Genomic DNA, 125,286 nt, shown 5'->3' with positions numbered 1-125,286 from the left:
GACAGTGTTTGCTTCCTGTGGTCGCAGCCTCTACCAGGCGGTCTGGCTGCGCGGCCCTGCTCTTGGGAAGTGTTTGGAGTGTGCGTGTGGGGGGGGGGGGGGGTGTGTGGGGTTGTGTCCTCCATGCAGGGCCGCCAGAGGATGGGCTGTCGGGGGACAAACCTTACAGTCTTGACCTTGAGCCAGAGGGACCTCCAAGGAGTCCCATACTGGGATCCACGGGGTCATGGTGGGCTCTCCCAGGCGGAGGCCGCTGGGCCCTGGGCTGCGTGAAACTTCTGATGGACAGGCCTGGGGACACGGGCCCAGCCCCACTCTCTCTCACCTGGGACACGGGCCCGGCTCCGCTCGCTCTTACCTGGGACACGGGTCCGGCCCCGCTCTCTCTCACCTGGGACACGGGCCCGGCCCCGCTCGCTCTCACCTGGGACACGGGCCCGGCCCCGCTCGCTCTCACCTGGGACACGGGCCTGGCCCTGCTCTCTCTTACCTGGGACACGGGTCCGGCCCCGCTCTCTCTCACCTGGGACATGGGCCTGGCCCTGCTCTCTCTTACCTGGGACACGGGCCCGGCCCCAATCTCTCACCTGGGCCTTGCTGTCACACCAGTGGATTTGCCCCGAGGTGGGTGGGGCTCCTGCTGTGACCACTGTGCCCCCTGGGCTCGCTGGGACTTCAGGCCCTGAGTAGAGCTGTCATTTCAGATGAGAGCCTCGGCCCAGAGGGAGGGCTGATTAGGGCTGCACAGCCTCTCCAAGTGGGTTGCCCTGTCAGTGTCAGCCCCTTTCTCTTCCTCCAAACAAGGGAGCCCCCAGGAGCCCCTCACTGCCATGCAGACAGACGACCTTGGGCCTGGCCTGCGGCGTCGTGTCGCTTGCTCATACTGCGCCTTGTCCGCTGTCCTGGGCGGGGAGGTGGGGACCACAGCCAGACCCGAACCCGGGCTCCACAGCCTGAGGGTGACCGAGGCCACTCAAGGAGCGGAGTTTGGGCCACACGCGGTGGCGCATGGGAGAAACCACAGAGCGGGCCGAGGAGGGCCCCCACCCAGAAGGAGGGGACAGAGGGCCCCTGAGACGGCCGCCAGGGCCTGGCAGTCGGCAGACGGCCTGCGGATCCAGTAACCCGGTTTCCTGGCCCCAGGGGTGCGCGGCCTCCTCACAGCGCGCTGCTGGCTCCCAGGCCATCTGTTCCCGCGGCCGCCTCATCGCTCCTCGCGGCCACATTAGCTGACTAATGAAGGCTGATGCTGCAAGAAATGGCCCGTGGCACATCAAATCTCTCATTTCGATGAAGAGGCCTTTTTAGGACAAACCAGGGCCGCTTCGTGTCCCTCACGGCTGGGCCTGGGCAGCCACGGCCGCCTTTGTGCCCAGGGGACAAGTACGCGACCACCGCAGTGCCGTCAGCACTGTGCCCTGCGCAGCTCGAGAGGAGGCGATGAGCCCGCACGCGTCCGGCAGCCGGTAGAGCAGGCACCCCGTCACCTCGCTGACAGGCTGGACCAGGGTCCGGGGCTCAAGTCCCCGCTCCCACCCCCCACCCCCCTACTGCCCTCCTGGCCCTCAGCTTCAGGGAACAACAAGCACAGGAGCGAGGCAGCGTCAGCGACATGACGCCAAGTCAGAGAAGGACCAGGAAGCCTCCGGAGACAGAGGTTTGAGGAATGAGTGACGTTTCGCTGCCAGGATGAGAGGGGACTAGAAGGCCATCCCAGAGAGGAGGGTGGCCCCGGAAAGGACGGCCAGGCCATTGGTGGTCGACTGTGAGCACGGGGGCTGGGCTGGAAGGCCAGACGTGGGGGGAGCCATCTGAGCCAGCTGCCCACACCTGAGGTGCCCGCTGAGCAGTCCTGGGGACCCTGGGACACAGGCTGAGCCCAGAGAGGTTAAGGGGAACCCCGGAGGCCCCATCGTAGAGAAGTGTGAATCACGGAGGCCGCAGGAGCCTGGCAGCTCTGGTCCCCGCAGGCCAAGCCCTGGCTTTCCCGTGGCAGGAGGAGGAGCCAGCCAGGGCCTGGGCAGGCAGGGGACAGGGCCTAAGCCCCGAGTTGAGGCATCCTGATGGAGCCAGGTCCCCAGAAGGAATAGGGACGTGAGTTCTGGGGGCCTCACTCTGAGTGGAAGGGCAAAGGGAAGAAAAGCCCCCTTCCCAGAGTTTCTGACCCCAAGTCATTCTCCTGCCCCCTTGTTCAAGGGTTTAAAGCCCCCGTGTGCGTGCGTACACACACACACACACACACACACACACACACTGTACTCCCAGTGATGCCTTGGGCTCTGGCAGAAGCACACACAGACCCTCTGGAGGGATGCACCCTCCATGCTCCATTCCCGCCCAGGGAGCCGGAACCCACACCACAGGGTCAGCAGCCATGCGAGGGGGCCGTGCGCACGGCAGAAACCTCTCGGGCAGAACCACACTCCAGACAACTGGAACAATCCAATCAGAATAGAAAGTAACTTGATGGACACGTTTACAGACATGAAAGAGAGTATGGGAGTATGACAGAGGACCAAGAAACCAACGAAAATAAAATGTAACTTCCAGAAATAATAATAAAAAAAGATTGACATTAGAAATGCAAGAGTTAAACAGTTGATTCCACACTAAAAACCCACTGTGAGCAGAATGGTAATTGAGGAGGTGACCCAGCAAGGAGCCCAGACACCAGAAGAAACCAACGGCAACACGAAGGGATGGAGATGAGAGGATGCGCAGGTCTCGCCCCCGTCGCTTGATGTCCTAGGAGGGACCAGGGGTGTAGGGCAGGACCCGGGAAGGAGGTTTGAGCTGGGGGATTTTCCAGACATCGATCCTGGTGTTCAGAGGCCCATGGAACCCCGCAGCTCAAACAACTAGAGATCCAGAGAGTGACCGGGAGTGCAGGGACGTGGAGACCGAGGAGGCCTGCGAGTCCCAGGAGTCAAGAGCCAGCAGTTTCCTGATGACCCCCCGAAGTGCAGCCACAGGCCCACAGATGGAGTCTCACAGCAGCAGGGGTGGGACACGGGAGCCGTCCGTCAAACCTGGAGACAATGCTGCCAGCCCGGGCTTCTGTTACCAGCAAAACTCCCTCTCAAGACTCAGAGCGACTACAGGCTTTTCCAGGCAAAGGAAAACCGTAAGCAGACCTCTGCTTACTAAAGACAGGAAATAAAGATGTAAAAAGAAAAACAGAGGCGAGGAAGCCGTAAACACGAGTGAAAACAACGACGTCGACTTTGTTTGGAAATAACCAGATGGTCCCGGAGGCCAGGGCAGGTGCGAGCAGAGGTAAGGGTCTTAGGGACCACAGAACATTGGAGAAGAATCAAGAGGTTGAACGACTTCAGACCCTTCATGGGAAATAGATTAAAGATTTAGATTCCCTCAAATGATACCAATAGAGTCTACCTCTCCAAGAAGTTCGAGGGGCAGTCAATGGAATGAGGGGAAAAAAGAGAGTAAATCAAACCAAAGGAGGCAAAATAGAAGAAAAGGACGAAGGAGCAAAGACAATATAGAAAGGTACCGGAAAACCCAAATAGATCAGATCCCAGATGTGAGCAGACAAAACCTCCCATTAGAAGACATGGTTGGCTGCATTTCCTAGTGGAGAGTTAGATGCTGGTGGAGGGGCTGACAGCCAGGCGGGGGGGAGGGGGGAGCATATGAGGAGCATGGAGAGCACAGCCTGTCCTGCGTGGGAGCCCCCGCCTTGGTCTCAGGCCCCTCTGTTGACTGAGCAGGCCCAGCATGGGGGTGGCAGGTTTCAGAAGAGGGGCTCCCCCGGGTCCCTGTGCTGAGGGTGGAACCTGGTGCTTTAAGCAGCCCAGGGTCTGTAGGTCGGAAGTCCTTGTCATGATGTCCCTGTGGCTCTCCCATCCTCCAGGCCAACGAGGACTCATGGGCCCCCATACGTCGCCTCTCCACTTCCCCTCCTGCCTCTGGGTTCAGGGACCCGCGTGATTCCACGGGGCCCACCACAAGACCCCCGGTCAGGGCAGCCTCCTGTTTGAGGTCAGGTGCTTGGTGACCTAATGACCCCTGCTCTGTCCCTTTGGCCATGTAGGTAACACAGTCACAGGCACCTCCCCCTGGGCCACCAATCTCGGCCTGGATGCTGCTGGCCACACCTGGGAACTGAGTCAACGGGGTCCCTGTCGGTCCCCAGCGGGACAGAGCTGGTCCGTTGCCCAGTGTCAAGTTCTCACCCAGAAGGAGGTCATGGGCCTTCGCCTACAGGGGCAGTGACACCAGGTGGGGTTTGGGCCCTAAATACGTAGGAAAGCATTTCCAAGCACAGGTCCCTCCTTCTGTGATCAATGTCTCTCTCCTCAGTGGCACCTGCTCTTGGCGCCCCCAGGTGCCGGGCACTGCTGTGAGCGCTGCCCTCCTGCCCGTGCACCACAGGAAATGGCTCCTCCGACACCTGCCTGCCGGTGACCATGGGTGGTTTTCTGGTGTCCCTCCCAGCTCCCTGAGGAACAGACTAGTGCTGGACGCATTGGACTGGGCTCAGGGAAGAGCGGTGGAGGGGCTGGGAGAGTATGGGAGTATGGGAGTATGCGAGTATGACAGAGGACCAAGAAACCAACGAAAATAAAATGTAACTTCCAGAAATAATAATAAAAAAAGATTGACATTAGAAATGCAAGAGTTAAACAGCTGATTCCACACTAAAAACTGAACCCCCTGACCCCACCCTCGCCCCGACGGGACCCCCGCTCCTGCCAGCTGCACAGTGGGGCTGCGGTAGTCTCTAAGCCTGGATTCCAAACCTCCGGGTTGTCATGGCGATGAGAATGCATGAAAGCACTGCCTGGGGTGCCAGGAGCTTACAAAAGAGCTCAGGAAACGCTAGCACGCGGGTGAAATCGTCTGAAATTACGCTTTTAACAAGTCAGCGCTGGTAAAAAGAAAGTCACGGTAATTAGTGAGCAAGGTCACAGACACAATAGGTGATGTTTCTCCCGCTCAACAGCACATGGATCCGCTTCTGTCTTTGATAAGATCCGCACCTCGTCTGTAGGGCGGGAGCGTTTACTCTACAAACGTCTGGATGGCCTAAGAGTCATGTTTCTTTTTTTAAAAAAAAATATATGTTTATTGATTTCAGAGAGGAAGGGAGAGGGAGAGATAGAAACATCAGTGATGACTGAGAATCACTGATGGGCTGCCTCCTGCACTCCCCACACTGGGGATGGAGCCTGTGCCCTGACCGGAAATCGAACTGTGACCTCCTGGTTCATAGGTCGCTGCTCAACCCCTGAGCCACGCCGGCTGGGCTGTCATGATTCTTTTTGGACCAACTTGAACACACCCCGTGGTGGCAAATAGCACTTAGTATTATCATTATTATTGTCAGTTTTGCTAATGGGCAGCGAGCGTCATGCAGATGTGGGTGTGTGGACCCCGCAGCCCTGCTGGCAGGGGCTTGCTCAGGAAAGCTTCTTGCTGGAGGCGAAGCTTAGACACATCCATGGCGGAGAGATTACCTAAAAGGGGCGGCCTGGCGGCCGGTGTGAGAAGGGAGAGTGTGTGGCGAGTTCAGTAACTTACCGTTCTTCCCTCACACAGGCAAGTGGGCAACCTGGAAAACGCAATGAAATGATGAGGATCCAGACAAGCGTTTGGTTTGAAGTAAAGTGAAAGGGGACACGTCAGGGTAGTGTGAACCGTCTATACACCGTGCGTCGGTGTGTGTAGCACGGGGCCCAAACTCGAAGACGGTGCCCTGGGGCTGGGGGCGGGGGACGGGGGGTGGAAATGAGCTGTTTTTAGCTTGTCTTCAGTATTTCTGGTTTCAAGAAACATAAATAACGCTTTCCCATGATTCCATTGTCATTTATGGAGATGCATCCGGGGGGGAATCCTCAGCACAGGGCGGCTGGGCCTCCCACAGAACTGAAAGCCTCAGGCAGTCAGAGGCACGAGGACTCCCCAGGACCCTGGCCCTGACCCCTGCCATCCCTCAGGTCCCCCCCGTAGAGATCTGTGGGGCACGGGCGCCCCTCCCCGCCGGCAGCCCCCAGGCCCCCCTCCCGCCCACCCACACTGGCGCAGGGGAGGACGGGAGGGAGGCAAACTCGCAGCGTTGGCCTGGAAATAGCAGGAAGGAGAAACGCTGCCACCTGCAGCGTCCCACAATTAACTGGGGCCCCAGAGAGGAATTACTGGGCTGCTGCCATCCTGGCCGCCCGCCCCATTACCCCCACCATTAAGACTCATTGCACCTCCAAAGTCCCTTAAATAACAGATCCCCGCCCCCCGCCCCCCTCAACTGCCACGAATCCACCTCGAGGTCCCCTGAGCGCTGCAACGCATTTTCCCAGCTCACTTCCCCAAAGCTCCTGCGCGGTGCCAGTCCCTCTCCCGGTTTGTGCTATTATGAAGCGTAGACTTACAGATACTTTACAAAACCGATGGGCATGGTTACAATTTCACTTTAGATACTGTTATGTCCTTTAAAGAAATGGAGGTAAGAAAACAGCGGGTGAACTCACTGGGCTTCCATGCAGTGGGTGCCTCCTGTGTCCCCCGCTCTGCCCTCTGCCCTCTGCCCTCTGCCCTCTGCCCTGGATGTCTGTCACCGTCCCAGGGGCCTGCAGCTGGGTGGGTCTGGGAACAGGAGCCTCTGAAATGGCATCGTGTCCTCAGGACAACCACCCCTGCTTGCAGGGTGCGGGAGGTCTCCTGGCCCCGCGAGGGGTGGGCGAGGGGTGGGCGAGGGGTGGGCGAGGAGAGGCAGTGATGGGGCAGGGAAACAGGGAACCTGGCGGCTGCAGCCACACCCCCAGGCTGCTCCAGACACGTGACTGATTTAAGAGCAAATTGCCCGCAGTATTTTGAGCTTTGGGGCACAAAGCATTTTTGCTGTCCTTCCAACACAGGCGGGTCCAGTCGCCTAGCCTAGTCCAGTGGTCGGCAAACTGCAGCTCTCGAGCCACATGCGGCTCTTTGGCCCCTTGAGTGTGGCTCTTCCACAAAATACCACGTGCGGGCGCGCACGTACAGTGCGATTGAAACTTCGTGGCCCATGCGCAGAGGTCGGTTTTCGCCCTGGGCGAGTCTATTTTGAAGAAGTGGCGTTAGAAGCAGTGGGGGGTGTAGGTCGGTCGGGTGACGGGAGACGCAGTGCAGCGCGGGGGGAGGTACATTGTTTTGCGGTACGTTCGCTGAGGTCGACCCCTTCCAACTCTCGCATCCACACTCGCCCATCTGAAACAAGTAGACAAGACCAGTGTGGATGGGAGAGTTGGAGGGGTCGACCTCAGCGAACGTACCTCAATCAGACGGAGGACGTTTTTAGCAAAGGCCAGCTTAGGAGTCCCCTAATTAAGTTAATAACGATGTACCTACCGATATAGTTTAAGTTTAAAAAATTTGGTGCTCAAAAGAAATTTCAATCGTTGTCCTGTTGACGTTTGGCTCTGTTCACTAATGAGTTTGCCGACCACTGGGCTAGTCGCTTAGTGGTGCCGGCAGCAGAGACCCACCCACCACCAAGGTTCCCTCAGTTGCGTTGTGGGGAGAGGGGGCGGTGGAGGTGATAAAGCAGAGTAACATTCACCTCCGGTAAAAACTGCTGTTTAAACTTTAACCCCGCTGTCCTGGGTCTGCACACACCTGCTTGCTTAAACAATAGGGTAGGTGCCTCAGTTTCCAGATTGAGACCTGGAAACTCACATAAATCACCCCATTTTGTTGCCAGCCCACATCGCAAAGGCTATTCCCCTGGGTCTGAGGACCAGAACCACAAAATTGCTTTCCTTAACTCAGTGACTCCGGGAATACTTTCCGATGACTCAGTGGCTCCAGGAACTGAAACTATAGATAACCTTTCGAGATTATTAACTTTGCTCAATTTTTGCTTCTGTAAAACTGCTTTCGCAAGATAATTCCACATTCCAATGTCTGGCAGGATGTGGTTTTTGCCTTTATAAGCTCTTACTGCTCTCACTCAGACGCTACGAGATTTGGAAAGCATTTGCCCCCTTGTAGCCGCCGGCTTTGGAATAAATGTGGCTCCTTAATTCGAGTCCTTGAGGCGTCCTTGTGTGATTCGCGGGGTGCACGACAACAGTGAGGGACAGTAATGCGTTTTGAAATGCAGCCTCGTCCCTTTCATTGTCTCGGGCCAGGGCACCCGCTCTGTCACCAGGGGTCGGCTTTGTGCAGGTAATCCTGAGAGCTTACCTCCCCTCGCTGCACCCGGCACAGGTGATGGGAGCCGATAGGCCAGCCCATGCCCACCGGCCGCCGAGCACAGATGGCGCGGGAGTGGCGGGCTGGCAGCCTGCCTGGCAGTGACAAACTTCAATCCACAGCCGGCCTTTCTGACGAGAACAGTTAAGGAGCGTCTCTACCTCTCCCTTTAGTGACCGAGCGTGAGCCGCCTGTGAGGGAAGCTCTGGAATAAACGAAGGCACGGCGAGAATGGGCTTTTATGAAAAGTAAACGGAGCGCCACGCACCCCCACCTCCCCGGTCACCGTAAGCCGATTAGTTCCCGGCAAAAGCAGAAACACAAACACGGGTTTGGAGGTCGCCCTTATCTGAGTTTGCTTACAGCCTGTTCTGCGCAACTGCTCAGATCACTTGCGGAGAAGAAACAGGTTTGTTCTCCCCAAAATGAGGCCATGGGGAGAGGACTCGGGACTCACAGGACGCCCCACCGACCCTGACTGGGGCAGCCCAGGGACATCCAGTGGCCTGTTGGTGCCCCAAGGGCCTGCATGGGCTTGAGACAGGGGCCCGGGGCCATGGGCTTGGTGGAAAGGCCACACGGGACCCTCGAGTTGGGGTGACGACAGACTCTCTGCAGACAGAGCCTGAGCAAAGGCCCTGGGGCACCCGGGGAGGCTCAGTGCTGCACGGGGGAGGGGCTCACAGGGCTGTTTTGGTTTTGCTGTTAATCTCTGAGAGATTTCTGAACTTCTATTGACATACACTTTTATAGCTTATGATGCAATCTTTTGATTATAGGTTTTTCAGTGATTGCTGGCCTATTGTGAATATTAAAGATTTAAAATAAAACTCTCATTCCTTCTTTGCATGTACGCACTTGTGACTCTGTGGACCCTGGCTCCAGCATCCCCATGCACCTGGCCCCATGTCCCCCTTCACCACCATGAACCCCATAGCCCCCTCCCCCCAACCCCAAGCCCAGTGCCCTTGCACCCCACATGCCCTTCGAGTCTTCCATACCCTTTTTCTCCCCCCACCCCCCACTCCCACCCCCCACCCCCCAAAGCACAGCAAACCCAGAATGAGCCTCCTCCTCAGACTCTGCTGTGTCGGGTCACCTGGCACCTGAGTGGCAGGCTCAGCTGACACATAGAGGCCCACTTCCATGAAAGACCCTCTAAGGAGGTGAATTGCCGGGAGCCGGTCCATGCTTGCTGTTTCAAGGGACCTGGCATATATGGCATACTGTTCTTAATATGTTTGCTCACCTTCTTGGCACTATGTGTTTTAACCAAGGTCACCTCTCTGAGAAAGGTTGTTTCCCCAGGTAGGGATTTTCCCCTGAAGTTAGGGAGGGAATAAAACCCCTTAACTAAGTGCCAGGCGGGTAATTAATCACTTTAACTATGAACAATCATGCTTAAGCTACATAATCTTTACTCCCTGGAATGGAGATAAGAAACGCCCTAGCCTTTGGAATAGAGATTTATAGGATTGAATCAACTGGTATAAATACAGATGTAACAAGACAGCAAGAGACAGAGAGAGAGACAGAACCTAGGCACAGAACCTACACAGAACGTTCTCTAGAGACAGAAGAACTTCGCTGGAGAGAACATGGCAAAAGATCCTGGACAGAAACTGGCCTCAGAACCTAGAGACAGAACCTAGCAAGAGATCATGGCAAAAGATCCTGGACTGAACCTGACTACAGAAATTGGCAAGAGAACCTGACTAGAACCTGGTGACTGAACCTGGCTGGAGAACCTAGACAGAACCTGGCTGGAGAACCTAGCGAGGGAACATGGCTACAGAACCTGGCTGGAGAACCTGGAGAACCTAGCAAGAGAACATGGACACAGAACCTGGCTGGAGACCCTAAGCAGAACATCTCTGGAGATCCAGACCAGAACTTGGCTGGAGATCCTGGCTAGGCTGCTGATCAACTGAACGCTGTCTCCGTGTCATTCCTTCTTCGCCGACTCCGTCTACGCCTTTGGGGACCCCTGGACCTGCTGGGGCAGGACCCCAGCATATGGCGCCCGAACAGGGACCCCTAGGTAAGCACCCCAGACTCGGGATGGATAGGGACTCCACCATAGGAAGAGGGTGGATAGTCTTCGCCAACTCCGTCCACACCTTTGGGGACCCCTGGACCCTCTGGGGTTGGACCCCAGCAGTGAATGCAATTGAAAAACCTGCTTGATTTCCTTATTTTTTTAATTGGAAAATTTACACTTTACAGAATCATAATATTTCCCCTGTGTGCATATCCCTGCTTTTGTGTTAAAAAAAAAATCCCATGAGCCCTTAGCGTACCATAAAATGGTGTTGTAAAGGTCTGTGCTCAAACTTTTAAAATTCCTTATGGAAAGTTTTGAAGACATAAAAGTGGAGAGGACAGGGCCATGCACCCCCCTGTACCAGCTCCAGCGAGTCTCTGAAGTTGGCCAAGATCGTCACACCTAGACCTTCTCTCCTCCATTTATCAGGGTTTTGGTTTTTGCTTTAGGGGAGTCCCAGAGACGTCATTTCATCCGCATGGCTTCCGTGCGTGCGTCTGACAGAGCCTGGGGGCGGGGCGGGGGGCACAGTCACTGGGCACCCTCATGGCCAGATGGCAGCACGTCTGCTGTGGTATCGGAATATTTGGGTTGTGCTTTCGTTTCCTTTATCTTTCTCCCCCGCGTTTCCATCTGGCCTTCTGACTGTAAATTATTCTTTCAGCTCACTGATTGTGCTGCTTCAAATTCTGCTTGGTTCTCTTGTTTTATTCTCTCTTAGAATGCGAGGTTCATTTTAAATTCTTAGGCTACCTGTTCTAAAATATCAGAATATATTCTGATGCATCCTCTAATTCAAAATGACCATTTTTTCATTTTTAAAAAGTGTTTTTATTGATTCCAGAGAGGAATAGAGAAGGAGGGAGGGATAGATATCAATCATTGACCGGCTGCCTCCTGCATGCCCCCTACCGGGGATCAAGCCCTCAACCCAGGCATGTGCCCTGACTGGGAATCGAACCATGACCTCCTGGTTCATAGGTTAACACTCAACCACTGAGTCACACCAGCCCCCCCAATATTATCATGTTTATATTCAAATAGTTGTTGTCTCCAAATGTCTTGTTTCTTCTGATGAGGTCCTGTCCCTGGGGTTTTGGCTCCTTGCTCAGGTGGTGTGTTGGGGAAGGTGAGACTTCAGTGCCCAGGGAGCTGAGTGGGAGAGGGATGGCTGAGTCTCTCCTCGTCCTTCACGCCCAGCGTCACCTCTGCCACTGCAGGAGGAGACCCGGCCACCTGTCCTGGGGGCTGGATCGGGCAGGGGAAGCAATGGCCAGAGGTTGACTGGCCCCGGATGTGGCCCTGCACCCGCACAGGGCCTGGGCGCGCCCCGAGTTTGCTCTGGAGGACACTGCACCCGGGGGGTGCTGACACCTGCTGAGCCCCAACCCCCACCTGTGCGTACATCTGAGTGCATAAGAGGTTGTCGATGTTAGGGATGGGAAGATGCAGCACACACTTATAAATAATAAAACACACCACGCGCCGTGGTGAATCCCAGAGCCCCTGCGCTCCCGGAGGCTGTGGTTCTGCACGTGCTGGCTCCACAGCAGCACAGGGTGGAGTCTGAGCGACCGTGCGGCCTCACACTGGCACACATTTCACCTGTCAGGTGCCGGGAAGCCACAGGGCACATGCAGAGCCGTGCTCGGTCCTTGGTGGCTCTTCTGCTTATATGATAGTTTGCAAAAACGTCACCAAGTTTTTGGGCCATTCATTCCCTATGTCACCAGGGCATTTTAAATGTAATCTGTTCTCTGCATCACCTTCTTAAGTCACAGTCAGGCCCTGAGTGGGTGTCTGGGGGGCCCAGGACTGGTTCCCAGATGCTGATGTGAGACGCGGATGGGAGGGGCTCCCAGCATCGTGTGGCCGTGCACGGTGAGGGCGCAGGTGGCAGGAAAACTCAGCAGAGCGAGTGGGAGTGACGAGTCCTGAGCATTCCCTCATTGCCTGGGTTGTTCATATAACCGTGTTTATATAACGGGATTTTAAACAATGGCTGTGTCCAACTACTGCTCCCGAATTCCTGGACCTTCAGCCTCCGCGCCCACACGGGACAGAGCCCCAAACTGCCAGCTCTCTCGGCTGCTCCCTCTGTCTTTACTAATTTATTGATAATAATTATTAATCAAAATTTAATGCTTCATTTTGCATTTTAAATCTAAAGAATTTAATGATTGATCACACAATTGCTCTTTCAGCCTCCAAATCTTCCCACCCTGCCCTGCCTTTCTTCTCCCCTGAGCATCTGCTGGACATCGGTCTGTCTGGGTGTTTATTTCTGCCCTTCCCTGGGAGAACATGGCTCCCGGGGGCAGGGGCCCTTGTCCAGCACCGGTCACTCGCACCCCGGACATGGAGTCTGATGCCACGGATGCCATGGGAGACGCCCAGGAACCTGGACTGAACTTGTAAGATGCCACCCCCACCCCGTCTTCTCTGAAGGATAATTTGTCTCTTTTATTAATGCAACATTTTCATTTTAATGTTGCTTTTATTGTGTAAAAAGAACAGATTTAAAATTAATGCAATAGAACAAATTATTTGTCTATAACAGGGCTTTTTATTTGCATGGGGCTTTTCATTTTTCCAAAACATTTCCTTGTTTTTCACTTAATTATAGCCACATTGACAAATAGATGAGAAAAATAAAAGTCACCCCGGATCCCATCATCCATGCACCGGGCCCGGACGCGGCCCTCCCGGGCTCTCCTGCTGCTGTGCTCCCACCTTAACCGTCGCACTTCCCCACGGCCACAGGGTCCGAAGGCCGCCTGCAGCCAGTTTCCCTCGGTTTACTGTGAGTGTCCTTCTGGGACACCAAGTCCTAAACAACATGGTTCCGGCTTGTCACTTGGTAGCTGTGTTGTTCCACTCGGCCCGAACGCCCCATCTACCTGCCTCGTCCTCGCTGGGCCGAATGCCCCGTCTCTCCTCGCTGGGCCCGAATGCCCCGTCTCTCCTCGCTGGGCCCGAATGCCCCCTCTCTCCTCGCTGGGTCCGAATGCCCCCCCTCTCCTCGCTGGACCCGAATGCCCCCTCTCTCCTCGCTGGGCTTGAATGCTCTGCCTCTCTCCTCATTGGGCCCAATTGCCCCGTCTCTCTGGCCCTCGGTGGGCCTAAATGCCAGGTCTATGTAGACCAAGCATGTCAAACTTGCGGCCCGTGGGCCACATGCCTTGTTTATCTGGCCCGCAAGAGCCTTTGAGTTTGACATGCTTGATTTGACCGTGGCTATTGTGTCCCAGTGCCTCCTGTGCCCCTCCTCCTCGCCCACATCGCCCTCACATGCCCTGGAGGTGACGGGGCTTACGTCATCATCGTTGTCATCACTTACAGAGGGGGCCGGGCAGGGCAGCTCTAACCGCCCTCTGCACACCTTACACATGGGAGCTGCTGACGTGCTCAGGAAGATGGTGAAACCGCCAGGAATCGAGGGGGCTGGGGACCCAGCAAGCCTGTCCCCTAATGGGAGGTGCTGGGAGCAGCACAGCTGGCTCCACCAGACCGCAGCCCCAGCTCCGGCCACTCACCCACACCTTCCAGCGGATGCTCAGAGGACCGGCCGGCCCTGCCCTGGCCGCGGGCCAAGGAGAGAGGTCAGGCAGGAGAGAGACTCCGCACACTGTGGTAGTGAAACGCTTGGTTTTATTGAGGATGTTGCAAATCCCTTGTCTACGTGACAGCGTCTCATGCTCGGTCCCACGGGTCTCGGTGCGCGAGGCGCATGCGGGTGTAACGTGTGGTATACACATCAATATACATATGGGGACGCTGAGGAGCATCTCAGCGATGGTTTCTTGGCTGAAGTACATTCATATAAAGTGTCCAAGTTCAGAAGTTAGAAGCGCACAGCCTACAGTCTGAGCAGGCAAGGGCCTTCCGGCTCATGCCACCAACACTGCACAGACCATGCCTGCGGCCGTCCGTGGTCACGTCCAAAGGATGCCCTCTGCCCTCGTGCACCGTCAGCCACACGGAGCCCGAACAGGTGTTCCTGGCGCCCAAACAGGTATCCTTGGGGCTGGAGGCTCATCCCTTCAAACAGCACGCAGGGAAGTGCAGCCACCGAGTCAGGATCAGGTCAGACCCTGTGCCCTTCCCCCTCCCATCGTGTGGACATACTGTGTGCTGCGGGCAGGAGGTGGTCACAGGACACGCCGGGGACAAGGACACACAGAACTGGACACACATGATCACAAGTACTCTGCCCTTCCCATTCACACGGCCGGGTAGTAAAAAGACCTTTTGAGAGATTTCATAGGCTTTAGAGGTGGAAAAGCCAGCTAATTTTATTTCTCTTGCTGGATCAAATTTGTGGCTGGGGCAGACCCGATAGTTTGGTGTAAATAGTTTAGAAATGAAAAGGCCCATCTGTGTTGTGTCGTGTTCTGTGAGGAGGGCACGTGGCCACCGTCCCTTCTCAGACCGGGGAGGGACGGGAGCCGCTCCTCAGCAGCCACGTGACATTACTGTTCAGGATGCGCTTCTTTACAAGGTGACCCCCCAGCACGGAGACCAATGAAATGATTTGGATAAACATGAATTCCAGAGACACCAACCCCTTCTGAGATGTTGGCTTGGACATTTAAAAACAATTGTTTTTGATTACAACACAAATCTCCCAAATAGGAATGAAGGTTAAATGAAGGCCTGGAATCGGAATCGTGGTGCCTGTGCCCCTGGCCTGAGACGGTGAGGCTGACCCTGAGCAGGTGACTGTGGCTGGGCCATGTGGCTAGGATGCCGGCCCGGCCGGGGCCCAACCTGGAAGAGCCTCACTCACGACACAAACGTGCCACCACCCGAGCCGTCCCTTCAGCTCCCTTCCCGCCAGCGGGCTGGCCGCGGGCCTGGGCTGGACGGCGACTGGTGTTCTTATGGAACTGACTTAGGTTTAGCTAACAGAGCAGAAACCCTCCTCACCCCACTGGTCAGAAGTCCTCAAAACTTAACATTTTTCTCAAAAAAACCAAGTCCTTGGTTATGTCAACTTTTCTGTGACGTCTCTAAAGTCCAGACGGAGGACACTGGGTGCCAATCAATGCCCCAAGGAACCAGCTGGGTGTCCAGTGCGCGGTGAGCGCAGAGGGCAGTTTGAAGTGCGTGTGTCCTGCTTTGTCTCCGCAGCAGTGACTCAACCTGCCCTCCTTCCTGCTCAGAGGAGAGGTTCTGGCTGCCTGCCCTAGGGGTTTCCCTGTCCCAGGAGCAGGGGCTGGGCAGGCCTTCTGCCTTCCTTCCTGGCAGCCATGGGCCAGGCCTGGGTGCCTCAGGCGGAGCCCTGCTGGTCACATGAACCCGGCCCAGGATGGTGCACAGCTTGGGGCCCGCGGGGCGGCACACAGTAAGGCATCGCTCACCTGGGCGAGAGGGACCCGGCTGATTTCTCGCAGCATCTGACAGAGGGATGGCAGGACACGTGGGACAGGACACGTCTACGGAATGTATTTCCACTGGGCTTGGTCGTCAAGATCCACATCTTTTTTTAAAAACTATTCCATCTCCCGTTCCCCATTAGAAAAAATACCATTTATAGAGAGAAGAATAAAAACACAGGGCCTCCCCGATGTCGTCAGGGTGCGGGCAAGCCTGCTGGGGAGGGCTGGCTCCACGGGGCCCTTCCCTGCGATGTGAAGTGCCAGCACTAGGAACCCGGCCAGACCCCGCCCTCATTGGGCTGGGGACGAGCCACACCCTACACGGGGGAATGCTGGTGCCGAGCCTGGAAGTCCCGGCCAGGTGCACTCCCCCCTGCCCCCCCGTCCCCAGGACGTGCCCGCAGGATGTGATCACGTAGGGCTCCACGCTCTGCACGTTCTGAGCCTAAGGACACGGGACACTGGGTGCACAGCCGATGCTACCGGTGTCGGCACCTGACTTCGCTGTGGGTGGGGTGTGCCTCATCTCTCCCATGGCACCCATGGGTCCCTCCACAACCAAGAATCAGCCAAGGTCTGGAAGCACTTCCTCTGCCCGCTCAGCTCTAACCCTGAGTGGAAGCAACAGGCCAGGCCTCGACCTGCCCCTGAGCCCTGGCTCGCCTGCCCTGGGCCGTCCTGTGTGCTGTAGGGTGTTGGGCAGAACCCCTGGGTCCCCACGTGCCGGCAGCACCCTTCCCTGCCGTGACTCCGCCCCCGCCTGCCGCCTTCAGCCTGCTTGCTTACTTCTCAAATGTGTCTTTGATAAAGCTGGAAGGAATAATTTAAAAATATGACGTAAGTGGTATTTTTCAAAATGAGTATCTACTAACTTTATTCTCTTTCGGTCCCATGAAGACCTCTGGATGGTCACTGGGTCACTGTTGGACTCAGAAGAAGGAGGGGGGCCAGGCTGGTTATTGTGCGGTAGCCTGGATGCACTCCCACTGGTCCCAAAAAATTAAATACTGCTTCAAAACCCAAGCGAATGGCCCCTTTTACATCTATTTAGAAGTAAACCAAGGAAGGTTTCCTGTGATAAGATCCTACAAGGACACAGAAGCTTCCGGAGCAGCTGGGCCCTGCAGGGGGTGTGGGGCATGGACTTCCTAGGTTACTACTTCTACCTCTACTTCCTCTTCCTCCATAGAGAATGTTTTGCAATTAAAATAATGTGGCATAAGAGTGACCTGGCATAATTACTTATTTTATAAATCATGTTCCTAGCTCTGAATAAATTATTTATTCAAGAATTTCACACCAAGTAATTGCTATTTCTAAGCTTAAGGAAGCCCTACTCAGTAGAACTCAATTTCTATCGTAAACGGAGATTGAAAGCAGTCACTGGGTCACTGGGTCGCTGGACGGGGAGATGGTGCCGCAGAGGTGCCCAGGGCGGCACCGGACCCCCCTTCCCCGCCCCCAGCCGCGTGCCCGTCCCAGTTCAGATGGAGGTTCGGGACAGTGCTGGACACCGGGCACTCCACACCCGCCGCCGGTCAGGGCGTGAGCGAGAACTGGTCCTGCTCCGTGGGCTTCTCCACCCAGGCGCCCAGCCCCGCTTTGATGAACGCCCGGAACATGCAGGCCTTGGCCGCCTGGTACTCCCTCGCCACCAGTTTGGACTCATGGTATATGTTGGGCTTGGTGATCTTGGAGCGCTGTAGGTTGGCGGGAACCTGTGTGAAGACAAGAAAACAAGTATAACCATTAAGAAGTAACAGAAGCTAAACCTGAAGATGTTCAGACAATGGTGTTTAGCGCTGTGCTGGCTCCTGGGGGCAAGGCCACCACGTGAAGGTGCCGCCCACAGAGGGACGGTCCTCTCATGGGACAGAGCCAGCGTCCTCCGAGGTTGTGCTCCCGCCCCAAGGAGCAGCCTTGCAAACGGGAGGTACTCTGCCACCCACAAACAGGGGGTCCAATGTCCATTTCAACACTGTGGCTACTTAAAACCACAGGGTTGTCACTGGGATTCTCACAGTTGAGTTCGGCAACTTGTCTATTCCTCCAAAGCCAGCTTCATAACGAACACCACAGGCCTGACTCACAAATCAATAAAAACTAGTTGATATACAGATTTGCTAAATAGGGTTTTATTTGGGGGAAAGGGTCCTGCTGCTACTAGTGCAGGAAAAAGGTCTAAAATCCTTCCTGGTGGGTTTGACTGAGCCCAGCAATGCCCGTCCTGCGGGCACCCGGCTCTTCGTCTGAGGTGACAGAAGGTCCCAGCAGGAGGGCGAGAAGGGAAGCTGCCTCTGAGCTGAGCTGCGTTAGTTTGAAGAGCCAGGGCCAGACTGCAGGCTGAACACCACCAGAAGGAACAGGTTAGGAGGGTCGTGTGGACGGGGCAGGGCTGTGACAGGACGGACAAGCGATGGGGGGTGGGGCGGGTGTCGCCGCGGGGGCGCCTCAGTACCTTGCCGTGCACACGCATCCAGCGACAGTACAACGCGTGCTTACACAGGCGTGACGCTCGGCCAAGCTCATCCTTGCCCGTCGTGGAGTTGATGACCTCGATGGCCGAGTCGCCCACCGTCCAGTTGACGCTGAAGTTGGGTGCCTTCCCTGGCTGCCGCGCTTCTGCGTTGCTGATGCCTGGGAGGGAGAGACGGGCCAGGTGACACGGAGCCCCACACGACAGGTGAGTGGGACCAGGTGGGCTCACACAGTCCAGTGTTACCTCCCGCTGCCCAGGGATGCACCATCTGCTGGGAGGCAGGCTGAAGGTCACGGAGCCTAAAACCTCATCTTCACGCCACTTCTGACTCCCGGGAGCAGCCTGTGCACAGACGGCAAGCCGCTTCGTAGCTCAGGGTCCCACAGAGTCGTGCCAGGTGCTCCTCAGTGGATGACACCGGCCCTGGAGCTCAGGCCCTGAAGCCGGGCCCACCCCGCCTCGCACGCCCTACACTCCATGCAAGAGCCAACTTCCTAACATGTCTTCTTACCACATTTCAACGATTTCTAGGACTAATGCTTCATTCATTTATTTCCACTCATCCAATCAAGGCCACGATTCTGCAAAGTGTCCCTGTGGCTCCACTTGTCACTTCTGACGTGTGTTCTAAGAAACTAGATTGGTCTGGTTTCTCTCTGATCTGAGTTACTGACGAGTCCCACTTCCTCGTGGCCAGGCTTTCATTCTCTCCCTTTGTAGCCAATGTGTAGTTTTAGTGCAGTGCAGTCAAAGCAACCTGTACAGGTAGTTTTGATTCAAGTACTCAGGACAGTGACCATGTGATGCACTGCAGAGCTGAGCAGCATGACGGACTGAAGAGAAAAGTGCTAATTCGTTATCAAGTCTGTTACTGAAAGGAGACCACTGTGAGCCCCAACTTCAAATGGAGCCTCTGTCTCCACTTCCAGCAATTGCTCTACATCACACCCGTGTCAGGCAGGGCCCCAGGGAGACAGAATGGTAGGGTGTGCGGAGAGTTATGATGAAGGATTGGCTCCCCAGGTGGCGGTAGGTTAGGGTTAGAGAAGTCCCATGACCTGCCCGCTGTGAGCTGGAGACCCAGGACAGCTGGTGGTGTAGCTCCGTCTGAATCCAAAGGCAGAGAACCTGGGGGCCGACGGTGTGAGTCCCAGCCAACAGGAGAAGGTGAGATGAGCCATCCCAGCTCAATCAGCCAGGCAGGAAAAAGGGATAAATTCCTTGAATGCGGGCCTCAGTGGATTCAATGTGGGTGGACCCATACTGGGGAAGCAGTCTGCTTTACTGGATCCACCTATCAAATGCTGACCTCACCTGCAAACACCCCCAGAAAGAACAAGTACTCTGGGTACATGTGGCCAGCCAGAATGATGCAAACCTTCGTTTACTGTGGTTTATACCGAACGACGTCTGTCCTGCACAGTTGTTGGGGTTTCCCGGCGTTCCCATCGCCTTTGTGTTTTATTGTCCAGAAAAGAAGCGCGCCCCTTCACCTTTGAAAGGCCATTCAGCTTCTCAGGTTATTCATGAAAATACTTTCACTTTCTTCTAAAAGACATCCTTTTTTGAGCTCTGACATGATTAGCTGTTCAAGCTCTGACATGGTTCTCTGTTCAAAATAGGCTTGCTGCTGACTCATCCTGTCATCACATTGCTGATTTATAAGATAAATGGATCCCACTATTTTCTTTCTTAGAGGTGTGTCTGCTTCATTTTGCTAAGTATCCTTACATGTTCCCTCCAAAAATATACACTGGAGATGGATCTTCTTTATCCTGGAAGATCTAAACATTATCACGTTATCAAAATACCCGACACCAGAATGCTGCTGCCACTGGCTCAGCATTCGAGAAACAGTCTGCTGCCGGAGCCTGAGTGCTGTCTCTGTTCTTCACAGAACTCTAACCCTCGTCCAGAAGGGTCACGCAGGCCCCTGGTCTGTCCCTATCACTAGGCCGAGGGAGAAACTGAGGCACAAACCTGCCAGCAGGGTGGAGCTACAGCAGCCGGCCTCGGCTCTGCCTCAGGCTCCGGCTGCCGGCTGGGTGGCCTCAGCATGGCCCTAACCCCATGGCTGGGGGCCTCAGGCTTTGGGGTTGGAGGTGATACTGGGGACAGGAGAATGAAGAGCAGTTCTTCTATTCTGTTATATATTTCATATTTTTTCAAACATGTAGAATTCACTGATGAGTTTAAGGCCTCTGTCTTGCAAAGGCTACTTTTCAGTATCTTTTTATAGCCATTCATGCACTTCGTGTACATCTGATCTGATAAAAATAACCTGACTTTTATAAATGAGCTCTCGTTTCAGTATCTTAGAATATTCCTTTAGAAAATGATCCTGTCCTCTGAGACTCTGCCGTGGACTCGATGTTGCTTCAACTCATCAAGACACCGACTAGCAGCTGTTCTGAGCAGCGCCTGTGTGCCACGTGCTCACACAGTGTCTTCAGTGTCTGTGGATCCAGGAGATGAGTGACAGCGGAGATTAAGCCACGTACTCAAACGCAGAATAGGGAGTAAACAGGGAGAACGTATTCTCCGATGCACAAGACAGCCGTATGCCAACACAACGGCACTTCACAACTTCCAGGAGGCTCCATGGGTGTGGATGCTACAGTTTCAACTTCCCCACAATTGTTTTATCAGACTCTACTTTTCCTTAAAAAATAATGGCTAAGGTTAGGGAGCTGTAACATTTTATCTGAGACAACCTCTGTGCCCCGCTCGTGCGTAAGCGCTGCGGTCTGCGAGCCGCACTTTCGGTACCACACGGCTTCCTTCTGTTACCGCGCGCTGCGGCCAGCGCACACACACACCAGGAAACTCAGTTCAGGCTATGGTTTTAGTTCTGAGCTTAAAAGGTGAGTAAAACGATATTTTCGGCAGGATAAAAAATACCTTGTGTCTTTTAAAATAGGGGTGAACTGAGAAGTTAGGACCTTTGAATTCAAAAGCTCTTGCTCACTTTGCTGATAGCCACTGAAATTCTGAAAGAACTAACAAACCAGTGACAGTGAGCGTACAGGGAAAGTGCCAGAACCACGGACACGTGGGCTTGGGCCGGTCCACACAATCACATCCCTGACACATCCATGTGTCAAGGGCACATTTCAATGAGATGACCACCCTACTAAGAGCAAACTGGGTGCGAGGAGCCAGGTCAGGCTGCCAGCTGCACAGGGGCTGGCTCTGCGGTGGCAGCTCATCACCATGACCACACAGGCTGGTGGCCAGCCCAGCTGGATCTCGGACAGCCCGTGTGTATAATTTCCACAGCATCTCTTAGTCTCTCCGTGGAGACAGGGCCTGAATACATACGTATGAAAGACAGATGCAGAGGTGCCACATCTGGGCGGCCGATCCTTTACAAATGGTGAGGTTTTCACTGGTAAGAGATAACCTGGCCCCAGGACTCACGTAACAGCCCCCTCCTCCCTCCAGTGGCCAGACTGACCCCGAGGAAAAGCTACTCCACAAGCCGCTGCCCTGTGGCGCTTTTATCCACACGACGCGGCACTGCGCACGGGTTTATCTGGAAGAGGTGAGGTCACAATGGGATACTTGCCACTGAGCAGAGGCTTGTTGAGGGTGTAGAGAGGGGGCAGGTCTTCGATGTTCGAGATCCGCTGGTACATGGCTCTGGAGAGGTGGTCCCCGTGGTACAGGCTGCCCAAGATGATGCTGGAGAAGTAAATCGGCTCCACGAAGATGCTGAGCAGGGAGCCCTGGACGCCCACCACGTTCCACCTGCGGCAGAGGGAGCGGGCTCAGCGGGCGCGGCGTCTGCCGCAGACCTGACGCCGCTAATTCTGCACCATGCCGGCCAATTAAAGAGAGAGCAGCTAGAAATAACCGACTTAGCAGTTTAGAGTTTTAAAGAGAAAAAGCTACTTAAAAAGCATTTTAGCTGTGAAATAACCTTTTGCCATGATGACACGCTTACTGAAGGTAAGTTCTAGCAAGGTATCCAAGAGACATGCTTCTTGTGAGGAAAATCAAAAGGGAAAGTATTTTATCACTTCCAATAGAAATGATCTCCCTGGAGTCCTCAGAAACATTGAACGGTCATTCTCCTGCTCCTTGGCGACACCTCCGACTCAGGTTTCTTTTCACACAACCAGCCATGCCCCGGGAGGAGGTGTGCGCTCCCCGCTGCCCATCGGTCGCTGAGCCTGCCCTGCCAGGCACAGCAGTGGCGACACTGGAACCCACTGGGACCGACTGCAGGACCCTTAGTAACCAATCACTCACTTCGCTGACATCCAGGCGTTTGTTTGAGATCTCAGACACCACCCCTCAAACACGCCGCTGCTCTCTCTCTCAGCCCCAACAGGAGAAACACTCCACGGCCTGGGGAGTCCGCACCCTCAGTGCTGGCCAAGTCCACGGGGCAGATGACACAGCCCGCGTGGTCCTGGAGCCGGGGCTGTCTGGCCAGGGACAAGCAGTAAAAAGGCAAACACATGAATCAAGAATTAAAAGTTGAGCTGAAATGCATTTGAGGGAGAGCAAGGTTCCACGACAGAGCGGAAGAGGGGCGCTGACTTCAGGGAAGGCTCGGAGGAGATGACCCTGAACTCGGCCCCAGAGCGGGAGTGAGGCAGAGGGAACGAGCCACCACCCAGACCCAGCAGGGGACAGGCCCGGGCCAGGGCGGGGCCAGGGCAGGGACAGGCCTGAGCAGCCTCCGCAGGCCCTGGCTGTCCTCAGAGCGGGAGCTCCTGAAGGCCTTGCAGGGAGGGGTGGGGCCAGGTGACCTGCCAGCCGTGTGGGGAAGGTCCGGTGGGACGGCAGCCGGGTGGGGTCGTAGGACAGCCGCCTCCGCAGCGCAGGTCAGAGATGAGTGGGGGCAGCAAAATTTAGAAACGTTAGTGCTCCCCTGTCCCCTCTCCCTGTGTCCCCTCTCACCACTGGCCACTGGCTCTGCCCTATCTCCGGCCTCCAGGAGGGTGGGCGGTGCCTCATGGTCGGAGCTGGGAACAGCCTCCGCATGAGCCTCGCCCTGAATCCTGGCCCACTCAGCTCCACGTCCCACACTCAGGCCAAACTCGCTCCTTCGTCCCTGTCACTGCAAGAGACCTCCTTTCTCACGGATCCAGAAGCCACCGCTGCTGGGGCACAGCCCCCACCCTAGCGCCCATCCCCAACAGCAGCCGCCTGACCTGTGAAAATGCCGGTCAGACAAGGCCACTCCCTTCACAAAACCCGCCAACACTCCCATCTTCTCTGAGAAAAGGCCATCATTCCCACCACCGCCAGCCCGTCCGACCCGGCTCCTCCCCCCTGACCCCTCCAGCCTCAGTGCCTCCCACGCTCAGCTCGGGCCACCAGGGTCCTGCTGCTCCCTCCAGAGCCCTTCCCTCAGGTCCGTCATCCCGGAACATGGCCCCAGGGCCCTTGAGCAGCCCCCTGACCACGGTCCCCATCGCTGTCTCTGTGGAAAGTCCCGCTTGGTGCCCTGTGCCAGCACCTCCTGTGTTACTTGCGGGTCTCTGTTTTGTCTCCCCACCCCTACCAGCAGGTAAGCTCCTGGGGGAAGGACTCTGTTTACCTCCCTGATCTGTCCCAGCTTAAACTGCGCACCAGGGACATACAGGTCAATAGTAGGTGCTGAGCGAGCAAGCCCTCCAATTCCTCCCTCTCCCACCTCCTAAAACAAGATTAAAACACAGGTTTCCCATCTTACAAGGAAAAGCAGGACAGGACTGGATGCTTACCAAAACCACAGGGCACCCTTTCTGTGTAAATTCAGGCCATCTTAGGCAGAACTCAACCTCCTGGGGCCCACTTTAAAACACTGATGCTGCAGAAAGCTCGGTTTGTTATGAGTCGTTAATTCGGACACATGCTTCAGAAGAGTTCCAGGAGCTTCGGAGTGCTCTGTGGAGGCCCCGGTGGACGTGGTGTGCACACTGCCACTCTGCTGACAAGCTCCACCCCCGAGCCTCACAAAGGACAGCCAGGACCGAACTGGCATCACCAGTAGCAAAAGTGCCCAGTGATGGCCAAGGGGCCCAGGGATGGCCAAGGAGTTTCAGTGATGGCCGAGGGGCTCAGTGATGGCTGAGAGGTGCCCAGTGATGGCCGAGGTGCCCAGTGATGGCCGAGGGGCCCAGGGATGGCCGAGGGGCCCAGTGATGGCTGAGAGGCGCCCAGTGATGGCCGAGGGGCCCAGTGATGGCCGAGGGGCCCAGTGATGGCTGAGAGGCGCCCAGTGATGGCCGAGGGGCCCAGGGATGGCCGAGGGGACCAGTAATGGCCAAGGGGCCCAGTGATGGCTGAGAGGCGCCCAGTGATGGCTGAGAGGCGCCCAGTGATGGCTGAGAGGCGCCCAGTGATGGCTAAGGGACATGTGTCACTGCAGCCAGGATCCAAGCTGTCAAACGTCCCCAGTGAACCTGGTGAAGACGGGAAACTCGGGAGGTGGTTGCCAAGCGTCAAACCCCTCCCTGCGGCCCCCACCCCGGGGAGGGTGCAGGTTCACAGTTTGCGGGTGACACTAGCTTGGGTGACACTGGAAGAGCCACCAGGTGCTGAGTGCTCACTCGGCTACTGTGCTCGCTGCCCAGGCCGCTTTCTCTCTCACCTTCCTTGCGTCTTTCTCAGAGGACAGGGCTCAGAGCGCTGCCATGCCAGTGAGTCCCTGGGTCCGTAAAGTGCCTGGCCCAGTTCTGAGAGGCTGAGTGTGCAAGTGGCCAGTGGCCAGTGGCCAGACCAGTTGTCCCAGGAGAGCTCTGACCCAACCACAGCCTCCACGGCACCTGGCCCAGACGGTCAGGACTTGGTCAGCTGCCCTCACTATAGTCCCTGCTTCCAACTTGGGGTCCCTCAGAGAAAACCCGGTCTGCCCCCCGCCAGAGGCGGCCCTGCATCTGGCGAGTGAGCCACAGCCTCCATGGGACACACCTGAGACTCCCTGGTCCCGTGGAGCTGCCCCGCCTGGCCTGCCCACCTGGTGGGGAGGCCCCCCTGCCACAGCAGCTCTGAATAACCATGCTGTCTGCCCTCAGGCAGGTGGTCTCTGGGGGTCTGGAGACCCTGGCGCCTTCTCACAGCCCAGCTGACGCAACTTGCCGTAAGATGGTTAACCCCTCTCTCGTCACTGTGACCCATGCAGCCTTGAGGGGGGTCGTGGCTGCCTTCAGCCAAACTGCCCACCGACCCACCAGACAGACAGCACCTGGTGACCCCAGCAGTAGCTCTGAACCCCCCTCCCCGCCCCCAGCCCCCTGTGGCCTCACTCCTACGCCTGCCCTCTGCCCCTGCGCCCACGTCCTGCCCGCAGGCTGGGACCTACTGGACACTGCTCTGTTCCCTGTGAGAGACACAGGACACCTCGCCAGCACCTGCCCACTGCCTCTCATCCGTGACAGCCACTTGGGCGGCTGCTCATTTCATTCCCTTGGGACAGGACTGGACGCCACGCTGTTTCTGGGCCAGGGCTGTTCTGGTTGTAAGCATGGCCATCTGTTGTTGTGATACTGAATATTAAGCCCCTTTCAACCACACCTGAGTTTACAAAAGTGAGGTGAGTCTAGGAGGATGGGGGCCAGCTGCCAGGGGAACTGACTACATAATTAGAGGGGGTGGGAAGAGGAACTGGGCGTCAAACTGATCACCAATCATCAATGATATAATCAATCATGGCTACGTGAGAGAAATCTGCATAAAACCCAACAGGCTGGTGAACACATCAGGTGCTGGGAAAGGGGGCCAGAGAGCATGGAGATCCTTGTACCCCATCCTCCTAGGCATCTCTTTCATGAGGCTGTTCCTGACTTGTATCCTTTACAATAAAATGGTAACTAGGTAACTGTAGTCCCTGAGTTCTATGAGCCGTTCTAGCAAGTTACTGAGCCTGAAGAGGGCGTGAGGGAACCCCAACTTGCAGCCAAGTCAGGCAGCAGTGTGAGTACCTGGGCAGTCTCATCAGACTGTCCCGTCCCCTCTGGGGGCTGTGCTGACACCAGGTGACACCTGAATGGGCTTGGCTTGTAGGACTGGAGTGTGTGGTGTGGGGCTGGGAGGAGTGGGTGTGGCCAGGGTCCCATGCTGTCCCTCCTCCTTCCCTCCGGCCTGTTTTTGCTTTTCCCTGTGATGACGTGTCACTGCGTACAGCGGACGGCACAGATCATAGGGGCGCACATCTGTGAATTTTGACTCTTACATGCCTGTGTATGACCCTGTTTCAACGAGACATGGAACATTCCCACGACCCCCAGCCACGCCCTCCCAGCAACGCCCTGCATGATGGACGGAGCTGTAGGGTTGGCTTTACAAGCTGGGCTCTCACTTGCTGATTATGTGAACCAGAAACTACTCCTATGGCGTTTCTTTCAACTGGGGGTTTTGGTAAATGAGTTTTAAAATGTCCATTTAGTCAAACGTATTCATGTAGCTGTATAATCTGGGCTTTCTGGGCCTTAAGCATCCTGCTGAGTGGAAGCCATAAACACTGCCAGGGGCCCTTTTCACCCCAGGGCCTTACTGGTTGGGCTGTGCTTTGCGTGCAGTATGGAGGCCTTGCTTGTCTTGGTTCCTATACAGACTGCTAACCAGGACAATCTGCTAACCAGTTCATCTCCTCCGTGAGCCCCAAGTATAGCAGAGACTGGCTGCCACCCCACATCCCCTCCCTTCCTCTGAGCTTCGACCCCCCCCTATTCCAGTCGGCACCCCGCGAATGTTTCTGCCCAGCTGCCTCCCCAACCACCTGTCTTTCCTCCTTCCACTGTGGGGATCTCTAAAATCAATAAAAAAAAACATTAAAAATACATCACTGGGTTTGGTTTGCTACACTTGTGTGTATATGTGTGTTTTATAATTGAGGACAGCTTGTCCTCTTGTTTTCCTCTGTGTTGCTGTCTGGCCTGGAGAAAGAGGCGACAGTGACCCCACAACATGAGCTGGGGGTCCACCTTTCCCTACTCTTCTAATCTCGAGAGAAGATGATAGAAGACAGGGTCACTGCCCCAAGGATGTGGGGACCTCACAGCAGGCCCGTCTGGGTGAGCGGCTGCCTCTCCCTCCACCTGCCTCCTTTCTCTGATGTTCTTTAATTTCTTTCTTTCTTGGAGGTGAGTAGGGAGGGTGACTGGTTTAATGCTTTAATGGCCGTAACTCTATTCCAAACTTCTGTCTACTCTTGAGTCAGCTTTAGAAGTACACTTTTCTGAACATTTTAAATTTCATCTCAGTGTTGCAACACTGGTACGAAGGTGCCCACGTCTCTGCTGTAACTGCCTGCAGCGTATTTCAGCTCCACTGCGTCCTGGCCGTCCTTCTATCGTCATTCTCGGTCGAAGCTGCCCGAGTTCTGCCGATTTCATTGTCCTGTCCAGAGACCTAACCCCGGGGTGTCACTGCTCACGGGGCATCTTTGTTTCCTCCTTCTCCTCGGCGGGGTTTGTTCTGTTGTTCTCTTCCCAGCCTAGCGCTATGTGCTTTGGTCATTTACCTACAGTCATTTTCTAGTGCCCCCGGCAATTTCTTCTGTGAGCCCTGAGGTATAACTGGCATGCGCTATGTTGTATATATTGAAGCATACGATTCGGTAAGTTGGACACGTGTTTCTACCCAGGAGACCATCACCCCCCACACCTTGCTCACACCTTGTTCACCTTGTCCCATTCCTTCCTCACTGTCCCTCTTACTCTGGTCCCCACCCTGGGCAACCACCGATATGCTCCTGTCACTGTAGACCAGTTTGCACGTTCTAGAAATTTACATACTTTTTGGGATCTGGTTTCCTTTACTCTGAATAATTGCTTTGAGATTTGTCCAGGCTGCATGTGCATCATTGTTTGTTATTATTATTATTTTCCTGAGTGGTGCTCCACTGCATGGAGAAGCATCGTTTGGCCATCCTGTGCCACTGCTGCCACTTGGATTGCTTCCAGTTTTTGACATTACAAAGACAGTTGGACACATGTCATTATACATTTGTCCAAATCCACAGAATGTGCACCACCAAGAGTGACCCTAACGTAATCTGTCAGCGTAGGTTCATCCATTGTAACCATGTGCCCTCTGGTGGGGAATGGGTAATTGGGGGAGGAGATGCAGGGGGGTGGGGGGAGAGGGCATATGTGAATCCTTGCACCTTTGTCTTAATTTTGTTATGAATCTAAAGAAATGTGTAAGATGGTAGTCTTCCATTGTGTGTTTTACCACAATTATAGTAAGTCAGTGATGCCACCAATAATTACACAGAATATATAGCAGATCACAAGATAATCAGCACACTAACATAGAAAGTATAAAGTTGTAGGAATTAATCTGTTAAAAACTGCCTAACATTTTTGTGAAAAACTATCAACGCAAAGGAAATATTTTAAATATGGAGATAAAATATTCATGGATGGACTGATTTAACTTCATATCAATTCCTTCCAACTAAGTCCATAAGTTCAATGCAGTTCCATATGAAATCTCAGCAAGACATTGGGAGACACTTAACAAGCTGACTCTAAAATACGTACAGAAGACCAGAGTTTCATAAAAGGCTACCAAAAGTTTGAAAAAAAAATGAGTAAAGAATGACAGTTTTATCCAATCAGATCTTTAAACTATTAAAATGTCAGAATTATCTATACATATAAAAGACTAAGTAACCATTACAACTGGTCCACCAAATGACCGGTAGACCAGTCGCTATGATGTGCACTGATCACCAGGAGGCAGACACTTAATGCAGGAGCTGCCCCCGGTGGTCAGTGTGCTCCCACAGGCAACCTCTTGTTATACTTCCACTCTTACTCCCTCCACCCCGGCTGGCCCCGATCGGTCTAATTGGGACTGGGCGAGATGACCCAAATCGGCCCCAATCGCTGGCCAGGCCGAGGAACCCCACCTGTGCACGAATTCATGCACCAGGCCTCTAGTAGACTAATAAAGAATCTAGAGCAGTGGTTCTCAACCTTCCTAATGCTGCGACCCTTTAATACAGTTCCTCATGTTGTGGTGACACCCAACCATAAAATTATTTTCGTTGCTACTTCATAACTGTAATTTTGCTACTGTAAACAATATGTAATTATATATGTGTTTTCTGATGGTCTTAGGCGACCCCAGTGAAAGGGTTGTTCGACCCCCAAAGGGGTCGCGACCCACAGGTTGAGAACCGCTGATCTAGAGTCTAGAAATAGACCCATCCTTGTGAGGGAGCTCAGTATATAACACGTGTCTTCACAAATCAGGGAGAAAATAAAGGTTATTGAATAGAAGGGAGTGGAAAAACTGACCCACTGTATTAAAATAAAGCTAAATTATAATACAAAAGTGTTAAAGGCCTAAATGTGAAAGTGAAATGATAAAGGTCTTAGAAAGAAGGACAGCAGAATATTTTTATGCCCATAATTTGAGGAGGGATTTCTTAAATAAGATCCTAAAAGTACAAATTATAGGGTGACAAATTAATGGATAAGATTATATCAAAATTTGGGGTTTCTATTCCAAAAAGGATGGCACAAAGTTAAGAGGGACTTGGCCGTGGAGGAGGCACTGAGTCGTCTCACACTGTTAAGGGTTACAAACTACAAAAGGAACTTTTGCGAATCTAGATGAAGAGGTCATGCGGTCCGAAAGACAATGGCCAGGATATACACAGGAACTCACAGGAGCAAGACGGGGGGCTGAGGAGATGCTCAACACGCCTAGTGAGAAGAGAAACAGACCGAAACCCTGAGACAGCATCAGGAGTGGGGAGCTAACCTCGGCACTGCCGATGTGCGTGCAGCTGGAGGACCGCCGGGTACGCCCGATCGTGCTGCGTGAGGAGCCCTGGGTACCACGGCCTATAACGAGCTGCTTACGGGGTCTCAAGGCTGCCTGGGGAGCTTGAGGAAATCCATGTGCCCACCACGAGGGGAAGGACATAATGTGGCCACGGCTACGATGCAGGAGGCAACGGGCTGGACATGACAGCATCAGGGAGAGTCCCCCAAACACGGGGTGAATGAAAATACGGGGTACAGAATGGGATTTGAAGCACAATGCCAAATCTGTAAACTAACAACATACACCTATTTTTCAAGGACACGGACACACACACTCACACACAGAAACGGTATGGACAGCGAATACAAAGGGCATGTGATTAGTAAACACATCATGTGGGCACCGTGCTGGGTGGGAATGGGCCACGGTGTACGATTAACTTAGCTCCGCATCCCCTAGGTTCCCTGACGTGACCATTAGAGAAAGTCAAGAGCAGGCTTACAAACAACGGACAAGATGTGCACCACACGCGTCGGCCCTGAGAGCTGTCGGGAGGCAGTCAGGACCCACACGCATGGGCTGTGGAGCACTCTGGGGGAGGGGTTTTATTTTACATGCTTTTCTACCACGGAACTTCGTGCCATCTGCCCATGTACCTTTTTTCAAATAAACATTTGTTAAAAGATAAAGAACTATGAGAACTGAGACCAGCATCTGAAGAAATGGGAATCTGCCTGGGACGCAGGCTCCTGAAAGAATAACACTTCTCAGGGGGAGGCAAACTCGGGGTCTCTGCAGCACCCAGCCTCCCCTCCCCATGAGGGGGTGCTCTCGGTGCTCAGAGCACAATGCCTGTGAGGGTGTCACATTGTTTCTAAATGTAAATACCAATCACCCCAAATACTAACTGAATAGTAAGTATGACCATTAAAGTGCATGTTTGATGAATGAGGAACCTCTTTGCTTTCTCTGGGAGCAAATCATTTTATAAGGTCACAGTGAAACACATCAGTTCACCCCAGAAGCCCACATCTATAATAATCTATAATAATAAAAGCATAAAATGCTAATTAGACTGGACAGCCGAATGTCCTTCCGGACAAAGCTGCGGCGGCTGCGAGGGCCGAGGGCAGCAGTGGTGAGGTAATGGGGGGGGCGCCTTCCCCTGATTGCCCAGTCACCTCCTGCAGAGGGGAGCGGGCCTAAGCCGTTAGTAGGACATCCCCTGAGGGCTCCCAGACTGTAAGAGGGGGCAGGCCGGGCTGAGGGACACCCCCCTCCCAGTGCACGAATTTTCATGCACCGGGCCTCTAGTATAACAATAATAATAAAGGGCAAGATGCTTGTTTTGATGAATGGCAGTGGCAGCCTGGAGCCTCCTGGGTAAAGGCCCACCTTCACTCCCTCGAAGGGTCCTGGAGCCCCCTAGAGCCTTTATCTTTCAAAGAATGTGGGGAACATTGAAGTGGGGAGTGGGAACAAAACCAAACCATTTTGAAAGTAGGTAACTGGCATAGGAGGAGGGTCAGGTGCCCACAAGGGCACAGTTGGGGGTACCCAGGAACCAGCAGGAGTGAGTCTGGTGCAGCGGGGAGGGTCAGGTGCCTGCAGAGGCACAGTGGGGGGTACCCAGGAACTGTAAAGGGCAAGTCTAGTGCAGTGGGGAGGGTTGGGTGCCCCCAGGGGCATAGTGGGGGGTACCCAGGAACCAGCAGGGGTGAGTCTGGTGCAGTGGGGAGGGTCAGGTGCCTGCAGAGGCACAGTGGGGGGTACCCAGGAACCATAAAGGGTGAGTCTAGTGCAGTGGGGAGGGTCAGGTGCCTGCACAGGCATAGTGGGGAGTACCCTGGAACCATAAAGGGTGAGTCTGGTGCAGTGGGGAGGGTTGGGTGCCCCCAGGAGCATAGTGGGGGGTACCCAGGAACCAGCAGGGGTGAGTCTGGTGCAGTGGGGAGGGTCAGGTGCCCCCAGGGCACAGTGGGGGGTACCCAGGAACCAGCAGGAGTGAGTCTGGTGCAGTGGGGAGGGTCAGGTGCCTGCAGAGGCACAGTGGGGGGTACCCAGGAACCAGCAGGGGTGAGTCTGGTGCAGTGGGTGCCCCATGGCCTTACCGTGCCATCTTGTCGCTGCAGGACATGGTGAGCAGCCTCTCCCCCTGCAGCACCCCGTCCCACGTCTGGATGCTCGCATTCGAGCGCACGGGGATCGTCCCCTCACCAGATTCTATTTTCGTCCGCAGCTGTCCCCTGGCTTTGCGATTCGGGTGCCTGTCTGCTGGTTCTAAGAGAGAAACGGGAGAAGGAAGCCACTGGTAGGAAATCATCTGCTTCACTCACTGAGAAGCACGTCTAACTACACCCCACACATTTATCACACAGTCCGCCTGTATGTGCTTGTGGTTGTTCTGTATCTATAGGACATACGTACATTATAAGTATATAAAATTGGACAGGAAGGATATAATATGAACCAAATTCACAGAAGTGGCCTTCTCAGGGGTTGGGGAAGACGAGGGCTTCCATTTTAACTAAAGTGATTGACTTCCATTGTTAAAAAGGAACTGAAGCAAATAGGACAAAACGCTAACATTTGCTCCTTCTACGTGTTGGATATTTGGGTGTTTGTTATATTTTCCCCCACATTTTAAAAATTTCATAAGGAAACCCATAGGGTTTCAGGAAGCTCACAGGAAGCACGCACAGACAGTGACTACCTCTGGGCCATATGAAAACGGGTGATTTAAATTTTCTTTCTTATTTAAAAAATATTTAAATTGATTTGTGTTGCCTTTATAATCAAGAAAAACAATGCAATCAAATGTTCTATTTGGAACAAATAATGTTTAAGCTTCGGGAGAGAGAGGTGAATACAAATCCATGGAAAACAGAAATCCGTGGAAAACACGTGCAGAGAAGGGTGGGGACATGTGATAGAAACAGGGTCTCCCTTTTCATTCGTCTGACCTGCTGCTGGGGTTTCCGCCAATAATCACACATTTAAGTTCCAGTTCATCAGAAACAGGGAAGAGGATGGACGTCTCTGACTTAGAGACAGACAAGGTGTCCCAAAGATTATGACAACCTGTATATTATCCAAATTTAAGTGCTGACATCGATTTTGATCTGGTATCCTCATTCTATTCCAATCCCAGAGTTTATTAGAGTCAACATTTTCATTCATTAAAATATCCTAAGTAATTATTCATGGAGAAGAACTAGTAAAACCTGCTTTTATTTAGCCCTCAGACCCACATTTAAGGCTGACATGGAAAGAAGAAGGATATTAATGTAAGTTTGTTATTTTGTTACCATATGGCCTCACACTGAGAAACTGCTGGCTGTGCAGACGCCTGGCCGTACCTTCCAGGATCGGTTCGTGAGGTGAGAAGATCCTGGCGTCCCCGCAGGGCGAGGTGCTGATGTACAGGTGGAACTGGACGGTGTCCTTCAGCCGGAAGCCTCCCCGCTCAGACTTCTGGAAGATGGACTTCTTCTGATCCTCTTTGCTGCGGACAGGAAGCAAGTTGCAGAGTGAGTGCTCCAGCTGCGTGGAGTCACAATCCGGTCTGTTCCAGCCCCCAGAGACTTTCAAAGGCCCGCAGTTCCGACAGGGTGAAGACAAGCTGGAATTGGAGTCTTCCTTTTCCCGGTTTATGATCATTGACACAGTTCCTGTCACTCAACAATGGACAGGGCATCAAAATGGGAGCATTTCCCCTTGCCTTCTCATTTCTGATTCCAAACAGAACGACTGTGTAGAGATGTCTTTACAGAGAAACGCAGTTTGGATACGTGATGGGCTGGTGTGAGGCACAGTGACTGGGATAAAAACGCCCGTGTTTACCGGCCGTGGAGTCTACTGAGATCAACAAAAGCCCAGGGTCTGAGCACAGCCCTGAAATCCACGATACTATTATGCATGTGTGCATATGTGTGTGCACATATGTATGTGTGTACACGCATGTGTGCTATAAGTTAGCCAACTCTATTTGTAGCTTGAGCATCATGGGCAGATGGGATCCAACCTCACTATTACTGACAAAGTTGCTGTTGTGAGAACTGAGTGAAAGTTTTGCAGTGTTTTCTGACGGGGGAGGGGGAGAAGGCAGTACTTTTTAAAACAGCTTCCTTTACTTACTTACTTACTAGACTTACTTTAGGTACAGCTCAAGCTGTGTGTAAAGGAACCTGAGCAAGGACCGCCGCGATATGATCTCTGCGTGGCAGTCATTCAGAGCGAGGCCACGGTCACTCATGTACTCGCCGTTAATACACTTCGTTCCCGTGGAAACACATATCACCTGGGCATCTTTAACATCTGTGCCTGGAAAACAAGAGAGACGTTCCTCTGAGTCACAGTCACGTGCCCACCTGCGCCCGAGGGCCTGCACGCGTCTGCGATGACGGAACCTGGCAGAGACCGCAGTGCACACTCACCCCCCATGCCAGCCCCGCCAGCCGCAGCCTCCCAGAGGACGAGCTCTGTGCTGCCCCCTGGGAGCCGGCCGCCCTCGTCTTCAGTGTGAAGGTTCTGAGCTTGAGGAAGTGACTCCTCGGGAATGGAAGTCTTTCTTGAACAGTCCCATGGACACAGGGAGGAAGCACTACGTGAAGGCAGGTAGGTGGGCTGGTTATTAATCTTAAGATGGATGTGAAAGCACTGAAGAGGCGACGAGAGAGGGACAAGAAGGAAAACAAGTGTTCACAGTGTGCTGGTCAGGAGTCCCTGTCACCCCCTCATGCTGGACCGCAGCCCGCAGCACCGGTCACCTCCAGAGGAGGGCCACTCTGCGGTAAACCTGTCACAGGCCACGCGCCAGATGTGCTGCAAAGGCCTGACGCCACCAGGGATAAACTGCACCACCAGCACCAGCTGCAGATGGTGCCACCCAGAGGCGGGCACTGTGCTGGGTCTACTAGGGAAGGTTTTCTCATCTCATCCCCACATCCTTAAAGTGCATGGCACCACTGCCTCTGTTTTACAGACCAGGAAACTGAGGCTCAGAGGGGCCAAAAACCTGCCCAAGGTCATTCAACGAGTGCAGGCCACCTGAGGTCAGAGCCAGGCATGGAGGTCTTCTGAGGTCACAGCCAGGTGCCTGTGCTGGCAGTCCTGCCTGCAGGTGTAAACTGGCTCTGAGCAGTGGAATTCACACAGAAGGGCAAATGCTGCCCTGCGGGCATCGCCTCTCCTCAGGCAGTGAGACGAGCTAGATGACAACCAGCCACACACCACAGAGCCTGCTCAGGGGGCTGCTGCATCAGCAGCTCACCTTTCAGTTACGTAAATAGTACGAGCACAGAGAGAAGAGCAGGAAAACACAGGCACAAAACATCACAGAAAACCTGAAACCCACGTTAAGATTCAGAGTTCTTCACCTGCCCCCAGACACACGCTCAGCTGTGCCAAAGCACACACGTGGCGGGAGGAGCTTGTGATTCCAGTCGTCACGTTCTGCAGGCGAGGGGGATCAAGGCTAGGATTACAGAACCGCGTCCTCTCCCCAGTCGGACAGAGAACTGCCTGGGAGAGGAGGACAGCACAGCCACCCTCACAGAGCTGGGCTTCTCCCGGCTGGCGGAGACAGATGCGCCATCCCCAGCCCTCCTCCCTGGCCTCGGGGCCTGCCTCCAGCACAGGCCGGGGATGCTGCCAGCAGAGGGCACTGCACGTCCCGCCTGCCCCAGCGCTGGCCAGGCACTGCCAGAGTGTGGCTTCCTGCTCCTAGGAGTCACCACGGAGATGGCCCCCAGGTGTGGGGAGAAGACCTGGGGAAGGGTTCCTTCTGGACAAATTTAATAGGGTTCCTCCTGCCTTCCAAACTGTGCGTTCCCCCAGATTTTCACCTCTGGCTGGAGCTTCCTCTCTCCCCGACAAGCCACACAGAAACCACCCGGGCAGCATGAACACTAGCTGGTAAATCAGATACGCCCTACTTTCCCATGAAGCAGGAATTAATGTCTCCTGCAGTTTCCTGAGCAGACAGACCGCTCTCACACGATCATGGGGATCCAACCGTAACAGAGGGCGCTTCTCCACATGAAAACAATTAGGTTGAAAGGATGAACATTTGGGAAAAATATGTAAGTACAGTTCCCACATTTGCAGATGACAGACATTCTGAGGAAGAAGGAAAACACCATTTTCCTGTCAGAGATTTTTATAGAGCAAGATGTTTACCTGTTGTCATGACAATTCCAGCAAGAACCTTCCTGCGTGCGTGGGGGGAGGTGAAGTTGTCTGTCAGGTCACCGAACTTATCCAGAACCAGGCGGGCCACGGCGTCGGCTAACACCTGGGGACCACAGCAGCGGGTTAGGCACCTGCACCTGCCCCCCGAAAGCCAGGGTGATGGCTCAGATGCTTGCTTCTCTGGAGAATCCCACACTAAGTCTGGCAAACAAGTGTGTGCGTGTGCACATGTGTGTGCGTGTTTCCTCCAAAACACACATCCGAGGAGCATGCAAGGCCATGGCTGGAATCTTTTGACAGCCCTGAGCCCGGCAGTGGGAGTTCGAGCTCGTGCATCCGGGGCACACCCTGCTGCCCCTCTGGTCCTCACAGCACACCAGCCCCGCCCTCCGATGAGGACACCGAGGAGGAGGGGGCTAGAGTGCCTGCCTGGGGTCATCTGCCTCCCCCTCCGCTGCTCTGCTGCCCAGGCTCCCCAGTGTGCAGCTTGGGCAGGAGAAGGAGCAGTTAGAAGTGATCAAATTAAAGAAGCGTGAACTTTGCACAGCAATCTCCCTCTCTAAGGCCCCGCCCATCAGGTACGTCTCAGTTATTGCAACACCTATCCCATCACCCTGGCTCAGTCACTCCCTCCGAATCCAGCCCTGAGCAGAGCCTGTGGGCAGCTGTCACTCAGCTCAGATGACAGCGGAATGGACCCAGAGAAGGGTTCGGCGAGGCCTGGAACACCTCACTGCATGTGACCAGGCCCGACAGCACTGCCCTCCAGGGAGTGCTTCTTAGAAGTCAACATGTTAGAGTTGGGACACGTCTTATTTTTATGGCTCATGAGTTGTCATGGATAGAGCGGACCCATAGTGTTCTGGGAAATGGTGCTAACGGGTGTGTGTGTGTGTGTGTGTGTGTAAAGAGCCACACTGGATCTACATCTTCCTAATCTCACACTTGTCTTGACAATCAAACGGCCAAATCTAATGTCCCCTTAATAAAATACTCCCAAAATGAATAGAAAAGTCACTGATCCTAAAGGATGACTTATTTGGAAAAAGCATCGTTGTCAGAAAGCTTTCCTCCCATCATGGCTCCAGCAAATTCCAGCGAGCCCCTGGGGACTTGCTCAAGACCAGCCAGGTGGAGGGTGGGCAGCAGGTCCAGGCGGGGCCCTCGGGCCTCACCTGGCCCCTCGGCAGAGGCATCGATGCTACAGATGTGAACACAGGGGAGGGAGTTGGGGCACAGACAGGAACAGATGAGCAACCACACGATGGGAGGGCACCACACGATGGGAGGGCACCGCAGGTAAAGGACAACACGCTCCAACTTCCACAGAAGGAAAACAGTGGGAGGTTAAGGAGACCCAGAGGAGAGGAGTTCGTTCCACAGGAGGCAGGCGCACCGCACGCTCTCAGAGGCGGGCCCGTCTGCGCACACGCCCCGTGCGACGCCAGCACTGCACTCCTGGACCTTCTTCCGCCCCGTAAAGAGGTCACGGCCTCGTTCTTTAGGGGCGATGAAGCCCCCTCCCTCTAAACGAGGGGGTGGGTATAATGACAAACTAACATGCTCCTCAACGGCAAGCCCACACCACCGCGGCCCCGCCGCACGGCCTCCTGAGCGACCCTCGGGGTGCGGAGGCCGGAGGCTCGGCTGGCCGCTTTAATAAGTCACTGCTGACAGGGCGTTTCGCACTCACACGCGACTTTTTAAACTAGTGCCACTATGAACACCTCGAAGGCAAAGAATCCTAGGACCAGGGACGTCTGGCCCAAGTCCCGCATGGGTTACTCTTGGGAAACATAAGGCTTCACACCCACTCTAGAGGCACATTGGAGACTTTCAGGGGAAAGACAGCGTAGCTCAGAAACAAGGCCCGGGCTGACCGCGAAGCCACCCCCAGGTCTTCCAGGAGAACATGGTTACCGGGGCCTCAGGGGCCTCTGGGAGACACTATGGGGCTACTGTGAGCAGAGACTGGGAGGCAGATACAGCTGCACACCCCAGGCCTCCCTGGCTGGGGAACACAGAAGCCCAGAACCTGCTGCTCAGCACCAGCAGAACCAGCACAGGTGGTGAGGGTGGGGCTGGGATGGCCCCCCCACCCACACCCCCCATAGGATTCCCAGACACTCTCCCCAGAGAGGCTGATAGGCCCCACTTCCCAGGCCAGCGCCTCTGGTCACTGCTCCACGGAGCCCGGCCTGGGGCTTGGGCTGCAAATGCACACACATGCATGCACATATGCACACACATGTGTGTACACACACACACCTCCTTCTGCCTCCCCTTCAATGTTACTCGTCTGCACTTCGAAACCTGGCCTCTTTAGGCAAAATAAAATAAAATTCCCTCTTTTAAAACTGAGGACCGTGGTCATTTCAGAGGACTGAACACAGGCCTCTCTAATTGGTTCAAAGGTAAAAGAGAAGCCAACATTCTCGGATCCCGCTGAGAGAATACAGGCCAAACTATCTGTCAATATTGAGTCCTTCACTTTTTCTGATCAAACCACTACATATTTTATCTTCAAACTGAACAATACTGTGACCAGAAGGAATAAACAGAGGAGAGGGTCAGGTTTTCTCCCTAAGAGACTGATTTTTAAGTAGACCAGAGAGCTTGGATTTCTAAGAAAAGAGCAATAAATAATCAGAGTTGCAGGGTTTGGAGATGACACTAGTGCCATTTCTCCTTCAGTCTTCCTCCTTCACAGACGCTGATCCGAGTCCCGAGCATTTCCCTCTGTTCACCCTGATTTTAGGGGGGAGGGGGCTGGGCAGGAGGGAGCCTGCATGAATCCCACATGGGGAATTCCAGGTACAGAGAGACCCGGGTGCCTGGGGGGCCCTGGAGCATTTGCTTAAGGGCCCCCTATGCCCCTCGTCCCTCTGACACACGGTCCCTACACTGTAGGCTCAGGAATGCACTGCCAGCCAATCCCGCTGGAGCCCAGAGCCCATACTCTTAGGTTTCAGCAGCTGAACGGCCAAACTCACTCCTTTTGTGACTAGAGACCCAGGGAGACGTAGGAAACACCCTGGGCTGGGCAGGCTCTGGTGTCTGGCCCTCCCTCCTCATCAGAGGCTGCTATGGGACCCGCCCCCCTCACCCCCCCCCTTCATCCCCCCCCCCCACACACACACAGGGCAGCTACACAGGGAGGGAGGGCACTGTGGACTGTCCTTCGGGGTGAGACTCAGTGTGGAGAGGGCTGATGGCACTGCTCTGTGTCCCCACCCTGTGCCATGATGGCCTCAGATGGCTCCCCAGGGGCCGCCTGGCCATCCCAATCTAGGAAGGCTGCTCGGCAGCCACACTTACTGCTGGCTGTTCGTGGTGAGGACAGAATGGCATGAGATGGAGAGTGAACATGGCAAAGAACCCCAGTGCTGTGTAAAGCATGACCGAGCGTGACAGACTTGGCCTCACCTGGGGTAGGTGTAACTGGAGGCCCTCGCTGAGGATAGGCTGGCGAGACGGCGTCTGATCCAAGTGCAAATTAAAAATGGTGGCCAGGGCAGACTGTGCGGCCCGGGCCTTGGCCAGCTTTTTGTTCCTTCCCGAGCCCTCGAAGAACTGGCCGTCCACAACCACGGACATGACGAAGTTCTTGGCGTGGCTCTCCCCGCTCTCCGAGAGGAAGTCGTACTTCAGGCCCGGGCGCAGCTCGTTCAGGATCATCACGGGGTTCTTCCCGGCGGGCGGGGGGAATGGAGGGAGGACCGGGAGGGGCGGCTGGACGAGGTTGGGGGGCACGGGGGACGCTGACAAGCTGAGGTCCCCGCTGGAACTGAAGGAGTCATCGCCGCCGTTGGAGCCCACGTAAAAGGGCACTTCCGACCGGTCCGGCGTCTCGAAGCCGTTGAAGAGCGCGTCGGGGAAGTCCGCCTGGTCAGACGTGAAGTCCGCGTTGGCGGACAGGCTCCTCCCCATGGCCAGGTGGGCCTCGGACGCGTTGGGGAACTGGACGAACGACCGCAGGGCCTTCTCGGCCGCCTGCAGCTTGGCCTTCTTCTTCGTGGGGCCAGAGCCCTCGAACACCTGCCCGTTCACCTCCACGGAGATGACGAAGAGCGGCGCGTGCACGGGCCCCGTCTGGGACAGCAGCGTGTACTGCAGGCCCGGCTTGATCTCGTTCAGCTGCATCAGCGCGTTCTTGGGCAGGGCGGGCCCCGGCGCCCTCCTCCTCTTCTTCAGGCGGAACTTGGCGTGCCCATTGCTGCCCTCGTCCAGGGGCCGCTTCCTGCCGACGCTGCCACCGCCCCCATTGGGGAGCAGGTAGCTGTCAGCCGGCCCCGGAGCGCTGTCCCCCGGGGGCCCAGGGTCCACACTGCAGCTGTCCTTAGCCTCTGTGCTGCTCGAACCTGCGGTGCCCAGAAAGAGCAACTTACAACGCCTTCGTTGCAGGATCTTGTAAATGCAAAATTTATAGATTCCTTTATCTCTCTTTGTAACTGGGTAAGTGATGTGTGTTCTACTTCACTCCCTGCTGCACATGGGAGGGCTGCACATTTCCCACCAGCTCAGGACCTCAGCGGAAATGGGTAGTCTGACATTTTGCTGAATAATGGCTCCTACCATTTCTATTTAGTATCGCCAGCTGCTTTTACATTAAAAGGTGAATTTTTAAATAACTTTTATGAGAATATTCTGAGCATCAAAGTGTGGGATGATAAATTTGTCCAGAAGACCCTACATTAGTAAGTCTAAGTCAGCACTGACACCTGTCGTTTATTTTGGCATTTCCCCCTCCCGATGGCATTTAACTCACTGGGCTTTGCACAGCAGCCTCTCCCAGACGAGGGGACATATTTAAAAGCAGCATTTACAGGCTGGTTTGTTCTCGAGGTTCAAAATATTCCATCAATTTGTGCAGCTATTTGACTTAGTTCATGAATCAATCTTAGGAATCTGCTTATGTAATTATGGCAGTGAAGGCGAACCTATGACACGCGTGTCAGAGGTGACATGCGAACTCATTTTTTGGGTTGATTTTTCTTTGTTAAATGACATTTAAATATATACAATAAATATCAAAAATATAAATCTTTGTTTTACTATGGTTGCAAATACCAAAAAATTTCTATATGTGACACGGCACCAGAGATAAGTTAGGGTTTTTCAAAATGCTGACACGCCGAGCTCAAAAGGTTCGCCATCACTGATGTAGAGTATTCTGCCCATTTAGAAATGATTTTTGAAGGATACAACTTCATTTCCCATATTCATTTAAAGCTTTTTTTACTACACATGAGGACTGATTTACCTCTGAATTTTTAATACAGCCCACATTAGAAACAAATATGTGAGCAGATATAAAACTGAAGCTGCAGGCGGGCTACCACCTCCTAACTGAAGCTGGAACTACAGACTAACTTGGTTGTGCTACCTTTTGAAGGTGTTTATAATTAATAAAGATCATTTTAGGACTCTGAAGGTTCATGGCAAAAATATGAGTTTAATTTCAAAAAGAGGAATAAAAGAGTATTTAGTCTCTCTTTAAGTTTATTGAGCTTTTTAAAAAGGAGAACAAGAAATAATTCTGTTTTCCTGGCACGTTTCCACAGGCCGCCTGTCGCACGGAGCGCAGGAGCCGTGATCACAGGGCGGGGGGATGTTGATGGCACGGCATTTAAAACCTACCGCTAGCTTTCGAAAGCCCACAATAAATCTTTTACAAGATATTTTTTACAACGTAAACCAACTTACAGGGCCTGGTGCGGTGGCCTGGGTCTATTTCGACAACACAGTGTAAACGCAGGCTCTCATCGTGCTAAGCTCTACCTACGGGCGGGCCTCACATGACAGAGGCCCGGGCCCCTGGCTGCCAGGCCACAGTGAAGCCTCGCATTTCCCGGGCCATCAGCATTGGCCGAGATGTGCTTGCACACATCTCCTGGGGGAGCCGGCTCTCCTGTGGCGGAGGTTAGAGCCAGGTGCCCTTCCTCTGTAGACAGCTTCTCCCAGGCCCTGATACACACACCACTTCTCCCAGTTGACAAAGCTGACGGAATAGACACTAAATTTTCATTTATAACATCCTCCAGCAAAAGCTCGATAGGTTACTCCTTTCGGTGCTCAGAGGGAACAAAAGGTGGAAAGGGCAGAGCGAGACAGGTTAGATGAACAGGCAGCAAGGGCGCCACAGAGGACCGCGGGCGGACGTGCTGGTGCTCCTGCTCGAAGAACTAGCAACAGAGACACTCAGATCGTCATCAGTTATTCCGGCATGCATTTAACCAAACAGGATGCCCTCCCACCCCAAAATGCTTCCCTTCAAGGAATAAAGACAACCAGTACTGGGCTGGCCGTCTCGAGAGCATAGGAAAAACACACGTTCTATAGCATAGTTCCCATAAATTCTAAGTTCTTATTTGCTTCAGAAGCACTGAAATGCTACTCACAGTCTGTCTTATTAAAATGCTACCATGTAAAGAGAAAATATTAAAACTGGAGAAAGACACCCCCTCTACCACAACTCTCTCTTTACATATCATGCTACTTGGTTTCCTAAGTGTGACTACTAATCGTGATAATATTTTTTGTTGCTTACGAAATGACAGGAAATACAGGACTGGCACAGCTAAGTTTTAGCACTTGCACCAGCAGCTTATCTTTCCAGAAAAGTTATTCAGAAGGATTCTTTACGTTACCCGAGGGTCAGTTATACAAGCTACACTGCCTGACATTTCCACCCAAACCGGATGCCCACTGCCGTGGACGACAGCCCGCAGTCCCAACAACTCGGAGGCTGGGGGACACTCGTATGCACACTCTTCACAGGGAACAGTGAGCGGGCAAAACTGGAGATGGCGAGTGGAACCGCACAGTAAAAACACACGGCTGGTTCTAAAGGAACCTCAGGGGAGGCTCTGATGGGAGGTCACCCTGAAGAGGGCCTCCGCCAGGCCGCCAGAGGCCACCACAGTCAGCAGGAGGGAGGGCATGAGCTTCTCCGACAGCGACTGGGCAGCTGCTCATGCTGTGCCCATCCCACAGGGACTGACTTCAGCCAGAGAGTGTCCACTATAACCAAGACCCAGCTCACCCGCATCTTCCCCAACCCAACCCACGGAGCAGCCTGTGAGGGAGGCGGGGCGGTCTGCCGCGGGAACCTCTGGGTTATCTACGGACGCGAGCCAACGCCAAGGCCTCAGCTGGCCGGAGTGGGTGGCGTCACGGAGAAGTGGACTGAGCTGTGTCCTGGCCGTTGATGACCACTCCTGGTAAAATGTCACCCATCACTTAGACCTGCACGCTCTCTCTTGGGAGCAACTGAACACAGACAAGCAAGAACGCTCATGTCTACATGTGTCAGAAAAAGGAGGTCTTTGTTGCAGTGTCCCTACTAAAAGCTCCCAAATGGGGATGGAGATTTAAGCCTTAAATGCACTGCTCTCTGGGAGTAAAGATAAAACAGAAGAGAAGGATGTTCACTGAACTTTTCAGGGAGAACAACATAGAGAGGGGAAGCTGGCATAGCTCCCAGCCTCTCCATCCTCCGTCCCTCCGCCCCATAGAGGGCAGGGTGGAAAGGAGAAGGGTGTTTCAGGCCACACTAGTCCTAAGGCTCATTAAAGTCTAGAAACAAGATCAGCAGATTGTGTGAGCCCTTTCCCTCAAAATATAGGAGAATCCAGGGTATTTGAACAGAAAAGGTATGTACTATTTAAAATGGCCAGCTATTTAAATCCACCTCAGAGGTTATCTTAGACTTTACAGATGGAAATCTGACCATCGTCATGGTAACCAGGCTGTGCCAACAGGAAGCGTGCAGCTTCATGAGACATGCACCAGAGCATGCGCTCCTTCAGGCAGCGGCAAACCTCCCTGTGGCTGGGAGGGGAGGCCCACAGTAAATAGAGAACGTAGCCAAAATTCAACACCCGCCACTGCTTGCAGCCCTGGAAATTCACTTCCCCCAAACTGGCCTCCTGAGAAAACGGCTAATGGTAAACCAGCTGCTGGAGCCTACGTGGCAGCCGAGGTCTTACTCAGGTTTTCTTCATCTTCCAGATCCATGGCAAAATGCTTTGGAGGGTTTCTTGACTGGCGGAGGCTGTTTCTGTCTGCAAGACAGCAAGAAAGTCACATTCAGTGAGCCCATCACGCGAGTCACAGGAGGTGTCTCCTCTGCGGAAACGACGCCCCCAGGATTATACACTGACGGGAAAGCTCATGAAACAAGGACAGCTCGCTCTGCGATCTGTGGTCAGGACGGGACATTCAGAGGCTCCCGCCTCTTCAGCACGGTCAGTGCAGGGCCCCAGGACTCTGCTGCAGGGAGGGAGGCCTGAGGTGGGAAGGGGTCCCACTCTGAGGAGCTGGCCTTGATTCCAGGGTGGAGGCCCTGGCAAGCTCCGAACCAGGGAGAAAGGTGATGGTGTTTCTGTCTTAGAAAGATCGCTCCTATAGGAGGGGCTGAAGACAGATGACCACAGAACCCAAACAGGACTCAACCCGGTGCCATTTGACCTTTGCTCTGGAGGACTTCCGGTTCCGGTTATAAAGTAAGGCTACAAAGGAAGAAGCACCCAACAGCATTTTACTTTACCATTTCTTTTTCTTCTCAAGTTGCATCTCACGTGGACGAATCTAAAAAGCATGTAATTGTTAAATCTGATTGAATTTCTTAGCCATGTATTATTTTGTTGGTAGGAGAAACCACAGGAAATCCTTAAAGAACAATTACTCCAAATATCTAATAATTAACAAACTTAAGAGTTTCCTCTTCCTAAATAGTTTGGCTATACTTAGTAAAATTTTACTAACACACCGTCTGTACTAAAGAATCCCATCAAATTGTAACTGAGGAAAAAGATCTGCACATGTTGCTTTATATACAAATAAAATTGATATTATAAATCACTAAAAGGCAAATTCATTGCTTGTAAGACATTATTAACAAACGGTTGTCATAAAAGCTATATATATTTTAGGTATTTGATATATGAGAAACATATCTTTATTCAAGAGAGTGTTCCAGATTAATTACTTCTAGATATGGTTTCTGGAAACTTCCTTCTGTGCAAAGCCCAGAATGGGACACGATGAGAACCTGAAGTGAATCAGACAGATCCTGCGATGGAGAAATTAAAACAGAAATACCATCTGGAGAGCTAACTATATTTAGAAGTTCTTATTAATCATGTTAGGTGTGGAAAGAGTACTTATTTTTAGTGATACTGAAGTATTTAGAGACGAAATGGTAATATCTGGAATTTATAATTATAAAAGAGCCCAGCGCGGTGGGGAAAAGCAGATGGTGTACAGTTGAAACTGGGGGCCGGGGCGGGCTGCTGGGGAGGTGGATTCATTATGCCGTTCTGTATTGTATGTGTTTTACAATTTCCATGACGGAAAGCTTTACTCAGGAGTCCTTTCCTCGAGGTCTAGAATGGGAGGTAAGATGTAGCAGGGGTGCAGGCTCACCGCACGCCCTCCGCAAGGCGCGGGTGCTCCCAGGGCTCTGGGCTGCGGGGTCAGGTCGGAAGGTGGGCGCGTGGAGGTGAAACTGAGCCTGGAGCGGAGGGTGTCAGTCGCACCACAAAGACAGGAGACAGGTGGCGTGCGAAGAGCACGAGGCTGTGTGAGAGAGGCAATCGCAGCTCTTCAAAGAAACCCAAACTCTCCATTCCCGGAACAGCACACACTGACCCCTGGCTTTGAAACAGGCCGCAGGGACGTGCGCAGGGGGAGGATGGAGACGTCCTTTTCCCTCCCCTCCCCTCAGTACAACTCAAAATCCCGACAACACATACACAGGTGGGAGGAGGAGGGCAGACCGGCGGGGACTCGAGGGACCACACAGCATGGGTCCCTGGTCTTTCTGTGTCATTATCGCCGACTTGGAGCCGAAGAAGTCAGCGACTTAGAAACACCAATGGGCACAGACCACAAAACCCCAACAAATGCTGCTCTCTCTGACAATGGACCAGCAGCGGTTCCTCCCTGCGGGACTGAAAGTGACAGACAGACTGCCCCACTCCGGCCAGACCCTCCCACCCAGCAAGGATGAGGGGGAGCCTCTCCTCCCCTACCCCCAGCAAAGGCCTGGTGGGGGACCTGAGGTGACGTCCCCATCCCCTAACAGAGAAGAATGAGTGAAAATCAGCTGACGCAATGGTTTCCGTAAGATTTAGAGTCGTGTCCAAGTTTCAGTAAAAAAAAAATAATAATAATGATCCATCATACCAACAGCCAGGAAGACCTCAAACTGAACGGAAAAAAGACCATCAACAGACGCCAACCCAGAGACGTCTGTCTGAGGCTGTAAAGCAGCCAGCATAAAGAAGTGGGAGGAAGCGGTCTTAACTGATCTCAACACACACTCGATAGCGTCAGTCCTCAAGGCAGCACGCATGGCATTGCCAGGGAGACACACGTGGACCACATGGAACAGACAGAATCAGGGCAGGCCCCACGTGCCCAGCTGACGGCTCACGAAGCAGGAAAGCAGTTCAGTGAGGGGGGGCCAGGCCACAGATGGTGCTGCAGCCACCAGGCACCCGCGTCTCACACTATCACAAAATGCACTTGAGTTGGTCCGGGGCTCAGTGTGAAACATAAAACTATAAAACCTAAGGAAAATCATAGGAGACAATCCCCAGGACCTGGGGCTGGGAAGAGCATGCTTAAGCAGACTAGACACCAAAAGCACAATCTATAAGATAAATTGGATTTTTTGACAACTTGGACCGAATCAAAATTAAACATTTTTTTTTCCTCTGCTAAAGACCCTGAAGAGAAGATGAAAAGACAAGCAACAAACTGGGAGAAAATATAACAAAGGCCACACATTGAAAAAATGGAACACACAAGAAATTCTCAAAACAAACAATCCAATCAGAAAGTGGGCAGAAGTCATGAAGAGACCTTTCAATGAAGAGGATATTCGGATAAACATGAGAAAATGTTCAGCATCATTAGCCACCAGGGAAATGCCACTTAAATCCATGTAGAGTGGCCAAAATGAAACCGGTTGCAACCCCAAATGCCGACGAATGTTTACAGCAACTTCTCCAAACTGGAAACAACCAGATGACCCTCAACAGGCAAATGGTTAAACAGACTGTGGGCATGCCCATGCCAAGAAATACTGTGCAGCAATGAAAAGGACTGATACACGCAGTGACCTGGAGGCATTTCCAGAGAATTAGGCTGAGGGGGAAAAAGCCAATCCCAGAGTTACTTACTGTGTGGTCCCTTTATATAACACTAGAGGCCCGAAGCACAAAATTCGTGCAAGAGTAGGCCTTCCTTCCCCCGGCTTCCTTCCGGCCACATGCAAACACCCGGGATCCGGGTTTCCCTTGCAGCCCCGGCTGCATCCAGAAGGTTGAACAGAAGGACATCCAGTCTAATTAGCATATTATGCTTTTATTATTATAGATTCTTGAAATGAAATAACTGTAGAGATGGAGAACAGATTAGTGGCTGCCAGGTATTGAGAGGGTTAGGGTTTGGCTACAAAAGCACATGGAAGTGATCCCAGGGACAATAGAAGGCTCTGGATCCTGACTGTATCCCAGTCAACAAATATCCTGACTGTGACAATGCACTGAGTAAAGGAAACATGGTTCTTTCTGTGAATCTACAGGTGAATCTGCATTATCCCCAAATAAACAGTTTAATTAGAAGGCCCAATCAGCGTACCATTCATCAGTGAAGGGGGTGCAGAGCAGGCTGGCTTACCTGGAGGTCGGGGGCGAGGGAGAGCACACTGCCAGGGACACTGACTGAGTCTGAGCCACGGGAGGAGCTGGCCCTAATGGAGCTCACCTGATTTATAGAGCGCCTGTTTCCCTGCTCTTACATATTAGAGTTCTCTAAAAGGACATGGAAATGTCTCACAGTGGAAAATGAGCAGGCTGTGCGCAGCGGCGGGAGGGCCGTGCGTGTGGAGAATGGGAGCCAGAAAGCTCTCGCTGAGCAGGAGCAACACTTTCACATTCTACAAATGCCAACTTTTGTATCAAAGGTTATAAAACAAAGCAAAACAGCAAATGCAAGCACTTTAGAGCATTTCACATAACCATTTTTCTTTCATTCTGAAAGCACCTCTTACAGCCTGAACTATAAACATCTAAGAATTAAAAGCCCATCAAAATCCCACATGGGCCTGGCCAGTGTGCTCAGTGGTTGAACATTGACCTATGAACCAGGAGGTCATGATTCCATTCCCTGTCAGGGCACATGCCTGGATTATGGGCTTGATTCCCAGTAGGGGGCATGCAGGAGGCAACCGATCAATAATTCTCTCTCATCCTTGATGTTTCCATCTCTCTCTCCTTCTCCCTTCCTCTCTAAAATCAACAAAAACATATTTTTTAAAATGTATAGATTCAAAAATGTTTAAGACAAACATTAACCTTGATTAAACTTACTACTAATTATTACTGGACTAGAGGCCCAATGCATGAAATTTGTGCAAGAGTAGGCCTTCCTTCTCCCGGCTGTCAGTATCGGCTTCCCTCTGGCACCCGGGACCTGGGCCTCCCTCTGGCCGCAGGCAGGCATGCAGGACCCGGGCTTCCCTTGCAGCCCCGGCTTCATCCAGAAGGACAGAAGGACGTCTGGAAGGGCATCCGATCTAATTAGCATATTACGCCTTTATTATTATAGATTTACTTCATTTTAGTCTAAAAAAATGGTTTTGAGAAACATTTTACATATTTTTATGATTGTTAAAGGTTTTATTTTTAAAAGCCAACACTGCACATTTTAAAAAAGAGAAGTGTTAAATGGAGACGATGCTTATTGATTCTTTAGCATAAATCAAGCAACATACTAAAAGTTGTAGCTATAGGAAAAAAAACCTGAATGATAATGTGATTATTTAACAAAGGTAACTGAAGTATAAAATTTTTACATTTGAAGTAAGATAATCAAATTCAGCATTATCTAAACACAATATCACTAAAGCGTTCAAAGCTGTCAACTTATTATATTTTACAATGAAAACAGTTTCATTTCTAGGTAACCACCAGTAATGGATGCTTAGTTTGGTTGCCCCTTAGAGATTTGTGCACATGGAACAAATACAGCAGGCTGTGCATAGCAAATAAGGTTCATGCGTTACTTTTAGCAAACATGTTTCTTCTAATGAAAGGCAACACAGAATAATTAAAATAAGAAATTATCACAAGATCACAGAATACAAGATTAATACAAAAAAATTAATTGCTTTCCTATATATGAACCAGTGGAATTTGAAAGAGAAGCACAATACTACTTACATTACCACCCCCATAATTAAATACTTAGATATAAATCAAACAAAACCTATATGAGGAAAACTACAAAACACCGATGAAAGAAATCAAAGAACTAAATAAATGTAGAGATAGTCCATGTTAATGGGTAGGAAGACTCAATATTATCAAGATGTCAGTTCTTCCAACTTGATCTACAGATTCAAAGCACTCTCAATCAAAATCCCACCTAGTTATTTCGTAGCTATCAACAAAGAGATACTAAAGTAAATATGGAGAGACAAAGACCCAGAATAGCCAACACAGGATTGAAGGAGAACAAAGTTACCTCTCAAGTCCTTAAGTCAGAAACATCTGTAAATAAAACAGCTTTACATTGGTTAAAAGTTACCTGCTGAGTACAGTTCATGATTAGGAACTGTCTCCCAGCAGCTATGACCAGTCTCCTTTCACACGGGTTATGAACGCCTTGGTGGAACTCTGCCTGTGCCCGTGGCCCACATGATGGCTGTTGTCAGACCATCCTGGGTAACCGTCTTGGGTGAGCCTGTTTCAATTGCTAGCTATGTGGCCTCGGGCAAGGTTCTCAAGGGCTCTGAGCCGGGCTAATGCAAGGGGATGGATTAGCACCTGCACACAGCATGCACTCTGAGCATCAGCTGTCATCATGACTACAGCACGGAGCAGGACCAACACGGACAGAGCCACACGCTTCTCAATGTTCCCAGTCACGTGTGGCTGTTCTTGATCAAACAAAACTCCAGGCTCAGCTGCCAGGACAAAAAACTGATGCTGCTTGAAATGCTCGAGGGTGCCACCCCGGAGACAAATGCAGGCGAATTAATTCTGCCGAGCTGTTTGCAGCATAAGTCCCACAGCAGATATTAGAAACCTTGGTAGTTACAATCTCAGGAAAATTAAAGTAATTCTTCAAGAAATACATTTTCAAAGTCATGTTTCAACTTGTTCTCTAGCCATTAACCTTCCAGTTGCACGTGGCTGGTGGATTCTGTATGTAACAGCACAATGAGCATAAAGGAGATGGGATAAACCAGAGTTCCGTCTGGGAAATAAATACTCAGAAGGAAGGCCAAACTGAGCACATTCTCTCCAGGCAGAACGTCCACTGGAACCAAATGATGAGGTGAACAAAATCCTATTACTTATGACCAAACCCATAATGCTGTGAGGTAGACTCATACCCAGAAAGATGTTTAGTAAATGAGAGTTCCAGACACGTAAAATCTAGAATCTTCCGCATATATTTAATTAACTACATTTAGCACTGAGATAACTAAACAGAACTGAGTTACTGGGAATGTTCATACAGCATGATCGGCACCTCTCTCTCTCTCTCTCTCTCTCTCTCTCTCTCTCTCTCTCACACACACACACACACACACACACACACACACACACACACACACGGCCATGGTTTTCTGGGTTAAAACAACCAAACAGAACTGCGCTTTGGGTCTGAGCCTCATCCTTTATCCCCGCCTCCTGCTCTGCTCCCCTGTGAGCCTGTGGAAATGAGGACGGTCTCAGAGTGGCAGAGAGCCTCCCTGTACAGGAGGATGTTTCCGGGCAACTCCGACCCGATTCCACTGGATAAAGAGCCATGTGTCCCTCCGCACATCTCAGGGCCCTGGATGCCCCTTGTCAGAAGGTAGCACCTTCCAGATGAGCCTGACCCAGGGCACCCGGTGACCTCCGTGTGCCCAGTCTGTCTGAATAGGAGTCATGTTTCTTTAGTCAACCTTTCAATGGCCCACTACAGTCAGTAATAGAAAGGCAAGCACTCAGCTTAAGTAAGTTGTAGTCGAACATAAACAAAATTCCTTACAAAAATGTGAATGGACTTTAATAAGCTTACTTTTTAAAGCTTTACCTCACTCCCTAATAAGCAAAGAAAGGTGTCAGTTGTCAAACTGACAGAGCAAAGTCACAGATGATTTCAGTAAAGGGCGGGGTTCACTCTTCATGGTGAACAAAATCCAGCGGCCTCCCAGAGGCCAAGGCCCTGACTCTCACAGGGAGTGCCCTTGGCCCCCCGGCCTTCCCCAGGCTACACCCAGAATAGAAAACCGTGCCAGGAATCAGGAGGGGCTGGGCTGGGGAGCCAGGGCTGCAAGAGGTGGTCGGGCACCAGGGCTCAGCCACCAGTGATGGGGGGAGAGGGTCCCAGTCATCCTCTCCTCCTGTGGCCTCTCTCTCTAGGGACCCTGGGAGGGGATCCAGGGCAGAAGTCAGGCATCCCTGGGCTCCTGGCCATAATGTCAAACACAGAATCTTAAACAGTCACTGAATTCTAACTCTAAGTCCAGTTCTAAGGATTGGAGAAAATTACCAAGGCTTTGCTCATATTCCAAAGGTTTAGCTACAAGGATCATCACCTCTGCTTGCTCATACAGTTTATTTGCATCTGTATTTCCTAATTCTTACAATAATGAGAAAAGTGGCTTTCTGTTCTAAGTCATCCTCTTGTTCGCAAAGATGCGTGCTCTGCAGAGAACTCTGGACTTGGTCTGGGAAGGTGTGGACCTGCGTCTGGACTGACACCTGCCCAGCGGCTGTGTCTGCCGTCTGCGGGCACCACTGAGCAGAAGAGGTGCCGGTTGGCCTTGACATCACAGCAAACTCTGGATGCCCTACAGACTAGATCAGGGTGTCAGATCTCACAGCGACAGCACAACTGCCAAAACAGAAGGAGAATTAATACCTGCAGGGTAAAGGACAAACCATCAGACGTGAGACGTGGGGAAGGCGAGGCAGCTCAGGACACCTGGAGGCACCGTGGGGAAAGAGCGGGGCCTGGATCTAGTCCTGCCTGGGAAGCTGCTGCCCTGCGACCTTGCGCAGGCCCCTCAATCCACCATTAGCTGCCATAAAGTGGCGTTGGCACAAAGGGACCTAAGGACTCTCAGCTCTCGGACACAGTCTTGCAAATTCGAGGCATTTATTTCACTAGATTATCACCACTACACACACTTCTAAACACGTATCTTTCACAACGAACAGATACACGGAAATGAGTCTGGCCTAAGCTAGAGAAATGTGTAAGGCCCACCAGCTGACTTTCAGATGGTCCCGTTCTCTGCTGTGGTCTGAGCCTCACCCACCTTGGGCAGGGCTCTGCAGGATAGGGCAAGGGCCCCAGGAGAAGACTCGGGTGGAAATAAGACACAGCCCAGCCTGGTGGGCCACTGTCACTGGGGGCCCGACTGCAGGGCACCTCCACCCACGCTGCTGGAGGACAGCTGATGTGGTTGTCCTGTGCCCATGCCCACTGCAGGCTGCCGCCCCACGACTGCCACCTCCAGACAGTCAGGCCCCGGCTCTGGGCGGGATGAAGGGAGGGCTGTCTCCCTGGGAGGGCTGTGCTCATCTGGTGTGGGCACTGCCTCCTGGCCTGGCCATGCAGCCTCCTGTGAGCTTCTCGGTATTCTCTCACCTTCCCATAGCTGGATGGGGGCGGGCAACTGCAAGGTGACTCCAGAACCTTCCGCTCAAGAGAGAACCAAGGACCAGGGTCCCTGAGTCACCGCGAGAGCCTGCTGTGTCAGAGCACCGGGCTTGCTTCTTACTCGGTCATTGTCCCTCTGGTCCCATCCCCTGCCTCCTTCCCGTGTGTGTGTGTGTGTGTGTGTGTGTGTGTGTGTGTACAAACCCACACGTGTGCACACGCTCCCGCCCCAGCACAGCAGGCCTGGGCAATCCAGCCTTTAGAACCGGACACAGATTGCTGGAGCCTGGTACCAGAACACCAAGGTAACGTCACCAGCTCAGAGTTGACCACAGGAGAAAAAACTTCACATTGTTTTTATAACCACACGCTGTCCCTCCAAATGAACACACAGTAACAATGCATCTGATGCACTGCCCGACCCTGCTCTATGTCACATGGGCTCATTAAAGTCCCATTCATTTAAAATTATACTTTAGCCGTAACCGGTTTGGCTCAGTGGATAGAGCGTCGGCCTGAGGACTGAAGGGTCCGGGGTTCGATTCTGGTCAAGGGCATGTACCTTGGTTGCGGGCACATACCCAGTAGGGGGTGTGCAGGAGGCAGCTGATGATGTTTCTCTCTCATCAATGTTTCTCACTCTCTATCCCTCTCCCTTCCTCTCTGTAAAAAATCAATAAAATATATTAAAAAAAATAAATAAAATTATACTTTATTTTCTGGAGTCAAGGAAGAAATGTGAACTGTATTTTCAAAACAAACACTGATAGTTAAAGAACAGGCACTGTTAGGATTTGATCCGATTTCACAGTATTTCACGTATAATCCACACACTTAATTCCACGCCTTTGCTTATAATTTCAACTGCCAACCTGCAGGGGCTCTGCCCGCCATGCCTCCCGGGAGCAGGGTCCTCACTTGTGCTGTGAAGCCCAAATGCAATGAAATGCACCCCAAACCAGGGCCTTCTACCCATAACTTGTTGTACAATGGGAGGGGTCGAGAGGGGGTCCTGATTCGTACCCTCCCCTGACAGACATGCATCTTCCACTCCTGCCAGAGACTGGGAGGATCCCTTCTTCCTGATGCACACAGGACGGGAGCAACACATCACACAGCCCACCTGCTCATCACTGAGTGGTACTCAGGGGGCCCGTTCCACAGCAAACCTCAAGTCTGGAAGCTCGGCTGTCCCTTTGCCACAGCCCTGCCACCCACACCTGTCCTGTGCGTGCCCCAATCCCTGGGGCGAGCGCCCAGAAAGCTCTAATGGGTACTTGTTGGATGGATGAATGGGCGGATGCTGGATGGGTGGATGAATAAATGGATGGATGGATGGGCAGGTGGATGGACGGATGGATGGATGGATCAATGGCTGGGTACATGGGTTAATGGAGAGATGGGTGAATGGAGGGATGGGTGATGAGTGGATGGGTAGATGGGAAGATAAGTAGATGGATGATGGGTGGATGGCTGGGTGGAGACATGAATAACATCTCATCCTACACCTCTAGCATGTAACCATGCTCTGAACTTCACAAAGAGGCGTTCTCTCAGCAAGGTGAAACCCGGGATGGAACCAGGTGAGAAGGCTGGCATGACAGCACCTGCTCCCTCAGGTGTGTCACCCACAGCCAGCTGCTCTATGAAGACAAACAGAATGGATCTTCAGTGCCCGTCCCTAGCAGGGCTCAGAGGTGGCTCACCTCTATGGGCCTGGGTCTCTACGTCTACAAAAGGTCCCCCACACGTTCACATCCCCATCCTGGTAACTGCGGGATCCCAGCCTCAGACTGCAGCACAGCTCAGTTGTTGCCCCCACGGCGGTGGGCTTCACATGGTATGCAGAATGACTGGGCACAGACAGGGCGCTGTCACACTTGGGGCAAAGTACTCAGTGAGAAGGTGAAAATACAGGATCTTATTCATAAAACCTGGTGGGGGAGAGCCTTCACGTTTCACCACCCCACTCCCCTCCCACCGTGCCTTTACTCCGCAGCCATGGCCTGGGTGGAAAGGTGAGCAGCAAACACCTGGGCAGGTTGAGACCAGGGAAGGTGGGTGTGTGGGGTCTAGCTGTCCCCGGCAGTGACCTGGGCTCCAGGCCCCCCTCAGATCCCGGCCGGCAGGATCTGCCAGGGCAGCACTATCGGCTATGGAGGGCCTGGCCAAGTTGCACATTATTCTCTTTCGCCTGTACTTTTTGATGACTCAGCTAATCCATCTGTGTCTCACGCACAGTCAAGAGCCAACTGCCTGCCCGTGGAAGGGAGGACTGTATGGATAACTCAGTGGTGATGAAAATCACTGAAAATATACGGCTGCCGAAGCCGACAGCAATCTGCTGCTACACTGTCCTCAGCAAATAATAAAATTTGAAAAGGTTCACATTATACCAGTCTTAGGAAGCTCCATACACATGATTTGGAGCACCTTAAAATTATACAATTAAAAGACGACATTTCACATCCTGTACACCTTTGCCAAAGATTTGGTATAAACAGGACAATCAGTTTTATTAAAATTCATAATTTTCAAAGGCATTTGTATTAAGTCCATATTATAGATAAGAACAGGTACTAACATATAACATTTTACTGTTCAATGAGAGTCAACACTGAACTTACATAGAATGTCCAGTGAACTCGACATTTAATACATGGGCTTAATTGTTACATATTACAACGCTATCAATTTCTCAAGATGTTGTAATAAAAATGCATCGTATTTGAGAAAGGTTTACCTACAGAAGAATAAGATTCTAGAACAGTGGTTTTCAACCTTTTCCATCTCATAGTACACATTTATTACTAAATTCCACAGCACACCAAAAAAATATATTTTTTGCTGTGACTAAAAAATTAGGTATAGTTTTGATTCACTCATACCAGACAGCTATTGTGTTGGCTGTTGTCATTTTTAAATCTGACAATCTAAGGGAAAAGAGATCAGTGCCCTGACTAAATTGCATGTTTTAAAAAGACATTTTGAGTCGGTACATAATGGGGCCAATACAAACCATGTGAATTACAGTAAGTTCCAAAAGAATGATGACAGAATTTTTCTTGTACTTCTCAATATTTTCTCCAACATAAATGTTCAGTGATGAGAAGCCAAGTAAAAAATGGTGGCCATTCTAGTCCAGCCAGTGTGGCTCAGTGGTTGAGTATCAATCTATGAGCCAAGAGATCACAGTTTGATTCCCAGTCAGGGCACATGCTTGGGTTGTGGGCTCAATCCCCGGGAGGAGGCATGCAGGAGGCAACCGATCAATGATTCTCTCTCATCATTGATGTTTCTCCCCCTCTCCCTTACTCTCTGAAAACAAGAAAAACATGTTTTTGTTTTTTTTTTAAAAAATGGTGGCCATTCTAAATTTAGGGCATTTGATCAAAACTTCTTGCAGTTTTGCTCTGGCCGTTGTCTTACTTTTCTGTTGCTTGAGTTAATGACATCTTGCTTTTTAATGCTTAAACCAGGAAACAAAACACATCAATGCTGTAACCCGAGATGAGAGTCTGGAGAATCCCAGAGACATGTGTGAAAGTCGCCCAGAAGACACCCAGGCCCTCTCAGGACAGTGCCTTTTGTCCTGGGCACACAGCGGGCACGGTGCCCATCAAGCCCTACGGGTCATGGTGCTCCCGCCACTCCCAAACATGGGGATTCACCAGGCACAGTCCTCTTCGTAATATTTAGCAAGATGCTATTTTCCCAGGATTGCTGACTCTGAAACTGACTTCTTAGGAAGCCACGCTAAAAACTGTGGCTCATTTTATTCCTGAGGGATGACTATCTCCTGCCACAGAACGGGCCGAGAATGCTGCTGTGGCAAAAGACTGTCCCATCAGTTGGGGGGTAACAGGGTGACGCTCCGGGAAAGAGACTCACTCGCTGCACAACCGCTGCTCCCCTCACTCAAGTATCTCTGCACCGAAGACATTCTCTATTCGTTCATGCGTTTCGATGAAGACAGCAAACTCTCAACACCTTTTAAAGCAACAACTCACCCCCTCAAAGCCAGTAGTTTCTGATTTTTATAGTCATGGACAACTTTTGAGTCTGGTCTTAAGAAAAAATATAGGTTTTTATGTCTTAAAACATCAAGTTGAATTAAAGACTGAAATCACCTGGAATGATGAATGGAAGGAATTTGCTGTCTAGGTTTTTAAAAGGAAAATATTTTAACAATGGTTGCCACAGTCTTATTTCTTCAGCAGGAAAAGTATTTTAAAAGGCGAAAGATTTATGCGGTCTGAAGAGAAACCAGAGCATTAGGAAAAGTATTTTAAATGTTAGAAAAGTCGTTAATGGAAGGTGGCAGCCTAGGGTAAACCATTATAAAGCAACGATACAAACTTGTATGGTTTCACAAATATCTAATGATTTCTAAACAAGCTTATAGACATGTTTTTAAATCTTCCTTTTTAAGCCAGCCCCCGTCTAAAATCTACTAAATGCCAACAGGAGGCACTTGAAAAGGGAAAATATAAAGTAACTGGCAGCAACATTAATTCACAAAGCTGCAACCCAGAACACATTCCTACATTGCATTTAAAGCCCAACACTTGACATTTTAGAATGAAAGTGAACACATCACCTTTCCTCTCCGAGCGTTTCCTGCGCCTCCTTTTGTACCGACGTCCCATGATGCTGAAGAGGGTCCCCACGGTCAAAGTCCCAGTGACAGGCGAGGCCATCCGGCCAAGCGGACACCAGCCGCCGGCGGCCAGCCCCAGCCTCATTCTGTGCCCCTCGCCACTGTGAATCGCTCCAGCAGCGGCTGCGACAATGCCAGCCCCTGCCGGCACGTGGGGCTGCTCCGCAGCCCAGGCTCATTCATCAGCCCAGGAATCAGGGCAACGGCGCCAACAGCACAGTGACCTCCAGCGCACCCAGAGCGGCATGAGACTGTTAACCCTTCAGGGCCGTCACGGACACAGCACCGTGGCAGGGAGGAAAGACTTGCCAGGGACGCTTCCCAGGGGAGTAGGACTCTCCGAAGTCCCGTCTAAGTAAAAAGCCTGTCATCTTCACAAGAGACAGAGCGTCTCAAATAATGACCTGGAAGTGTCACTGAGAGGACAATTCACAAAACAACCGGCCGCATTCAGGCCGCCACACCCCAGCACAGAGGCAGCCAGTGTCCAGAGGCGCCCCTGAGAGCGAGGGCGCAGTGAGGACTCTCACGGACCCGTGCCCACCTGCCCGCCATGCCCTTGGATTGCCTTACCCCCTTTGGTTCCCAGGTGTCGGTCCACTGTGGGCTCCTTCACTACAGCACCAGGCACAGCCTCCCACCATATGCCAAGCGAGGGGGGAGCAGACTCTGACCCCTTGGCCTGGGCTACCGAGCCTGGGGGATGACAGCACAGCTAGTGGGACCAGCACAGTGTCAGGGCCAGCCCACCTGCAGGGCCCACATGCCACGTGCACACATGTGCACATGTACTCACACACACACACACAATGCATGTACACACACTCACACAAACAGGTATGCACATACCTCACAGCACATGCCTGAATCTTGGGCTTCAGCCTTAGGCACAGCACAGCCCACAGCCCTCACATCCTCGGGTCCAGCCAGATTTGCTCCAGGCCCCAAGGAGATGCTCTCCCACATCCAGGCTTGAGTCCTTGTGGAAAAGGCAATGACATCCCAAAATACAGAGACTGTGGCTTTTGGGAGGAGCCGGACTGCGGGTAGCATGGGAGTGGAAGGAGCACTTGGGTACTTCTCTCAACTCACAGCAAGTGCGTCCTCTATAACAAAGCTCTTCTCCCAGCAACGCCCAGCATCTGCTCCCCAACTTACTTCCCCAAAGGCACGTATAGCAGCTAACTTTCCCACCGCACACGGCACCATTTCTCAGCAATTCCTATTACTCTCCAATTTGTGCACGGGTGTGTGCAGGCAACCAGGTGGGAGCCAGACACCAGAATTACTGCGTTAAGTTTTTTAAAATAAAACTATTACTATGATTTAACTAAACTTTCAGAGTTAAATTAAAATTCAGCTCTCTTAAAATCATTTTGATTTCAATACTTGATACTAACCATCATTTATATTTTAAAACTTACTCTTAATTCATAATTTTGAAAAAGTATTCTCTAAAAACGTGGAAAAATTGGTATAATAATGTTTTGCTTTGTAATTTAGTTAAATTCACATTTTTAACAGGAATATATTCAAATTTTGTATACTTTCATTTCAATTACATATTTTATCATTAATCCTTTGGATCAGGCGCCAGATAAGAGGTTTTTTAGAGTTTGTGGTCATATGTTTCTATTGTTAACAAATATAACAAGGCTGGCGTGGCCTTGGGGTGCAGAGGGGAGAGAAACTGCTGGCAAAGGCTGCCCCCCCCCTCCCTCTGGCAGGATGGATTTCTCCAAGAACTGAAAAGCGCCTTCTTTCTTATAGTATCTAAGCATGTGACCTGGTCACACTCCACAGACCTGTGCTGTGAGCCCTGCAGACCACTCTACGAAGCCCCCAGGCGGCCAGCCCTGGTAGGACAGAGCCCTCAGCCCACTCTCAGGGAGGAGGAAGAAGGCAAGGGACAGAGCAGAGCCCTGAGCCAGGCTCCTAACACACCGAGAGGGACCTAGGGGCAGGACAAAGAACCGGCGGCCTAAAGAAGTGCGGAGGGGAGCAGGTGTATCCTTGTCCACATCCTGGACGGTTCCCATGGCGATTGTGAGATAATGCCACAGGTGGGCAGAGCTCCCTCAGCTCTGTGGCCGTGGGCTGGAGGCCTCCCTTCTACTGCTACTGTGCTTGGACTGTGCCCCCAAAGGCGTGGCCTGAGGCATCCATTTTGGTAGAGGCAGCACTTGAACAACCTCAAGAAACCCCTTCTCTCTGCACCCTCTACACCTTTTGCTCAGGTCACCTTGGACACAATCCTTACAGCATCACGGGCTGGCGGTCCTGCTGCTGCCCCTCGGATCAAGTTTGGATGCACAGTGCATCCCCAACAGAGGAATCCAAAGGCAGCCATAGGAATCAAGAAACCACAAAGGAGGCGCCCCTGAGAGCGAGGACTCACTCGGACCCATGCCCACCTGCCCGCCATGCCCCTGGATTGCCCCGGTGTGGCTCAGCGGATAGAGCATCCGCTGCAAACTGAAAGGTCCTGCATTTGATTCTGGTCAAGTGCACGTACCTTGGTTGCAGGCATGATCCCCAGCCACGGTCGGGGCATGTGCAGGAGGCAACCAATCGATGTCTCTCTCACACCAATGTTTCTTTCTCTCTGTCTCTACCCCTCCCTTCCACTCTCTCTTAAAAAAAAAAATTAATGGAAAAATATCCTCGGGTGATTAATGGAAGGAAGGAAGAAAGGAAGAAAAGAAGGAAGGAAGGAAAGAAGGAGTCGAAAAGGAGACTCAAAAAGGAAAACATAAAGTTCTTCAATTATTTCAAATTAGAAACAAGAAAACCTATTTTAGAATAGTCACTTATTGCCTTTAAAAACTGTGTTTGGGGGTTCCCATGGGTTTCTTTATACTTAGTCCCGTGCCGTGCATCAGAGCACGTGTGCACTTGACCATGAACGCGGCCACGCACTGTGCCTAACCAGGCTGGAGGCAGAGGCTGAGCCAGCAGCTACATTCCGCAGCGGTAAGCTGGCCTGCTGAGAAGAGCCGCGAAGTCAGGTCTCCAGCCTCTGAGGAGACACAGGCTGGAGCACACAGCCGCTGAGACTGGCCCCAGGGGTCTCCTAACGGGGACTGAACCACGGAAGAAACAATTTGAGAAATGGAGCCAGAACTTCTAGAGCTCCCTTATCCAGGAGAAAGAGCTGAATACTGCCAGAGTCCTGGGGAGGCCAGAGCAAAACAAACACAGAATTAATAAGAGTAGATGGTGAAAAGCTGCCTGGATTCGGATTCTTTACGAATTATTCTGGGGGAATAATGCCTAGAGAAGTCAGAGAAAATAAGGACCATCTCCCCAGCTGCTGGAGACACGGTTTTGAAAAAATAAACCTCATGGTCTCTCTGTGTTAGGGTTTCATTTGGGTCTAGTTTCTCCAGGAAGTGGAGCTCAGCCTCTAGTTTACCCCCAAATGGGAAGAGGTGGCCAAGGGGCCGGGCCACCCCAGGGTCTGCTACGCTCTCTGCGCCCTTGCTCCGCAGGCACGGATCTGGGTGAGGCCACCACCAAGTTGCTGTGGTGACTTCACAGCCTTCCTACCACTTTCTTAAAAGAGAAGATTATAATTTCTCCATCTCCACCATAACCCTGACCTCTGAGGGACAATAAAACATTTACCATCAAGACAATTCACAATTTATAACCAGCATATTCATAAAAGGAAAAATGTGCAAAGGATGCGTAAATCGGGTAAGTCGGGGAGCCGTGAAGATGGACCGACTCAAAGGCTCTTGGCTGCGCTGTGGGGAGTGAGCCGCCCCAGCGCACGGCAGGCTCCTGGCTCAACCCACCCATACGTGATGGACGCGGAGCTTCTCCAATAAGGTGCTGCTTTAAGTGAAACACACTAAGCCCAAATCCAGGAGAGATGCTGCCACTAAAAATCAACTTGGGGGTTAGAGCTAATGTTGTAAAAGACACAGTGGCAAGTCTGATAGGAGGCCCTCTGCTGGGGTCAGCCTACCGTCTGGGGGTCTGTCTCGGGTGGCGTGTGCCATGTTGTCAGTGGGGGCAGAGGCTCCCACTGTGTCCCGGATTCTGCATTTGTCTACTTCACATCCACTCGTCACAGGCAGATTATATTAACTCTATTTTCTTTCTCCTGATGCTCTGCCATTTGGGAGCCTTGCCGACCCCGGGAGAGATGGCCCTCCCAGGGCTAGCCGGTCTGAGGGACAGCAGAGGGCTCGGCCAGCAGTGCGAGCTTCTCCTTCTCCAACTCACTCACCTGAGGCAAAGCTTCCCTGCCCTGAGACAACCTGGGCCAGGGCCAGGCACCCAGAGACCACCGTCAGCACCCACCGCCCACCAGGATCCTTCAAACTGGCCACTCCTAAGCTTTCACCCTGTGGAAGCCCCAGTGAAGTCTCTGGGCCAGGCCTCTCCCTCACCGCTGTCTGCCTCCTGACCAACCTTGTGCTCCCCGTGTGGCATGGCACACCCCGCCTCCAGAGAACTGAGGAGTCTTATTCCAATGGCACAGGCTCTCTCTGGGGTCACTCAGCCCCCCATTAGAGCTACAGTTCCCAGGGTACCAATGGGGCCGCAGAGCATCTAGACTTGCTGGGTCTGACAATACCAGGTCTACTTAGGTTCCTGCTACCTAAAGGGCGTGTAATTAATCAGACACACAGACTGACTGTCATGCAGTGCCATCCTACTTGATATTTGCTCTACCTTTAGCTAATGAGTTCGTTAAAAATGCCAGTTACATATATTTTGCTTTCATCTCATTAAGTGATCATTTCCTTATTTCCTCATCAAATGACATAACCCAATGCCCAGGAAATCTTCAAACACAACAAATGCTGTACTTTTTGCTTTCCTGGAGATCAGTGAGTCGGATCCAGCAGCAGCAGGAGGCACGTAGCGCCTTGGCCGTGGAGGTTGTGCGTGGCCGGGTGCAGCCGCGGGAGATCCGCTCTGACGGCAGGCGCCGATCTCGGCCGTTCCACAGAGAGTCCCCGGAGTTAAGTAAGCCCTAACTCTGCGCCCATCACTTTCTTCTTCTCGTCCTTTCCAAGTCCTGCTTCCACCTCCAGGACTATTTCAGAGAAACGTAAAACAGACACCTGCATTCACAAGTCAAGAAACTACAGCTGAACAACAATGATTTAATGCACCAGGTATGGTTTCTGTAACCAGCAAATTGACAATTTATAATTGAAAAAAACACACGCTTTAAAGCTCTTTTCCCCCACTTTAAAACACATCAATTTCAGACTTCGGCTGTCATGTCTTTGCGAGTTAATAACTACTGAATTCTAGGAGAACGTCATAAAGAGCCACACGCCATTGAGCATCTGACGTTCCTGGTATCTAATTAATTTTATTTTTATCTCTGTCCTCAGAGTAAAGACTCCAAAATGTAATGTTCCTAGAATATTAATTTAGGATGAAACTCTTAAAAACTATTTTTCTACTCTTACAAGAGGAAAAAGAGGAGTTTATTCCATTAGAATTCTAAACTCTCTAAATGAGTCAGTTATTCATCAATTATTTATATATAATCGACACATGGGAATCTGTAACGTTACTTAACTTAATGTTAAAGTACTCCGGAAATAGCTGCTAATAAGGCACATAGCCAACTGTCACTCATCCCAGTGCGGTGAGCAATAGGGTAGTCCTGTCTGTTTTCAGGAGCCCCCGTTCTAACGAGGAGAGAAGGACAATCAATAGTGTGTCTAAGCAGCGAATGGGCTGGGACACACGTCGGAGGAGATGGTGCCACCAGGGAAGAGAACAGGGACAGGAGTCAGTGGTGGCTTTGAGTTTCGAGGAAAGCCGTCATGAAGCCAAGACGAAGGCTGTGAGGGAGCAGAGACACTGGGGAAGAATGTTCTTAGAACACAGAAGGGCCAAGACCCTGAGCAGCGCCCAGCAGCCCAGAAACAGCCAGGAGTCCCGAATGGCCAAGGCGAAGGCTGGAAGGTCCTGGAGGGTCAGCTCGTAGGGTCTCCTGGGCCTGGGCCTGAGCCTAGGCGAAGACGTGGTAGTCACTCTGCCCAGGAGTTTTAAGCTGTTTCTGGCCTCAGGTCCCTGGGGAAGAGCAGCTGTAGGGACAGGGCTCACTCAGGGATACTGGTGAGGAGCCCAGCACAGACAGAGCAGGTAGCGCAGCGTGGAAGGCAGGGGACAAGCGAGAAATAACCAGGCTCTGGATAGATTCTGACGACGTCCCCGATGGCTTAGATGTGGGGCAGGGGAGACAGGATGGCCTGCTTAGGGGCTGAGGGCCTGGAAGGACGGAGCTGCTGAGATAGAGACTGCCAGTGGGCTGGGCAGTCAGGAGTTGGGTTTGCTGTCTGAGGTCGGAGAGGTCTGTGGATCCCCAAGAAAAGATGCTGGGCGGACCCAGATCTAAGTCTGGGCAGCACAAGGAAGCTCTGGGCTGGAGAGTCAGGTGTGGGGCTCACCTACACAGAGATGAGAGCGGTGAGATTCCTGAGTCCTGAGCACAGACAGAGCCGAGAGAGACCAGGACGGAGCTGGTAAGTACACTGGGCAGTGCTTGCTGCTGGGAGGACAGGAGAGGGAAGGATGGGCAGGGAGCTTGTGAGGGAGCAGCCACGGGACACGGTGTGTAGTATGTTTCTTAAGTGGCCTGCCAATCCCATTATCTGTATTAGCTTACTTAGATTTCACCAAGTCTCAGTACAGGAGACGCTGAGATGACTGACAATGGACAGTCTGAACACGGCCACCATCTGTCATACAACACGCAAGCCCTCGTGAGTGCAGCTGTGCAGTGTACAACCCGCACGGCTGGACAGTGTGGCCTTGACAACAGCACCGAGTAACCAGCACGGACCCCTGAGCAGGTCCTCCTGGTGGAACATCTGCTCTGCCCCCTGCTGGCCAGGAGACCTTGAGAAGTTCTCACCCTCACCGCTCCTCCATTCCTCATCTGCACAACACGGTCACAGTCATGCCCCCCTCCCCCACTAGGCTTGCTGGGAGAATACAGCGAGGGCACAGTGGCCACTGGGCTTTAGCTGCTGTCATATCGTCAGCACCCCCACTTTATGAAGGTGAGCCCCGCAGCTGGAGAGGCTAGATGGATTGTCCAAGGTCACACACTGGGGAAGTGGCAGAACACTGGGGAATCCGGGACATTCTACACTCTTCCTTCTCCTGCAAGGCAGCCCAATTAAAGCAAATTCACAACTACTCAAGTTCACTGTTTTCACTATGTTAAGATTCCTCACAATTTTTAAAATCCACACATATGTATTTCTTTAACACATTTTTCTTTTCTATATTAAAATGGTTTCAAATAGATTGGGATAAGTCTAGTTATCAGTCTACTTGCAACATTTCTCCACTCAAGATCATGGATTCAATTAAGCTTCTTCCATTTTCTTTTTTTTTTTTTTAAATATATTTTATTGATTTTTTACAGAGAGGAAGGGAGAGGGATAGAGAGCTAGAAACATCAATGAGAGAGAAACATCGATCAGCTGCCTCCTGCACACCTCCTACTGGGGATGTGCCTGCCACCAAGGTACATGCCCTTGACTGGAATTGAACCTGGGACCTTTCAGTCCCCAGGCTGACGCTCTATCCACTGAGCCAAACCGGTTATAGCTCTTCCATTTTCTTTTAAGGTGACTTTACCAAGAAGTTTTGAATTTAAATAAAAATCTACATTTCTCAAATCAGTATAGCAGGTGTTAGGTTTAGGGAAAAAAGGGAGGGGCGAGGCCCTTGATTTGGAGGCCCTACAATTAGCTCCAATAGCCAAAAGCAACCTAAAGGAAGGAAGCAGTCACAGACTATGGTGCGCAGATGGCTGAGGTGGCCCACGGGAGGCTCAGGTGGCCCACAGACAGCTACATTGGCCACAGATGACTCAGGTGGCCCATGGATGGCTCAGGTGGCCCACAAACAGCTATGTTGGCCACAGATGACTCAGGTGGCCCATGGATGACTCAGGTGGCCCACAGACAGCTATATTGGCCACAGATGACTCAGGTGGTCCATGGATGGCTTAAGTGGCCCACAGGTAATTATGGTGGTCACCAATGGCTCAGGTGGCCCACAGGTGGATGGCTATGGTGACCACAGAAGGCTCAGGGGCCCACAGATGGCTCAGGTGGCTCATAGATGGACTGCTATGGTGGCCCACTGATGGACCATATGGCCCAAGGAAGGCTCAGGGGCCCACGGATAGCTCAGATGGCATGCAGATGGCTCAGGTGGTATGCAGATAGCTCGGGTGGTATGCAGATGAGTGCTGGCAGCAGAGAACAATGCAGACCTGCAAGGCCTGGTGCTACAGAGAGCTCTGTTCCCTCCTTATAGATTGAGAGAAAGTTGGAAAGAAATTGCTGAAAGTCTGAACATAAACTTGAAACTAAGTTAAATTGATAGTCACAGTTTAAATGGGTATTTTTAAGGATTAATTTTGAATCATTCTTTAAAAACAACGCTTACTATAACTGACTATTAAAAACAAAGTAGAACACAAACCTTTTAAAATATAAAGTAAAACCAGCTGATCCTTCAAAGATGACAAAGCAGTTTTGCTCATTCTAGAGCAACTAACTTCTGGCTGAGTTCATCTACTGTAAATAATTCCAGGGTTTTTAAAGTGAGAAACGTATAGGTTAAGGCAATAGCATAGCTCTGCCAGTGTGGCTCAGTGGTTGAGCATCGACCCATGATCCAGGAGGTCAGGGTTTGCTTTCCAGTCAGGGCACACGCCCGGGGTGTGGGCTCAATCCCTAGTATGAGGTGTGTAGGAGGCAGCTGATGAATGATTCTCTCTCATCATTGATGTTTCTATCTCTCTATCCTACTCCCTTCCTCTCTGAAATCAACAAAAATATATTTAAATAAGTATATAAAACGGTTAAAACCTGTTGAACAAAAAGTTTTTTGAAGGAAACTGATATTGGGCCTCACAGAGGGAAGGCATAGAAAAGGTACTAATGGCCTGAAAATGGAGTTTTTCCCTTAGTAGCTGTCTCTTCGTCGTCTTAGCATGATCCTATAGCACCATCTACTGTCTGAAGTTGTCACTCACGTGAGCCAAAGACAGGCCCTGGCTCCCAGCTTGGCTGCTGTGGGCACTGGCCTGTCCCTCATTGTGCAGTCAAGGTGTTCTGTCCTGCACACACACAATGTCACCGAACATCACCGTCAGGCAGGCCACTCCAGACGCGGATCAGCACATCTACGTGGGCAAGAGGGCATCTCTGGTTGGAGGCATGGCTAACTGCACACATCTGTCAGAACAGATTAAGTGTACACTTGAAATGAGTGAGTTTTTACATCTCAATGAAGCCAACTTAAAAACAAAAATCCCAGAAAAAATTGTATAAAAAGTCAGAACCTCAATTTGAAATAAAATAGACATCACAGAGATTTCAAGAAAAATGAATGAATATACTCCAAGAAGCAGAATGAAACGCTGGAAGAGACCGGGAGCAAGCCAAGGGAGCGTGTGGTTCCTCTCTCAGTGAGGAAACAGAGGCTCGGGGCCAATATCGCAGACACAGGCTCACTGTCACCACGGTCACCCCCGCTGCCCATACGAGGAGCCTGGGCAACTAGCCCGGGGCACGGTGCTGCTGGGAGGGCCAGGCCTACAGCCATTCGCGCCCTCTGCTCTACCGCCCAGGCAATGTGAGGATGCAGGGAACGCTAACACTGAACCAAAAGGCACGGCTCAATGGCAGGAAATCAAATGTGGGCGACTTTCAGCAGTCAGAGGGTGCAAAAGAGAAGTCACGCTAACCCTTCCCTTTGCCCGAGAAAAAGTCCTGCAGTGGGACATGGAGGAGAAAATACAACCACGTGCATTTCACTTGGTTCCGTGATGAACAGCATTTACTGATCATGAGAAGACAAGACAAATACCATTTCTGGATCTGAAACTGATTGAACTGTGGGTACAGAACAAAATGAAGTTTTCTACTGCGATAATGTGAAAGGAAACAGAAAAACAAACCTGCCCGAAGCTGAACAGTGGAAAGAGTGAGGAGAGGTGACTGGGCAGGGCAGGGAAAGTGCTTCCCATGTCCCACTCGGTGGGGAGCCGGGAGGCGTCCGAAGTCCAGGGAACAAGGACGGGTAAGCACACACAGTTCTGAGCTCACCAACAGAGGAACGAGGCTGCTATCCCCGCTAGCTGACCCCGTGCTCCTCCCCAAGCCTGTGGCCCTGCCCCCTTCACTGGGGATGCTATGGGAGTTAAATACACATTTTCTGTCTCCTTTGTGACTATCGCTGGATGCCCAACACAGTTCTGGCCAACAAGATACAAGTGAAAATATACTGGCGGCTTCTTGAATGCCCCAATAAAAAGGACAAACATGGGTTGTACTGCCTGCTCCTTCCCAGTTGTTCCTGCCTTGAATGTGGATGTGATGACTGGAGCTGTGGCAACAACACTGCAACCATGAGGGAATGGTAACGAGAACTGCAGAGACACTTGCCCAGATTCCTGACATGGTTGTGCTCTAATTCAACACTAGTAAAAACCTACCTTTACATTACTCTTAATGAAATAAATGAAGAAATAAATCCCCTGTTGTTTAAACCATTGTAGGTTTTCTGTTACTTTCAGCCAAAAGCACTCCTGACACAGGAAGAGAGGAGAAGGCAGGAGAAGTGTAATTGAGCTAAATCCTCCTCTATCTGAACTAAGAGTTATCAGATGATGTCTAAAACTTATTTTTTAAAAAAGCAAGTATATATTTTAGAAACAGGGCGTACGGCAGGGACTGCCATCTGAGAACCAACATCCTTCCTTCTTTCTCGAGGCAAAGCACCCACATTTCTAGTCACCTTACAGCCAGTCATGGTCACATGACTAAAGGTAAGTCCACTGGGATGAAAACAGAAGTGTCTCCTGACAGCTCCTGGGGACATTCTCATCGTCTTAGCACGATCCTATAGCACCATCTACTGTCTGAAGTTGTCACTCAAGTGAGCCATGCACGGGGCTCTGTCATTCTTTCTCCAGCACACGCCCAACCGTGTGTGAGTTCATAGGGCAGGTCGAACACCAGGACAGCAAGCGTCTGGGGCGCTGACAGCTGGAACCATTCCAGCCCTGCCCACCAAGCAGACACGGCTGTAGGGGAAGCCTCTTCTCTCCCTTGTGCTGCACCTCTGATTCCTGCCGCTGGTCCTAACACTGACCAGCCCAGAAACACAGAGAGCCACAGCCCTTTAAAATAACTCAATGCTGCCTCTAGGGAGGTGAGCGCTCTGGACAGCGCTTTTTACCAAAGGCCCTTCCAAATTATGTGATTTGTCTCACTTTGACAGCATCACTTTGATAAAAAAAAAAAAAAAATGAAACAAAACACAGGTCTGGTCTTTCCCTCACCCCCACATGCATCCACCCAAGGCCCCTCCCCTCCACGCCCCTCCCACAGTCACAGCCCCTCAGGCCCACCAGGCTACCACAGCCAGCCCTCTCCTGCACCCTCCCCTCTCCTGTCGTGTGCCTACCTCCCCAGTTGACTTCCCAGATAACAGGCTCTTCTTTCAAGACTCAGTTCCACCTCACCTCACGAAGCTCGCCGCCCCTGCCTCCAGGATGGGCTACCTGGCTCCCCACTGCTGTCACAGCACCAGCAGACACCACAACCCTGAGCCCACCAGACGCTCATGTTGAGTCCAAAGGCCATGTTGTCCCTTCCCCAGTGCCTCCCTGGGAAGTGCCAATGAAACAAGGGACCCCACCTCCCTCTCCAGCAACTCGGTGCCTTTTTCTTCTAGAATGGGGCCCACGGATCTCTCGTCACAATGCGAAGGAGTGGTGGAGAGGCCACATCGAACGCTCTCGCCCATGTCTGAGGCCACCCGTGGCTGTAAACCCAGGCAGGCGCGCCCCTGGTCAGTGGTGGCACACGGCTGCTGGGCACAGCTAGGCTGGGTTGACAGGTAGCCAAGACCATCTTTCTGAACTATCGCACATCAAGGAAGGTCCACGAGGGGGCGCTGCTGTGCTTCCACAAGCGCCTTCTGCGGCAGATGCCTTCAGAGAAACTGAAAAAAAAGCAAGGGCTGGAGGATACCAGACTTTCCTGCATCTACAAACCAACCCCTTCGTTTTTTACGCATCAGTCTGAAGGTATCTGCATCCATTATTTTATGTTTAGTCACGACCAGACACAAAACAGCTAGAGGGACATTACGCACAGACTCCTAAGAACTGCGCATGCACCCAACACTGCATAGGCGGCTGGATTTCTATGCTCCCTGCTGGTCCCTGTCGACTGGCTTCCCCAGCCCATGGCCACCAGCAGGTGGTTGTGGTGGGTGGCAGTGGTGCCCCACAGTAGCCACGTGTGGAAGGGTCTGCACATTCTAGTGGGGTCTCCAGGCACTTTGTGCGCAGAGGGCACTACGTGGGACAAGCAGGACGTACCAGAAGCAAAACGCCCCCACACGGAAGGACACGTGTAGGTGAAAGGGGTTCACCGTCCCCACGCCCAGACCCGACTGTTACGTCCAACACGAGACTTTCCACACCCCTCCCGTTGCAGAAACGTAACCGCCTTGAGAAGACGGGGGGCTGCACCTGTTTCTTTCTAAGCTAATCCACGAGCCACACCAGCTCTGCCGCATGGCTCCCGCCATCACCCAGCACCCGGCTCCACCTGCCTTCACAGGTGTCCGTCACAGTGGCTCCTTTGAGAGCAGTGGTGCCTGAGATTTTACATGGTGACCCAAACATTATTTTAGTATGACTTCCTAATTTCTCTTTTATTACACTCAGGCAGTATAGCGCTTTTTAAAATTATATGGTTATACGTGTATAAAGCAGTATCTTCTATGAATTTCAGAATAAAAAGGGGAGTTACTGGGTAACTGTTAGAAGAAGAATGCTGTGGGGCCATGAGGAACGCTGAGAGGGCTTCCAAGTTAAACAGGAGTCCAGGCTCCCGTGGGCCCCTCTCCGAATGTGCACAGTTGGGTAAACGCCACAGGAACGCCACAGTCCACCCCAAGGTGCCCCAACCTCGGGGACACTCTCACGTGTGAAGACACAGAAACAACTTCCATCTTGTTAAGGAATAAGCAAGGCAAGAGCGGCATCTGTGCCTGACACTGAACAGGAGGCCGCATGCCTACAGTGCCCCCGCCAGACCGGCCCGAGGGTCCGGAGAGAGCTCGATGGCATGTCATGGGGCTATGGTGATGAGGGCTTCAACTAGTAAACATGGCTTTTAGCCCCCAAAAATCATGTTTATTTACTTTATTTTAAGCCACCCTGAAAAAGGAAAAGCATATATATCAGACTATTTGTTGCCAAAATTAGCTCATTTTGTGAAAAACAAGAAGAAACACAAGCCCTCTATTGTGCAGTCACGTGTTAGTGTGCAGTCAGGAGACCTGACTCAGAACGCTGTGACGGCTTCGCTGCAGCCCTCTCCTTTGCTTTCTCAGCATGCGCTTCGGATAGCTCCTCTGGCCTGATTATTTTTTTTCCTATGGCTTTAAGGACAATTTATTTGTGCAAAAGATTATAAATGCTTCATTTCTCCAATGCACGTTTACACTCAATAAAAATACTTGCCCTTCCACATAAGCAGCATCACGCACGCATCGTTCGCACCTGTAGCCTGTGACAGGTCGGGGTCACAACCACACTTCGCTCCGCAGCACTAGGCACAGGTCCCCTTCCGACCCTGCCGCCCAGGGGTTCTAGCTTCCAGTAAATAAAGCTACAGAGAAGCCGATTTCATATCACGATCAAATAAAAGAAGATCTGTGACTGAAGATAAACTCCACTCAGAGGCACAAGCCACGGGCAAAGTCACCTCGACACCGCCCTCCACTCTCCCCCCACCCCCCGCCCCCCTCAGCTCTTATGCCTGGTGCCAAAGAAAGGCATCAGCTGAGGATCAAGCAGAACCTCAGGTACACGTCTCCCTGGGAACCAGTTAACCTACATTCCTGACCTTTCCCGACTCAGAAATGACCAGCGGGGCCTTTCCAGGCACAAACCCAACCCAGTGGTCAGACATGGGTGCATCTTCACTCCCCAAATATGTGTCTCAACTTCTCTCAAAAGCAGATACTGAATCTCATAATAGTCACCAAAAATAAGAAGTAAAGAAATTTTATCCTAATCACCTCAAAGAAAATTATTTATGGTAAAAGGCTGAAGGCGGCACCAACCCTTACACGGTGCCCTGAGGCCAGAGGCGGCTCCAGGACCCAGAGTCTCTGAGGGCAGCAGGGCTCCCGCCTGCAGGGGCCGCGGGGACTAGTGGGGATCGCAGAGAGATCCCTGGCAACAACCACCTCTGCTGGGAGTGACTCAAGAACGCCCACGTGAGAAGGCGTGATCGCTTTACATCAAACAGAAGTCATTTTTACAGGCGAATGTTGGCAATGGCTGCAGGTTCTGACCTACCTCGGAGTGAGTTCAGTTCCTGTGTCGGCTCTGCTCCTGGGGCCAGGCCTCCGTCAGTGCGTGTCGGACTGAGGTCATCGGAACATGCGCTTGGCCAGGTTTCTTCAGCTGCTTCTCAAGGTCTCCACACCCCCCCTGGAGAGACTTCACTCTGTGTAATAAAAAGGTTCAATTGTTTACATGAACGTAACTCAATCTTAGATACTTCTTCACCCTTTCAGATGTGAGCTCTGATAATAAATACTCAATTAAAAATCTTCTTCCTGAATATAAGTTTAAATTATTTTTAATGTGTTCTTATGGTTTTTTAAAGCGGATACACAATTATCGATCATGCCTTCATCCCACCTGCCAGGGCAGGCAGACGCACAGGGAACACCCACAATCCATTTCTGCTCCCAACACACTAGAGCCAACGGGCACCAAGCCACAGGCAAAGGAATGTGCCACGGGCACTGCCTGTGTGAGCTTCCCTCCTGCAAGGTGAGCGTGTGAGTGCAGACAGAACGTCGCAGGCCCAGGCGGCTCCCGCCCCCTGCTGCCCAGGCCAAGGAGCCACAGGCCCTCCACGCACAGGCACGAGGCTGTGAATCGAGGTCTGCAGGTCATTCCCTCTCTGCGTAAGAATGGTTTCAACCTGCAAGTTATGAAAGAGAACATTTCCACACACTAATACACTTCCAAACCTATATAAGTAAAATTTTATTTTCTTTTTAAAACAAACTGACATCCAAATGAAGGGAAGTCCTGGGGCAGACCTGTGCGCTAACATGGAAGGCAGGAACGCTCGGTGGGCCCTGGAGACTGAGGCTGGAGTGCAGACGAGGTGGGTCTGAGTGGGCAGGAGCTCCTACTCTGCAGACAGTCCAGCCACCAGGACGTCCCCCCAGGGCTCCTGCCACAACTACCGGTCCTCGTGGGTGAGAACTGACTGCTCTCCAAGACCTTCCCCACCTCCCAGCTGTGACTGCTTGGACTCACCTGCACCGTGGGCCAGGATCCCACGAGGACCATCCCAACAGTGATGGGACCAAGGAGTTGCTATGCAATTAACCACATGAACCCCGACAAGGGCTACAGCCATCCGTGGTGGGCAAGAGCTAACACTGCAGGTGCAGAGGGTGGCAGGAGTGTGAGAAAAGTCAGGACAGGGCAGGCTTTGTCTTCCTTGCAAAAGAGGAGAGGGCAGGTGGGGAGGAAGCGGCACGAAGATGTGGTCTGGGGACAGGAAGCAAGACCGTCACAAGGCTGAGAGCTAGATCCTGCTCCTTCTCAATGCCTGGACCCGCAGGTGAAACGGGCAGAAGTGTGGCCATGTGAAAATCTGAAAGGGGGAACCGGAGGTATCGGGTGGGACGAGCAGAAAGGCCCCCCGCTGTGCCGTTCTGTGACTCCAGCTCCTGACACGCTGGGGCGGGCGACCCAGCCCCACGCCTTTCCGGAGGCTTCTCCTGCTGGGTGCTTCCCCCTTGAAAACAGTGCGACCCCCCCCTTACCAAGCCGAGGGGCTTCCACAACAGGTTCCCGTCTGACCACCTCCTAACACAAGGAAATCCAATGCCACAGCCCTGCTGGTAAATCGGGGCTGTGTAAGCTGCAGCACGCCCGCACCCAGAGCAAGTACAGGACTAGTTGTACTAAAACAAGCGTGTCACTCAGCGCTGGATGGATTGGCTGTGCTGGTAATAATCACACTGATTAAATGAAGCAATTGTGTTTCCTTCTAACGTGATATTTATCATTATAAGTTAATTAGATTGGAAATTAAGGCTTCACTCTGCCAAAAAATAAGTACTCTCATTTTCTACCTTGTAGCTGCATAAATCGATTACACGAGTTAAACAAAGATTTCAACGGAGCAGACTCTGATGTTTAGAGACTCCAATTATTCCAAGATACAGAGGCTTGATATGCTCAAGACAAGTGAACGACAGTAAATAGCCGATTGACTGAAGGGTACTTAGACAAAGACGCTTCCTCCCCGATCTCTCACAGTGGCTTCCAAGTGCTTAATTACTCCTAAGGACGGGTACCCACCGCAAAAGGATGGAAGCCAGCGGCACCAGCGAGCAGGTGCGAATGGGCCAGGGTCACTGAGCCTGGGTAGAGAGGCGTAGAGGGTAGGAGGGTAGAGAGACGGCCCTCAGCTGAGATGCCTGGTGAGAGGGAGGGTGGAAGGCCTCTTGGGAGAAGGCACCACGGACAAACGGACAAACGTATAAGAAAGAAAACCCAGTCTGTTTTCAGAAAGGTAGCTCTGAGGGCTCTGTGGGCAATGGCCAGAGGGCTGAGACCAGAGGCTGGGAAGACATCTGGGGCCAGAGGGAGGGCAGAGACTGGAAAAATCAGGTACGTATCTTGGAGGTGTGAGGAGCGGGACTCGGTGACTGACAGTCCAGGTGGAGGAATGAACCAAGCCTGGGTGCCTCTGAGGATCCAGGCTCCGTGAAGGGCTGGATAGGACTTGGCAACCAACATGATAAAATCAAGAGAAGAAATGGTAGAAGAGGGCAGTTTTCAATTGTTCTGACTGCTGTTACTTCAACTTGGACAATGACGAACCTTCCCTGGCAAATTGAAGGAACACCGGGAGAAGTCGGCAGGGGGCAGTGAGAGCCCAACGGTGCCCACCTGAAATTCTAGGCCAGTGGTTCTCAACCTTCCTGATGCTGCGACCCTTTCATACAGTTCCTCATGTTGTGGTGACCCCCAACCATAAAATTATTGTCGTTGCTACTTCATCACTGTAATTTTGCTACTGTTATGAATCATAATGTAAATATCTGATACGCAGGATGTATTTTCATTGTTACAAATTGAACATAATGAAAGCATAGTGATTAATCACAAAAACAATATGTAATTATATATGTGTTTTCCGATGGTCTTAGGCGACCCCTGTGAAAGGGTCGTGCGACCCACAGGTTGAGAACCGCTGTTCTAGACGCAACAAAAAATCTCTTCACAGTGACAGCAAGTGAAGATGTTTTTAAACAAGTGAAAGCTGAGAACCTGCCAGCAGTGGCCTCACTAGGAGAAATCCTAAAAGGCACAGGAGAAGAAATGCGCTATCGTGGAGAGAGAATCAGAACAAAAAGAACAAAGATAAGAACAAGAGGCGTGTGGGAACAGAGACCCCCCCCCCCCCACTGCTCAGACAGAAAAGAGAGGGAGCGCCTCCTAACCCTTGATCGCCTTGGGAGCACGCCTGTCACCGACGCTGCAGGCATTAAAAACCAGTGGTCAACTTCTCTTCGGAACAGAGACATCACAACCAAGTTCAGTATGTATCCACCCAGGATGCTCAGTTGGCTGCACATTTGGAAATACATCAACAGTGGCGTTTCCACTCAAGAGTCCTTTAACTTAGACTCCTCAATACTTCAAGTTGGTTATTTCCTAAATCTCCATTTGTACAATGTACCTGACGCTCTTCTTTAAAAATACATTCAAGAAATAACTAAAAAGAGGGAGTGGGAGGTAAAGAAGCTAATAAAATGAAATGCGTTTGCCAACCACGAAAATAAAGACCAAGCACTTGAAGTCGCTACACCTCCCTTCCTCTGGGGGAGGAAAGGCACTGAGCTGAGCAGGAGCACCGGAGCCAGGACAGCTGGACACGGCGCCCTCAGGAGATCGGTGTGCCCACCCTGAGGGCCAGGAGCACAGCCCCAGGAAAGGGAAGTGGGGACACCTGGCCTCTGCAGGCTTTCTGGGCTTGTTGTCCAGATGGGAAGACTGCCGGGTGAGTGCCAAGGGAGAGAAACAGCGGCTTCCCAGCTGTACCCAGAGCAGGTCTTCACCGAGGGGTCACAGTCCATGCAAACAGTAAAATTATACACAAAATGGTGTTTATATGCCTGAGGGCATCTTCCTAGTGAAAGGTATGGAGCTTTTAATCAGATGCTCAGTGCATGCTGGTTTAGCAGAGAAGTCCAAAGCCAGCCCTCCCCTGGGCTGTGAACTAACCCCACGCCCAGTCCTTTCTTGGGCACTTAACCAATAAAATTGCACAGCCTTTCTTTTTCCAATACAACCCTGGCTAGTCAATGGAAACCTATAAAGTGAATTATAGAGGGGCCCTAAAATTCAGAATTCATCACCTACATGTGGGGTGTTACTAGGGTTGACAGAGGTCTAATTCAGACCCAAGGAGTGTGGCTCAGCTGCAGAGCCACCCCACGGCACACCTGCACGGAGAGGCCCTGTGCTCGGCCACAGAGCCACCCCGCGGCACACCTGCACAGAGGCCACGTGCTCGGCCGCAGAGCCACCCTGCGGCACACCTGCAAGGAGAGGCCACGTGCTCGGCCGCAGAGCCACCCCGCGGCACACCTTCACGGAGAGGCCACGTGCTTGGCCACAGAGCCACCCTGCGGCACACCTGCAAGGAGAGGCCACGTGCTCGGCTGCAGAGCCACCCCACGGCACACCTGCACGGAGAGGCCCTGTGCTCGGCCACAGAGCCACCCCGCGGCACACCTGCACGGAGAGGCCACGTGCTCGGCCACAGAGCCACCCCGCGGCACACCTGCACGGAGAGGCCACGTGCTCGGCCGCAGAGCCACCCCGTGGCACACCTGCACGGAGAGGCCACGTGCTAAGCCACAGAGCCACCCCACGGCACACCTGCACGGAGAGGCCACGTGCTCGGCCACAGAGCCACCCCACAGCACACCTGCACGGAGAGGCCACGTGCCCGCAGCTTCCCAAAGACAGTTCCTTCTCAATGATTGCTTTAGCTTATCGTGCATTTCAACAGCCACCATTCTTGTTTGTATAATTATACTGTTAGTTTTGTTTCATCGTTTCACATTAGTTTAATAGGGATTGTCTGTGTGTATAGTGATGAAAATTTCACCCTCATGTGAACTTGACTTTTTTAAAAACAAAACTTAACAGCTTCATAAGTCATCCTCAACCTTACTACAAAACAGATGCCCAGATCCCCACCCCCATTTCTGTGAGGTCACCATTCCATTTACTGTCAAAGCTCCCACTCACAGGATGTGTCATTTAACTAACTTGCAACACACTATCAACGTAAGGGTAGCAAAACTACCCAGCTCTTTTTAAGTGTATGGAGTGCTCTGACATCGTATAAAATCAAGTCCCATAAAGGATTTGTACATGCTGCTGACAAATATACTAGAACTGGCTCATTTAATGTCTTCCCAATTGTTTTTCCACTGGAAAGAAAGAACCACATGGTTAGAGATGTTCAAGGTACAGAATCCTGTGGCTAAGAGCGCTTTAAAAAGGCTTTAATGGAAAATGGTGATAAACTATATATCGTCTTTCTTTTCTTCCCAAGAACCCATCAAAGTGGCAGAAAAGGTCATTTTGGGCAGTGACCGAATGGTAACAGTGCTGCAAAATTACAAAGGGGACTGAGCAGCAGACAAAGGCGCTGGCCTGCGTGGCTGAGGCATAAAGCAGATGACATCAGGGCGACCTGAAGAGCAGTGGAAACGGCAGTGCTGGATGGGGGGGGGGGGGTAGTTTCCCCAAGAACAGGGGCCATGACAGGACTTCTAGGCTGAAACTTGAGAACAAACTCTCCGAGACAGTCGGAGGTTTTTCCAGGGGGCATCTCAGCATGGTCACTGGGCCTGGATGAGAAGTAGATCAGGCGAAGGGTCATTCCTAATGAAGCCATCAGCCACAGGAGGGAAAGGACAAAGCAGAGAGATTTGCCTGTGAAAGAACAGGATCGAGCTGGCATCTGACTTCTCGTGGACTCCGGAAAATCATAGCGAATGCTTTCTGAGTTCCCAGGGAAAATTATACGGTCCTGAAATTTAGACCCAGTTAAATTATCAATTAAGCATGGGGATAAAATGCCTGCATGCCTAACCATTGCGAGGGAAGGCCAAGAAGTCTGTGAGCCACACACTCCATGAAGAAGGGGTTAAGGAGGTGCTCCAGCAAAACAAAAACAGAATCCAAGAAACAGACACGGTGGGACATGAGGCACGGTGGGGCGTGAGGCACGGTGGGACAGGAGGCACGGTGGGACATGGGGCACGGTGGGACATGGGGCACGGTGGGACATGAGGCACGGTGGGACAGGAGGCACGGTGGGACATGGGGCACGGTGGGACAGGAGGCACGGTGGGACAGGAGGCACGGTGGGACATGGGGCACGGTGGGACATGAGGCACGGTGGGACAGGAGGCACGGTGGGACATGGGGCACGGTGGGACAGGAGGCACGGTGGGACAGGAGGCACGATGGGACAGGAGGCAAGGTGGGACAGGCGGCACGGTGGGACAGGCGGCACGGTGGGACATGGGGCACGGTGGGACGTGAGACACGGTGGGACAGGAGGCAAGGTGGGACAGGAGGCACGGTGGGACGTGAGACACGGTGGGAGCCGGAGCAAGTGGAAGCTGCGGAGAAACCTGAACAGAACTGAGAGGCCCCAGTCTGACATCCTCTTTTCCTGGTTAAGGTTCTGTGACACAGAAGTACACCTTCTGCCTCCTCCAGTCATACTACTTGGTTCTGCAGTGAAATACATTTATATTACCATGACACTATAAATATTACATTCCACGTGTTAACACTTTTAAACTAAAGCTATAAAAAAAAAGCGCAGAAAGCCTACTGATAGATGGGACACAGACTACAAATGTTTCCAACCTTGTCAATATAAATCTTAAAATATAACTCACGAAGACCAAGAGCTGGAGAGGCAGTATTTCTCAAGTCCCCACACAAGCTAACAAACAGAAGTGTGACTTGAAGTTATGGTGACGACGACAAGAAGAATGGAGGCCAAGGGGGAGAAATATGGACTGGAAACTGTCTGTCTGGGGAGAGGAGAGGGAGAGGGGTCGTTACCTTAGCTTACACTCCCTGATGGGCCAGAGTATGCTGTACACCATGTCTGACATTACCTCCGGCAGCTCCTTTAAATAGTGGAATTAGGCCCTAGATGGTTTGGCCCAGTGGATAGAGCATCAGCCTGCGGACTGAAGGGTCCTGGGTTCGATTCTAGTCAAGGGCACATGGTCGTGGGCTTGATCCCCATTGGAGGGCGTGCAGAAGGCAGCCGATCAATGATTCTCTCTCATCATTGGTGTTTCTATCTCTCTCTCCCTGTCCCTTCCTCTCTGAAATCAATAAAAAAAATATTTAAAATAATAAATAAATAAATAGATAGATAGATAGTGGAATTAAGGGGCGTCTTCATCCAGTGGGGACTTTTTAGTAACTGAAGGGTGTCCACAGGACAGACGAAGATACACTCATTATAACCAGTAAGGTGGTTATTCAATTGCATTCGTCATATAAAATCAGAATTTTATTTTGTTAATCCTCACCCGAGGATATTTTTTTCACATTGATTTTTAGAGAGAGTGGAATGGAGGGGGAAAGACAGGGAGGGAGAAACATCGACGTGAGAGGGACACATCGATTGGTTGCCTCCCGCATGCACCCTGACTGGGGCCCGGGATCGAGCCTGCAACTGAGGTATGTGCCCTTGGCCCGAATCGAACCTGCGACCCTTCAGTCTGTGGGCCAGCACTCTGTCCACTGAGCCACACCAGCCAGGGCCACAGAGCTTTAATGGGTGACAAGGGGCACCGCGACCTTCACTCACTGTCTCCGGACCACCAACAGATGAGATCATTAAAAACAAACAACCCAAACCAGTGTTTTTGCATTTTGGGGATGAAGGAATAGAACTAAGTTCAAAATACTGTTTGTCCTCAGATGAGACCTGATAAATGACGTTTCCTTCCCATGATTGTTCTTGTTTTATCTGTGTGTCTGATCTCAAAGGCTGTCAGCCTCGTAAGGGTAGGAACCAAGAAAACCTCCAAGTGTTCTCAGGCCCGAGCCACCGTCTAAAAACACGGGCCTAACAGGTCACCTCTGGTGATCTGGAGGCCATGTCTCCTGATCCCAATATTCACCAAAAAAACAGTGTATGTCACCACTGTGCTCGATCATGGTTCTCTTCAACTTATAAAAGAATTCTGGTACTGCCACAGGTATTTAAAGTGCTTTCCACTACCTAACCAACTATCAATCGTCCTAAATGTGATGTGTGTATATGACTGACTAATCATAACAGTGGAGTGCTTACAAAAGTAAAAGCCAATCGTGACCTGCAATTTGAAATCTTCGGAAAATGTATGAAGTGGCTAAGCTAAGCTGCTCTTTGCACATGCCAAGGAAGGGCTAACTGGGCTGTAACTGTGTCAATGGTGAGGAGTTCAACTGCACAGTGACTGATGTTAAAGAACTGCGGGAACTCAGCTGCTCCTGCAGGCAGAGCCCTCTGAGTCAGCGGGGTCTCAGACAGATCAGACTGTCTTGGGCGCTTCCCTGACAGAATGAGGGGCACAGTCTTAAGACAAAGTTCTGCAGGCATTTGCCCCTCTCAGCACCCACTAAAGCAGTGGTTCTCAACCTGTGGGTCGCGACCCCTTTGGCGGTCGAACGACCTTTCACAGGGGTCGCCTAAGACCATCCTGCATATCAGAAATTTACATGACGATTCATCACAGTAGCAACATGACAGTGATGAAGTAGCAACGAAAATAATGTTATGGTTGGGTCACAACATGAGGAGCTGTATTTAAAGGGCCAGAAGGCTGAGAACCACTGCCCTAAAGGGAGACGAGGTGCCTTGGCAGGGCTCGGCTGGTGGGAATGCTGTCCAAAGGGTTTGATTCCCGGTGAGGGCACATCCCTAGGTTTCGGAACCCAGTCAGGGGCCACAGAAGAGGCAACTATCGATGTTTCTCTCACATTGATATTTCTCTCTCGCTCTCTCCCTTCCTCTCTCTCAAAATAATAAACTTATCCACAGGTGAGGATAAAAAAATAAAGGAGTAGACAAGGGAAGAACTGAGGGCAAGATGAATAATTAACATTCTACAAAATATTTTTAAGTTTTATCATCACATTTCCCTCTCCCAAATAGCCCCCGGGAAGGCATTCAAGCAAGGCCAGTACTAGGCTCCCCTTTCCACAGGTGAATAAACTGAACACAGTCAAAAGGTGAGGTGTGAAACACTTAGACATTCTGCTTCCAAGTCCGCCCATCTTCCCACGGCCCAGCGGCCCCCTCGCCACAGCCGCAGGGGACATACACATGCCCCTGTAGGCCCCTCTGGATTGTGGCTCAGGGACACTCTTGGCCCCTTACAACTCACAGTTCATCCTTCACTCTCCCAGGGACGCTCTCAGACTGGGATCGTAACCCTGGGGTCATGATCCGGTCTGCCCAGGACAGCCAGTTCACCACGTGGTCCAGCAGCAATTACTAATCACAGGCCCCTTCACTCTAAAATATGTCCCCATTAAAGCAGTAAACTGCACGTCACCTACTTTTACACAGCCTGTGTCCCTGAACTAGAGGGGAGAGAGGGTCTGCAGAGGCTGCAGCTCATCTTTCCCACCTCACACCAGCCAGACCCGCCAGAGGAATGGGGGCCACCCACGACCTGCCTCCTTATTTCCGCCCGGCTGCATTAGAACAGAATCTCTCATCTTATGAGCAGCTCTTCACAGGGACAAACAGGGAGAGTAGAGCTGGATTCCCAGCCCCCAGATGCCAGGAGCCGGAGGAGAGGAGCCTGTGGGAGTCCCCAGGGCGGAGCAGGAAGAGGCTGCCAAAAGCCTCCACGCGTCTCCAGGGAACTTGCCACACGTGGAGAACTTGCCATAACTAAGGTTATGAAGTATTTATGCCTTTTGAAAAACAAAATAAAACAGGTAACTCCAGAAAAGACACCCGAGGTAGAATTCAGAGATGAGCCAATTTCTTTAACTTATAAGGGGGTTTAAAAAGCACGAAGGGTTTAAAAAGCAAAAAGATGTAGGCATGGCATAAGCTGTGGCAGAGAGCATTGTCCCACACCCATTTTCTTCCCTGCGACCGGGGTTTTAGCTGGGCACTTTAAGAAGCGCTTCCAAAGAGGAAGTCCAAGTGCTCAGTAAGCGTACAGGCAGTGCTCGATCGCTAGCAGTTGGGGAAATAAAAACTGAACTGCAGGGTAACACCATGAGCACCCACAGAATGGCCAGGGGAGGAAGACAACCGGTGCCCGTGTTGAGGGTGCCCAGAGCTTCTGCCCGCCGAGGTCGAGCACTGTCCACTGGCGTGGAGATACACACTCCTGTGGCCCATCCTGCCAAGGCCTGCACTTTTTTATACAAAAATGTGTATCTGAACAGTCATGGCAGTTTTACTCATAATTACCCCCAAACACCTAAATATCCATCAGTGGATTGAATAAATACATGATGTGGTCAAACTGGAGTATTACAGAGCAGTAACATAAACTCCAACCCCACAGGGAGCCTCACAGATATAATGTCGAACAAAAGAAAACAGATACAAGAACGCACTCTTAGAATGCGTATATATACAGTTCAAACAAAGGAGCGGGCAGGCAGACCACCCCAGCTGCGCCACAGGCAGGGGCTCGGATGGCAAACATGTGGGCTCCACCCCCCTGCCCCTGTGAGGGGTTCCCGACAGCGGTGCCATTTCCAGCCTGGGTGGAGGTCCCACAGAAGTCGGCTCTTCCTGAGTCACTGAGCTGCACGGCGATGTCCCGTGCGCTTCCCTGTGTGTGATGCTTCTCGAGAATGGTTAATACACTAGTGTTCAGAAGTCACTGCTGCTGAGCTGGAAGAGGAGCAAGGAAGAGCAGGAGGGACTTGACGAGGCATTCGCATCGCCACCTCCAGGGGGCGCCATGTCTCAAGAGGCTCATTGGGGACAGAGTTCCCAGCACGGGAGCTTCTGGAAGAACAAAACCAGAAGTGCCTGGCTTGCTGTTGTGAATGAGGCAGGATAGGAATCTGCTGTCATTAACACCACCCATGAGATTTGATTTAATATGCGTATTTATTGCCTTTTAAAATAATGGCAAAAGTGAATTACCTATTCTGAGTAAATGAATCCTGATAGCAACTGCAACTAGAAACGTTACGGGTGCAATACATGCTAGCACCCCCTGGACCATGAGACTCTCCAAAGGGACGACAGGTGCTCACATGCACCCGAATTATTCCTCACACAGCCATGGGTGAGGAGTTTACTCTCCTAGAAATGAAGATAGATTCCTATCAGTGACAAGTACTTAGTCCAGTTACTGAAGAAAAAACACACAAATAGTAAACAAGCCCTCCCCACTCTTGTGTCATCTGGCTCTCCAACAAAACGCCCCGCACACGCGCCCTGCCCCCCGTCCCTGCTTTGGAAACCGGCCGAGCTGTCTGGGAAACACACCATTACTTGGGGAAGATATGTACTGTTTTCCAAAACTGCTGAAAAAGGAATTAATAGTTATTTCATAGAATAAACAGATGGACACTTTAAAGTTTGTTTCATGAATAGAAAATGCCAGCCACGCACCCTGAGGTTAATCCCACCTCTTCCAGAGTCTGTTACTGAAAGTGGCTTCTTGTCAAGGAGGAAAATTACGCAGAAAAAAGAATCTCACATTTTCTTCTCAAAATCTGGATGAGAAAAGGTCAAGTAAAAATAAATACAAAGCAAACTGACTAATTTGAGCTTCTCCCTGCACTAGCTAATAGAGCAGAAAGTTAAAAATAAGAGCGGTCTGGGCTGTTCAGAGAAAGGGTGCTGAGTAGAAATATATGCTCACATTTGACTTCCAAGAGACTAGCTATCACTGTGCACAGCCACCCTCAGCTTTCCACTAAATATCTATAAAGACAGGAAAATAGAGAAACTGCTCACAGCACATCTGGAAATTACATAGTGACAGACTACTTCATACATGGCATGGCCTACTGGAATTCCAAAGAAAACGTCAGGAGTAAACAAACTATTTTTGCTTAAGCTAGTTTGAGTTGGCTATTCTGTCACTTATCCCAAAAACATATTAAAAGTTATCCTGAAACACTGGTCTTCACAGTGAATCTGGAAACAACCAAAAGGTTGTTTCAGGTTAAAAATACCGTGTTCACCCACCGACCCTTCACCAGTGTGTACACGCCAGGAGGGAGCCCCGTCCAGTAGGAAGCAGGAGTGTAGTCTTCACATGTGTGCACACATGCCCATGCCCACACCTGCATGCATACACACGTGCACAGTGGGAGCTGCGCAGGCTGTGACTCACATGTGAACTCCAGAGCCCATGTGACTGGCCAGTTCCAGCGAGAGCTGTGCCAGCTCAGGCAGCTGCCCAGTCTTCCTGCCCCAGTTCACGCAGCTGTAAGCCAGCGCAGGAGACCAGCAATGCCCAGTCCCTGTGGCTGAAGAGTGAATGGGATCGCAGGCAGAAAGTGCACTGTGAACCCTCAAATGCCAGCCTGGGTGCCCAGCTGCATGTATGCATGCGTGAGATTACCACCCCAAGACGGCTACAGAGGTTATCTGACCGCCGAGATGACTTCTGTTTTCCTTTCCTTGTGTCTATTGTCTGAATTTTCTACACTGACACACAGTTTCATAACAGAAAGAGAGAGGTGTGAGAAGCGATGCCACATGCAGGAAAGGCAGGAGGGGAGCCAAGGAGCCGCGCACCACCCTGCCCAGGACCTGTGCTCCCGCCTTCCATCAGCGCCCCAACAACCTGCTGCTATCCCTCCCACAGCCACCACTGTGGCCATGCAGGTGACCAAGGCTCAAGGCTCAAGATCCTACGCCCTGTCCAGGGCAGCCCCTGGCGGCAGGATGAACACCACACGGGGCAGGGTGTCTATTGAATGGTGCAAGAGCCACAGTGGAAGGAGGAGGAAGGTGGGTGCTTGCCAGTCAGGCCCCTAATACTTCTCAATGACGGGCTTTCTCTTACACAGAAATATTCCTGATGGGCCTGGTCAGCAGAGGAGAGGCTGGGGGCATTCAGAAAGGGGCTGAGTGCATGTAGCTCAATGGGGAGAAGGGAATCTGGTAGTCAAAGTGAGCAAACCTTAAGCCAGCGGTTCTCAACCTGTGGGTCGTGACCCCTTTGGCAGTCGAACGACCCTTTCACAGGGGTCGCCTAAGACCATCCTGCATATCAGATATTTACATGACGATTCATAACAGTAGCGGCATTACAGTTATGAAGTAGCAAAGAAAATAATTTTATGGTTGGGTCACAACATGAGGAACTGTATTTAAAGGGCCAGAAGGTTGAGAACCACTGCCTTAAGCATCAGACCCTGCTGAGGGCTGGGCACTGACCACACCTGGTGCCGTCTCCTCAGGCAGGACTGCTGTGACCTGCCTGAGGCAAAGGTGCCCTCCTCCCCCGCCTAAGTGAGAGCCGAGGTCTTGGGAGCCCACTGGCACCAGTAGGACTGACACTGGGCCTCCTGTCCAGCCATCATCAGCGAGTGAGCAGTTCCCAGGCAGGAAGGGGACCTGGGCCTGGCCCCTGTGCTGCCCCCGGAGCCCAGGAAGCCTGGCAGCAGCACCAACCCTCGCTCCGCTTCATCGTCCCCTGTGCTATAGCCATCTCTGTGCAGAAGCCATCCAAGCAGGGGAAAGATCGCATGCTCTTAAGTCCACATAAGAGCCATAAAATTCGTTTTTAAATCAAATCAACAAGTCAGCCTTTAATAGAACCCAGGAGCAGAGAACACAGTGTACTGTCAGCAGAGGGTGTCTGCTGTGAGGTGGCGGCTGGGGGCCAGGCCTGTGGCTCAGGAACGGAAGGTTCTGGCACAGTCCTGAGCATGAAGTTGGCCCTGAGGGCGGCCCTGCTGTCTCCATCTCCTCGTCTGTGTGTTTCCTCATCCCCGTCTGACTTCTTCGGTTCAAATTCCAGAGACAGACTCAGGCGGGGAGGCCAATGCTCTCCATGCTGTGTGCACGGCTCAACTTCTGCCGAGGGCAGGCCGGCCGCTGACCCAGCCCGTGGATGGCCTGGTGACCATGACCCCATGGCCAGCAGCAACAGAGCACTGGCCTTCCCCTGATCCTCCTCCTCTCTCGACACCAAGCGTGAGATCCATAATCACCACCCAGCCACCTCAAGAGAACAGGCAGTAGAGGAGAAACCCCTCAATCCGACAGCCCACGTGTGGGTGAGGCGTGGGTGTGGAGGGAGCAGAAGCGGTCTGGAGCCGTGGAATCAGAGGGCCTGCTCTGTGCACACAGGTTTCCAAGTGCCACTGACTCCACGGGATTAGCACCCAGGACCTAGGAGGTGGGGCGGGGGGCAGAGGTGTCATTGCAGCCTATTTCAAGGCGCAGTGCGAGTGAGCTCGGAAATGAGCAAGCATACGCTTCCATGCTCTGGAGAGCTGGAAAGGCCCACCACCTGCATTTAACTCATCCTTTCCAACTCAGCATGGGTAACAGTTACAGCTCTCAAAAGAGTTCTGGAGTTTCTGCCAAACTGATGTGTGAGAAATGGTGTCTCAGGGAAGGGCTGTGTGGATATGTGTGCACACATGTGTATCATGTGTGTCTGTCTGTTCATGTCCTTTGCCTATTTTCCTACGGGATCTTGGGGGGTACCACTGACCCCCACAAAATATTCACCTGTTCTAACACTTGGCTAGTTCCATCTTTTACTTGGCTCTCTGACCCCCTGAAGCGAGATTGTACGTGGTGGAAGGCAGAAATCTAATGTCTGTTACAGAATGGTCCTGTTGTTCCAAATCCTGATTAAAAAGCTGACCTTAACCCAGCAATCTGAGATGGCACCTGGATCGTGTACTGGAATTCCACCTGATTTGGGCCCATTCTGAACTCCCTGTTTATTCCATGGGGCTCTGAGCCATGGTAGAGCCTTTATTTACCACACGCGTCACTGTCTGCAGGCTCTCTCCACTTCTCTTCGGAGTTTTCTAGGGATTCGCCCATGTTTGTTCTCACTGAATCAATTTTATATTCAACATGTCCAGCCCAAGAGAAAATAAAAAGACTCCTGTGTTCATATTCTTATTGATTTCAAAGGGAAGGGTGAGGGAGAGAGAAATAGAAACATCAATGATGACAGAGAATCACTGACCAGCTGTCTCCTGCACGTGCCACACTGGGGCTCAAGCCCGCAACCTGGGCATGTGCTCTGACCGGGAATCGCCATGATCTCCTGGTTCAGAGGCTGACACTCAACCACTGAGCCACACCAGCCGGGCTTGTTGTTAGTATTTTTAAGAGATCACATTAAATGTGTAAGTTAACTTAGAGAGAACTGACATCTTAATGATGCTACCACATCCTAGCCAAGAATAAGCACACCCTTCCTTCTGCTCAAGGCTACCCTGGTGTCTTTCTCGAGAATTTTTAAAGAATTTTCTTTGCTTAAGTTTTGAATAGTTCTTATTACAATTATCCCTAAGTACTTGACCTTCATTGTTGTTATTATAAATGGAGCTGTCTCCTCCATAATACCTCTGATTATCTGTTGTGTATATGAAATTTATGAATGACGTTTAATATTAATTTTGTATTCCTACCATGATCTGAGTTGTTTTTATCACTGACTCTCTGGGGCTGTGGTCTCCCACAGGGTGGCCCCCTCCCCGGGCAGCACCCCTCTGCAGACAGGGCTCCCGGACAGCACAGCTGCTCTGAGGTTTCCAGGTGGACTGCAAGCAAGAGATCGTTCTACCTCTTCTAGTCAAAGCTGTATGCCTTCGTTTTCACTTGTTTTTTTCCCCAACCTGCCTGGTGAGAACATTAGGATCCCCTTTATCATTTTTAATGAAACTGTACACCTGTTTTCCCTGCCCTTCCTTGAGGTCCACAAGTCCAGCACCTGCTCCTGCTGTGGGAGTCCAGGTGGTGGCGGGAGGACAAAAAAACACCCAGAAATTTATTCTGCCATATACATTTCCTTTTCTTTTTTTAAAATATATTTTTTATTGGTTTCAGAGAGGAAGGGAGAAAGAGATAGAAACATCAATGATGAAAAGCATTGATCCACTGCCTCCTGCACACACCACACTGGGGATCAAGCCTGCAACCCGGGCATATGTCCTGACAGGGAATAGAACTATGACCTCCTGGTTCATAGGTCGATGCTCAACCACTGAGCCACACCAACCGGGCTGCCCCATTCATTTTCCACAAAGAAAGGAATTAATACTTCCATGGAAAAGGAAAAAAAAACAACCCTCACAAACAGCTTTGAAAGCTCAACATCCTATTGATAATGCTTCAGACTCTACGAACAACTTCCTTGACAAGTTGAGAAGCAAAGACTCCTAAAACATGAAATGACATCGAGGCAGTGCTTTCTCACAAAGGAATTTCTACACCAGGTTGTTGATATCCTCTACAGTTATTTCACAAACCAAAGACAACGGTATCAGTAGCAAAACAGACCAAGAAAGCAAAGGAGTGACTTTTGCCCCCATTCCTAGACTGGGGCATACGATGAAAAGAGAGCTCAGCCAACAGGTTCAGAAGACCTGGACAGTGTGAGTACCTCTGAGGACAGGTGATCCCATTTTCAGTCCTGTGTCTTCCCACAAACCCCTATCTATAATAATAAAAGCATAGTATGCTAATTAGACCAGACATCCTTCCGGATGACCTCCTGGATGAAGCTGGAGCTGCGAGGGAAGCCTGGGTCCCGGGTGCCAGAGGGAAGCCGGTGCCAGCAGCCAGGGGGAGGAAGGCCTACTCTTGCACACATTTTGTGCATCGGGCCTTTATGTTTTCATAAAGGAGGCTGGCTCTCGAAACTACCCCCTTAGGCATATTGGGATGAATGAAGTCTGATAGAGAGTATAGAAACAACACAATGTTTTTATTTGCACAATGTCCAAAAAAATTCAGCATTTCCTTAGGGCTAAGTCTTATGGACTGTCTTGTTTACAATATTTCAATTGCTTGTGATCTAAGAACCGCCAAGGCTGCGAGACAGCAGATGGGCGATCAATCAGGAGCAGGTGATGATAATGGAGGAAGTAGGCCGTCCATCTTTTATACTTAAAAAGCCAAAATGAAACTGAACACTCCTCTAAAGAAATCACAAAGGACACAGTCAAATATTAGAAATGCAAAGGGTCCATGATGCATCTAAAGCACAACAGAAAAGTCCCTGAGGAAGTCAATCCAACCTCACCCACCTCACTCATCCCCACACTAACCCTGTTAGATAAATCTCTTCAGTTCAACCCTGTTATCTGACTCCATACTTAGAATGTGTGCACTTCTTTTGGGAGTATTTCCCCTGAGGGAAAAACGCCAACTGTATATTCACATCATAAAAACCGAGACTCGCTGTGGCCAGCAGTCACCCCCAAAAGACCCACAGGAGTGTGTGTGAAGCATCACTCTGAGCCAGGCCTCCCTCGCCAGGACACCAGGGGGCAACTGTAAGCCTGCCCCTCCTCTGCAGGCAGTCTCTGCTCCCCAAAACACCCACTTACCACTTCTGACACTTCCTCTGCTTTGAGCCCTTTGCAGGATCCCCTGCAATACTCTCTGTCTGACTTGGCCCAAACGGACCACCTCAGTGTTGTTAGTTAATTGTAGGCAAGGGTGGCAGGGGTTTCGTCTCAAAGCTCTTGGAGAATCTCCTCCTTGGAAATATCTCCATTCCTGGTCCATTCTCCACATTCCCTCGTGTCCCCAAGTGGCAGTCAGACCAGTCCCTGCCCTGCCCCAGCTGTGCTGTCACTGTCCCATCTTGCCTTTTCTGGAGTCTACCCAGGGGTCCCAAGGTAAACGGGGGCAGTGGGCCACAGCCCCAGGCTGCACAGGATGACTCCAGAGTCCAAGCTTACACCACCCAGATGACACTAACTCTTCACAGAAGGGACCACACCCACATACTGTATGCCACTGAACCCAAACTAAATGCATCCCCAGCACATCTTCCTCTCAGCTGGATGGATTGCTAAGGTGCCCAAGGCCATCGTCTAAGGAAGAGGGTCCTCGCCTCCCGATGCAGGAGACGGGGGAGTAGGGGGCATGAAGGCGACACGGCAGTCCTGACTAGAATTAAAAGGCCTCACTTTGAAAATTGCATAAACATGTGTGACCTAGTGAAGACACTGCCCAGGAGGGACCCTTGCCAGTGAGGTCACTAAGACCCTGGCCTCACCCAGGGGGACCTGCCAGCCATGTGACCCTTTCTTGCCGAGTAAGACCAGAGGATGCATACCCTTTAGGGCAGCAAACAACGGTGATGAATCCACAAAGAAAACCATGGGAACAGCTAATACGGAAGTCAAGATGATATTCAGGGCAGAGGAGGTGGACACGAAAGGAACTTCTAAGGCAGGGGTGGGCAAACTTTTTGACTCGAGGGCCACAATGGGTTCTTAAACTGGACTGGAGGGCTGGAACAAAAGCATGGATGGAGTGTTTGTGTGAACTAATATAAATTCAAAGTAAACATCATTACATAAAAGGGTACGGTCTTTTTTTTTTTTTTTTTTTAGTTTTATTCATTTCAAACGGGCCGGATCCGGCCCGCAGGCTGTAGTTTGCCCACGGCTGTTCTAAAGAATTATTACCTTTTTAAAAGCACTATTATGTAAAACAAACTTTAGTTTTGAGAACAATTTTAGATTAAAAAAAAAACAAAACTGGAATGACAGTATAGCGATTTCCTATATACCCACACTCGGTTTGCCCAGTTATTAACATCTTACATTAACATGGTACATTTGTTACAATTAATGGACACATTATTGCTAACTGATTACACTATGGCTGACGAGCCACAGTGTAATCAGATTTCCTCAGATTTTACTTAATTTCCTTTTTCTGTCCAGGAACCCATCCAGACGCCACATGACATTTGGTCGTCATGTTCCCTTAGATAGGCTGTGATAGTTTCTCAGACTTTCCCTGATGACCTTATGACCTTGACCATTTTGGAAGGGCTGGTGGGTAGGATGCCCCTCAATTGGGATTAGCATGATGACTTCTTATGACAGACTGGGGACATGGGTGTTGGGAGGGGGACCACAGAGGTAAAGTGCCATTCTTATTACGTATCAAGAGTACATATTATCAACATGAGCTGTCACCGTTGGCATTGACCGTGGTCTCCTGGAGGAGGTGTGTCTGTCAGGCTTCTCCCTTCATTACTCTTCCCCCCTACACTGTCCTCTTAGGAAGGAGGTCACCATGCACAGCCCATCCCTAAGGAGTGTGGTGAGCTCCCCTCCCTGGGGATGCAGGGGCCACAGAAACCATCTGGAGCTGTCTGCATGGGAGATTTATGCTTCTCCCCATTTACTTAATCATTTATTCATGTCAGTATGGACTCACGGATATTTATTTTAGACTTGGGGCTGTAATCCAACGTGACTATTCTGTGGCTGAAACTGCTCCAGCTCTGGCCATGGGGAGCTTTCCTGGCTTCACTGTCACAACACTTCACACTCCCAGTCCTTGTGCTAAGCAGGTAGGTTTTATATCCCCAGCTTGCAAATGGGGAGACTGGGGCCCAGAGGTTAAATCACACATCTGGTAAGAGGCAGGGCTAGGAGGACTCAAACCCAACAATCTGGTTCCAGAGACCAGACAAATAACTACGTCCCTCGGCTGCCTCTCCTCTGAACACCTCCACAGGCAGGTGGGTCGGACCCTCTCAGACAGTGGCAGTCAGGGAAAGCATAAGGTGGGAACAAGTGGGGCATGTGCAAGGAGGCCAGGAGCTGTAGCCAAGCACAGAGAGTAGTCAGAGGGAGGAGACTGTGGCCTGGGGCACACAGAGTGGTCAGAGGGAGGAGGCTGTGGCCTGGCGCACACAGAGTGGTCAGAGGGAGGAGACTGTGGCCTGGAGCAAACAGAGTGGTCAGAGGGAGGAGGCTGTGGCCTGGAGCACACAGAATGGTCAGAGGGAGGAGGCTGTGGACTGGAGCACACAGCGTAGTCAGAGGGAGGAGGCTGTGGCCTGGAGCACACAGAGTGGTCAGAGGGAGGAGGCTGTGGCCTGGAGCAGAGTGGTCAGAGGGAGGAGGCTGTGGCCTGGAGCACACAGAGTGGTCAGAGGGAGGAGACTGTGGCCTGGAGCAAACAGAGTGGTCAGAGGGAGGAGGCTGTGGCCTGGAGCACACAGAATGGTCAGAGGGAGGAGGCTGTGGACTGGAGCACACAGCGTAGTCAGAGGGAGGAGGCTGTGGCCTGGAGCACACAGCGTAGTCAGAGGGAGGAGGCTGTGGCCTGGAGCACACAGGGCAGAGTGGTCAGAGGGAGGAGGCTGTGGCCTGGAGCACACAGGGCAGAGTGGTCAGAGGGAGTGTGGAGACAGGTGACAGCCAGATCAAGCAGGGTGCTTGTGGCTTAGGAGTAAGTAACAGTTTTATTGCAGACACAGGTGAGCAAGCAAAGGGGTAAGATAATGACCGCTGGTGCTACATGGAGAGCGCTGGAAGCATGAGGGAAGATCCAGGGCCCATTGTGAGGTTTCTGTGGAGACCAACGGAAAGATGGTGGTGAGCTGTGGGCCGCTGGGCAGCAGGGGAGACATGGAGAAACAGACACCCCAGGTGGAGGGTTAATGCGGGATGCAGGCACAACCTGTGCTGGGGACTGGGTGTGACAGCGACAAGTCCAGATTGACTGCCAGGTTTCTAGAAAATGGGGGATGTTGGTGACATGCACTACCAGGAGAAAGGGTATGAAATTTAGTAAAATAAAGTGGCTGGTTCCAGATATTCCGTGTGGGGCGCATGTGAAACATCAGCCTGAGAGGGAGGCGTAACGTGCTACCTGGTAGACCTGGGCCCAGACTGCCATGGACCCTAGAGATGGAAAAGTAAGCAAGTGACCCCATCCAAGTGCCTGCATTGGCACAGTCTGCACGTCCAAATCAGACCTGCAGCTTGTCCCTCCTGCCGCCATGCACAGCACCATCTTCCATCCCACTGCTCAGGCCACAGCCCAGGCAACTGTGCAGCCCCAGCATCCAAAGTCTCCCCTTGCCCTCAGCCTTCACCTCCTGAGCCGCCCCTGCCCTCATCATTCACGTCCTGAAGTCTTGCTCCTCTGTGCCCTATGGAGAATCCAGCTCAGTCACTTTCCCTGCAGAGGGAGCACAGGCCACTGCTGGAGGGAGAGCAGGACCTGCCCAGCCAGCCTCCTGCTCTCCTCGTCCTTGTCTGGTCCACACACAGCGACCATGCACTCAGGTCTCTGTGCAGACGGGCTTGTCCTGCTGAGGGCGCCCTGCACCCATCCCCATCTGTGTTAATCACTAGGTGGGTAAGTCTGTCTTATTTGGGATAAAAGACTAGCAGGCCCATAAGGCCACAGACAGCCCCATTCTCTATAATTATGTAAATCAGGGCCTGCACCTGCTCTCCACTCGCCTCCCTGTGATATGTGGGACTTGAGATGGTAAGAAATGGCTGCTAAATAAAGACCCCAACACTGTTAAAGCCTCCAGCAGTGCCATACAGAACTGCTGCTGATGTGGCCGTGGGGGACCTGACTGGGCCAGACCACCACGCACATCGCCCTCCTCACACAGCCTGACGTTGTGGAGCGCAGACTCTGCCCAGACGCCTGGGGACCAGGGCTGGCTGTGTTGTGCTCCTCCAGCCAGTGAGACGGAAGCTGGGGGTTTCCTGAACCGCTTTCCGGCAGAGGCCCCGCCCCTTCCTGCTTCCCCTCCTTTCTCTGCAACATCAGGCGGGGGTCAGAGTAGCTGCCACCAGACCCCAGGGGCCAAGCACAGGGATGAATAGCAGAGTAGAGACAGAAGAGTCCAGAAACCACTGTCCTCGTCCCAGGCTGCCTCCTTCTTGGCACAAAGGACCCAGGAGTAGAAAGCCAGCACCACCAGCCAGGTTTTCTGCTACAAGTCAACCTGAGTCAAACACAGAGAATGCCTGGACACAGGTACTGCAGACAGGCCTCCTGCAGACCTGGAGCCGCCATGGTGACCAGCACTGCCCCTGGCTTCCGAAAGCTCAGGTACCAGGGAAGAGGGACGGCAACATGGGGCCATCGAAGTGCTCATTAACCAGGGGACGTGGATGAGAACTGCAGGGAGGCAGGGAGAGACGGCCTCTCCATGGAGGCGGCATCTGAACTCACATGGGGTGACCGTCCTCCGGGGGGACCAGCAGACACCGGGCCCTGGGGTGGGGCAGGTTTACACAGAGTAGCAAACAGACAATGGAGGGAACAGGCCAGGGAGGAGCTGTGAACTTTCTCCTGAGGAAACTCACTTCCGCCCTGTCTGGGAAGTCACTGAAGGGGTCAAGCAGGGTTACCTGAGCTGACGTGCCCTGGAAGGATGACTCAGTGACCACATGGTGGCAGGACTGCCTGGGAGCAAGTCTGGACCCAGGGAAGCCAATAAGGAGCCTGTGGCTTCCAGAGGGTTCCAGAGAGAAAAGCTGGGAGCGACATGGGAGGAGGAGCTGGCAGGTCTCGCCAGACACTGGAGTGAGGGTGAGACAGAGCATGAGAACGGCTGCGGCCATTCAGGAAGCAGGTGGGTCAGAGTGACGGGACAGGGGTCGTGATGCGGCTCTGAACTGGCACGCACTGTACCCTGTCCGGAGCTGGGGCTGGAGGACAAGCCGGTGAGAAAGGCCTGGGTCATCCAGAGCGGGACTGGAGTGTGGCCTTTGAGCTAAGCACAGGTGGGGTGGGGAGGAGGAGGAAAAGCAGGCTGGCTCAGGCAGTTCTGTTAGATCTGCTGAGGGCCTGGGTAAGACAGGGACAGGACAGTGGCCACTGCCCTTGGCAAAGACAGGTCACTAGTAACTCGGAAGCGCCATCTCAGAGAAACAGTGAGGCCAAACCCGACCAGAAAAGACGAGGAGGTCGAGACAGGGAGGGCAGGCATGCAAGCTGGGAGAGCCCAGCATGAATGCTGATCACCTTCTTGCAGACTGTCCCCAGCCCCCAAGTGGAGGCCCGGGCTCTGTCCTGGGTTCTCGTTTTACACTGTGTGAGTGCCTACCTGATACTCACATGCCTGCACCACCAGACACTTCCACGAGAGCAAGGCCCTGTCTCCTGCACTTGCACCCTCTCCCCACCTGTCACAGAGCCTCACATGCGAGGGGCACTTGGGCAAGACGGGCTGGAAGGGAAGGAGGAAGGGAGGGAGGAAGAGCCATGGAGACAGAATGCCAAGGACTGCATCCTGAGGGCCCGTGAGTCTGCCTGGCCCAAGGTGCACAGAGGGCCCACGGGTGGGGCTGAGACACAGACACAGAGCGCCTGGGTGCTGTGTTTCCATGAAGAGGATGTGACCCACAGGGAACCGTACCAGTACCCACACAGCAGTGAGTGGTGGTGCCAGAATGTCAGAAACACCTTTCCCACCAAATTCAACATTCCGAAGCATCCTGGGGGGTCACCAAAATGACAAAGAGTTCTGAATATAAAGGCAACTTCAGATGACAAACTAGCTCCCAGCACTCGCGAGGCTCTGCCCTCAGTCAAGGCAGGATGCGCAGCCTGACAGGCGTTGTGCACGGGGCCTGCAGACCCACACGGAGGGACCTGTCACATGCTCCAGAGTGCTTCTGCACAAATAATCACACACATTTTAGTTCTCAAAAGAGCCTCACTTCTGAAACATAAAATCACCAGAAACCCATCTTCTGAGAGAGAACATTAATCATTACATCAAAATCCAGAACCAGCTCCTAAAATTCAATGAATGAGAAGGTTGCAACCATGTAGAGTCAAACAAACAAACAGCAGTCACGAGTTGAGAAGGCGACTAGCAAGGCACCAGGGAAAATGAGGTGCCATGGAGGGGTCCTCTCATTCCACGTTATCAAACATTTCCTGAGCGGCCACTGCGCTACGGCTGTGCAGGGACACGAAACCCAACCCAAAGGTGCTGAACAGGGCCGATAAGGTGTGTGCCCGAAGCTAGGGCCAGGAGGGCAGACGCATGAAGTCTGGACAATCATGTGAAAATCAGGAGCCCTTGCCAGCAGCCTCCTCACCAGAGCTCCCCCGCCAGGGCCTCGTCACCCTGCCCAGAGTCCTGGGCCGAAGCAGGGCCGTCCACACCCTACAGACACGGCTGCCTGGCCTCCCCGAGGTGCAGGACGCTGAGGCCAGGCCAAGAGATGGGTGGGTTCCCTGGGACACAGCTGTGTGTGTGCAAGGCAGTCTTCAGCCTTGGGTTGTGAACACCCAGAACCATCACACAGGGCACAGGAGCTCATTTCCAAATGCAGAAGAGTGCAGGAAGTGGCAGGAAAATGCCACTGAATCAGAGAACCACAGCACACGGCTCCGAGGGCTCAGCACCAGGATGCCCGCTTCTCTCTTCCCATCACCAGGGATGTCGGTGGGTACCTCTAGAAATCTGTCAACAGGAGTGCTAAGCCAACCTGGAACAGCCACTGCTGGTGCCCGGGCCTAGAGCCGGGAGAGCCAGGGGAGCACAGCCCCGAGGTGGCACCTCGGCCCCTGAATCGCGTGAAGGCGAGTGTGGCCCTGCCGCGGGGCAGTGCTGTGCTGCTTCCTTCCTCCCGAGATGTGCTTATCGCAAAGCCTTGATTTCCTGGTTTTCACTGTGTCTATTGTGTAAATAGTGCGTGTGTGTGTGTGTGTGTGTGTGTGTGTGTGATCTGAGACTATTCAAAAGGGTTTCAACAGCCTAGTAATCGCCCTGTGGGCCCCTGAGAAAAGGACAAAGATTTCCTTGGCTTTTGAAAACTAGAGGTGGTACCAGCTTTGACGTGGTTTTGACATCCCTAGGACCTAGGACCGATCTTCAAGAAAAAGAAGTAAAATATACACACGTGTGATGATGAGTTATGCCTATTTATAGGATTGGGAGGCTCTACTTATTAAAACAGTTCTTAAATAATGATTCAGAAAAAGGGTTAGATGGACACTATTACGAGCGTCAGTGGTTTCCTCCACCTCATCCGCTCTGTGTTTTGCTCATTACTTCCATATTTACAGGAAGATGCTTTGCTTTTTCCTCTTCTGTGATACTGTTAGCATCAGTCTGACTTACATATTTAAGTGCAAATAAACAAGATGCGTCTGTTTTCTAAAAGCCAGCAGAAGCACAACCATGGAACATGACTTTGATGAGGGCTCCTGAGTTCTGATTCCAAGATGTTAAGGTAATGTACGAGAATTCAACCCTCAGATTAAGGCTCGATCCCCATAATTACTACTTTCAAAGGTTAAGTTTAAAAAAAAAAGTTTATTGCCATTAACGTTTTTCCCCTCTATCAGCCAGTTTCACTGTGGTGAGAGAGCAAGGATGACCAGCTCAGGCATTCATTCAGGAGAGAGCAGACGCTGATAAGCAAAAGGCTTTAGAAGGTTTCCTCCTCAACAGACCCAGCTGGTACAAAGAAGTCGTGCAGGGTCAGGGGGAGGAAAGGGAGCGTGCTGTTGGCTCTGGACCTCGGCTAGGGCCAGGGCACACCTTCTGGACTGACAGCCCGGCAGCAGAGTGACCCATCCTTCCCCAGAAGGCTCTTCTCGGCAAATGGTTTGTTCGGGGGCCAGGAGCCAAGGCCCACCCAGACTGCCTTTCACACTCTGTTCTTCCATATCCTCCTCAAGGAATGAGGAAAGTTGACCTCTATGGCCTTTTAAATTATCTGAATAAATTAGAACTATTTTCTCTTATTAAAATGAAATACTGACTTGGAAATTAAAGACACCAATTTTGCAAAGGATTTAAAAAGCAGAAACCAAATCTGTCAGGCAGAAAGACGAGCAGATGGATTTTGGAGGCCCACTGGCCTGCATCCACATTTCCCAGCCTCCCCATCATGACACTAAACTTAGCGGTGTCCTTCAGCTCCTTCTCCCCCAGGGAGACCCACCACGCTACCTGGACTGGGGCCCACAGGAGAATGGGGACCTAAGTCCCAATGTCCTCCACCTGATTCCAAAGCACAGAACAAACACGTAACTAAGCTGTTCAGGGCTCGGGGACCAGGCTCGCATCCCTCGGAGCCACCAAGTTGCCAGAAGGCACAGCCCCACGGATCCTCATGCCCTCCGGAGCCAGAGACCACGCTGAGGAGAACAAGCTGCCGACATCGGAGCTGCCACGGAAGACCATAGGCTCGCCACAGCCCCTCCTTAGACAACAGTCCACACGTCAGAGTGTCACCTCACTACACGTTTCTGATTGCTCCACTGTCACACCCCTTTGAAAACATTAACCGTTCCTAAGGTAAAAATTACCAGATTCAATTCCTTTGCCGTTTCATTGTAAAAATTTAGTCAAAACAGAAATCCTATATAATAAAAAGCTAATATGCTAATTAGACCGAACAGCAGAACAACCGTCTAGACAACATTCCGGATGAAGCTGGGGCTGCGAGGGCTGAGGCAGCCAGGGCTCTGAGGGCCTACCCCCTTGTATGAATTTCATGCATCAGGCCTCTAGTCTATATATAAAAGCCTAAGCAACTAGTCGACTGTTCAACCAGTAGCTATGATGCACACTGACCACCAAGGGGAAGATGCTCAATGCACAGGCATGGAAACTTGGAACAGACTGATGAATCTCAGAGGGAAGGGGGAGGGTGGGAAGAGGTTAACCAAAGGTCTTATATGCATACTAGAGGCCTGGTGCATAGATTCATGCACTGGTGGGGTCCCTCGGCCTGGCTTGCAGGGATCGGGCCAAAACCAGCTCTCCAACATCCCCCGAGGGGTCCCAGATTGCGAGAGGGTGGTGCACAAGTCTGTGCACCAGGCCTCTAGTAATTATATAATTAGTTAAGCTAAACATTAGTTAGTATGGAAGCAGGAAATTTCAGAATTGAAGAAGTGGGCGAAATTGGATTAATTTCAGCTTGATTTAAGAGAATCCCAGGGCAAAGACAAGTGGATGTCTGAAGAGAAAATTGGCAAGGACAGTCAAACTGGGAAAACACACAACTTAAAGATACACCAGAACCTGCCCGGCCAGCATGGCTCAGTGGTTGAGCGTAGACCGATGAACTAGGAGATGTGGGTTTGATTATCAGTCAGGGCACATACCCGGGTTGTGGGCTCGAGCCTCAGTGAGGGGCATGCAGGAGGCAGCCGATCAATGATACTCTCTCATTATTGATGTTTCTATCTCTCTCTCTCTCTCTTCCTTCCTCTCTGAAATCAATAATATATATATATATATATTTTAAAAATAATAATAATAAAGATATACCAGAACCTGTGCTCCATGAAAAAGGGGATATTTTATCCACTGCTATACCTTGGGCTACAAAGTGCCTGGCACACAGTAGGTGCTCAAAAAATGTTTGTCAAATGACTGCATAAACAATGAGTGAGAAGTGGTTTAGTTTACATACGGAAGACAAAAAGCTTCATCAATATCATATGCTAGCAACCCCTCAGATATAAGGAGTTACTATCACAGAACCTGCCTCATTTTTCTGCACTTACTGTGGGTCATGCACCCATGGGTCAGATACCCGACTGGTCACTCAAAATCACTCCGAGCCCTATACTTACTATCCATAGTGAAGCAGCCAAGGTAGTGCTTAGGGGAAAATGAACAGCTGTCACTGCACTGAGTAGAAAACAAGAATGAGCTGAAAATAAATAAACTAGGTGTTCGAGCCAGGAGCCGGTGGTAACCCTGGGGCGACTGAAAAGCAGCAGTAAACTCTACCAAATGGTTAGAAAACAAGTGGAAATCACTTCTCAACATGGGGCTGAGCTGAGACGGCACGATGAAGCCTCCGGGTGGACGTGGGAGATGGTGACACACGTGCACAGACAGGGAGTCACCAGGCTGCACACCAGAGTCCGGTGGCAGCTGGTACCAGCTCAGGAGCAAGGACTGTTACACTTTCAGGAGTTTTGTGAAGCAGCTGTCATGTCAGCTTATTGGCAGCTGAAAATAGGCAAGGGTGAGAATATTTTTGCCATGAAAACTGACAAATGCTGCAAATCAGGGCTTTTACGCCTCCACCCCCGAGAAAGCCAGTATTACTCATGCACCGGCCATACCACTGCAGACACCTTGTGGTATGCAAGCTACGTCTCAGGAAAGAAAAGGGTGGGGCTGAGGGGGAAGAGGAGGGACTCATTTTTCAAAAGAAGGATTAAAATAAATAACACATTTAATGTTCAGTGTGTTCAAAGTATAACAAAGTTTTTCCGGAGAATGAAAAAATGTTTACCATCAGGAAATCCAATGACATTTACTATATTAACAGATTGCCACGGGGAAAAAAAACATAGGATCATCTCTACAGATTGCAGAAAAAGCAACAGTAAAATTCTGCTATTTATAATAAAGTTTATTTAAAAATTCTCAGCACACCGGGGAGGTACGTTGCTTAACTAGACAAAGGGTGTGTATGATCAACTATGGTAACTATCACACTTGGTGAGGAAACTTCACCAAGTTAGAACAAGAGAAGCACCACTCATCACCGCTACTGTTTAAACATTGCATTCAGCCAGGTATCAGAAGCTCTAGAATCCAGGGGAAAGTACAAGGATTAGAAAGGAAGAGGCACTGTTTGCACAATTTGATCTTCCACCTGAAAACATGAGACATGACTGACATACAAAGTCAATAGCTTTCCTACTGGGCAATAATAAGTAAGCAATTAGAATGGAATTGAAGAAAGAATTTAGTGTATGATAAAAGTGGCATTTCTGACCACTGGGCAAGGATAAGGGCAACTGGCTAGCCAATGGAAAAAATATTTGATCCTGACCTCAAGCTGTATGAAAACAGATTTCACATAGACCTGAATGTGGAAAACAGAATATGAAACTGCTGGAAGAAATGAAAGAATGACCCTTGAGGTAGGAAAATGTTCTTAGACGGTATGTAAACACAAAGTCATAAAGGAAAAGACTGATTCGTTTGAATATATAAAAGTTAAAAATTTCTCTTTGAAAAAGTAACATTAAAAGACCAAGGACAGCCTAGGACACCCCCGGCAGCCATGCCAGAGGTCCCCACTCTGGAGCTTCCCGCTCACAGCGCCCCTCCCCAAGGGAACCATGCATTCTTGGCCCGTGTGAAGAACGCGCCCCTCCCCACACAGGTGCAGGACGCACTCTCCCAAAGGCTCCACACTGGGCTCCAGGTAGCCAGCTGTCCAGTACGAACAGAGGGAAGGGCTCTCCCTAAAGACAACTGGGAGTCCTCCCTCAGTCTGACAAGGTGACCGAGACCATGGGCCTGTCCTTGCTGGGTTCCCCAGGACCACGCCATGCTGTTGTGTGCTTTCCGATATCAACATTTTGTTTTTAAATGTTAGACTAATAAAAAGTGGAACATAGTACTGAGTTCCCATCGCCTTTCACCAAGCTTCTCCTAGTGCCCACCTCCCTCAGAATCACTGACCGGTTCCCCAAATTAGAAAATGAGCCCCTGGTACAACAGTGTCAGCTCAAGTGCAGACCCCGTTCACATGCACCAGTTTCCCTGGAACGTCCCTCGTGTTCCGGGACCCCACCCAGAATGCACGTTGCAGTCCGAGGCCATGTCTCCTCAGGCTCCTCCTCCGTCCCGGCCTGTCGGGATGCTTGTCGAGCACTGGCCAGGTATTTCTCAGGATGTCCTCTCCTGGAGTCTGGCAGCTTTTTCCTGAGATGACATTGTGGTAGTGAATCTATGACAAGAATACCAGGAAGAGGACGTGCCGTGTGCTAGCAGGGAGCCTAGGACCTGTCTCATCACAGGTGTTAACCTGAGTCACCTGGGGGAGGTAGTGTCTGCTGGCTTTATCCACTCTACAGTTACTATTTTCCCCTTTTAATAAATAAATAACTTGGGAAGAGATACTTCGAGACTAGGCAAATATCCTGTTTCTCCTCAAACTTGCGCCCCGTATCTTAGCATTGGTCCCTGGGTCTCTCCTGAAGTGACTTGACTGTGGTGTCAGCTGATGGTGATTTTCTATTTCCTCATTTCTTCTACCGATTAACTGACATTCTTCTGTCAGGAAGAGCTATCCCTGCTCCCCCGCTGACTTACTGACTTACCCAGGTATTTACTTATACCAGGACTGGCCATGCTACAACAAGGGCATGCCCGAAACGCACGAAGTGAAAGGAGCCTGGCACAAAAGACTGCATGCGGCCTAACTCCATGCAGATGGATTCTTCTATGTGACTGCACAAAGGGCAGCCTGGTGTGTCACCCAGCACTGCTCCTTCCTGGTGCCACTCACAGTGTTGCTCTGACCCAGGAACTCTGTGCACCCTTCCCAGGTTACATCATGGCTCGAAGTCTTGGTGAACTTAAAGGAAAGCCTCCCTTTCCTACAGCCAGGGCTATCAGTGCGAACACTTCCATTCATCAAGCACCCCCTTCCTGTCTGTGCCCTGCCCGCCCAGAGCTGATCCACACGGGGAGAATTTAAGGGTAGCGGGGGGGGGGGGGGGGGGGGGAGGGGCGAGGGGCATGGGACACCATGCTTTGTGCTCTGAAATATCCTGTAGGTTTACACAGTACCTGCCTCTTCTACAGAAATACTATCAATGCCCTCCTAGCTTCATTAGAGGCATAAAATTAAAGATTAGAAAGCTCCGTTATGAAATCATCAAATATGCCACTCACTCATGTGCATGTGGGAGGAAGCCACCTACTCGTGACACCAAATATACGAAGAGAGAAAACCCCAGAGTAGGAGACAGAGGCGCAGGCCTAACGGAGCTCACAGTCCTCACACAGGGGTTCTCATTGTACCAGTGGAGACTTGAGGGAAGTGACTTTGTCCCTAGGGCTCAGTGACGACCTGGGTTATCGCAGCTCTGAAGTCCTCAGATTCCATCCTACAAATTCCACCTCCTCCTGGATTAGGACTTTCAGCCTCAACCCCCAAACCCGCTTCTACCTACAGCAAATAATTCATTGTTTACTGCACATGCCACTACTTTCTCGGAACTGTTAATTTAAAAAATTATTACATGAGACTCTTTAAACATTTAGATAGCTTCTTCTCTCTCTCTCTCTTTTTTATTTTTTTTTATTTTAACTCCAACAACCTTTTATTACCAAACTCTAGCAAGTTTGAGACCAAGTAACAGCGATACAGCATCTCTAACAGGACCTAGGATGGAGGTGCAGACCTAATAAACATGGTCTCTTAAACAAAGGATTAATAAAATACAAAACATCCACTTATGTGTTTTTTAAAAGAGCGAAATTCTCCAGTGTTGCAGAAAAAGGTATCCCAAAATGATTTCAGTCAAGAAAAAAACAGCATTTGGCACTATGCTGCCTTAAAAATCCAGTTCAGGACAGACCTGAGAGAACAGCATTTCCTCTGCTAAAAAAAAAAAAAAAAAAAATCCCCCTCTCCCCTCCTTTCTGTTCAGCTTCCACTGCTTATTGCTAGAAACACCCAGAGAACAGTACAACAAGACCCAGCCCAGTTCTCTTGGCATCTGCCAATCTGAAGAGTCACAGCAAGGATTGTTCCTTAGGAATTTCACCTCTGCTACCACCAGGAAATTGAACCTTAATTTCTGGGAAATGGCAAAAAGGGTCCTATTTCCTTCAAGGAAGGGCTTGAGAGCTCTGTAAAGGGTCAAAAGGCGGTGGACCTGGCCCAGACTGGAACACCAGGATGTGCAAAGGGGGCCTTTCTATATAAAAACACCCAACACCTTAGAACCTAAAATTTAACCTACAGGTAAAAACCAGTAGAGTAGCAGCTGACTTATATACCAAAAACGTGCTATCGCCCCATCTTTAACCATAAAGGAAACAGAGGGGAAGAAAGTCTAGAGAATTTGACCTCCTCTTCCTTCCAAAAACTTTGACGCATATTCTAGGCCAGAGCCAAGTTGCAAAGACAGGCATGTGGTCACAGGGTACAGTCTCTGCGGGACAAAGCTGCCACTCCTGGGCAGCCTGGCTCATGGCCACTTCACCAACACTTCCTCCCTGGTAGGCATAGTGCTTAAGAATCACTAGAGAAATTATGTTTTCAATTCAACTTCGTCGCTGACAAATACTTCAATAGCAGCTGCTAGTAACCGCCCAGAAGACCCCCACTCTCACCCCAGTTCAAGGTCACAGATCCTTCTAGTTGATGGGCTCCTTGCCAGACTTTTTCAGAAGCTCGTTGGTTTTAGAGAAATGTCTGCATCCAAAGAACCCTCTGTACACGACAATGGGGAGAGATGGGTGGTCTGCAGCCGTAGTGGCGCTTCCTATCAATGGCACTGCCCTTCTTCTGGCATTAAGAGCCCCAGAGCAAGAAGACGAGGTCACTTGAGTTCTGATTTAGCCAGGACACAACCGCATCAGTCAATTACTCCCAACCTTCCGCCTTATGAGAACTGGCCTGATGTGCCCAGACAGTGAGGACAATGTGGATAGAACACCTTGCTTGGCCCACTCAGATATATCTCCCTGACCAGAATGAACAAAACCATCGGTGTCTGTAGACAGCTCTTTAAAAATGCTTTCCAAACTGGGCGGATGTGGCACAGGTCTTTGAATACTAACGCAGAGCCCATGAGCTTGATTTGGTCCATGATACGGATCCTGTCTCAGAATGACAACCTCTTGTGTTGCATTTTGCATCCATGTGGAGACTTGGTGGAAGGGTGGGTAAACAGTGTAATGCCTTCTCTCTTGGGCAGCAAATCCCATTAGGTTTACAAAATACTGTTTTCTGAACTCTCCACCAAGGTGCTTCTTCCAACTCTCACCGACACTCACTGGCAGGCTGTGAGCCCTGAGTCTACGCAGGGCCGCGGTCTTGTTCTTCTGGACGTGGACCAACTGCTCGGGGCTCATGGCGATGAGGGTGGTGTACCCGGCTCCTCCTGCTCCACCCAGGCCTTCCTGACAGGGCTGACCTGCAAGTGGTCCCCGCAGAGACCGGTCAAGAGCCACGGCTGACCTCTCCCCGGTGCCCGCAGGTTCCACCTACAACCCAAAGGCCCATTGCAGAGGTTGCCCATGCGTGGGTTTCAGCCCCACCTGGAAGGTTGGTGCAAAACCAGACTCCAGGAAACCAGACCTTAGCCCAGACCTGCACTAGCAGGCCGATGCCCCACATTTCATGTTTGGTACTAATATGGGCTGAGAGAAGTGGTTGGCTAGAGGGGAAGCCCTGCCACCAGGTGCCCCGCCCCACTAGGCCTACCTTAGGTAACTTTTTAATGAAATAAAGTTTTAATATAGTAAGAAAGGAAAGATAATCCTCTAAAGTAGCCCACAAAGAATACTGTATTATAATAGGCATGCTGCGAAACCTAATGCCAATGACTGACTCAAAAATAATAAGTCTGACTGTTATTTGGGATAGATTCCTATTCTAAAGAGGAATCAAATTCAAGTGGTCAAGACAAATAAATATGCATTTTATGTGATTAATTTCATTCCTATCTAGCTAGAGTGGATATAAACAGTCACTTCATTGCAATTTCAGCTATGGTCTAAGCACGTCTCTCAAAACTACTTCCTGTATTTAGATTTAACGTCGGCTGTTTGTGCTCAGGCCTGAACCAAGTGAAGCGTCTGAGTGAAGTCTGTCTTCCATCATTTTCCCATTGGTAGCCCCTGAATCCCCTCCTCTACTTGGGGACATCCCCTTGGCTGGGTCCCCCTTCCTAAGGCAGAGGCCAGACATGGAATCCCTGTCCTCTCTCAGCCAGGGCCCATGTGAGGCACACATGAGGCCTCGCCTTGAAAGAGAAATCTGAGAAAGCAGGTGCCCGGCAGAACCCATTCCTGAAAAGGGAGGAAAGGGAGATGATGGAGACCTGGGTGCCGCGAGGTGACAGTAGGCAGGGGACTCGCGTGCAGCACCAGCTCCATGCATGTGATCCACAGGAAAAGGGCTATTGTGACTCGCTCTCAGCCTCACAGACGTGATGAGACACTTCCTGACATCCTTGCTAAGTTCCTGTCCTTACAGAAATCAACTCACCCTAAGTGCGCTGACACTCGGAGAGGGAGAGAACTTGTGTGCACTGTGACTAACCAAGAAAACCCAGAAGGAATCGATGTACGTGCGCTGCCCGGAAGTGAAGGCACAAAATACAATGCAGCGTTCAAACTTACTCTCCAAACACCTCTTTCTAACTCTACAATGTTGGAAGAGGGCCTAATTCAATGTCACCCACCACTGAATTATCGTTAGTTATGATATGCTCTAGATTTACAAGCTGAACACAATCCTTGCTTCATTTAATTCACGACAACAGTCTAGTTCCTAAGCCTGAGGAAAACACAGAAGGATCGCCTGGACTCTGGAGTCTCGCCATTTCTCACAGAGTCAGACCCATCACTCCACCCCCACCCCCGCAACCCAGACCCTGCCCGCTGGCCCACCTTCCTCCGTCCTGCACCTCACCTCTTCCAGTAGAGCAACCAGGTCCACACGGAGGGGACAGGATGCTTGGTGCCAAGTGCTGGCCTCTTGTGGATCTTAAGCAGCCATGAAGTGACGTGGCATCACTGTATTTAGCCCAGGACTGCACACAGGTGCTATTTCTTGAACAACCAACTGCGTGGCCCTTAAAACACGTAGAACGTACTGTTTTACTCCTACAAACAGCAGTCTTCTAGAAATGGAAGGAAGCTTGGAAACCACCAACGCAACACACAGGGAACCTGCGGCAGAGCCAGGAAGCGAGGTGCCCGTGAGGTCAGGGCTGGGATTAAATCCCCAGGTTCCTAAACCCAGGGAAATTCTTCTGATTGCTCTCTACCACACAGCTTATAAAACCGCATTCTCTCCAATGTTTAAATCCTTTAAGCCTCCACAGTTGAATCACATATTTTTCATTTTATTTGGTTGCTTTTCTGAAACTTCCAGAATTTTTAAATTATTTCATTTTTATCAAGATGTAGTTATAATTGTTACTTCTGACCGTTATGGACGCTGTTACTACTTAAGACAGTGGTTCTCCACCTTGGCTGCACATTAGAATCACCTGGGAATCTTGTTAAAATCCTGATTTCTGGGCCTCATCAAGGTGGAGAACCACTGACTTAAGAGAATGTGTTTCAATTACCCATCACGTGAAAGGGGTTAAAATGATGGTGGTGGGACAGAGCCATTTTTTCAGGTTAATTTACTGTTTTCAAGAGATTCACTTAATCTATTGCACTGTGTAATTTTAGAACAATTCTGGGTGTTTAGTGAATGTTTCTATTCTATAAAGGAAAGCATGGAACTTTGGAGATAACAGACATATGGGCATAAATATATGCCTGGTGCACCAGCACAATGGAAGGGGGTGCTGAGGCAGAAAAGCACTAGTTTTCAGAGGCCAAGAGCCCCAATTTGGATTCCACCATTTACTACCAACATAAAAAGTAAGAAAGAGGTATTCATTCATTCAACAAACATTGCTGAGTGTCTGCTATCTGCCAGGCGTTCTGTTCCCTAAGGACAGAGACGGAGCAAGACCCATCTTCTTGGCAGGCTGATGGGAGGATGGCAGGGAGACAGTAGGGACAGCAGGGCACACAGTGGGGTGAAGAGGTGAGCGTACAGAGGCGTGCCGCCCAGGAGACAGCTGAAGGGTTGGCAGGAGAGGAGGGTCCTGGAAGGACTCTGATATGGGGGCAGTTACAAGCTTCTGAGCAAAAGGGTGACTAACCTGTCCTTCATTTAAGCCTCTGTTTTGGCTGCTGGTCAAGAACAGACAGGAGGAGAGGAGACCTGTGAGGAGGCAACTCAGGAGAGCCCGGCAAGTCTCCTGATCAGTAAGAGCAGATGATGGTGACCCCATGTAAAGTGACCATCTATGGTTAGCATGAGGAGCAAACTAGAATACACTGGTTCCACCATGCCTGACACAGAGGAAGAGCATAATAAATGTAGCTAACTACTGTCCAGCTCTCCCAGGAAGTTGCTGATCTGAAAAGTAGGGGTAATGAAACCTCCATGTGAGATCTGTGAGGACTCCTAGTTAGTGCCTGTTGTAGCAAACAGAGGTTTAACGTTTACATCTGTCTGTGTGTTTACAAAGATCTTATAGACCACATACAGGTATAGATAAATACTCTGCACATCACACACTGGGAAGAAATGATCTGCAGATCCAAACAGAGCCCAGTATAAAATGGTAACGTCCATAACTGAAGCATCGCCCTCGAACCCGCTGGCTCTCAGCATCAGCACAGCTCGGAGTCCTAAGGGCAGTCCCTCTCACTCCCTCCAGCCCCCTCCTCTCCAGACCCAACCCATCACCAACCCTGCTGGCTCGACCGCAAGAAACTGCACTTTGCTCTCTGCTCTCCAGCTTCTCCACCTGCTCCCCTCACCCTCCTCATCCTTTTGCTTCAAACTCTTCCTGTGGTGCATGAGAGCCTGAACAGCCAGCCACACGTGTCTCTCAAAGTCACCTTCCACTGCACTCCCCATTAATGACGACTGGACAAAGGCAACTGGCCCCACCTGAGCTCTTCCAACCAGCAGGGGTCCTGCAAGCTGTCCCTTCCGCCTGAAATGTCCTTGTCTCCTCTCCTGACACGAGAGCTCCTTCTGGCCTCAGCACAGCACCCTCTCCGGGAGGCCTTCCCGGAATGCCAGGCCTCCAGTCGGAGCAGCCCTCTGACACCATCCACCGCAGCCCCGTTTCTTCACTCATCCCACGGACATTAATTTTGAGGTTATATTATCTGCCTTTATCCTTGCTTAGTCTCCCCCACTGGAATGTTGGCTCAAAGAGGCAGAGAGCTCCTCCTTCCCTGTGTCTCTCCACAGTGACACAGAGAGAAGGCACTTGTGAAATCTGTCCACTGCAGGGCAGAGGGAACAGGAATTGTGCCCAGAGCGATGCAAACCCGCTCTCCCTCCACCCTCCCACCACCCTGCCACCACCCGACGATGGACTGAAGGCAAGGTCAAGGAAGGGCGTCCACATTTCATCACATCTGTGGAACCACGGAGAAAATTGTAGTATTTCCAAACTCCCAACCTAAAAAAATCAAATGATCACAAACAATGCAAACCGACATGCAAGGAAGGTATTTTATAATTTCAACAGACAACTTGCAGTGAATGCTGCTGCCCCCTAGGTGCTCGCTCATCCCTGGCCCATAGCAGCAGCTCCTGTCCTCCCCCGGGGGTGGAGGAGTTGTCCAGGATGCAACACTGGCATTTCCTGCCAGATCCTTAAGACAAATTAAGCACAAGTCTTGCTAGTCCTCTGAGCAGTACCAAATTTGGTGAGTAAAGGTGACAACATCTAATTAAGTTAATAATACTGTTAGGGACACATGAATTTTTTTAATTAAAAAAAAAATGCCATTTCCACATGTATCTTTCTGTAAGAGTGCCCCAAGGCATGTTGAGCACCATAAACTAATAAGACACTAGATCCCAAATCCTAGAGCACAATGCCCAGCTTCCTGACCGAGACACATTATTTTCATTTTAGATCCTAAGTGAATCAAGCTGCCCAGGTGTTAGCAAAGTCCTGCCTGGCTCCTGGGGCTGTGTCCCCCTGCTCCTCTAGCTGTGCCCTCTCACCTTCTCAAGGACTTTGCTCTTCAATTACCCTCTTTCCCAGCACCCTATATAATAAGAGGCTAATATGCAAATCAACCAAACAGCAGAACGACTGGTTGCTATGACACGCACTGACCACCAGGGGGCAGACGCTCAACACTGGGTCTCTAGTATTATACAGTGGGGCCTTGACTTACGAGTGTCCCGACTAATGAGTTTTTCGAGATACGAGCCGTCTCTCGGCTGATTTTTTGCTTTGAGTTGCAAGCTAAAATTCGGGTTACGAGCCAGTTTCAGATACCCCACCGCTAGTTGGCGCAGCGAACGTCACAGTGAACGCCACAACATCAGCCCAGCATCACGTGTCTCACTCGTTCACTTTAAGATTTGACATATGAGTAATTTCAGTTACGAGCGCCATCATGGAACGAATTAAACTCGTAAGTCAAGGCCCCACTGTATATTTGTCCTCCTCTACGGGAGTGTTCCTATTAGCCCATAAACATGCTATAAACACTCTCATTTAAAAAATAAAAAAACTCCAGAGACCCCTCCCCCACCCCCCCAGCTACTGTCCCATTACTCTGTCCCTTCTCAGCCAAACTTGTAGAGTCCTGTCTACTGGATGTTCTTGCTTCCTCACTCCCACCCCCTCTCCCCACCACAAGGCCATCTGCCTCTCATCAAACCCAAGCAATCCTTCACTGAAAGGGCCGGAACTACCCAGCCCTCAGCCCTGGTTCCAGGCCACTACAGGGCAGAGGGAACAGGAAGTGTGCCCAGAGCGATGCAAACCCGCTCTCCCACCACCTCCTTCTACAGACCCCTTCCAGTGGGTATTGCTAGATCCTCTGTCTTGTGGACTCCTGGCCAAAGGCCCTAGGCTCAGTCCTCGTCCTCCTGCTCTCCAGTCTCTACACCCACTGCCCAGTCTGTGATTTCAAGTACCTGAGATAAGCAAATCACGGCCACATTTACATATTCTTGAAGTCAACCTGAAATTATCCAAGCACCTGCACTCGGTGACTAACCACAGAAGTAACAAGCAAAGTAAACCCTCTTTAGTCCTGCTGCTGAGGTACATTTTGGGCACTTTACATGAGCTCAGTTTATGCACCCAGCCACCCTGGGACACAAGCTGCTAGTCTTCCTCCTAATTCACAGGCAAGAAAACCAAAGCCCAGAAAGATTACACAGCCTGCTCAAAATCACACATCTGGCACGGGGTGGGACGAGGAGCCGCCTGCACGCCCCAGCTCTGGTCTGCGGGGACAGCTGAGGAATGGCCTCCCCAGTGTGCACAGACTTCCCCACCTCTGGCCAGGCAGCTGTGCCGCCAACAACCCTGGGGTCATTCTGGAATGCTCCTTCTCACAGAGTCTATTGGCCATCCTGATGGGCCCGCCGGCTGAACAGGCCACATTCCTCAGTGCTAAGGGCGTGCCCCACATCCTAACTCCTGGGAAAATGGAGTGCCTGGAATTGGAGGTGTGTCACACGGCTCTGCACCTGCACATTCAACTCAGCTGCTCCTCTTGGAGGTATGACAGGACAGCGTAACTGTCAGCGAGTCGGTCAGCAAGTCCCTTCAGGACCGGAAACCTTTCCTTAACACCTGACAGCGAGAACGAGAAAGCATGCAGACTTGCTGACTGGGCCTGGCAGCTGGGACGACACCCCAGGGACAACAGTGCTGCTGTCTCAGAAACGCTCAGTGACAGCACAGCGGACAGCACCTCAGGCAGCGCGGCACCACAGCAAAGGCTGACTTGGAAGAACTGGGTTCTCAACATGAAGACATTTAGAATTACTTTATTTTACTTCACTCACATTTTCCTTTTATGGAAGCACAGGAGTCGTCTGACTTGAAAAGTTTGTACTTGCAGTGAGTAGAGGAAAGGCTAAGTGATAAGAAAGCACATGCCAGTCTAATTGGCAACACTTTCCTGCTAATAGTACAAACAGTAATGCTGCAACTTACCGATGGTGGCATCGGATCTGGCCAACTCTGCCCTGGTCTGAGCGCTGCGTGGTCTCGGATACCCTTGTTGTTCCCCTCCCGCCTGTGGCAGGCAGGGGGGAAGGGCCTCGGAAACAGGTGCTCAGGGAGGTCCTGCCTTTGCCACTTATTTGTGGCCTCTCTCTGCCTAGTTTTACCCACAGAAGACAAACAATAATGCCGACTTTTTGGACTTTCGTGAGAATTGCATTAATATAAGCAAAATGCTTAAGCTCCTCACGAATGTTAGCTACGTAACAGCCAGAACAATTCTCTGTAAAGATAAATCAGATCATGTCACTCCCTCATTCAAAATTCTCTAAGCCAACTAGGAAGGAAGGGAGGGAAGGAAGGAGGAAGAGAAGGAGGGAGGAAGGCAGCCCTCCCAAGGCTTCCTATCACACTGAGGTAGGTGAACATCTAAATTCCTCACCTCAGCCCTCGCTGCCCCAGGGGCACTTCCTGCCAGTGACCTCCCTGCGCAGTACCCATATGTATTATACCTTTGAAAGATGCCACCCAGAGCTGCATTTCCCCAAACACGGGGTTGTCACCAGCGCAGTACAATCGGTTGGACACAAAGCTTTGACTCCAGAGTTCCTGCTGCCCGAATGCGGCTGCCGGGGCAGCACCCAGCTCCCTCCATACTTTGGGCTCCCTCTCAGATCCCACACACACTGCCCAGCCTGGCACTTGGGACTTTATGTTCCCTCCTTATAATGTGAACCCCATGAGGGCAGGAACTATTTTTGCTGTGCAAGCTCCCACGCCTCCAGGGTCCAGAACAATACCTGGTAAATACCTGTGGGGTGACCCGAAAATAAGACAAAACCAACCTAGAGGCAGGCAGGCACCTCTGAGCTCCTTCCACCCCTTCCCTGCTTACCTTCCGCTTCATCCTATCACAAGGACGGAAACCTAAAGCCAAAGCGGGCTCTCTTTGTACCCTCCTAGAACACCTTGCACAGGTCCCGGTGGAGATCAGCCAGCGCACTCACAGAGCACACAAAGAGGTGACGATACCCATGGTCCGGGCCCAATCGTGAGCTCTGCAGCAAGGCCACGGGAAGACCTGCTGGCCACTGCACGTCCCCTCTCCGCACTCCACATGAAAGGAACATGGCCAGGAACAGTCACTCAAGGAACAAGGGAATCATAATGACTCCAACATACAACGTGTAAGTGAAATTCTCACCGCGGCCTTTCCTACCTCACATATTATAAACATATTTTTAAAAGGGTGTGTTTTTTTTAAATCACCATTTCTATCACAAATTATAGATTTGGAAATTTGCATTTTAGAAAGTTAACACCAACCCCTCCCCCCCCCCAAAAAAAACAAAACAAAACCATCAAGTTTTCCAATAAAATTGGACCTCTCTAAGCTCTTCTCAGTTTCACACTAAAACTGATAAATTTTCTTCAAGTTTTTAATAAGTTGGTAAGTTCACCTACTAAACTCCAAAGTGTACGTTCTAGTGATCTTGTACCTATTCAAATAATATGATTTGGTTCTAAGTACTGACAAGGCTTGTCACAACATCCAAGGGGATATAACCCAGCTCTTAATAAGCCTTATAGCTAAGGAATTTTGATGATTAATAAAAAGTGATTACCAGGCTTTGCTTGCAGCTATGCATAAAATGTTCACTGTGGCGCTGTCTGTTATAGCAAACACTGAAAACGATATTGAAACACATGTACGACTGTGTGTACACTATTTTGACTATTGCGGGAAGAATACACAATCACAGCAGGTGGAGGAAGCTGAGCTACTGGGTATGGGGTGGAAGGAGGTTTCCTTGTCTTTTTTCTTTGTACCTTTAGAATGTACTGTGTGCATACTTATATATTTAAATCTGCAAAAAAATTAATGCTAGACATTTAAAAAATTTATAACTAAAATTATAAATTTTATTTTTAAGCTGTGATGCTACAAAAGTGATTAATAAAACACACTGCCAGCTTTGGAGCTTTTTAAAATCTCTGCCTAGCTTGTCCTTCACTGTGTCCCCTGCTGAAAGCAGGGAGGGCCTAGTGCACAGACAGCATAGTACTTGGTAAATATTATGGATAATAATGAACTACGTTTGTCTGACTCACTCACAGACAAATGTCAGCCTAAAGAACTTTCTTCTTCCAAAAATCGAAAAGCAGTTGAACTGCTATCACCACATGTGAGTTCACAAAGGAACGAATTAGCCTGTGCGCCCAGAAGTTTTGCCGATGACGTCATTAGCTAATTCTCTCATCCCTCCCAGGACTGACTTCCTGGGCACATCGCACCTCAAGACACGCGTCATGCATTTCCCAGAGCTGGACCAGTTTCCTCTTCCCCTCTGCCCCCTGCAGCAAGGCCTCCTCTCTTCCCTTTCAACTACATCTTCAAATTGGTTGAGGATGTCGCTGAAGGCGTTGTCTGGGGAACCCTCTGGTATCTAACAGGCATTACTCAAAGCCAAGGCACTCCTTTCCAAGCTCGTGCTGAGTCCTTGGCCTGCACCTCGGGGCAGAATGGGGCACCCAGCTCAGAGCTCTCATCACCTATTTACCACGCCACCCACCGTTGAGGGTGCCCGTGAGAGAGGACCGAGCCCTCCGGAAGAGCCCTGCACAGAGGGGCAGCTAAGTCTCTTCCCCAGGGCAGAGCAGCATCAGCGACCCTTTCTCCCTCTCCCTGTCCTCTCTGGGAACCCTCAGCAGGCAGAGGGGAAAGCACTCCCCGGGAACTGACCCGAAGACAGCCCAGTGTTTGGGGACATGCGGCTCTGGGTGGCATCTCCCAAAGGTATAATACATACGGGTAAATTTAAGAGGGAACGAAAATGTTTAAATATTTCTATTTAAATAATTCTATTCCCAAAACTTAACGACAGGTTGATCACCTTAATGGGAGCGCTAAGCGTCCAGAAGCAGGTGTGACGCCAGCCCACGTTTCGTTATAGGCGCTTTGAGGATGGAACGCTAGCCTTCATCGGTTTGGGTAAGGAGGAAATAAAACGCCGTTATCATACGGAAAACCAACACGGGCTGGCTAAAAATACTCCCTGCGAACCGAGCAGAGTGGTGCGGGAGACGTCTCCCCCGGACAGCCCGGGGCGGGGACACATTTCAGGGTAACCGACGCGTACCTCGGGGCTCCATGGACCCCTTCCCTCGGACCCTCCGCCGCCCGGTGCCTTTCCTACTGCAGATGCGAACGCGTCAGAAGTCACCCCGGGCCCCGGGACGCCCCAGATGCCTCCGGTGCGCTCCCGGCGTCCGGCACCGCGGGAACTTCCCCACCGGCGCCCGCGGCGCAGGGCATCCCGCGGACACCGCGCCCTCGGAGCGCGCAGCCTCACCCCCGACTCGGCGGCCCCTCGCCCAGGGCCCGCTCCCCGCCCCGCGGCGCAGGGCGTCCCGCGGGGACACGGCGGACGCGGGGCCAACCTCTGCGCAGTCTCGTCCTGGGGGCGCATCCTCATCCTGGGGCGCAGCCTGGCCCCGGAGCGCAGCCGCATCCCCGCGCGAAGGCGTCCTCCCCGGGACAGAGCCTCGGCGCCGACGCGGCGCTCGCAGGGTGGGGACGGGGCTGTCCCCGCAGTCGGCGCCCCTCCCCGGGAGCAGCTTCACCCGGGGCGCAGCCTCACCCGGGGATGTAGGCCCCCGCCCCTCGGGCACCGCCGCCTCCCAGGGCGCAGTCTCCCCTCCATTCCGGGGGCGCAGCCTCGTCCCGAGGCGCAGTCTCCCCTCCACCCTAGGCGCAGCCTCCTCTTGGGCGGCGCAGAGCATCCGCGCAGACCGGCGCCCCGGGAGGAGACCGGGCCGTCCGGGCGCAGCCTCCCTCCGCGGGCAGCCCGGCCCGCAGCCCCTCCGACCCCCCGCCGGTGGCACCGGGTCTCGCCGGAGCCCCACACCCGGCCCGGCCTCCCCACCTGCCCGGCGCGCTGACATACACGCGGCTCCCGCGGTGGGCGTCCGCCGGCGGTGTCAGACCCTCGCCGCCCCCGCCTCACCTCAGCCGCCCGCCGCTCCGGTCGGCGCGCCTCGCCGGGGCTCTCACGGCTCGGCTGCCCTGGGCTGCGGCGCGCGGGCCGTGGCCTGGCGCGGCCCCGAGCGCGCCCCCGTGCGGGCCTGACAGGCCGCTGCCTCCGCCCCCGCCCCGCCCCCGCCCTCGGCGCCGGCTCCGCCCCCCGCTCCCCGCCGCGCGCACGCCGGGGGCGACGCCGTGACGTAGGACGTGCGCGGGCGCCGAGCCGAGCTCCGCTCTAGGTCCGAGGACGACCCCGAGCGCCAGCCGAGGCAGGGGCGGGGAGGGGGTGCCCCACGGGGCTGCGGGGCCTCGGGCGGGGGCCGAGGGCTCCAGACGGAGATCTCCGCAGGGCCCGCTGGGATCGGGCGTTCTAACGCATTCCGACCGGTCCACCAGCCCTGGGTGTGCATTACGAAACCGGGGTCCCCCAGTGACAAGCGGGCTCCCCTGTTTCAGTGAAGCACTTTCGGTGACAGCAGAGGCAAGCCCAAATGTCCGAAGTGAAGGTGGTTATTGCACTGGTTGGTTCCGACAGTAAAGGCGTTTGAAAGCCTTTTTACGGTGCATGCGATAGACTTACTCCTGCATCCGTGGTGCACGGTTAGACCTAGAAACGTGTACCTGCGGCGAGCATATGTGGAAATGCACTTCCGAGGACCAGAATAACTCAAGACTGCAATTCTATTCAGACGGAACATAAAGGTTAACAAGGAAAACTAGAGTTCTTGAACACGGGTCCTGTAATAAGGCGTGAGCAGTTCGTTTTTTGGTGCTTTACTAGGAGAACTCAAGGAGGTCAACCTTAAAAATAAAATTGCCACTTACCTTGCCGTGGAAAATGAGTTTATTCGGGAATAGCAGAGGTGTTGCAGCTCGAGACTGCAAATTCCCAGGCACAATAGGCAAGTCCAGAGAACAAAGGAGGGGAGTGTTACTTTATAGAGAAAAAGGAGGAAGCTGGGAGGGGCAGTTATGAGCAAAAGTCCATTCAAGGACAGCAAAGGTGGCTTCTCTTTGGCTGAGTGTGGTGGTCTTTCATTGGCTGGGCTGTTGTTGGGCCAGGAGAAAACCTTCCTCCTGCCTCTGTGGTCAAATGTGCTTTTTTTATTTTTATTTTTTTAATTACATTTTTTAAAATATATTTTTATTAATTTCAGGGAAAGAGGGATAGAAACATCAGTGATGAGAGAGCATTATTGATCGGCTGCCTCCTCCAGGCCCCACAGAAGCGATCAAGCCTGTAACCCAGGCATGAGCCCTGACTGGGAATTGAACCATGACCTCCTGGTTCACAGGTCGGCACTCAAACCACCGAGACACATGGCCGGGAAGGACAAGGTAACTTCTTCCTGCTGGAGTCTGCAGATGTCAGTGAGTATGGTACATGAGAGCTCCCCCTTCAGAGCTTCCCCACCCCGATTTTAATGAGGTTTCCTTTATTCGTTTTTACAGGGGATGGACAGAGTGGGTAGGGCCTGGCCAGCCTGGTGCCGGGTGGGGACAGGGAGGGCACAGGCTAGACTCCAAAATCAAGTCCAGTCCAGCTGCAGCCAATTCTCAACTGAGGGGGCTTAGGCATCTCTCAGGACCCCTGCCTGTTTCCTCGTGTGTGAGATAGAGAAGAGGAGACACACACGGGTAGAGAGCCCAGTGTAGAGCCCGGGACGTGGTCAGCGTGCCATCAGTGTTAGCTTCTCTTATTCAGGAGTCGTGTGACATTTGAACATGACAGAGAAGCTCAGTGATCCAGAGCATAAATTAACCACAGGGGAAAGTGTTGCAACAGGCCAGTCACCTGCTTCAGGTTGCTGTCTGAGGGAAAGGAAAAACCTGTCCTTGCGGTCAGCCAGTGAACAAGCAAGCCCTTGACCCTGCCTGAGGGCCAACCGCCAGCTGCAGTATCAGAGGGCCACTAGTTGACAAGTAAGTAAAAGTGAAGACTCCTGGGACATCCTCGGATGGGCCATGAGTCACCCACCATCAGCAGGCTGGCCGGGGTTGTTCTCATGGTGGCAAAGCTCTGTGCACAGGGCTTTTCCAACCTCTGCACCATGTTTACCAAGGTCCCTTTGGCCCAAAGCAAGTCGCAAAGGGACACGTGACCCACCCTGTGGCCATCTTTGACTGGCCCTCATTTAGTGTTATTTAACTCAGGGACTGCCCTTCAGTCGGAGCTGCAGGTGTGGATCTCATCCTCTCCCCAGCAGCAGTAGAACAGATGTGATGTGACCAGGCCCTCCATGCTGGTGGCTTGTTACACCTCACCAGTGTCTGCTCTAAAGCTAATGCACCTGCTGAGATGAGATGCTGGTAGCTTAGATCAGGTGGTAACATGGAAGTGGAAAGAGTTAGGGTGTTTTTGGAAACAGACTCAATAAGACGTAGTGATAGACTGGGTGAAGGGGTGTAGAGGGGGAAGGATCAAGACTCGCCCAGCATTCTGGCTGCATGTGTAGGAAGTGACATAACAAGGTGGTAGAAGAGTGAGAGATGACGGGGGAGAAGCCAGGAGACCCTTCTGGCTGTGCTGAGTTTGCGATGCCCATCAGTATCCGATGGCTGTGTTAGGAAGAGAGCGGAATGTGAATGATTGGTGTCCAGGGAAGAGAAAGATGCTGAACACCAATTTGAGAGCCATGAAAACAAAAGCAATCACCTAAATAGGAGAGAGAAAAGAGGAGAACTTGGACCCAGACCTGGAGAACACCAACCATTAGAGTGGAACACATGGGGAGCGAGCAGACGAGACCAAGAGAACCCAGGAAGGTTCAAGGGGCCCAACGGGAAGGGGTGTTTCAAGAAGAAAAGATAAGTCAGTAAAATGATAGAAGTCTAAAGTGAGGACAGACAATCCATTGGATGTGGCAACGCAGAGGTCATGGTGACTTTGATAAATTCTGTGGAGTGCTGGGGACAGGATTGGCTGAAAGAGCAAACACTCCCCATCATGTATTGTGAGGCTAACATAACCGAAGGGAAAAGACATATACTCTCATAAACCTATGTAAATCTTTTTAAAAATCCTAAACAGAACATGAAGCAAACCAAATTCAAGTAATACATAAAATGATAACAAGGATATATGACCAGGTTGGATTTACCCAAGAATATAATTCTGTTTTAACACTTAAAAATCTATGAGTGTGAATCACTGCATCAGGAGATCAAAAAACACCTGTGTAATCATCAGTAGATGCAAAAAAAGTTTTGAAGACCACCCAGCACCACTCATGTTGAGAAAAGCAAGCTCTTAGGAAACCAGGAATAGAAGGGAACTTCCTTAACCTGATCAAGGTTGCCCACAAACACCTACAGCAAACACCACACCAGTGTGAAATGTTAGGAACATCCCCTTGACATCGGGAAGAGAAGAAGGATGTTCAGCATTGCAATGGAGCCTAAACAACAGAGCACCAACAGCAACGGGATAAAATGTACCAAATTTGGGAGAGGGATAAAAAAAGTCACAAGTAATAGGATTACATATGCAGAAAATTAAAAATAACCTAAAGCTAATTTGTTAGATTTAATAAAAATCTAGCAAGATTACTGAGTATAAAATCAACACACACACACCCCTACACATCAAGAACAAACAACATGTAATTTAGAAAAATGATCCTGTTTACAATAGCAACAAAAGCATGAGTTAGGAAGAATACATCTAACAAAAGAAGTGTATGATCATTAAGGAGAAAATATTTTTTTTAAATGACTGAGAGCAGGAGAATGTAGAGACACAGTATTTGAATAGATAAGAAGGCCTCAGGGCCACAGATGTCATCTCTCCCTAAAATTACCTATAGAGTCGATGGAATTCTGACCAACATTCCAACAGGAATTTTTATTCAAGTTGACTGGTTCTAAAATATGTAACAGGAAGGCAAATGGCCTAGAAGAGCCAAGACACTCCTAAGGAAAAAGAGGGTATGGGACTTGCACCCGCAAAAATCAAGACAAACTTTTAGTTGTAGTAAGTCAAGCCATTTGTTATTGGCTCAAGGATGGACACACTGACGAATGAAACAGCAGAAAGGCCAGAAACAGACCACACATTTTTCTATATATGACAGACGAGGCACTGCAGACCAGTAGGAAAGGAACCGCTTCAGGCTTCAGTACGTGACGGCAGAGAACTTGTTTCTCCATTTGGCATTTGGCGGGGGGGAGGGGGGGGGACGGGGGACGGGGGACGGGGACGGGCGGTGGAATGGAATTAGGTGTGTACCTTATACCCTGCTCAGGACTCAGTCCAGATGAACTAAAGAAGACAAAACTTTTAAACTTTTAAAATATAGGTGAGTATCTTTATGACCTTGGGGAAGGAAGATTTCTTAAGGGAAAAAAAGTGCTAACCACATAAGGTAAGACTGATATATTTGATCATATTAAACTTAAGAACATTTGTTCATTATAAGATGTATTAAAGTCAAAATCCACACAACAAATAGGGAGAAGATGTTGGCAATCCATACGACTTTCAGAGGATTTGTATCCAGGATATGTGAAGAACTATGTATCAGGTTAGAAAAGGCAAACAACTTAATGGAAAATGGACAAAAGACTCAAACAGCAGAGGAAACACGAATGGCCAATAAGCACATGAAAAGATGTTCAACCTCATCAGTGAGGGGAAATGCAGGTGTGGATCACAGTACCACTATTTTATACCTGGTAGTGGGTTGGTAAAATTTAAAAGACTGACGGTATCAAGTGTTGGAGAGGTTGTGGGTCAGCAGAATCCTTAAACGTTGCCAGTGGGAGCGGCTTCATTTGCAACCACTTTGGAAAACACTTGTCTCAAAATTGAATATTTGTGTGCCTCACTAGCCAAGGATCTCTCTCTGAAGCACGCACCTGGGGAAAACACTTCCGCGTGTGGTCAGGAGACAGACAGCAGCCATGTGCAATGGCCGTGTTCACAATATCCAACTACCCATTTACCGGGGAAAGAGGAAACGCGTCGGGGTAAATCCACGCACTGTACACATTGTGAAATGGTGACTGACAGTCAGTGACTCAACTGTGGCAACGCCCAACAAGGGTGAGTCTTGGAAATAAAATTTTGGCTGAAACACAAGCCATTTTGTAGAGCCTAGAAACAAGGAAAAGTAAGCACAAGAAAGTAGGCACACATACACCTACAACATATGTATATATTATTATGTCTACATATATAGTTTATTGTGTGTACACATGCACTAGTATATATGTACACACACATATACAGACATCTGCACACACAATGCATTCACAAGTAAGGGAGTGATCAGCAGTTTCAGGGGGAGACCTCCTCCAGCAGGCAGACAGTGGGGGACTGGGTGGGGGAAGAGCCTGCAGACCAAAGTTACTGAAGACAGCCTCAGTCCTGAGCAGGCAGAGGTCACATATGATGCTTCGTAAGTTACGTATATTTACATACAACCTTTCGGTAAGTCAAGTAGCATAGTACATATATTTTAAAATGTAAATTTTAAAAGAAGAAGAAAGATTGGCAAGACAAACATCAGGCAGGGGGAAGTTCCCCTTGGTAAGTTGTCAAGACTGGTAACACTGTAGTCTTGGCATAAGAACTAAACAGTGTGGGGGAACATGGGGGTTTGGCTCACTGAGCAGATGGGCTGTTTGCCGTCTCGAGCTGGTTGGCCAAAGCCCTGTGCTCCACATTCTCCGCATCAAAGACCCAGAGAGACTCCGTAAGGCCTCGTGCACAGGTGCGTGCTCAGGGAGGGGGCTTATTTGGGTGGCAGAACGCCCCAGAGAGATGGCCTCCGAACCACTGCCTAGGGCAGTGATGGCGAACCTTTTGAGCTCAGCATGTCAGCATTTTGAAAAACCCTAACTTAACTCTGGTGCCGTGTCACATAGAGAAATTTTTTGATATTTGCAACCATAGTAAAACAAAGACTTATATTTTTGATATTTATTTTATATATTTAAATGCCATGTAACAAAGAAAAATCAACCAAAAAAATGAGTTCGCGTGTCACCTCTGACACGTGTGTCATAGGTTCGCCATCACTGGCCTAGGGCCTGGCATCCCCCTACACCCTGTGCCTCTGAGGCCTGTGTGCCCGGTGCTTCCTGGGGGTCCCATGATTCTCCCAGCACCCCTCCAGGAGCCCCACTCTGCTCAAGGCAAGCAGTGGAGGGAACTGGAGCACATGAGAGAAGCAAGTCTCTTCTTGGGGGAAGGTTCAAGTGACAAAAAAGTCTCGGGGAAGAATCTCATGTTTGACATCGTCCCCTGGGGGGTACCGGCCGGGGAGAACTCATCAGTGAGGGTGTGGGGTCACTGCAGCCCATTTGGATCCAGGCCAGGACACAGCGTGGGGGGGCGGGGGAGAGAACATTAGGGCCTGGAGGGGGTCCGGGTGGCTGAGTGGCGCAGGCCCAGAGCAGGTCCCAGACTCCCTTATGTCCAGGGTCCAGGACCTCAGGGAAACCCAGGCACACATTCCAGAAGAATGAGAGCATCATAGTCTATGCGGGTTTGTCTGAATGGCAGACATGCATAAGCCCAGCTCGTCTTGCTTTCTAGAATTCCACTTCTATTTTTGGTGGAATATAAAAGCTTCGACTATTTCCCAAAATGGAAGAACATATTTTTTCCTTGACTGCCTTATAGTATCTTGGTTGCCCATTCAGTCTGTGGGTGCGGGATGAGGCCCCCTGTCCCGGTTCCCGGAGCAGGGGCTGGCTGAGTGCACCACGACGGCTTTCCCGAGCCCAACGTGTATTTCATTTCGGTGTTTCATGCTCAGCATTTAATCCATATTCCACAGGCGGCTTTGCAGGAGGGCAGCAGGCATGCCCACCATCCTGTAACGGGAGTGCCAGGGCAGCTTCTCGGCGAGGATTCCAGGCCTCAGGTCACAGCCTGTCCCCCAGGAGGAAGGGAGAAGAGGAGGGGGAACTGGGACAGTCCACCCTCTCACTATATTGCCCTAAGCACGTGGGTGGCGGGCACTGGGCACTCTTGTTATGAGTGGAGATAGTTTAACAGGCTGCTTCAAGAAACTCTCAGCCCCCATCAGGCTGGTAAGTGTAAGCAAAGGTGCCCAGCTTGGCTCACTCCCATTAGTGTGTCAGCCTCCGTCACAACCGGTTGATTGACAGAAGGATCTGAGCTTAATTATTTAAAAAAACCTTTCTAGAAAGTAACAGAAACTTGCTAACATCCTATCTAATAAAGAGGGAATATGCTAATTGACCCTTATGCTATTACAAAAGATGGTAGCGCCCAGAGCCAATAAGGAGGGAATATGCTAATTGACTGCCTTGCCCTCAAAGATGGTGGCGCCCACGGACAATAAGGAGGGAATATGCTAATTGACTGCCATGCCCTCAAAGATGGAGGTGCCCACAGCCACAAGATGGCTGGCAGGGGAGGGCAGTTAGGGGTGACCAGGCCAACAGAGGAGGGCAGTTGGCAGGGGGGAGAACCAGGCTGGCAGGGGAGGGCAGTTGGGGGCAACCGGGTCAGCAGGGGAGTGGTTAGGCATTGATCAGGCTGGCAGGGGAGTGGTTAGGGGGTGATCAGGCTGGCAGGGGAGGGCAGTTGGGGGCAATCAGGCAGGCAGGCAGGTGAGCGATTGGGAGCCAGCAGTCCCGGATTGTGAGAGGGATGTCCGACTGCCAGTTTAGGCCCGATCCCTGTGGCAGTCGGATATTCCCTGAGGGGTCCCAGATTGGAGAGGGTACAGGTTGGGCTAAGGGACACCCCCTTCCAATGCACAAATTTTGCTCACCAGGCCTCTAGAGTTAAAATAACAGATAGTTCATGTTTCTCCCAAAAAAGAGCCTGAAGCAAGTTTACCAGAGAAGCTTCCCCCCACCTCTGTTTCTCAGCAATGTTTGGTGGGCATCCTACCCCAGCCCATCAGACCACCTCATGCTAATTATTAATCCACTTAGAGGCCTGATGCACAAAATTTGTGCACTCAGGGTGGGGGGTTCCTCAGCCCGGCCTGCACCCTCTTGCAGTCCTGCAGTAGGACATCCTTAGCACTGCCGTGGAGACAGGAGAGGCTCCCGCCACCGCCGCTGTGCTCGCCAACTGTGAGCCCAGCTCAAGGCTTTTGGCCAAGAGGCGCTCCCCCTGTGGGAGCGCACTGAACAACTGCCCCCTGGTGGTCAGTGCGCATAATAGTGACCAGTCATTCTGCTGTTCAGTTGATTTGCATATTAGCCTTTTATTATATAGGACTAGGGGCCCAGTGCACGAATTCGTGCACCTTGAAGGACTGTGGTGGGCACAGGGGCGGGTCTCAGCCCATCCTCTGCACTCCCACCTGGCCCCTCCTGCCACGGCCCCCCAGTCCCCTATCTGCCAACAGCCCCGCTCCTACTGCTGCCACTCCCACTCACTGAAGGCACCAGCCCTGCTCACACATGCTGACAGCGTGGAGTGATTGGGGCCGGCGCCATAAGCGGGTATAAGCGGAGGTGCCAGAAGCCAGTCCATCCTTGCTGCTTGACACAGTAGCTGCAGGGAAGAAACATCTGCACAGCATATGTTTCAAGGGACCTGGCATATATGGCATACTGTTCTTAATATGTTTGCTCACCTTCTTGGCACTATGTGTTTTAACCAAGGTCACCTCTCCAAGAAAGGTTTTTTCCCCAGGTAGGGATTTTTCCCTGAAGTTAGGGAGGGGATAAAACCCCTTAACTAAGTGCCAGGCAGGTAGTTAATCACTTTACCTATGAACAATCACACTTAAGCTACATAATCTTTACTCCCTGGAATGGAGATAAGAAACGCCCTAACCTTTGGAATAGAAATTGACAGGATTAAAATCAACTGGTATAAATACAGATGTAACAAGACAATAAACAACAGAACTTGGCTGGAAATCCTGGACAGAACTTGGCTGGAGATCCTGGCTAGAGATCCTGGCTAGGCTGCTGATCAACTGAACGCTGTCTCCATGTCATTCCTTCTTCGCCGACTCCGTCCACACCTTTGGGGACCCCTGGACCTGCTGGGGTTGGACCCCAGCACAGAGGCTGCTGCCTCGATCGCCCCTCAGGAGCAGGGGGAGGTAGAGAAGCCCTGAGGGGCAATCGAGGCCAGCACCACCGCTCACACCCGCTGATGGCACCAAGCGATCAGGGCCGGCACCAGATACCAGCAGTGGGTGTAAGTGGGGCCGGCGTTGGCAGCAGGTGTGAATGCCCAGCAGGACTGCAATGCATGGGAGCAAAGAATTTTCAGTAACCACCAGAGGCTCGCCCCAATGACAGCGACCGGTGCCCCACCTTGGTCTGGCGCCCCTGCTCACCTGCTCCACCATCCCACCACGGCCGATGCCTGCCATGTTCCACGTGCACCCTCTTTTGGTCAGCACACTTCATGGCAACTGGTTATTTGGTTGTTCACTTGTTCAGTTGTTCTGCCATTCGGTCTATTTGCATATTAGGGTTTTATATAGATTGCATTGGCAGGCAGTTTATCTATGGTAAGAAGCAAGTACCGCAGTGGCCTAGCTGGATAACTTGTGACAGATATATACACTGTATAACCAGAATCCTGATCACATTACAGCAGCTGCCCTCAGCCCCAGAAAATCCTTTTTAAGTCAAGCCAAGAGGAAGCCATTCTTGACATCTCTGACCTGTGGTGGGTCTATTTCTGGACTCCATTCTGTCCCTTCACCTGTTGTTCTCGTGGCTGCCTTGATTCCTGTAGCTTCGCAGCCAGCGCTGCTGTCAGTCCCAGAGGCTCTTTGTCAGCTCTGTTGGGGCTCCCCGGAGCCCTTTGTGTCTCCATCACACTTTTAGAATCAGCTCCTCAATTTCTACAAAAAAAGCCTGCTGGGATTTTGATGAGGGAGGCATTGATCAGGAGGTTATTTTGGGGAAAAAGACGCTAAAAGGTGCTGAGTCTTCCCCCCATGGTCGTGGCACGTATCTCTGTTCATTTACTGCTTTCCTTTCTCTTGGCAGCATTCTTTGGCGTTTTCGGAGTAGAAGTCTTACATCTTACATCTTTTTGTTAAACTCTTTCCCACATACCTTATGTTTTTTGCTGCTCCTGTAAACGGTGTTTTTAAATTTAACTTTCCTCTTGTGCCTTGCTAGCATTTATAAGTGAGATTGGTTTTGCATGTTGGTGTGTCTTTGCCTTCTCTATGTTCAGTTACTAATTCCATTGCTTTTTGTGGGTTTTGAGGGATTTTCTATATCGACGTCTGCAGCCCTGTTGTTTATGAACAGACGCAGAGTTCCTCCTCTCCATTCTGTGTGCTCCCTTTTC

The 125,286-nt window shown here is 51.4% G+C and overlaps 1 protein-coding gene and 1 pseudogene across 3 annotated transcripts; both read right to left on the bottom strand.

The window, feature by feature from the left end:
• Positions 1-12,777: 12,777 nt before the first annotated feature.
• ADARB1 (adenosine deaminase RNA specific B1) lies at positions 12,778-115,146 on the bottom strand (the record flags this gene model as incomplete). 2 transcript variants are annotated; one of them, XM_081086984.1, is made up of 11 exons in its annotated part: positions 12,778-17,333; positions 18,074-18,252; positions 21,663-21,844; positions 31,927-32,095; positions 33,175-33,320; positions 33,970-34,138; positions 35,996-36,110; positions 39,434-40,414; positions 43,999-44,073; positions 71,740-71,890; positions 115,009-115,146. In XM_081086984.1, 8 exons carry the CDS (start codon positions 40,148-40,150, stop codon positions 17,154-17,156), a joined length of 1,857 nt encoding a protein of 618 aa, XP_080943110.1. In that variant the 3' UTR covers positions 12,778-17,153. The 2 variants fall into 2 exon arrangements, with proteins under 2 accessions (XP_080943110.1, XP_080943111.1); XM_081086985.1 differs by lacking the exons at positions 71,740-71,890; positions 115,009-115,146 and adding an exon at positions 57,285-57,384 and having other exon boundaries at positions 13,869-17,333; positions 39,434-40,368.
• LOC308517044 (uracil-DNA glycosylase-like) lies at positions 103,617-104,503 on the bottom strand (annotated as a pseudogene). The gene has a single exon. The product of its transcript is annotated as a uracil-DNA glycosylase-like (transcript).
• Positions 115,147-125,286: the final 10,140 nt, after the last annotated feature.

This window comes from Myotis nattereri (genome assembly GCF_964212035.1).
Source record: "Myotis nattereri genome assembly, chromosome: 3".
NCBI classification, from domain to species: Eukaryota; Metazoa; Chordata; class Mammalia; order Chiroptera; family Vespertilionidae; genus Myotis; species Myotis nattereri.
Note: the sequence above shows the minus strand (reverse complement) of the source record. Positions and strands in the feature narration are given on the sequence as shown.